The sequence below is a fragment of the Oncorhynchus masou genome, chromosome 10 (genome assembly GCF_036934945.1).
Source record: "Oncorhynchus masou masou isolate Uvic2021 chromosome 10, UVic_Omas_1.1, whole genome shotgun sequence".
Lineage (NCBI taxonomy): Eukaryota > Metazoa > Chordata > Actinopteri > Salmoniformes > Salmonidae > Oncorhynchus > Oncorhynchus masou.
The window spans coordinates 14932458-15071916 of NC_088221.1; the positions used below are offsets into that span (position 1 = coordinate 14932458).

General features: G+C 43.8%; 3 protein-coding genes across 3 annotated transcripts; 2 read left to right on the forward strand and 1 right to left on the reverse strand.

Moving 5' to 3' along the window:
• Positions 1-4252: 4252 nt before the first annotated feature.
• On the reverse strand, positions 4253-71054 carry lrp2a (low density lipoprotein receptor-related protein 2a). The gene is made up of 79 exons (XM_064975977.1): positions 70946-71054; positions 63870-63977; positions 63506-63628; positions 63187-63303; positions 62305-62415; positions 59871-59984; positions 59566-59682; positions 58742-58885; positions 58521-58640; positions 58269-58397; positions 57585-57754; positions 56306-56529; positions 53553-53759; positions 53192-53394; positions 52961-53101; positions 52595-52798; positions 51740-51932; positions 50781-50906; positions 50210-50340; positions 49785-49922; positions 49399-49683; positions 48963-49202; positions 48704-48823; positions 48379-48495; positions 47487-47867; positions 47173-47187; positions 46655-46903; positions 45703-45914; positions 43832-44016; positions 43499-43727; positions 40135-40312; positions 39799-39927; positions 38907-39073; positions 38667-38810; positions 38377-38486; positions 37669-37846; positions 37185-37398; positions 36261-36500; positions 35895-36083; positions 33935-34855; positions 33632-33797; positions 33317-33475; positions 32934-33223; positions 32506-32706; positions 31754-31996; positions 24659-24784; positions 24366-24485; positions 23618-23749; positions 22911-23112; positions 22447-22742; positions 21618-22284; positions 21339-21509; positions 21026-21249; positions 20636-20813; positions 20328-20524; positions 19906-20151; positions 19570-19698; positions 18210-18329; positions 16093-16209; positions 15597-15713; positions 15187-15324; positions 13908-14030; positions 13227-13355; positions 12937-13068; positions 11083-11214; positions 10715-10858; positions 10296-10461; positions 10081-10209; positions 9607-9827; positions 9205-9384; positions 8996-9115; positions 8749-8839; positions 8547-8614; positions 7643-7760; positions 7383-7509; positions 6034-6147; positions 5813-5929; positions 5655-5726; positions 4253-5523 (listed from the first exon to the last, which is right to left on the reverse strand). Exons 1-79 carry the CDS (start codon positions 71052-71054, stop codon positions 5353-5355), a joined length of 14025 nt encoding a protein of 4674 aa, XP_064832049.1. The 3' UTR covers positions 4253-5352.
• A 1597-nt stretch (positions 71055-72651) lies between these two features.
• zgc:172182 (coiled-coil domain-containing protein 89) lies at positions 72652-76308 on the forward strand. The gene is made up of 7 exons (XM_064975482.1): positions 72652-72831; positions 73786-74258; positions 74383-74513; positions 74598-74734; positions 74829-74905; positions 75388-75487; positions 76057-76308. The coding sequence occupies exons 1-7, from the start codon at positions 72772-72774 to the stop codon at positions 76141-76143; spliced, it is 1065 nt and encodes a 354-aa protein (XP_064831554.1). The 5' UTR covers positions 72652-72771; the 3' UTR covers positions 76144-76308.
• A 17850-nt stretch (positions 76309-94158) lies between these two features.
• Positions 94159-128536, forward strand: col28a2a (collagen, type XXVIII, alpha 2a). The gene is made up of 37 exons (XM_064975978.1): positions 94159-94323; positions 94641-94817; positions 95425-95999; positions 99231-99251; positions 99448-99507; positions 101704-101757; positions 102274-102318; positions 102657-102683; positions 102766-102810; positions 102930-102974; positions 103253-103306; positions 115297-115365; positions 115449-115517; positions 116212-116280; position 117477; positions 117715-117782; positions 119343-119411; positions 119501-119569; positions 119704-119772; positions 119883-119954; positions 120119-120187; positions 120277-120348; positions 120957-121025; positions 121209-121277; positions 121372-121440; positions 121543-121611; positions 121727-121795; positions 121974-122042; positions 122179-122247; positions 122360-122440; positions 122555-122590; positions 122687-122723; positions 122816-123373; positions 123523-124109; positions 124291-124534; positions 126138-126329; positions 126418-128536. Exons 2-37 carry the CDS (start codon positions 94646-94648, stop codon positions 126423-126425), a joined length of 4020 nt encoding a protein of 1339 aa, XP_064832050.1. The 5' UTR covers positions 94159-94323; positions 94641-94645; the 3' UTR covers positions 126426-128536.
• The last annotated feature ends 10923 nt before the right edge of the window (positions 128537-139459 follow it).

Genomic DNA, 139459 nt, shown 5'->3' on the forward strand with positions numbered 1-139459 from the left:
ACGATGAAGGGCAGTGACAGGTCAGGACGAGCCAGAACAGGTGCGTTCGTAAAACGTTCCTTGAGCGCACGGAAGTCTTCGTTGGCCTCCTCAGTCCATCTCAGTTGTCTAGGACCTCCCTTCAGGAGGGAGGCGAGAGGGGCCACCACTGTGCTGAACCCCCTAATGAAGTGCCTGAAGTAGTTGGCAAAACCTCGGAAGCGCTGCACTGCCATTATGTTGGATGGAACAGGCCACAACCGTACTGCACTGACCCTTTGCTCTTCCATCTCCACTCCCGCAGTAGATATGCTAGAGCCCAGTAAGGAGACCACCTGCTGGATGAAAAGGCACTTCTCCGCCTTGGCGTACAGGTGATGCCCTATCAACCTCTCCAAAATGGACCTGACATGAGAAACATGTTGCTCGCGTGTAGTGGAATACACCAAGATGTTGTCTATGCACACCACTACACAGCAACCCAACATGTCTCTAAACACCTCGTTAATGAAAGATTGAAACACAGAGGGTGCACCCAGCTCGTCCACCTGTGAGGAGTAGGGCATTACCCTGTATTCGTAGTGCTGGTGCTGAAGGCGGTCTTCCATTCATCCACCTCTCTGATGCGCCCCAGGTTGTAGGCACTGTGTAAATCCAATTTGGTAAAGTACTGAGCACCGTGCATCTGTTCGATCACATGAGAGGCAGGGGATAACTGGATTTAACAGTTGCCTTATTCAGTGTCTGGTAATCAATACTGGGGCGGAGAAATCTGTCCTTCTTCATGAAAAAGAAGCTGGAGGAGGCCGGAGAGGTGGACGGATGGAGGAATTCTTGGGCCAGCGCCTCCTGGACGTAGACCGCCATGGCTTCGGTCTGTGCATGCGAGAGAGGGTAGATTGGCCCCCACAGAAGGGTAAAACCAGGCATAGGTCGAAAGTGCAGGCCCATGGGCGAGGAGTGGGCAGGCACGTGGCACGAGTTTTCGAAGAAGCCACCTGTAGGTCCCAGGATTCCTCCAGGAAAAGGGACGTGGGTGGCCTGGTCCAGACTTTCCATGGAGGTGGCACAGATAGACACTTACCCTGACACTCCTGCGACCAACCCGACAACCTCCTCTTTGTCCACGATATACTGAGGTTATGCAACTGTAACCAGGGGAAAATAAAACTGTGGGGTGTGCAGGAGATTCTAAGATGAGGAAAGTGACGCGTTCATGGTGGTTTTGAGAAACTGTGAGGAAAATGGGAATCGTGGTCTGGCACACCAGCCCGGTTCCTAATGGGGATGGTTGTCTAGGGCATGGACTGGGATAAGGGGTTGTAAATGAACTAGAGGAATGCATATTGATAAGGCCACTGACCGGTCTAGGAAATTGCCTGCAGAAGCTGAGGCCAGTAGTGCAGGACTCAGTGGGGAGCTAGGACAGTCTAGGAAGGTGACAGGAAGGAGGACGAGCTGGGTGGACAGAGAGAAGCAAGGCACGTCCAAGCTTTCCTGGGAAGGTGCACAGAAGAGTTGGGTGAAGCGCTCATAGGACTGCATTTCTGGACCGTCCCTCTCCCAGACGGCGTGCGCCCACTCCAGAACCCTGCCTGTCAACACCGAGCTCACCAAGGCCACCTTGTCCCTCTCGGAGGCCGTCCCGGCATGACGGGCAAGGTGGAGGTCACACTGCAGGAGAAACCCCCTACAATGAGCTGGAGTGCTGTCAAGCCACTCCGGGAGGGGCAGGTGGACATTGCTGATTGGACCAGGTGATGTAGATGGTGGTGGGGTGGCTGGAACGACCGTGGGGAGCTGGGAAAGTGGTGGTGTTAGTATGCAACTGGCGTACGGTCCGGAGCACCTCGTCCATGGCAGTCCAGGCATGAGTCGTGGTATAGGAGCTTCGCTCCTATAACGGAGATGTTGGGATGTCCTGATGCTTCCTGTTTTCTTGGGTCAGTCATTCTGTCACAAGTGTAGAGAGGAGTAGGCAGGAGGTAATCACAGGTTTAGAACTACTGAGTTTATTGAAGCACTATATATTTAAAAGCGAAACGAAACCCAAAGTGCAAAATAATAAAGTACTCAGGAAATAGTAGGAGAGATTCCTCTCAGGAAGACAAGCAACATTTGCAATGACCGACAAAGACAAATGACAGAGGGAGTATACCTACAGTGATAAAGTGGGGATTGGAACCAGGTGTGTGTAATGATCCGGGGTTGACAAGTGAAGGGAGTTTGCCAGCAGCAGGTTCGGCAGAAGCTAGAAGGCCGGCGACGCCGGACAGGAGGGTGAGCCAAAGCGAAGGTTGGTGTGACACATACAATGTGCTTCCAATTTAGTGTCAACAATTTGGGGAAGGTCTTTTCCTGAGTCAGCATGACAATGCCTCCTCGCACAAAGCGAGGTCCATCAGAAATGGTTTGTCGAGATCGGTGTGGAAGAACTTGACTGGCCTGCACAGAGCCCTGACCTCAACCCCATCAAACACCAGGCTTATATCCTCTTGATGCTATGGGGGCGCTATTTCATTTTTGGATAAAAAAAGACGTGCCCGTTTTAAGCGCAATATTTTGTCACAAAAAGATGCTCGACTATGCATATAATTGGTAGCTTTGGAAAGAAAACACTCTGACGTTTCCATAACTGCAAAGATATTCTCTGTGGGTGCCCTAGAACGTGAGCTACAGGCAAAACCAAGATGAAACGGCATCCAGGAAACCAGCAGGATTTTTGAGGCTCCGTTTTCCATTGTCTCCTTATATGGCTGTGAATGCGAGAGGAATGAGCCTGCCCTTTCTGTCGTTTCCCCAAGGTGTCTGCAGCATTGTGACGTATTTGTAGGCATTATCATTGGAAGATTGACCATAAGAGACCACATTTACCAGGTGTCCGCCCAGTGTCCTGCGCCTAAATTGGTGCGCAAACCTCAGCTGCAAGTATTTTTCCATGGAATTCAGAGAAGAAAGCAGGCTTCCACGAACGATATATCAATGAAGAGATATGTGAAAAAACACCTTGAGGATTAATTCCAAACAACGTTTGCCATGTTTCGGTCGATATTATGGAGTTAATTCGGAAAAAGTTTGACGTTGTTGGTGACTGAATTTTCGGTTCTTTTCGGTAGCCGAATGTGATGTACAAAACGGAGCGATTTCTCCTACACAAAGATTCTTTCAGGAAAAACTGAACATTTGCTATGTAACTGAGAGTCTCCTCATTGAAAACATCCGAAGCTCTTCAAAGGTAAATGATTTTATTTATTTGGTTATCTGGTTTTTGTGAAAATGTTGCGTGCTAAATGCTACTCAAAATGCTAAGCTAGCTTTGCATACTCTTACACAAATTAGTGAATTGCTATGGTTCAAAAGCATATTTTGAAAATCTGAGATGACAGTGTTGTTAAGAAAAGGCTAAGCTTGAGAGCAGGCGCATTATTTTCATTTTATTTGCGATTTTCAGAAATCGTTAACGTTGCGTTATGCTAATGAGCCTGAGGCTTTATTCACGATCCCGGATCCGGGATGGGGAGTATCAAGATTAAGAAATGTTACAACATCTAGAGGAAAGCCTTTCTAGAAGAGTGGAGGCTGTTATTGCAGCAAAGGGGACCGACTCCATATTAATGCCCATGATTTTGGAATGAGCTGTTCAACGAGCAGGTGTCCACATACCTTTGGTCATGTAGTGTATGAACTGTAAATCAGTAATATCTTTGAAATTGTTGCATGTTGCATTGTTCAGTAAAATAGATACTCAATGATGTACACTATCAGTCAAATGTTTTAGAACACCTACTCATTCAAGTTTTTTCTTTATTTTGTACTATTTTCTACATTGTAGAATAATAGTGAAGACATCAACACTATGAAATAACACATATGGAATCATGTAGTAACCAAAAAAGTGTTTTACAAAATCAAAATATATTTTAGATTCTTCAAATAGTGAGCCTTTACCTTGATGACAGCTTTGCACAATCTTGGCATTCTCTCAACCAGCTTTATGAGGTAGTCACCTGGAATGCATTTCAATTAGCAGGTGTGCCTTGTTAAATGTTAATTTGTGGAATTTCTTTCCTTCTTAATGCGTTTGAGCCAATCAGTTGTGTTGTGACAAGGTAGGGGGAGAAACCCTTGAATGAGTAAGTGTTTTAAAACTTTTGACCGGTAGTGTATGTAGTGAATAATTCATGAATATTGAAATTAAATGTTCCTGAGGTGCCAAGAAAATATATACTACTGTGTTAATCACAATGTAGTTTAAGGTAAGAAAAACAGACTATTGAGATTGTAAAAAAAAAAAACATTTATTAATTTTACGTCTCAGCAGCATAAATTTCGTCTCCCACTTTGCTAGCTAGAAAACCATTTGAGCATATTTAGAATGATCATTGATACAGTCTTTATTTGTCATTTTCATCACAATATAAAACAATCAATCTAAGAGCACAGGATGTATAACCCATGTTTAGAAAATGACAGTCAGATTCCTAATTTCTTCAAATTCTGTATCTCCAGATGCTCTTGGACTTTACCAGCTCCAGAGTCATTAGAGATGTCCAATTTTTTTTTACATCTTCACACATTAAAATCATTGGCATATTCAAGTATTGTTCCAAATTAATTTTAAAAAGAGGCCATCATTATTCATTTAAAAAGTCTTACCTAAATATGAGTTTTGATTTATATATGCCAAAAAAAGTCAGGGAATTGTTTTACAAGTTTGAACGTTAAGGACCATGTAAATATGCTTAGCATACTATTCTTCGAGATATTCAGAATTTTGATAGTTTTCTTTTTACAGCATCTATAGATTTAGAATAGCTAAGGTAATTGGATCAGTTTGTGTTTGTTTTGCTCCCTGAAATGAGGTATATAAACATGCAAGATAAAATGCATACATCTTCAGTTTGGTTCAGTGGCAAAAATAGTTAGTTATCCTTTCAAAACATTGTCCTAATGCGATATATCTACTGTACATTCACAATGCACTTCACCTGTTTGTTATGTGTTACTTTGTTTATGAAGCACTATCGATAAGTTCATCTACTTCCAACAGCCAGAGAATATTATCGACAAAAATCTTACTCTTCAAATTTACAAATGTACAACATATTTATAACATTTCTATCAGCAGCTTCAGTGCAAAGATATACATATATTACATCACAATAAAAAAAAATCAGGAAACAAGAATTGGCATCAGAAATATCCGAAGGCATAGTCACGACAGACCTCTTTTCTGTATGCTAAAGAAACGTTTGTCTAATTTCTTTTCTCAAAACAATCTTCGTTTTTTTTTTTTTTTACACAGGCTGCATATAAAAATAGATTCTGTGCAAAGGAGAGTGTGTCTTTGATTCCCATCTGTGGGAAACAGGATTACACATCGCTGTCCTCTTTAACAAGGTTCGCTGTGTCTCGGAAAGTGTCCTCAGTTGGTGAGTAGGTGCTGGGACGATCCCTCTTGAAGGGTTTGGCGGTTGGGGCAAAGGGAGAGGGGTCAGTGGAGGAACTGTCCTCATTGCTTCCTACTGCTTTTTCATTCTGCATCTGAAAAACAACAAAGGGATGACTAGCAGAAAACAGGCCAACACAACCCCAAGGCCTCTTAACCTACAAGTTTGCCATTTTCTACTGTAGAACAGGAATAGGAGCTGCTTGGGTGGCAGTATTGACCTTACCTCTGAGTAGGTAGGGTTTTCAAAAGTTGTGCTTGGCTTAAATTTTCTTTTGAAGAAGCTCCACCTGGACTCCTGTCAATGTAGGACACAATTGCAGTAAATTACAATATAATCCCTTACATTTAACTAATGATACAAGTACAGGGCGGGAGAGTCACCTGAACAGGCTTGGCTCTGGCTGTGGAACTGTCCACGGTGCACACAATCTGATCTGTATGGTACGCTGGGTTCGCAAGGTTCTTCTCTATCTGCTCACCGCTAACAGTAACAGTCACCTGTTAGGAGTAAAACAGCGCAGAGCAAATGGTGCTGCTTTAACAATGATGTCAATCCCAACCTGCCCTAGGAATGTTCATGCAACAGTGTTGCCTTTGCGCACCTGTGTGGCGTGGATGACAGCAGGCTCACTAGACGATCCAGCCGCTGCAGTGCCATACAGAGGGTTCTCAAATGTGATTGGCTGCCTCCCCGCTTCCACGGCAAAGTTGTCATCCTGAAAGAGAGACAGTGTTATTCATCATGTCCCTCAAAGATGACACATTGCTATCTATCACCTACATGTACTTCAGGTTTGTAGTATGAACCCTGCAATTTGTGCTTTACTTTATTAACTACTGAACCCTGGCTGGGAATGTGTTGACTGTCTATTAGTGTTGTTAATAACGGACAGTAATAAAAAGCTGGAGCTGGAGCACCCCCAGAGAACATTATTTAGTGTGGAGGTGCTGACTAATGAAGAATAAACTGGAAGCTAGAAAAATAAAGAGAGTCGCTGTCACACCCTGACCATAGTTTGCTTTGTATGTTTCTATGTTTTGTTTGGTAGGGTGTGATCTGAGTGGGCATTCTATGTTGGATGTCTAGTTTGTCTGTTTCTGTGTTTGGGCCTGATATGGTTCTCAATCAGAGGCAGGTGTTAGTCATTGTCTCTGATTGGGAACCATATTTAGGTAGCCTGTTTTGTGTTGGGTTTTGTGGGTGATTGTCTATGTTGATTGCTTGTGGCAGCGCAGTTCTCATTAGCGTCACGGTCATTATTTCGTTTATTGTTTTTGTATAGTGTGTTTCAGTGTTCAGTGTTTTCTTTATTAAATATCAAGATGAACACAAACCACGCCGCATTTTGGTCCTCCGATCCTTCTCGCCTCTCCTCTTCAGATGAAGAGGAGGAAGACTGTGACAGCCGCATGCTCTATGTATACAGTATCTCCCTACTCTTCTACGTACGCACACACTGTACATATATTTCTATTGTGTTATTGACTGTACGTTTGTTTATGTGTAACTCTGTGTTGTTGCTTTTGTCGCACTGCTTTGCTTTATCTTGGCCAGGTCGCAGTTGTAAATGAGAACTTGTTCTCAACTGGCCGACCTGGTTAAATAAAGGTGAAATAAAATAAAAATGTAAATAAACTCCCAGTAATTTCTTGGGTAAAACACCAACGTTTCGGCATCACTGTGCCTTCTTTAGGGTAGTATACACATACATACTGTATATACACACACACATATATACATACATATACACACATATATATATATATAGTGTTTGACTCTCAATTTATTTTCATAGCTTAACATAATGTACAAGGGAAAGATTTACAGAGGTCCAAAAGGCCAAAGTCAATCGGGGTCTCCCAGGCCTAACACAGGATTAAAATGCTGACAGTACAGTCTGAAGGTACAGTGACACCACTAAGTGCTAATCCAACACAATCTAGTGCTTACCAACTGCATGGCCCTGTCAATGAATGAAACCCCGATGGGTGGCGGTCCCAGATCCATGGTGACATTGTCACCTGAACGAAACGTCACCCCGTTCCCAGTGTCACCCGATTTCACCAGACTGCTTAGGCTGGAAAAGAGAGACGGTAGAAAAATAGTTGACAATTTCCAGGGTAACAATTCTCATTTGAAGCTCTGGTTTTAAAACGACACAACAGAGGCACCCACAGATGGGTGAGATCAGGCCAAAGCTGAGATCCTACCTGGGTAGTTTGGGCATGGATGGGATTAAGGAGCCAGTTCGTTTGTAGTTGAGGAAAACCCCAACAGCCAACGCTCCAGTGATGAGGATGATAATCACTGCTAAAAGTACGGCAACTGCTGAAGACAGAGATATCAGCAGCAATGTTTATTCCAGAACATTTCTACTCATCATTTGTAAGTGTCCAGATAAACATGTACATATCAGTAGTCCGAAACTAAAACAATTTCTCACTTATTGCTGGTAAATTACATGCAAAACATTTCATTTCATACTGCATCTGAAAAACAAGGGATGACTAGCAGAAAGCAGGCCAACGCAACCCCAGGGTCTCTTAACCTACACGTAGCAATAAGAAGCAAACCTCAAAAAGTTAGAAGGAATAGAAACATATGTTCTGCATGTTTGACATTTTCTACTGTAGAACAGTAGACTTATTACTTGGCTGACATTCTCCCAATTGAAGTTATTAAAAGGTTATAGAGTCACTTTACAGGAGAGAAAAACACCTTTAGTGTTTAACCAATCTCACTTGACCTTGATCTAACTAGGCAAGTGAGTTAAGAACAAATTCTTATTTTCAATGATGGCCTAGGAACAGTGGGTTAACTGACTTGTTCAGGGGCAGAACAACAGATTTTTACTTTGTCAGCTTGGGGATTTGATCTTGCAACCTTTCGGTTATTAGACCAATGCTCTAACCACTATGCCACCTGCCGCCCCAGTTGTGAGGCAACGGTTTCCAGAAAGATTATGTAATTTGTCTCGGACCAATGTTGTATAACTATTCTATTGTGAACCATTGATCAGTGGAAACTTTTTTTATGAAGACTGGCATATTGGACTGACTTGGTTGGGGAGAAATCATATAGATATTCTACTTCTTATCTCATATTATAATATACCTGTTCCTGCAGGGGCACCTCTGGACTTTCCCATCTCACAGTAACTCCCTGCATAGCCATATGGACACCTGGAATATAAAATACAAAAAAACAATGTTTCTTCCTGCTGGAACGAAACACTCCTATGGCTTGTGGCTGTGGTGTTACATGTTATAATAATATGACAACGAATCTACTTCCTGACACCAGCTGCTGAACTCACTTGCACTTGGGCAGGCCCCCTTCGTCAGTGTAGCAGGTCCCTCCGTTCATGCATCTGCATGCAAGGGGCATTAAGACTGGAGCCTCAATGGCTGCAGGAGTGAAAGCCACGCACAAATTCATCACAACGTCACCACAATGTCACCACAACAATATCAAAGCAGCCATGCCTGCATGGAGTATGATTCCAACGATAAATGATGGTGCAGCCAACATGGCAAGGAGGTGATGTGATTTAATGACCATACCTGCGTCACATTCGTTGGGGTTGAAGCCGACCAGGGAGGAGCCTTGTGGGCAGGTGCAGGAGTAGCCTCCAGGCCGCAGCAGACACAGGTGACTGCACATGTTCTTACAGGGGTTGGGTACTGATAGGGGGTAGAGATCAGTGACTACCTTACACTCACCAGACAGGAGAAAACTACAGTGTGTATGTTTAGACTTGAAAAACTCTAACCTGAACGGTTATGTCTGTGCTCCTGGTAGATGCGGACTTGAGTCAGCCAGGGGTTGATGGTCAGCACCTTCACTTTGTCCCCCTTCCCAAACTTATCAGTCTTCCAGACTTCACCCCGCTCCTTGGTTGTCCAGTACACATGGCCCTCAAAGACATCCAGGCTGTAGGGATTACCAATATCTGAAGCAGAAAATGACCATACTCAATTAGCCATAGTTTCATAAGACCTAGTCTATTGAAGTCCCATTGAGGTAAGAATACCTCTTTTACAAAAGAGAATTGTCCTGGACATGTGGTCTGATTTAATCAGTAACTTTTAAGGGAGTTAATAATATAGATTTTAAAAAGACTATAACATCACGATGTTAGCAACATCTAAGAAAGGTCTCAGTGGGTTCGGACCTCCAGACATGATGATCTTCCTCTCGGTGCCGTCCGGCTTCATGGACTCTATGATGTTCTCTTTGGAGTCACACCAGTAGATCCTGTCTCCATTCAGGTAGTCCAGAGCCAGTCCAGTGGGCCAGCCCAGGTCCTCATCCAACAGAACCTGCCTATGCTGTCCGTCCATCCAAGCAGACTCAATCCTGGGTCTCCTTCCCCAGTCTGTCCAGTACATGAGTCTAGGGAATGCACAGACACATAAAACAGTCCTTGTTAACTAATGTTTTTGACTACATTGAAATCTATATACTGTCGATCACTCGACATTGCTGTTATAGCTGAGAGGATCCAGTGTATTAGCTTATGGTGAACACTGACACACACACACACACACACACACACACACACACACACACACACACACACACACACACACACACACACATTCTTCTTTGGAACAAACAGAAAGCCTGTAGTTAATCACTTCCGTACCCGAGTGCTGGGTTGACAACAATAGCAGCTGGCTGGTCCAGGTCAGTATGGATCAACCACTTCCTGTAGCGACCATCTAACTTTGCCACTTCAATTCGATTGGTCCCTGCGTCTGTCCAGTAAATGTGGCTGAGAAACAGAAGGAAGATGTTAGATTGTATTCAACCCAAAAGGTATTTTCAAAAACGAAAATAGTAATCAATGAGGTCTTGTACCCTCCGATCCAGTCCACAGCGATGCCATCAGGGTTGGCAATGTATCTCAGGTTCAGATCCAACTCCTTCACTGGGTTATTGCCATTGTCATTGAAAGTGGTCATGTAGGCCCGCTTGATAGAGCCAAACTGAGAGCCTCGGCCCAGAACTGTCCAGTACACAATACCTAAAAGCACAACAGGGTCATATTCATAAGTACACATCATAGCAAAATGTTTGCAATGGAAAATGCAAACAGGTGTTTCTCATTGAACAAGTTCAGGTAGTCCCTCCCTGTTTTGACCCATTTGCTTCTGTTTGGTTCCTAATGAAGTGGAGTAAAAAATGAAAACCTCCCCAGTCACTGTATCACTCCCATAGTGCTCTTCACATAAGCCCCAGAGAACTGCCTAGTTAACTAGTTGAGCTGAAGGTCTTACTGAGTCCGATGCCCTCTGGATCCCACTGGTAGTCCAGAGCCTGGATGTGCTCCATGTTGTCCACGTAGTCTGAATACTGCTCTGAGGACAGGTTGAAGCAACGAATCCGCACATTGTCGGGCAGAAGCAGCACTGGTGGGGATCCTGAAATGGAGAATGGAGAATATGGGAACTTCCTCAACAATCAGGACTAACAGATCGGAGACAGAGGTTGCGTCCCAAATGGCACCATCTTCCCTGTATGTAGCAAACTGACTCAAATGAAGATCCTACATCTGTATGGGCCCTGGTCAAAAGGAGTGCACTACATAAGGGAATAGGTTGCATTTAGGATGCAGGCAAAATGACTTGTCCAGCTAAGCTCTTACCCTCAGCAGCACACTCCATGCCATGCTGCTCGCTGACTGAGCGGAAGCCCTGGGCACAGAAGCACTCGTAACTGCCCTTGGAGTTCTGACACTCCTGTGGACATGTCCCGTAGACCTCACACTCGTTCACGTCTGATCACAAACACAAAAAAAAACAGGAGAAACACAGAGAAAAGACCAAAAGATTACTAATAGCGTAAGAAGAGGAAATAATAGATCATCAAAGATTGTGATGTTGTTACAGAGTGGTGGTTTTCTTCTACAGTCGTGGCCAAAAGTTTTGAGAATGGCACAAATATTCATTTTCACAAAGTCTGCTGCCTCAGGTGGTATAATGGCAATTTGCATATACTCTGGAATGTTATGAAGAGTGATCAGATGAATTGCAATTAATTGCAAAGTCCCTATTTGCCATGCAAATGAACTGAATCCCCCAAAAACATTTCTACTGCATTTCAGCCCTGCCACAAAAGGACCAGCTGACATCATGTCAGTGATTCTCTCGTTAACACAAGTGTGAGTGTTGACGAGGACAAGGCTGGAGATCACTCTGTCATGCTGACTGAGTTCGAATAACAGCCTGGAAGCTTCAAAAGGAGGATGGTGCTTGGAATCATTGTTCTTCCTCTGTCAAACATGGTTACCTGCAAGGAAACACATGCCGTCATCATTGCTTGGCACAAAAAGGGCTTCACAGGCAAGGATATTGCTGCCAGTAAGATTGCACCTAAATCAACCATTTATCGGATCATCAAGAACTTCAAGGAGAGCGGTTCAATTGTTGTGAAGAAGGCTTCAGGGCGCCCAAGAAAGTCCAGCAAGTGCCAGGACCGTCTCCTAAAGTTGATTCAGCTGCGGGATCGGGGCACCACCAGTACAGAGCTTGATCAGGAATGGCAGCAGGCAGGTGTGAGTGCATCTGCACGCACAGTGAGGCGAAGACTTTTGGAGGATGGCCTGGTGTCAAGAAGGGCAGCAAAGAAGCCACTTCTGAAAAACATCAGGGACAGACTGATATTCTGCAAAAGGTACCGGGATTGGACTGCTGAGGACTGGGGTAAAGTAATTTTCTCTGATAAATCCCCTTTCCGATTGTTTGGGGCATCCGGAAAAAAGCTTGTCTGGAGAAGACAAGGTGAGCGCTACCATCAGTCCTGTGTCATGCCAACAGTAAAGCATCCTGAGACCATTCATGTGTGGGGTTGCTTCTCAGCCAAGGGAGTGGGCTCACTCACAATTCTAACTAAGAACACAGCCTTGAATAAAGAATGGTACCAACACATCCTCAGAGAGCAACTTCTTCCAACCACCCAGGAATAGTTTGGTGACGAACAATGCCTTGTCCAGCATGATGGAGCACCTTGACATAAGGCAGAAGTGATAACTAAGTGGCTCGGGGAACAAAACATCAATTTTTTGGGTCCATGGCCAGGAAACTCCTCAGACTTTAATCCCATTGAGAACTTGTGGTCAATCCTCAAGAGGCGGGTGGACAAACAAAAACCCACAAATTCTAACAAACTCCAAGCATTGATTATGCAAGAATGGGCTGCCATCAGTCAAGATGTGGCCCAGAAGTTAATTGACAGCATGCCAGGGCGGATTGCAGAGGTCTTGAAAAAGAAGGGTCAGCACTGCAAATATTGACTCTTTGCATCAACTTCATGTAATTGTCAATAAAAGCCTTTGACACTTATGAAATGCTTGTAATTATACATAAGTATTCCAGAGTAACATCTGACAAAAATATCTAAAGACACTGAAGCAGCAAACTTTATGGAAATTAATATTTGTGTCATTCTCAAAACGTTTGGCCACGACTATACACTCAGGTGGTGCTGCTGCTTCCTGTACCTTCACAAGTGTTCCTGTCTGTCTGTCTGGGTTTGTATCCAGGCTTGCAGGAGCAGAGGAATCCTCCGTCTGTCAGATCTGTGCAGTTATGCTCACAGATGTTGTCACTGCAGGAGCGTCCACTGCCAACGTCTGGGCAGAGAACGTATACGTGTCACATTATGAGGGTCGACGTTTACTTTCACTTAAGCATTATACAAACAGCCACATGGCTTAGCATAAAATAAAGGTTTGTGATGATTGAGATGTAGAGTGAAGACTGTGGTAAATGAGTTGGGTGGATTACTCACTGCAGCCCAGCTCGTCAGAATGGTCTCCACAGTCATCATAGTCGTCACAGGTATACTGCAGTGGGATGCACTGGCCATTACTGCATTTGTACTCATCCTCTGAACATGGCCCATGTGTGGGGGTCTGGCCTGTGACAAACACAACATGTCAAGATGTCAATCATCATGTTAAGATGTCAATCATTTTAGAGAGTAATAAGACATTGACACGAATTGGACAATCAATTTTGGTATTATTACATAATGATGTTTTATTTAACTAGGCAAGTCAGCTAAGAACATATTCTTATTTTACTATGATGGCCTACCCCGGCCAAACTCTACCCTAACCTGGACGACGCCAGGCCAATTATGCGCCGCCCAATGGAACTCCCGATCACGGCTGGTTGTGATACAGCCCGGGATTGAACCAGGGTCTGTAGTGATGCTTCTAGCACTGAGATGCAGTGTGGTAGACCGCTGCGCCACTCGGGAGCCCTAAATGATGAGCTACATTTACTCCAAACTCCCACGGAGACGGGACAATATAGGCCGGTTTCCTGGACACAGATTAAGCCTAATTTTTTCAATGGAGATTCTTCATTGAGTATGCTTTTTAGTCCAGGACTAGGCTTAACAATCAGTATCTGGGAAACCTGCCATACATAACACTACTGTAACTTGTGATTGGTGTGTACTTACAGTTCTCCTCTTTCTCGTCAGTGCCGTCCCCACAGTCGTCCACAGAGTTGCAGAGCTCATGGCTGTAGATGCACCGGTTGTTGTCACAGCGGAAACGGAAGGGCGCGTCACACGGGATGTCCACTAGGGAGACAAGACCAGAACTCAATGTCATTTCTCACTGTCAAAGAATAAGGACCATCACATTCAACAATGTAACAATTTAAGGAACAGTGTGACTATTTAACCCTATTCTCAACCGGCTGGTAGAGCATGTTTTGACAATGGATTTGGAAATAAAACAAATCTTTACTTGAACTTGATTGGTCAACTCCCCCAGCCCTCCTGCATTCATCTTAAGATAGCTAGGTGGGACAACCACATACCAAAGTCATAGTAAGTACATTTTTCCTCTATAAAGTAGCTATCAGCAAAGTCAGAGCTAATAAGGGGGGAAAGTCAAGTGAGAGTGTTAGTTAAGACAGGCAGCACTTAAAGTAGATGGCCTTAGCTAGCAAAAAGACAGTACTAGACGACAACAGATTAAGACAACAATTATACTTATCACTCCTGGAGATATCAGGAGTCCTCTAGCTATAGAATTAAGCAGGAATATTAAAATAAATAGTTGAAATGTAAAAAGGCCTGATTAGCAGGAATTTAGTAAACAATTATTTTGCTCAACCAGGCGGTTGATATGTCAGTAAAAAGTATGGTGGACTCAGAATAGGGTATATTTAAAAACAAAAATATATATATATACTTATTATGGTGAAAAATATAATTGAATTGTTGACAACACACTATATATTAGGCAACATAAATTGGTTAAACTACATTTCATGACCCATGGGGTCAATTAATCAATACTCAGACGTAAGGTCGCCTATAAATTAAAACCTATAATAGTAATAAAAACTGCACTTTGTCAAATATTAACTCAAAATGTAGTCCGAACAAGTGGGAAACATGGTGGAAGAATTTTAAGAAAAACATTTTGACGGAAATTGCAATACACACCACCTGAAAAAGCAAGAAGAGACAGTAATAGGGTTAAGGAACAGTGCAACCATTTATGGAACATTTGTAACCATTTAAGGAACAGCGTAACAATTCAAGTAACAGGGTAACCATTTAAAGGAACAGTGTAACCATTTAAATGACTGTGTAACCATTTAAAGGACCAGTGTAACCATTTAAAGGACCAGTGTAACCATTTAAAGGACCAGTGTAACCATTTAAAGGACCAGTGTAACCATTTAAAGGAACAGTGTAATCATTGAAGGTGCATTGGCCTTACAGCAGAGATGGAGCTCCTCATCTGAATTGTCTCCACAGTCGTTGTCTCCGTCACATTTCCAGTAGGGCTGCACACACACATGGTTCCTACACTCAAATAGGAACGGTGGGCAAAAAGTGCCATTGGGATAACGGGTTGCTGCAAATGAAAGATAAATGGACCATTACAAATCAAATTCACGGTTGTAACTTTAATTTAGATAACTGTAGAGGGTGCTGTAGTAACATAATGATTGTTCTGGACACAATGTGTTTTGTTCATCTGAAGAGATAGGAGCCCAGTGAGTAAAACTGGTTGAAAAGACGAGTTTTGCCATTGAAATGATGTGTTTTTTATCCAGTTTTGCTCACTGGGAGCGTTGTATTTGACATCAGCCCATAGACACATCTATGATAATATCTAACACTTACGACATGATATCTCATCAGTGTAGTCCATGCAGTCGGCGTTGCCGTCACATTTGAAGCGGTCGGCGATGCAGTGGCCACTGCCACACTGGAAGGAGCCCATGTGACAGATCCGCAGCTCTGCAGCACAGCCATGCCAGCACAACTCATAATTAATAGGTATTAACCCATTTGAATACAAATTCTATTTCAGTTGGCAATAATATCACTCATTTACAGTCATGCCAAGTACTGATGTATCTCAGATTCTGACCTTGTGTTCATGACTACTATAAATAAACATCTAGAATGGACTTGAATTCACAATCTGACCAGTATAATTGGCAACAGAAGAAGGAATGTCATGTCTTTCATTATGCAAAGTCAATTCATCCTGGTGGTCCTTTCTGTGTATCCCATTCCTCAAAAAGTTGAAGTTTTAGTGCCTCTTTGCTTAGCGCTGTATTCCCTCACACATGAATAAGCCAAGCCAGCGGCAAAACAAAGAGCCTCCACTCACCACAGTCCCTTTCATCCGAGTTGTCCTCACAGTCGTTGTCATGGTCACAGACCCAGCGGTCGGGAATGCAGTGCAGATTATCGCAGCGAAACTCGCTCTCGGAGCACACACGCGGGCCTGGGGGGGGGGAACACAGAGAGGGGAACTAAAGAATTATCACCGCACACGAGAATACTAAATTAGTCGTCATTGCCACAGTCCAAACAAACACGATGTAGACACAGCTGACAGAGGGTGTCCCAGTATTACTACATTATTCTGTGATTGTTTGCTATTTTCCATACAAACCAGACACTACATTGATAAATACTGTAGTTCTATTCCCTCAATTGGGTTATTGCAAAAGCTGGGACTTGTTTTGTACATTATCAAATGATCTCAAAGACCCCGACCAATCATGTCAGTCATTTTTCTGTGGTGAGTTCACGATGGAATTCACTTCTCTCACTACGCATAACCCCTACAGCTACAAGGCGAGTATCAGCAAAAAAAAGCACCAGAGCAAATTTCATCACACAACACAGTGATTTTCCGCGAGACATTAGTTGTTCATTGAAGCATAGATATTATCCTCATTAGCTGGCATGTTCTCAGACTTGTTTAAATTCTCCAGAGCCGAGGTGGCCGACTCCCTCACTCCCTCCGTCTGACATGCTGAGGACAAGCTGTTTCGCTAACAGCCGATAAGCCCGCCCCACATAACACTGCTTCGAAGACAGGAGTGTTGTCTTTTGCAAGAGCACTTTGTTATCTTAACAGGTCCATTCTTTGCCATCAACACCCCTATTTCATCTGGGTGACTCACTGTGTCTGAGCTACAATGGAATACCCCCATTAGAATTGCTCAGAGACTCACCAAAACCAGGATTATAAGTATCCAGTTGTCTGAGTTAGCCCATAACTGCTAAGCAGACACATAGGGCCGGTTGCACCAGTTGGACTTTAAAAGGTTGGGCTTAAAAGGACGAGATAGAGTTACGACCTAGTTATGCTCAACTTGTGCAACCAGCCCATGAAGGCTCAGTGTAGAGGTCCCAATGTGAGCCAGCCAGGCAATCTAAGGTTCAGGTGTTAAGTATACTGAAGAAAAAATATAAACGCAACATGCACATTTCAAAGATTCGACTGAGTTACAGTTCATATGAGGAAATCAGTTAATTGAAATAAATTCATTAGGCCCTAACCTATGGATTCCCATGACCGCCACCATGGGGCACTCTGTTCACAATGTTGACATCAGCAAACTGCTCGCCCATATGACGCCATACACGTGGTGTGCTGTTGAGGTCGGTAGGAAAGTACTGCCAAATTCTCTAAAATGACATTGAAGGTGGCTTATGGTAGAGAAATGAACATTTAATTCTCTGGTGGACATTCCTGCAGTCTGCATGCCAATTGCATGCTCCCTCAAAACTTGAGACATTTGTGGCATTGTCTTGGTGACAAAACTGCACATTTTAGAGTGGCCTTTTATTGTCCCCTGCACAAGGTGTACCTGTATAATGATCATTGTCACGCCCTGACCTTAGAGATCCTTATCATTCTCTATGTTTGGTTAGGTCAGGTTGTGACTCGGGTGGGAACGTCTATGTTTTGTATTTCTTCGTTTTTGGCCATGTGTGGTTCCCAATCAGAGGCAGCTGTCTATCGTTGTCTCTGATTGGGGTCATATATAAGTTGTCATTTTCCTGTTGGGTTTTGTGGGATCTTGTTTTCTGTTTAGTGTCTGTACCTGACAGAACTGTGCATTGTCTTTTTTTTTGTTTTGTTTGTTGAAAATAAAATATCATGAACACTTTCCACGCTGCGTTTTGGTCCACTCCTTTCGACGAGAGCCGTTACAATCATGCTGTTTAACCAGCTACTTGATATGCCACACATGCAGGTGGATGGATTGTCTTGGCAAAGGATAAATGTTCACTAACAGGGATGTAAACAAATTTGTGCACAACAATTTAGAGCAATAAGCTTTCTGTAAGTATGGAACATTTCTGGGATCTTTGTTTTCAGCTCATGAAACATGGGACCAACACTTTACATGTTGCGTTTATATTTTTGGTTCAGTGTAGATACAGTACTAGATAGTTAATGGTGGTTAGATGTACTGTAGAACTCACTGCAGGCACGCTCATCTGAGCTGTCCCCACAGTCGTTGTCCCCGTCACACCTCCAGCGCAGAGGGACACACTGGTGGTTGTCACAGCGGAAGTCCCCCAGAGGGTCACAGGTCACCTCCTCTGAAACACACCCATGGATATGAGATAAGAAACAAAAGACGACACATTTACACTTCAGCTAATCCTTCTTATTGTTCTTAACCATTCTTATCCTTCTTAACATTCTTATTGTTCTTAACCATTCTTATCCTTCTTAACATTCTTATTGTTCTTACCATTCTTATCCTTATTATCCTTCTCATCATTCTTATCGTTCTTATCATTCTTATTGTTCTTACCATTCTTCTCCTTATTATCCCTCTTCTCATTCTTAGCGTTCTCACCATTCTTATTGTTCCTACAATTCTTCTCCTTATTATCTCTCATCATTCTTATCCTTCTTATTGTTCTTATCCTTTAGTTTTATCTTTAATGTTTTTCGGCCAAACATTGTACTGGCGCAAACACATATAGTTGATTTTTTTACTTGCTGAAAAATCAATGGTTCATTACAGCGATGTTACTTCTCCGACCAAATTACAAGACTGTTATGATGTTACAGCTACAACCAACCATTGGTACTGCAAGACACTGTCAGACTAATGAGAAATTCTTCAACACTGTGCCTCCTACTATTTAATATAGCGTCGATGATAACTACTAGACCACAGTGCTGAACTGAGAGGTGCCCTCTGGTTTTTTAATTAAAGCAGAGCTCATCATGCAGAGGGGAGGGCAGCATGTCTGAAGTGGGTGAGCTCTGAGCTATGCCAGGTCTATAGGAGAGGACAGGAGAGGAGGAGAGCAGAGCTGCGCTGTCTCTACCACACAGCGCCGGAGGTTTGAAAGATAGTGGATCCAGGCCCTCCTTGCTCTTCACCTGGCCCGGCCGCTGGCTGCATTCTCTAACAGAGATTAGCACGGATCTCCCCTCTAGCGCGGGGATGGCACTAATGGAGTGAGGGCCTCTGATAAGAGACGGGAGGGCCAGGGCTGCTGCTGTGTGGATCGGGGCGCAGCACAAAGAGCGCAGTGTGAACCTTGCCCCATTACACATGCGCACGCAGACACACGCACACTCTCTCACACACACACAGGCCATAAATCCAGAGCGTTCTCTCACGGGGAGGTGAATAGAGCAGGCGGTGAGTACCTCTCCATCACTACCTCCTGCTGTCACACTATGTAATGTTCCCGCTAACAACCCTTCATTCACTCTCAACACACATTGTTACCCCATACAAAGACTCTTTTATTCAGCACGGTGGGTTTGCACCATTGGTCGATTTATGTCAGGACGCTGGTGTCCCTGTGGACTCACCGCAGCCCTGCTCATCACTGTTGTCCCTGCAGTCGTTGTGACCGTTGCACACAGACCACAGTGGCACACAGCGGTAGTTGGTCCTGCAGTCAAACTGGGTGTGGTTGTCACAGCGATAAGACGGCCCCACTGTGAAGAGACCACGTCAAGGAAGTCAATAACAAAGACGAAGTCTTTCAATCATATCTGGCGGGAGCAAACGGCTATCAATTGTGATTTTCCACAGTTTAGGATGAACAGATCTCAATAGGCTCACTGTAGCAATCCCACCCAATCGCTATAGTTAACCGGGCGTGATTTCACCACGTGATTCTCTGTGTTGGGCGCGTCACTCACTGCACTCTTCCAGAGGCTCGTCGGAGTTGTCGCCACAGTCGTCGTCCACGTCACACATCCAGTTCTGGGGGATGCAGCGTCCGTTACGGCACTTGGACTGTCCGGGTCGGCAGGTCCTGCTGGAGCAGTGAGTGGGCTCCTCATCAGAGCCGTCGCCACAGTCGTCCTCCCCGTCACACTGCCACGCCTCTGGGATGCACCTCTTACTGGTGCACTGCCACTGGTGGGTCTCGCACTGGTGAGTGGCTGAACAGACAAACAGTCAATTCAGTTGAAACACTCTACTGAAGTACATTAATCCATCCCTGGTATTTAACGACAAAGATCACAACTCAACTTTAATAACAATGTTATCAAGGAATTACAAAGACTGTTTCATGTGTTCTCTGGAAACAGAAATTACAGAGCTAAATGCCACCCACCACACAGCACAGGATCTTCATCAGAGCCATCATGGCAGTCCTGGTTGCTGTTGCACAGGAAGTGGGGGCTGGTGCAGTTTCCATCGTTGCACTGGAACTGGCCCAGTTGGCAGTGGCGACTGGGGCAGGTGGAGGGCTCATCAGAGCCGTCTCTGCAGTCCCTCTGGCCGTCACACTTCCACCAGATGGGGATGCAGCTGTGGAGGGTAGGAAGGGCAATACTGTTCAGGGCTCACCAATGACACAATTGTATAAAACAAAGAGAATGTGTATATCGCAGTAGAACTCTGAGGTGAACTCCCACTCACCGCTCATTATCCGCACATCTGTACTGGGTGCTGGTGCACATGGGCAGGCAGCGAGCCACCCCCCCCAGCTGTAAAGTCAGGAAGTGGTCGGGGCATTCACAGGTGTGACCCCGCCCCCCGTCGCGGAGCAGACACAGGTGGGAGCAGCCTCCATTGTTCACTGCACAGGGGTTAGTCACTGGGGGGAGAGAGGGGTTCAGGGAATCAGTCAGGCATTCAATGCAGCTGGGCAAACACAGGCCCGGCATTGTGTCAATGTAAACACTTGAATGGATCTAACAGGCAGGAAACGTCAGGATAATGAAGTGATAGCAATCTGAGTGTGAAGGAATGGATGTTGATCCAGGAGAAGAGGAGACTCAGATTACTGTCTCCTAGACTGAGACTGACCTATGGGCTGCCTATAGGGATGGCACACGTGGATGTCGAAGGGTCTGTGTGTGGTGTTGACCAGAGACTGGCGGCCGGATCCGTCGTATTTGTTGCCTTTCTCCACTGTACGGGTGTTCCAGTCAGTCCAGTACACAGTCTCCTCAAACACAGTCAGGGCAAACGGATGGGGCAGTATCCCGTCATACACGGTGTGTCTGTGATGTCCCTCCAGGTCTGAGAACCTGAGGAGAAGAGGAGTAGGATTACAGGAGGCCTTTAGGCATTCCGGGAACAAAGCAAGACTGCATGGCAATATGAAGCAGGGTCTTACTCAATGTAGTTGAGATGGGCATCCGACCAGTAGAGCTTGTCATTGCTGTAGTCGATAGTGACCCCATTGGGCCACTCGATCTTAGTGGTGATGATTGCTGTCTTGTTGGTGCCGTCCATTCCAACACGGCCTATGAAGGCTTTGTCCCCCCAATCTGTCCAGTAGACATATCTGACAGGGATCAAATGGGTTGAGATTATTGGCTTATCGAATGAATCAAGAATAAATGAACTATTCCTAATTTTGACCTTGTAATGATTAGTGATTAGATTTACTCACCCATATTTGGGATGGAGAACGAGCGCCCTGGGGTTTTCAAAGCAGTAGGTGTTATTGGCGTCCACACAGTGTTCAGCCAGTTTCTTCACAAAGCGTCCATCCAGTTCGGACACTTTGAGACAGTCCAGGAAACTGTCCGCCCAGTAGAGTTTCCTGGCCACCCAGTCGACCGCCAGGCCCTCTCCATGGAGCACACCGTTCACCACCACTTCCCTGTTACTGCCGTTATAGAACATCCGCTCAATCACCCTGCGACTCACATCAATCCAATAGAACCTCTTGTCCACGCGGTCAAAGTCCATGGCCACCACGCTGGTCAGGCCTTGCAGGATGAGGGAGTAGGCCTCTCCGTCCGTGGACAGGTTACGAAGATAATAGCGGTTACTGAAGATGAGGTAGGGCATTATGTTGCTGTTCTGACGACAGCTGTGGCCATCCGGTTCCCGCAGGAACCCGGGGGCACATTTACACATGTAGGAGCCCACCGTGTTCTCACACACCTGACTACACACGCTGGGCGTCTCCGCACACTCGTTGACGTCGTCGCAGGTCTTGTTGTCGGACATGAGGCGATAGCCGGGGCGACAGGTGCAGATGAAGCTGGTGGGTGTGTCAGTGCAGTTGTGGTCACAGTGGTGCATAGAGGGGTTGGTGCATTCATTTATTCCTGCATCCAGGACAAGAGAGAACACGCATTAGAGGAGATTGCCTATAAATCCAACACCACACTGCTGCTCTGCTGTGATACTAAAATGCTATATGGGCGTTGTAGTTTATGTTTTTACATAACTTAATATGTTTTATTGCTTTTAAGATATCATGCACTCACCACAGCCCTTCTCGTCACTGTTGTCTGAGCAGTCGTCGGTACGGTCACACACGTTGAAGATCGGGACACAGTGTCCGTTGTCACACCTGAACTGCCCGGGGGGGCACGTAGGCGGTGGCATGCGGCACAGGTGGTCAAGCTCATCGGACTCGTCCCCGCAGTCGTTGTCCCCGTCACATATGAAGTCGCGGGACACACAGCGTCCGTTTTGACAGGTGAACTGGTGCTGCTGACACGGCTGGTAGGTGCAGCCCTGCTCGTCACTGCTGTCCCCACAGTCATTCCTCCGGTCACACCTGCCATCAAACACATCAGTCACTCAGTGTACTTCGCCGTACACCAGGGGGTGCTGCTGCCCAGTCCACACACTCACACTGTAGTCTCATCATCTACTGAACAGTGAATCATTCAAGACATCTGACAAATGTCATTGTTATGTCTCTGTCAAGTCCGAGTTGCCAAACCTGTAGGAGCTGCGTATGCAGAGGCCGTTGCTGCAGGTGAACTCGCTGACGCCACACGATCTGCGCGTGCAGTTCTGATGCTCGTCCAACGCGTCCGCACAGTCCGCATCGCCGTCACACACCCAATCACGAGGGATGCACTTCCGCTGTGGCGCTTGGTTGTTCACACAGGTAAACTCCAAAGCTGAGCATGTGCGGTTGTCTAACAAAACAGAGGGGGGCAGGATAAATGACGCCAAATTAGAGACGTTTCACGATTATGAAGACTCCCGAGACGGGACCTGAAATTTCTCGCAGTCCAAACATTCCTAAGTGTATTTCAGGACCTCTAGCCGTGACTTCGGTTTCCTATCCATCTAATGTGATTGAGCCCTATTGTTTGAAGTGAGACTCCTGCCGAGGCCCGTGGTGCGCTGAAGCCATGCGCTCCAGGCTCCTTATTGTCAGAGCCCACATTGGTGAGGGATGACATAATAGTTTAGTTCCACCCTGAGCCTGGGAGCTGCGACAGACACAAAGTAATGAGTGAGGCAGGGGAAATCAGGAATGTGAGCTCCTTGGACTCTGGCCGGAGACCTTCAACAAGAGCCAGTATCCACCCCCCACAAACCCAGCATGTATCCTGATCCCTCAGTGTCTGACTCCTGATAGAGAGAGAGAGAGAGAGAGAGAGAGAGAGGAGGTAGAGGAGAGGAATTCACACTCACCACAGTTGTGTCTCTGGTCCTCGTCACTCATGTCTCCACAATCATTGTCCCCGTCGCAGATCCAGGAGGAAGCGATGCACCTGCCGTCGTCACAGGGGAACTGGTCAGTGTTGCAGGTTCTCACCAGGGTGGCTGCAAGGAATCAAAGGTCAAAGCAAACCATGCGAAAACTGATTACAATTAGAATACTATTGTCCTCTAAATACAAATATGTCAGTCACTTAAAACTTCCCTTTACATGTTCTGATTGACTTCAACTAGTAAAGACAACAGGTAATGCATATCGGAACCAAAATTAAGCAAGTGAAGCTATCAAAATAGTCACGGTATCTCCTCCACATTCCAATCTATGGTGTTCCATTGAAACACTAGATAAAGTGAGGCTGTGTAATTACCCTGGGACAAAAGGAAGAGGAAAGGAAGATAGGAAAGGTAGCGAGGAAAGGAAGAGAGGAAATGAAGGGAGGAAAGGGGAGGGGCTGTGTTTGTCAGGGGAGACTAGTGGGCTTCACTATGGAGGAATGTGGCAGACAGTGGGAGGCCGGACTGACTGACTGACCACATCACTAACAAAGGCATACACTACTGACACATCACCAACAGCACGCACGCACACACACACAGAAAATAAACCAATCATTCACAACTCTTCAACTCAGGAGAACAAATGAATAATAACTTCATTCTGAGAACCTAGTTGAATCTCTCTTGCTTAGCATAGTGAGTGAAGGAGAGCTGTGGTACGTACTACAGGAGGAAGGCTCATCGGAGCCGTCAGCACAGTCGGTACCCCCATCACAGTACCAATGGGCTGGGATACAGCGGCCACTGGAACAGCGGAACTCGTTCTGGGCACATGTGGAGGTGGCTGGAAGGGGAGAAACAGACATGGTAAGGTCATTTAGGGGTCACTCTCCTCTCAAAAGCCAGTTATTGTGCTTCCAAAAGGGCACACTATTCCCTATATAGTGCACTATATAAGGGCATAGGGGGCCATTTCGGACGCGCCCTTACTGTACAGAACAGGCCTGGGGAACTCACCACAGTGTGTAGGGCTCTCGTCACTCATGTCCCCGCAGTCATTGTCCCCGTCACACAGGTAGGAGCGGGGGATGCAGATGTTGGTGGATGTACACTTAGTGTGTTCTGGCTGACATGTTCGCTCCGCTGAGATACATGACAAGAAGAGGATTGGTGTTATTGTTGAGTATATATATTTTAGTATACAGTGCCAGTCAAAAGTTTGGACACAGCTACTCATTCAAGGGATTTTCTTCATTTTTACTATTTTCTACATTGTAGAATAATTGTGGAGATATCAATACTATGAAATAACACATATGGAATCATGTAGTAACCAAAAAAGTGTCAAACAAATGTTATATTTGGATTCTTCAAAGTAGCCACCCTTTGCCTTGATTATAGCTTTGTACACTTTTGACATTCTCTCAACCAGCTTCATGAGGTAGTCTCCTGGAATGCATTTCAATGAACAGGTGTGCCTTGTTAAAAGTACATTTTTTGAATTTATTTCCTTCTTAATGCTTTGGCCCAATCAGTTGTGTTGTGACAAGGTAGGGTTGGTATAAAGAAGATATCCATATTATGAGAAGAACAGCTCAAATAAGCAAAGGGAAACGACAGTCCATCATTACTTTAAGACATGAAGGTCAGTGCAATCCGGAAAATTTCAAGAACTTTGAAAGTTTCTTCAAGTGCAGTCACAAAAACCATCAAGCGCTATGATGAAACTGGCTCTCATGAGGACCGCCACAGGAAAGGAAGACCTGGAGTTACCTCTGCTGCAGAGGATAAGTTCATTAGAGTTACCAGCAGCCCAAATAAATTCTTCACAGAGTTCAAGTGACAGACACATCTCAACATCAACTGTTCAGAGGAGACTGTGTGAATCAGGCCTTCATGGTCAAATTACTGCAAAGAAACCACTACTAAAGGACACTAAGAACAATAAGAAGAAAATACTTGCTTGGGCCAAGAAACATGATCAATGGACATTAGACCAGTGGAAATCTTTCATTTGTTCTGATGAGTCCAAATTGTAGATTTTTGGTTCCAACCGGCGTGTCTTTGTGAGATGCAGAGTAAGTGAACAGATGATCTCCACATGTGTCACACCCCGATAGTACGAACTGGCCATGACTGACCCACCAGACTCGGACCAGCTCCGCAACGCCGTTTCTTCCCAAGGAGCCACCATTGGGAGACACAATGAGTTACTTCGAGGTCTTTTGGAAGGGTTGAATACATTGCTGGAACAATTTGGTGGATTGTCTGTTAGGCAGCCAGCCACAACAGTAACAGTAGCATACCTCATAACGCCGATGTCCGGGAGGGCCCTCAACCGGGCTAGGGCAGTGTGGGAACAACAATTCTCCGTTATCCGGAAGAGAGGCTGCCCGGAAGTTACTCCAGCTTCGTCAAGACTCCCGCAATGTGGCAGACTATGCTGTTGATTTCCGCACGTTGGCTGCTGAGAGTGCCTGGAACCCAGGAATCCCTGTTCGACATGCTCCTCCACGGATTATCAGAGGAGGTAAAAGATGAGCTTGCAGCCTGGGAGCTGCCTATGGATCTCGAGTCGCTCATCGCCTTGACCATCTGGATCGATGGGCGGCTCTGGGAACGTAGGAGGGAAAGGAGATCTGATTCCAGTCCCACTCATTTACACAAGGATCCCACCTCGCCTATGAGGAATCCTGGAAGTCCCTGGCATCTACTTTTCAGAGAGAATCCAAGGTTATCTGAGTTCCCCGAGGTCTGCAGAGTCTCCGAGGTCTGCAGACTCGCCTCTTTCGGAGCCGATGCAACTCGGCAGAGCTAGGTTGTCTCCAGCCGAACGTTTACGCTAACTTAACACCAAGAATTGTCTGTATTCATTACGTGTCTACCTGTCCATTAAAAGACCAGGCTCATCAGTAAGTATGAGTAATCTGGTGGGCGATATGGAGAATTTTCCTTCTCCCCTTACCCGTCCTTCTCTCCATGGTGCGACCAGTCAAAATCTTTCTGGATACTCATTGACTCTGGGGCCGATGAGAGTTTCATGGACACTACCCTGGTGTCAGAGCTGGGCATCCCCACTCAGCCCCTCTCCAATCCCATGGACGTTAGAGCGGTGGATGGGCGCTCTATAGGCAGAGTCACCAACAATACCACTCCTATCAACCTGTGAGTGTCAGACTATACAGTTCATGCTCATCAAATCTCCTCGGGTACCCATGGTCATGGCCCCAGCGTCACAATCCTCTCATCGACTGGACTGCTGGTGCTATCATGGGCTGGAGACCGTTCTGCCACACTCATTGCCTGAAGTCGGCGCAGCCTGCCCGGGACATCTTCCTGTGGGCTAGGAAGAAGACTGCGCCCGCGCATCGACTACTTGGGCCTCAATGACATCACTGTTAAGAACCGCTACCCGCTACTCGCCTCAGCTTTCGAGCCGCTCTAGGGGGGCACCATTTTCTCTAATCTGGTGTGGTACGGTGAAGTGACGAGTGGAAGATAGCCTTCAACACAGCTAGCAGACTCTACGAATACCTGGTGATGCCATTCGGTCTGACCAACACTCCTGCTGTGTTCCAGGCCTTGGTTAACGACATTCTCTACGACATGTTGAACCAGTTCATGTTCATCTACCTCGACGACAACCTCGTCTTTTACCGCTCAGCTCAAGAACACGTTCTCTAAGGCCGACAAATCCTCCAGCGTCTCCTGGAAAACCAGGTTTTTGTGAAAACAGAAAAATGCGAATTCCATCGCTCCACCATCTCCTTCCTTGGATACATCATTGCTGCTGGGAATGTGCAGATGGATCCCGGAAAGGTGAGAGCCATGGTGGATTGGCCCCAACCCACATCCAGAGTGTAGCTGCAACGCTTCCTGGCATTTGCCAATTTCTATCGCCGTTTTATCTGGGGTTACAGCACCCTGGCTTCCCCTAATCAGCACTCAACTCTCCCAAAGTCAATTTTACGTGGTCCCCAGTTGCTGACAGGGCGCTCCTGGACCTTAAGCACAGCTTCACCACAGCTCCTATATTAATCCATCCGGACCCGTCCCTTCAGATTGTGGTGGAGGTCTATGCTTCGGACGTCAGGGCTGTTCTGTCCCAGTGTTTTGCTCTGGACCTTAAGCTACAGCCCTGCGCCTTCTTCTCCCATCGTATTAACACCACAGAGAGGAATTACGATGTGGGAAATCGAGAACTACTAACAGTGAAGATGGCGTTGGAGGAGTGGAGGCACTGGTTAGATGGGGCGGAACATCCATTCATTGTGTGGACGGATCACCAGAACCTGGAATATCTCCGCACCGCCAAGAGTCTCAACTTCAGGCAAGCTCGATGGGCCCTGTTTTTCACACGTTTTAATGTTACCATCTCTTACCGCCCGGTGTCCAAGAATGTTAAGGTATATGCGCTTTCACGCCACTATAGCCCCGCTGCTACCCTCTCAGACCCTGAGACAATCCTTCCTACCACGTGTCTGGCTGCTGCGCTCATCTGGGGGGCCGGCTAACCAGATGTTCGTCCCAGACGCTGCCGCTCCCTGGATCCTGGAATGGGCTCATTCCTCCAGGCTTGCCTGTCACCCTGGCTCCCGTCGGACCCTGACCTTTGTTCAACACCGCTTTTGGTGGCCTACCATGGTCCCGGACATCTCCGCGTTCGTCGCCGCCTGCACTGTCTGTGCTCATAATAAGACTCCTCGGCAAGCTCCTGTTGGCATCCTTCAACCACTTCCTGTCCCTGACCGTCCATGGTCACATGTATCTCTGAACTTCATCACTGTCTGATGACAACACCCCTATCCTTGCGGTGGTGGACATGTTTTCCAAAGCCGGCCATTAAATTCCCCTCCCTAAGCTACCCTCAGCCAAGGAGATGGTCCAGCACATGGTGCAGCACGTCCTCCGGATCCATGGACTTCCGCTGGACATGGTCTCTGACCATGGTCCTCAGTTCTTGTCCCGGTTCTGGAAGCCATTCTGCATACTCATTGGGTCGTCAGCCAGCTTGTCTTCGCTGCCTCGTCTGCGCCAACCCCACCACCTGGAGGCAGCAACTCATGTGTATGGAATACGCCTGCAACACCCTCCCTGTCGCCGTATCTGGAAGAGAGCCCGGCCGGTTTTTCTCAAGACCACCTTCAGGTATCGACGACAAGTAGACCGCCACCGGAACCCGGCTATCGTCTCGAGCAGAAGATCCACTTGGGTTCCTGCATACTTTCCCCCTGTTTTACCAGACCTTTCCCCATCTCTAAGATTCTTAGCCCCTCTGCTGTTCGTCTTCTGTTGCCCGCACCCTCCGTATACATCACACTTTTCATGTATCAAGGATTAAACGTCTGTCTCACAGGCCTCTGTCTCCTCTTTCCTCTTTTCGGTACTCCTGTTCTCTTTAGTCCGTGTTTTCTAGTTCTTCCGGTTTTGACCATTCTGCCTGCTCTGAACCTGTGCTTGCCTGCCGTTCTGTACCTTATAGACTCTGCCCTGAATTACCAAACTCTGCCTGCGATTGACCTGTTGTTTGCCTGTCCCCTGTTGTGTAAATAAACTCCTGTGATTGAACGGTCTGCAACTGGATCTTGTCCTGAGTTCTGGTAATAAGTTTGTTGGAGTTAGCAGCCTCAGAAATCGGCAAATAACTGCACCTCTGATTTCAGCTCAAATAAACTTTTCACACAGTTCAAGTAACAGACACATCTCAATATCAACTGTTCAGAGGAGACTGCATGAATGAGGCCTTCATGGTCAATTTGCTGCAAAGAAACTACTACTATTTTATTTATTTTTTATTTCACCTTTATTTAACCAGGTAGGCTAGTTGAGAACAAGTTCTCATTTGCAACTGCAAACTGGCCAAGATAAAGCATAGCAGTGTGAACAGACAACACAGAGTTACACATGGAGTAAACAATTAACAAGTCAATAACACAGTAGAAAAAAGAGGAGTCTATATACATTGTGTGCAAAAGGCATGAGGAGGTAGGCGAATAATTACAATATTGCAGATTAACACTGGAGTGATAAATGATCAGATGGTCATGTACAGGTAGAGATATTGGTGTGCAAAAGAGCAGAAAAGTAAATAAATAAAAACAGTGTGGGGATGAGGTAGGTGAAAATGGGTGGGCTATTTACCAGTAGACTATGTACAGCTGCAGCGATCGGTTAGCTGCTCAGATAGCAGATGTTTGAAGTTGGTGAGGGAGATAAAAGTCTCCAACTTCAGGGATTTTTGCAATTCGTTCCAGTCACAGGCAGCAGAGTACTGGAACGAAAGGCAGCCAAATGAGGTGTTGGCTTTAGGGATGATCAGTGAGATGCACCTGCTGGAGCGCGTGCTACGGATGGGTGTTGCCATCGTGACCAGTGAACTGAGATAAGGCGGAGCTTTACCTAGCATGGACTTGTAGATGACCTGGAGCCAGTGGGTCTGGCGACGAATATGTAGCGAGGGCCAGCCGACTAGAGCATACAAGTCGCAGTGGTGGGTGGTATAAGGTGCTTTAGTGACAAAACGGATGGCACTGTGGTAAACTGCATCCAGTTTGCTGAGTAGAGTGTTGGAAGCAATTTTGTAGATGACATCGCCGAAGTCGAGGATCTGTAGGATAGTCAGTTTTACTAGGGTAAGTTTGGCGGCGTGAGTGAAGGAGGCTTTGTTGCGGAATAGAAAGCCGACTCTAGATTTGATTTCCGATTGGAGATGTTTGATATGAGTCTGGAAGGAGAGTTTACAGTCTAGCCAGACACCTAGGTACTTATAGATGTCCACATATTCAAGGTCGGAACCATCCAGGGTGGTGATGCTCGTCGGGCATGCGGGTGCAGGCAAAAGGACACCAATTAGAAGAAGAGACTTTCTTGGGTCAAGAAATACAAGCAATGGACAGTTGACCGGTGGAAATCTGTCTTTTGGTCTGATGAGTCCAAATTTGAGATTATTGGTTCCAACCGCTGTGTCTTTGTGAGACTCAGAGTAGGTGAACGGATGATCTCTGCATGTGTGGTTCCCACCATATGTCACGACTTCCTTCGAAGTTGGTGCCTCTCCTTGTTCGGGCGGCGTTCGGCGGTCGTCGTCACCGGCTTTGTAGCTGCCACCGATCCACGTATCTTTTTCCATTTGTTATGTCGTGATTGTACACACCTGGTTCCCATTACGTTATTATTATTTCCCTACTTAACACTCTGGTTCTCATTATGTTTTGTGCGTGATTGTTCCTGGTTTTGTGTTAGTCATTTGTGTTAGGGTTTGTTATCCCTGCGTGGATTTATTGGCTGATTATTTTTCAGAGTAAAGTATGTTATTTTACTCAGTTCTGTGTCCTGCGCCTGACTCCGTCCTCAACTCTGCACAACTGACACTTGACACCGTAAAGCAATGGAGGAGGAGGTGTGATGTTGTGGGGGTGCTTTGCAGGTGACACTGTCAGTGATTTATTTAGAACTCAAGGCACACATAACCAGCATGGCTACCACAGCATTCTGAGGTGATACGGCATCTGGTTTGCACTTAGTGGGACTATCCTTTGTTTTTCAACTGGACCCAAAACACACATTCAGGCTGTGTAAGGGCTATTTGACCAGAAGGAGAGTGATGGAGCGCTGCATCAGAAGACCTGGCCTCCACAATCACCTAACCTCAACCCAACTGAGATGGTTCAGGATGAGTTGGACTGCAGAGCGTAGGAAAAGCAGCCAATGAGTGTGGGAACTCCTTCAAGACCGTAGGAATTCCAAGTATTCAAGTATTCCAGGTGACTACCTCATGAAGTTGGTTGAGAGAATGACAAGAGTGTGCAAAGCTGTCGACAAGGTAAAGGGTGGCTACTTTGAAGAATGATTTGTTTTTAGATTTGTAAAACACTTGTTTTAGTAACTACATTATTCCATGTGTTATTTCATAGTTTTGATGTTTTCACTATTATTCTACAATGTAGAAAATAGTCAAAAGAAAAAGAACAACTTGAATGAGTAGGTGTGTCCAAACTTTTGACTGGTACTGTATACTTTTTAGTGACTTTTACAACACAAAAACATATCTAATCTTCATGAACTAATCTTATTACTTTAGATTTGTAACCAAGTTTTGGTTTGAGGACTTACGGCAGTTTTGTTCGTCCGAGGTGCCGTTGTCATAACAGTTGTTGATGCCATTGCAGATGTAGTCCTTGGCGATGCAGCGTCCGTTGTTGCAGGGGAACTCAGTGTTGGGATCGCACGGACTGAACAGGCAGCCTACCTCATCACTGTTATCCCCACAGTCGTTGTAGTGGTCACAGCGGTAGTGGTAGGGCACACAGCGACCATTCCCACAAGTGAACACAGTGGGCTCGCAGGTGTGGAAGGCTGTCAATCGAACCAGATACAACATTATCAGAGCTCTAGCCAATGGACAGGGAGAGCAGGTGAAGATGGACTGGTGTACAATATAGAGGCGGGCTTTACCTGACAAGGCAATAAATGCGGCTGCCATTTGCACTTGGACTGCATGTAAGATGTAAGTACATGTATTCATTAGTTTAGGATGGGGTCAGTAGAACAAAACAAGCAGCACTAAATAGCTACAATAGATTAGTGAACTGCAAGCATACACACCGGAAGTTTGGTAATCATTCTTGGATCCTGTAAATGTTTGTTGTAGTGAGAAACAGAAGGCTGGTTAGAGGCAGCATGTTAAAGACAGTTAAGAGTAGTTCAGAGAGTGAAGGACAGAACAGGTGCAGTGATAAATCAATCATAATTAGCTGTAATCACAACCACATTCAAGACATGCAAAATCATCACATTGCAAGATATTTCTAAATAGACGAGACAAACAAATATGATTTGAGAAAACAGGCCACTGAGCCCCATACCACAGACTCTCTCCAGTTCGTCGCTTCCGTCCCCACAGTCATTGTCATTGTCACACTTCCACTGAGCACGGATACAGCGTCCATTCATACAGGTGAACTGGCCCTCCTGGCAGCGGGTCCCGTTGTCAGGGATACAGTGCTTGTTGTCGGCCAGGTACCAGCGACCCTCTGAGGGACACTGACACTCAGCACCCTGGGGCCCTGCGGAGAGGGAAAAGGGGACAGGCATCAGACGGATGGGGGGGTATGACAGACAGGCGTACCACAGCCCAACTCATATGATCCCAAAACAACATTACAACACCAAAACAATAGGATGCTAGAGAAGATCACATTCTCAATGGAAGTTTGGTCCAACTCCGACATTTAGCTCAGAAACTACAGCCTGCTTCTAGAAAACTTGAGGAACAGGGCCTAACTTCTAGTACCTGGGGTACAGATGTGACTGCAGCCTCCGTTGAACTGCTGACATGGGCTGTTGCACTGTTGCTGCTTGTTGCTGGCCAGCACATGGACGTCCATAGGCCTGGATGGAAGGTTTTGGGTCATCACCCTCTGGTCAGAACCATCATGCTTGTTAGCCCGGTAGATACTGCGTGTGTTCCAGTCAGTCCAGTAGATGTACTGGCCATACATGGTCATGGCGAAAGGGTAAATGGCTGTGCTGACGATGACCTCCCGATTGGCCCCGGTGAGAGAGCAGCGCTCAATCTTCTGTCTGATAACCAAAACCAGCACATATCTTTAGCATCAACATGAAAGGACAACGAATGACTTGTGAGAAGAAGGTAGCTTTATAAGAGGGTCTTACAGGCTGGCGTCTGCCCAGTACAGTCTCTGCTCTTCATAGTCCAGGGTCAGCCCATTGGGCCACACCAGACTACTGTTTACAATCTCTGCCCTGAAGTTCCCTCCCAAAGTAGAACGTTCAATCTTCGCATTCGTCCCCCAGTCTGTCCAGTACATATATCTGTGTGGCATGGAAGAAGACGAGTTTACCCATTGTTTGTCAGTGATTGTGCACATTCAACACATGCTGAATGTGTGATACTGAGTGAGTGCTCTTGTTATCACAACAGAAGGAAGAAACGGTATTAGCATTCTTGGCATTTCTGGCCAGTCTTACCCCCTGCAGGGATCCAGCATTATGGCTCTAGGCCGAGGCACATGAGCGATGATGGATCTCTGTGTCCCGTCCACTGCCATGGAGCTGATAGTCTGGTTGATGTAGTCACTGTAGTAAATCCTTTTGTTGATCCAGTCATAGGCGATACCATCAGGAGCTCCAAGATCTGCATGGACACAAAACACAACACGTAATGTAGAAATGTCAAATAAGCAAATAGCACAAAAAAAGGTGAAACCAGATAATTCATTACAGTATGATTTTGTAACATAACAAAACAAATCTAGCTGTTAAGTGTCTTACCTGAAGCCACCACTACTGGAGGTGAGGTAGGAGAGGAAAGACTGATGAAGCTAATCTTGCTGCTCCCAGCCCCTGAGCTCTGGGTGAAGTAGATCCTATTGTCTGTGCGGTCAAAGTCCAGGGCCACAGAGGTGCCGGGCACATTGACCACAGGGAAGGGCAGTCCGTGGTCGTCCGTGTCCAAATGCAGGCTCTGCACCGTACTCTCTGTTGTATAGATGAGGTAATCATCCCGCGACACCACACAGCCTTTGTTGTCCGTCCCCAGGTTGCCAAAGGCACAGCCACACTTCTTGGTCTGGTTCCCGGGGAGGGCGAAGCAGAAGTGGGCACAGCCTCCATTGGTCTCCAGGCAGGGATTGTTGTTGAGCTGCTGGGCCGAGCTGGGCTGGATACGCTGGTCGTAGATGGTCACGTCTCTCAGCATGTTGATGTTGTCTCTGATGACTGTAGGCTGCTCTGTACTGCCAGGCTCCTTACTGGCCTGGAACACCTTCTTCAGGTTCCTGTCCACCCAGATGATGCTAGTCTCAAACACAGTGATGCCATAGGGAGTCGGGTAACGACTCCCAAACCGGACTACCTCTGTCTCGCCCCCCTGAGGGTTGACCCGGGCTATCATATCCAGAGAGTCATCCACCCAGTAGACATATCCAGTCTGGTAGTCCAGAGCCAGACCTCGCGGGGTTATAATCCCAGACGACACCAACACAGTGCGGTTGGTCCCGTCCAGCAGAGCTCGCTCAATCTTGGGGTTCTGTCCGTAATCTGCCCAGAACAGATATCTGTTTTTGGGGTCGACCACGATGTGGCGTGGCATGTCCACTTGAGTCTTCAACAGCACACGCCGGAAAGTGGTGTTCAAGCGCAGAACCTCCACATAGGTCTCCGTCAGGAAAGCATTCGTGAAATAGAGGTTTCCTGAAAAGCCAAATTGACATATATAAGTGAAAGGGTAATGGGGATTAGATGATGTAGGAAAGGCCTGTGGTCATGTAGTTCTTATTGAGTTGGTTGCGTAAGGACAGGGTAAGCCTGCTAATTTGCATAGTCACCAGGAGCTGGTTTCCCACACCCAGATTAAGCCTATTTCTGGACAGCAAAAGCAGAAATAGGCTTATATATAGTCTGGGTCCGGGAAACCGGCATTTGTTTAGTATAACCATCATTTAAATCATTATTGGCCACAGTACCAAGATAAGTAGCATTCTCCTGTCCATTATACTAATTTCTTTCCAGTCAACTGACTGTTATATAAACCAGCCTGCTCTCTGGAGTCAGGCCCTGTGTTGAAGCCTCTTACGATGTATCCATGGATACCTACTACTGGCTGACCTTTACTTCCTCTACCTGCTGTAGGGCCCATAGAGAAAGACAAAGGCCTCTAGTGGCCAAAAGGCCGTTTTAGCATAGGCAGTGCCATTGTGGGCTTCTACAAATGCTTCCGCCATTTTAAAGTAGTCAAAGTAGTCAACTGGGCAGGGGTTCCAATGGGTTGTGCCTACCTGGCAGGATAATGTCATGATTATTTGTATCAATCCGGTGGCCATTTGTTTTGCAAACTCTGCAATCACACAAGCGCTACAGAAACACAGCTAACCAAACAATGGTCTCTGGCTGGTGCACAGTTTATTTAAAGGGTAACTACACCCCAAATTCTAAACGTCTTAGATATTTCCCAGAACTCAAAGGTGGTCTCCTGATGTTGTTAAAGGATTGTTGAGGACTTAAATCATCAAATGTAGGATGTTTTTCTATTAACAAAGTGTGATTTTGAATAACCCCCCCCCCCAAAACAAAAACAAAAAAAACTGGGAAAAACGGAAACCTGGAAAAATAAAATGGAGAAAAGGGAATTTGGAAAAAACAAAACAGAATCAGGCAAAAAATAAAAACAGATTTTATAGAGCCCTACTACTGGCATACTACTACTACTACTGAGCTCTCTGAACATGCCTACCTGCAGCCCAGTCCACGGCGATACCTCGTATCCCGTTGCGTCCGATTCCAGACGTGACCACACTGTCGAAACCTGCTCCGTCAGACTTGATCCGGCGGATTCCATTCTGAGATGTCACGGTGCTGCTGAAGTCACACCAGTAGAGGAACCCAGAGGGCATGTGGACGTCCACATGCAAAGCATTGCGGCCTGCACGACACAACCAGAGATGTAATACACAAACACTTCAGTGGTTGCTTCAATGTCACACTGTCACATCAGTGTATATTGTCTGAGAACCAAACAAAGTATTGTTTCCTTGGTATCATGTAGCATTCATAAAGCATCCATAAAGCAGCAGGAGTTTTATATCTGAACAACACCTACCTCTCCCAGCCACTGGCACCATGGCCTCAGAGTGGTCAGCCCCCTCCAGACTGAAGCCTTTGAGGGCGGATAGCATGGAGATGACCACGTAGGACTGGTATGAAGCACAGGTTCTGTTGTCGGCGCTCAGCTTGAAGCCCGTAGCACAGGCACAGGTATACAGGCCTCCGGGCCGCGGTAGACACAGGTGCTCACACAGCCCCATGTTGTTGCTGCAGCCGTTGGATGTACCAGCCGAGGCTGCAGAGGCAAAGACCACGTGGCGGATTATACAACAGAGTCTGGCCAAATAGAACTAGAAATGTATTAAGAATTCCCGAAACAACTTCTAGGTCTTGGACGACAAGCGCAATGCCAGGGACGTTTCAAAATGAGACTAAACTATTACAAATGACATTACTGGAACTGAAAGCAACCTGCGCCTCATTTCTTAGTCATCATTGGAAGAATCTGACAACAACACCACTTTGATACATTGTTGTCAAATCAGGCTCAAGGCTGGTTTAACTCCTAGAAAACATGTCACTCACAGTATCTGCTCTGTTTTAGGGGATAAAGAAACACGGCTTGTTCCGTACACAATGCCCAGTGTTCCTAATAAAGGACGAGGAACTGGTCAACTAATAATCCACTCCGTCTCCCTAGTAATTACCCAGCAGCTATCAAAAACACAGAAGCAATACCATAATTCAGCAATGCTATTTCTTTACCACAAAAAGACAGAACAGACAGAATACGTATGTTTGCATACTGATTAAACACTCAAAACAATTTAAAAAAAACTCCAATAAACTGGTAATCCTGATGCTTCCAACAAGTTAATGGTTCTTATTTTATTAACCAACGTTTAGGTCTCCATCCAGATCAATGGAGTGGGGTTCATATTTGCTTGGCTGTGTACCATCAGGTCCCTCAGATACTCACTCTCCCTGTAGTGCACCTTCAGTACTCTCAGTCCAGACACGTTGTCCCGCAGCACCACCTTGTTCGCACCGGTGGCCTTGTCCACGCGCTCTATCACCTCAAAGTCCCGGTCGGTGAAGTACAGGAAGCTCTCATGAACAGCAACACCCCAGGGATGGGACAAGCCTGTCACTATAGTGATGCGATTGGTCCCGTCTGGGTCTCCACGCTCAATCTATAGGGTTTTATTAATATCAAGACTGCCATTAATAACATGTATATGTTACATGTATAACAAATATATGGATAATAGGCATTGAGGTGGACTACATAAGTGGTATATTGTTAAGAGTCAGACAAAGGAATAATAGGGCACCCTATTCCCCATATAGTGCACTTGAATCGACCAGAGCCCTATGGGCCCTTGTCAAAAGTAGTGTACTATATAGGGAATAGGGTGGCATTTGAGACACAGGCAGTGGTTAAGGTAGTGACGGCGGCCCACCATTCCGGCGCCTGTGACAGCCCAGTACAGCTTGTTCTCACTGATGTCCACAGTGATGAACTCCACCTGATCCAGGTTGTTGGTGAACAGGGTGACAGGGTTGGAGCCGTCCAGGTCTGCAGCCGCTACCTTGGCAGGGATGCCGCTCTCTGTGCCCTGGTCTGTCCAGTACAGTTTCCTTACAGAGAGACACACGGCTATGAATACAGCCCCTCGGCATCTCCATCACCTCATATGAGACCTCTACAACAGATTCAATCCATGTGTGAGATGAAGCGAGAAATGTGTCTCTCAATTATGTCATTAAAGAAAAAAAGGCATGTCTGCAACTCTGGTAAACTCCCGTGGTGATTTAAGGAGATCCAACTGTTTTGTGCTTCTGATTACCAGAGTTGCGGACATTCCTTTTTCTTTAATACGTTCTTCTGTCCTGCAGCTGAAAAGTTGGATTTGCATATTTCCCCCCCCCCTTTTTTTAAATTATGTCATTACACATTTGATATGCTAACAATGAATAGGTAATAGGTGTACATTTACATTTACATATTCCCAGGTGGTGGCTTGTTGGAGTGGATTGTGTTGTGTGGTATACAGTAACAGTGGTAAGTCTCTCTCTGGGGGTGGAGCAAATGGCAGGCAGGCAGATAGGGCTCAGAGACTGTGGAGATGAGCAGCCGTGCCAGAGCACGGTGTTAAAAATGGGCTTACCCGCGTGCTGGGTCCACAGCGATGCCAACCGGAGTGCCTGCGCCAGTCGGGGAGCCATTATTGGTGATGAGAGTCTTTCTGTACTGCATCTCCCCTCTCAGCCTCAAAACCTGACAAAACACGCAAATGCACGCACATACTGTATCAGATATACCCCTGACGGAGGGAAACCAACTGAGATAACGACTTTATTTGTCTAAATACAATGATCACGATCAGCACCGTTCATTTTCCAGAATAACTGCATTGCTTTCTACAGGAGCGTAGAGAGTATGGATGTTTCAGCTCACCTCAATCGACTGGCTGGCTGGGTTGGTGTAGTACAGGTTCTCTGTCATCCAGTCCAGGGCCAGGCCCACAGGGGAACCCAGGATGGCTGCCGGGGCAAACTCTGTCCTGTTGGTACCGTCCGACTTCACCCTGTGGATCTCGCCCTACAGAGGAGAAGGGACAGGGGTTGGTCAGAGCCTAGGGACAGGAGAGTAGTCTCACTTCAGGTCTCTGTTGGTGTGGACAGTGTGAACACTTACCGGGTGCTCCACCCAATAGATGGTCTGCTCAGTGTTGTCAAAGTCCACATCGTATCCATTCTGAAGTCCAGCAACAGGCACCATGGCATCGTTGCTCTTGATGTCCGGGTTCAAGGGAATGGCGTATATGACACTATCTCTTACCACCACCAAGAAAGGATCCTCAACTGCAGGAAAACAAAACTATTCATCACCAAACGGCTCCAAACGGACATGTCTATAGCCTACGGGGCGCTGATTGAATTTTTTAAAACAGAAACAAATACTACAATTTGGTATCACCACACTTTCTTCCTAAGACCTCTTAATGTTGAAAGAAGGTTGAAAGAGAAGGGGGTTCAGATGGGCTGGTGAAAGTTTGTTCCACAGCCCTGATTTGCTTTGTCATCAGAGATTAGAATCAATGGATAGCTTGGGGGCATTTTCATTCTTGGGTAATTCACCTCTCAGGGGAGAATGCGTTCTGCATGGCTAGAAAAAGCTGAAGCCCTGCAACCTGATATGGGTTAAGCTGTTGACCTAAAGAGGACTCTCTGGACTTCACATTAAAGGTCCCTTGTCTTATTGAAACCTTAGCCACACTTTTATGATCCTAAATATTTACTTCTGGAAAGGGATTTTACAACAGAATTTAAATGGGATACTGTTGACAAGTCCCTAGCCTCTAAAATATGAGTCTGGCGCTCTAGGAGCTGGATAGACCCCCTTAAAATATATTTGCAAAGAGCAGCTCTGTATGTAGGCTCGAGAAGGATTTACTGCAATTCCTACTCCATTAATAAAAGCTTTATGAGTTATGAATGGAACAATCTATCTGTTCCATCTGACCTGACTTCCTTTTTAATCAAACTGTGAGTGATGAGCGTTTCCCTCAGGTTGGCATGGAGCCTACCTCTGGCACAGGTGATTTGGTCTGCAGCCAGGGTCCAGCCTGAGGGGCAGGCACAGGAGTAGAAGCTGGGCCCCACGGCCGACAGCAGACAGATATGAGAACAGGGGCTGCTAAAGCAGTGGTTTTCACCTGCACACAGGTCCCATAACACACACACACACACACACACAAGAAAAAAAAAGTCAACAGTGTTCAGTCACCTCTGGTTTCATTCTGAAATGTCATTTCAAATACAATGACAAAACTGTACTGTGGCAATACCACCTTATGATATCACCATGCCAAATATGTATTTTCAGTTGGCCTACCATATACTACTGTATGTCCTTGTCCTACCTGCGGGCTGCCTGGCCGGGTGTACTGCCACCAGGCCCATGGGCTGAGGAAGGTTGTAGAGCATCACTGTCTGGTTCCCCCCGTGCCACTTATGGGCTCGGATAACGCGGTTGATGTATCTGTCGGTCCAATACACAAAATCCTCAAAAATGGTAATTGCGTGGGGATGTTGCAGTACCTTTTTATTGAGAGCAGCAAAAGACAAGAAGTGCATTTTATTGATATTAATCCACACAAAGGAGGAAATAAGCACATTTGAATAAAAATTATATGATGCATGTAATGTTCTCCTAGCTTAAAAACGGTATCATTAACAGCTACACTGAACAAAAATATAAATGCAACATGCAACAATTTCAAAGATTTTACTGAGTTACTGTTCATTCATTCATTCACTGCCGTGAAAAAGTATCTGCCCAGACTTTTTTTCCGGCATATTTTTTACACTGAATGTTATCAGCTCACCAACCAATACCTAATGTTATATAAAAGGGACCCAGAGTGAACAAATAACACAAAAAATGTATACATATTTCATTTATTTATTTATTTAAAAAACGTCATGCAAAACCAATGCCCCCGTGTGAAAAAGTAAATCGCATCCTTAAACTCAATTACTGGTTACACCATCTTTAGCTGCAATAACTGGTTACACCATCTTTAGCTGCAATAACTGGTTACACCATCTTTAGCTGCAATAACTGGTTACACCATCTTTAGCTTTAATAACTGGTTACGCCATCTTGAGCTGCAATACCTGGTTACGCCATCTTGAGCTGCAATAACTGGTTACACCATCTTTAGCTGCAATAACTGGTTACACCATCTTTAGCTGCAATAACTGGTTACACCATCTTTAGCTGCAATAACTGGTTACGCCATCTTGAGCTTGGACACCTCAATGGTCTCCAGAACATAGTCAGTCCAGTATAGGTTCCTGCCCACCCAGTCCACTGCCAGGCTCTCTGTCACTGTCACTCCACTCAATTAGTTTCTCATTGTGCCGGGAAGGAATTTTGGCCCACTCCTTCGTGCAGAACAGCTTCAACAGTGACAATTGTGTGTTTTCCAGAATGACCTGCTCGTTTCAGGGCAAAACGTTCAATTTCTTGTTCTTCAACCATTCTGATGTAGACTTGCTTGTGTGTTTTGGATCATTGTCTTGCTGCATGACCCAGCTGCGCTTCAGTTTCAGCTCACAGACGGATGGCCTGACATTCTCTTGTAGAATTCTCTGATACAGAACAGAATGCATGGTTCCTTCAATGATGGCATGGCGTGCAGGTCCTGATGCAGCAAAGCATCCCCAAACCATGACACTACCACCACCATACTTGACCGCTGGTATGAGGTTCTTACTGTGGAATACAGTGTTTGGTTTTCGCAAGGTATAACGGGGCCCATGTCAGCCAAAGAGTTCTACTTTTGACTCATCGGCCCATAGAACATTGTTTCAGAACGCTTGCGGTTCATCCAGGTGCTTTTTGGCAAACTTAAGACGAGCATTCATGTTCGTCTTAGTGAGCAATGGTTTCCGCCTTGCTACTCGGCCATGAATCCCATTTTTGCCCCGTGTCTTTCTGATGGTGGAATCATGAACATTGACCTTAGCCGAGGCGAGAGAGGCCTGGAGATCCCCGGATGTTGTTCTAGGGTTATTTGCAGAGGTGTGGACTCGAGTCACATGACTTGGACTCGAGTCTGACTTGAGTCACAAATTTGATGACTTGAGACTCAACTTGATAGAAAATAATACAACTTCAGACTTGACTTCGACTTGGAGTCTCAAGACTTGGGAATCAACTTATATTTGAGACTGATGACATCTGCCCACATTTTGTTACGTTTTGTCACTCGTTTTGTGGCACAGTCTCCGTGGATCAGGCGCACGCAGCCAGAGACAGTATCGCACTTGCCCCCCAAAAATTTATATTAGCTAGTGAAACGCACACTCGGCCCTCTGATTGGATCAGCAAACTGTCAATCAACACAGGTCGGGTGAGCTACAGTAGCGTAGTGAGAACGTTTTGCGGGATCGAGAGTGTGAAACTGAATGAGAAAAATACATTTACAAAATCTTTGGTGTAAAGTACTTAAGTAAAAATACTTTAAAGTACTACTTCAGAAGTTTTTTGGGGGTATCTGTACTTTACTATACTATTTCTTTCACATTTACTCCACTACATTCCTGAAGAAAAGAATGTACTTTATACTCCATACATGTTTGGGGCGGAAGGTTGCAACCAGAAGGTTGCAAGTTCAAACCCCCGAGCTGACAAGGTACAAATCTGTCGTTCTGCCCCTGAACAGGCAGTTAACCACTGTTCCTAGGCCGTCATTGTAAATAAGAATTTGTTCTTAACTGACTTGCCTAGTAAAATAAAGGTAATTTTTTTTTTTTTGCCCTGACACCCAAAAGTATTCGTTACATTTTGAAGCAGGACAGGAATCTTGTCCAATCCACGCCCGTATCAAGAAGAAATCCCTGGATTTCAAAGACAAACACTGTCTGCCATCTGCCTGGCACAGTTGAAACCGGGATTCATCCGTGAAGAGCACACTTCTCCAGCGTGCCAGGGGGCATCGAAGGTGAGCATTTACCCACTGAAGTCGTGTTACGCCGCCGAACTGCAGTCAGTTCAAGATCATGGTGAGGACGACGAGCACGTTGATGAACATCCCTGAGACGGTTTCTGGTAGTTTGTACAGAAATTCTTCTGTTGTGCAAACCCACAGTTTCGTCAGCTGTCTGGGTGGCTGGTCTCAGACGATCACACAGGTGAAGAAGCCAGATGTGGAGGTCCTAGGCTGGTGTGGTTACACATGGTCTGCGGTTGTGAGGCCGGTTGGACCTACTGCCAAATTCTTTAAAGTGATTTTGTAGGCAGCGTTTGGTAGAGAAATGAACATTACATTCTCTGGCAACAGCTGTGTTGGACTTTCCTGCAGTCACCATGCCAATTGCGCGCTCCATCAAAATTTGAGACATCTGTGGCACCCTGTTGTGTGACAGAACTGTATATTTTAGAGTGGCCTTTTATTGTCCCCAGCACCTGTGTAATGACCATGCTGTTTAATAAGCTTCTTGATATGCCACACCTGTCAGGTGGATGGATTATCTTGGCAAAGGAGAAATGCTCACAAACAGGGTTGTAAAACCAATTTGAAAGAAATAACAGGGTTGTAAACAGACATTTGAGAGAAATACACTTTTCGTGCACATGGAACATTTCTGGGATCTTTTATTTCAGCCCATGAAACATGGGACCAACACTTTACATGTTGCAGTCATATTTTTGTTCATTATGTATCAATGATTTGATATATATGTAAAGAATGTAAATAAAAAAAATAATTTGCTCACCAGATCGCTGGCCAGAACTTGTTTCCTGTTTTTGCCATTGTAATCACAGTAGTCAATAAAATCCAGGTAGGCATCCGCAAAGTAGAGCAGATTGTTGGGATAGTCAATGGTTAGGCCGTTGGGCCAGTACAGTTTGCTGCTTATGATGGTTGTCCTCATCTTCCCGTCCATACTGGCCTTCTCAATGCGAGGGTTCCTCCCCCAGTCTGTCCAGAACATGAGGTGAGCACTGCACAGTAGATTAACTGTTATAGTTACAGTCAATTATGCTGTTTTCATTCATTACATTTTGAATTTCCACTGTATACTCTACTCTCTAAAGATGAGCCTCACCTGTCCCTTGGGTCCAGCACAATGGCTCTGGGATTGGTCACATTCTCACTGACCAAGACAGTCCTGTGGGTGCCGTCCAGTTTGGACACCTCAATGGTCTCCAGAACATAGTCAGTCCAGTATAGGTTCCTGCCCACCCAGTCCACTGCCAGGCTCTCTGTCACTGTCACTCCACTGTCAAAAACCTGTTAAATCAACACACATACAGTGGGGCAAAAAAGTATTTTGTCAGCCACCAACTTTGCAAGTCCTCCCACTTAAAAAGATGAGAGAGGCCTGTAATTTTCATCATAGGTACACTTCAACTATGATAGACAAAATGAGAAAAAAAATCCAGAAAATCACATTGTAGGATTTTTTATGAATTTATTTGCAAATTATGGTGGAAAATAAGTATTTGGTCACCCACAAACATGCAAGATTTCTGGCTCTCACAGACCTGTAACTTCTTCTTTAAGATGCTCCTCTGTCCTCCACTCGTTACCTGATTAATGGCACCTGTTTGAACTTGTTATCAGTATAAAAGACACCTGTCCACAACCTCAAACAGTCACAATCCAAACTCCACTATGGCCAAGACCAAAGAGCTGTCAAAGGACACCAGAAAAAAAAGACCTGCACCAGGCTGGGAAGACTGAATCTGCAATAGTTAAGCAGCTTGGTTTGAAGAAATCAACTGTGGGAGCAATTATTAGGAAATGGAAGACATACAAGACCACTGATAATCTCCCTTGATCTGGGGCTCCACGCAAGATCTCACCCCGTGGGGTCAAAATGATCCCAGAACCACACGGGGGGATCTAGTGATTGACCTGCAGAGAGCTGGGACCAAAGTAACAAAGCCTACCATCAGTAACACACTACGCCGCCAGGGACTCAAATCCTGCAGTGCCAGACGTGTCCCCCTGCTTAAGCCAGTACATGTCCAGGCCCGTCTGAAGTTTGCTAGAGAGCATTTGAATGATCCAGAAGAAGATTGGGAGAATGTCATATGGTCAGATGAAACCAAAATATAACTTTTTGGTAAAAACTCAACTTGTCGTGTTTGGAGGACAAATAATGCAGAGTTGCATCCAAAGAACACCATACCTACTGTGAAGCATGGGGGTGGAAACATCATGCTTTGGGGCTGTTTTTCTGCAAAGGGACCAGGACGACTGATCCGTGTAAAGGAAAGAATGAATGGGGCCATGTATCGTGAGATTTTGAGTGAAAACCTCCTTCCATCAGTAAGTGCATTGAAGATGAAACGTGGGTGGGTCTTTCAGCATGACAATGATCCCAAACACACCGCCCGGGCAACGAAGGAGTGGCTTCGTAAGAAGCATTTCAAGGTCCTGGAGTGGCCTAGCCTGTCTCCAGATCTCAACCCCATAGAAAATCTTTGGAGGGAGTTGAAAGTCTGTGTTGCCCAGCAACAGCCCCAATACATCACTGCTCTAGAGGAGATCTGCATGGAGGAATGGGCCAAAATACCAGCAACAGTGTGTGAAAACCTTGTGAAGACTTACAGAAAACGTTTGACCTCTGTCATTGCCAACAAAGGGTATAAAACAAAGTATTGAGAAAGTTGTTGTTATTGACCAAATACTTATTTTCCACCATAATTTGCAAATAAATTCATTAAAAATCCTACAATGTGATTTTCTGGATATTTTTTCTCATTTTGTCTGTCATAGTTGAAGTGTACCTATGATGAAAATTACAGCCTTCTCATCTTTTTAAGTGGGAGAACTTGCACAATTGGTGGCTGACTAAATACTTTTTTGCCCCACTCTATGTTTAAGTTATTGGAGTTCATTCATTACCCTAGAGAATGTAGAAAACGCAGCATTTCTTTCGTGGGAAATGGAAGGGCATTCGGTACTCACCACAGCCCTGTCGCTGCCATTTTTGTGAGCGCTCCATATTCTGTCCTGGCTGGTGTCAGACCAGTACACACGGTCAGTCACTGAGTCAAAGTCCAGCGCCACAATGTTTCGTCCATCCCGGACCAGCGAGCGGACCACATTGGGTTGAGTGGTTATGTCATCAGACACAATCTGATTTCGGCTGGCGACTAAAAGGAAAGCCTCGCGTGAACCTGGAAACAAAAAAATACTCTCTTTTCACCTGTGCATTATAATTCAAACAAGACTTCACATCAGCTGTATAAAAGTCTTCCTTAACCTACAAAACAAGATAAATTGAGCTCCTAAGATCTACAGCAGGGAATCAATGCAGCCCTGTTGGGAATAATGGCAGATTGAATTACAGGGATTTTCAACTGGTTATCTTTGAGGTAGATGGGCTCATGTCAGGCACACTGCTCATAAACAAGCCCTTTGTTGTTGATTATGTCCTAATTACCCGGAGAGAGAGTCAGTGAGTGACATATATGTTATTTGTCTTATCTGGGGAAATCAGAGTAGAGTGGGGAGAGAATGAAGAAGAGAGAGAGTGCATCCGCCCGGTGGTCTGGTGCCAACACCGGCTCCCTTCAGACTATTCATGTCCTGTCCTGTCCAGCCACTGGGCAGTTTATCACGTCTGTGTGGGCCAATCAGATGCACTGTATATCCATCTCTGCCTGTCATCTAGGAGACTGAATTTAATCCACAGTGGGAGGATGTGTCTTAGTTTGAAATTAGGCCAATTATGTTTAGAGGAAACATAACTGAGTACGTTGTGGACTAAATGGATTGGTCAAATCTATATGATGGATTGGTATGACAATGTACGTAAATCGTTTCTAAGAGCACAAAATGGTAATGCGGCGGATGCCAATTCCCCCCCCCCCCCACCCCACCAGCCACACACACACACACACATCCTCCTCCTTACCTGAGACCTTGCATGCGCGTTGGTCAGCCTCCAGAGTGTATCCGTCGGAGCAGTGACAGCGAAAGGAGCCTCTCTCGTTGAAGCAATGCTGGCTACACAGGCCAGGGGGGCTACACTCGTCTACGTCGTCGCACGTCTTCGAGTCGTTACTCAGCTGGTAGCCCACGGGACACGTGCACTGGGCCCCAAATGGCCCCTGGATGCAGCCGTGGGTGCAACCTGCGTTGTTGTCAGTGCAGCTCTCTTGGTCTAGGATGGTAAAAAGAGGAGAGTCAATAAGAGATAGCTGCTCGATTAATCACAGAGGATATTTTGTGAATTTTGTCAAAACACACCATTAGTACATTCTGAAACACATTTTCTACACGTGTAACTACAGACAAGAATTTCCCTTTATCCTCCAATTGTGTTTTGCACCATTCTATTCCATATTGAGTTGGTTAGTGTGGATGGCAGGTTTTGGGATGAATCAAAGCTACACGCGTGAGGTTTGTACCAATGATTGAGGTTGTTCCTACCTGGCAAGGGCTCGTCTGAAAGCAGTGAGGAAGGCAAGAAGGAAGGAAATCATAGATCACTTTTAAGTTAATACAGAACAAATCAACACATGCATGATTTGAACACAAGATTCCACACATAACAAAAATTCCTCACAAACATTAACGCACTCAATTGGTTGTGACCAGAAATGCCGTGCAAAATATGTCAAGATTTCAAGTGACCAGTGAAACTAGACAATTACAATGGAAAATTTACAGAGAGTGCACTTCATTTTCGTAACATAACACTATTAGCATGCTGGCCTAAAAGGCAGAGAGGGATGGTGACTTACTGCAGAGCGGGGACTCGTCTGCACCATTGGGGCAGTCGGGATTGTTGTCACACACCCTGCTGATGTTGACACACACGCTGTGGCCCGGGCACTGCCACTGCCAGCTAGGGCAGCGGAAAGGTGGCGTGGGGCAGTCTCTCTCGTCACTCATGTCCCTACAGTCGTTGTCGCCGTCACAGAGCCACCGTTGGTACACACAGTTGCCGTTGTCACAGCGGAACAGGGTGGTGGGGCAGGTGCGGGGGGGACAGAAGTGGTGCTCGTCTGAGCCGTCTTCGCAGTCTGGGTGACCGTCACACTCCCAGGTGGAGGGGATACAGCTGCCGTCGGACTGGCACTGGAACTCACTCTCATGGTGGCACATCCCTGGGGGTCTGGTGGCTGGGCAGAGCAGGAGAAGGCAAGGTCAGACAGTGTAGTGAAGTGTGGCTGAAGCTCAGGAGGAAGCCTCAACAGAACCTCGGCGATGATGTCACTTCACTGAGAGTCATGCTCAAACTGCTGTGCTCTGAGACCCGTTGGTTGATCAACTCTCTGCATGTAGAAACTGATCCTTGTGTTTTCTTCTTGTGACTCAAAACATTGAGTTGGTAGACTTGCAACTGCCATCGCATTCTACTCTGTATCAAAACCCACTATTTGGACATTCTAGAACAAACATTTTTTTCATACAACATGCTAACCGTATTCAGAGGGTTAGTGTGGTTGGCAGGTATTGGGATGAATCAAAGCTACACACGTGAGGTTTAACCAATGATTGAGGCTGTTCCTACCTGGTAAAGGCTCACGATCATCTGATAGCAGTGTGGAAGGCAAGAAAGGAGAATATATAAACGGATCATTACATTTTCTTGTAACTTAAAAAAAAAAAAAAAAGAGGTTGAATACTTACGACAGCCAGACTCATCTGAGTGATCGCTACAGTCAAAGACCCCATCACAGCGGTAGTAGGAGTTGATACACTGATGTCCATTAGAACACTTGAACTCATAGAGAGTGCAGTTGTAAACTGAAAAAAAACAACAACAAAGGATGCCGTTTAGAACACGCAAAGTCATTGTGTGTACTGTTTAATACACATGGAATAAGAGGCTAACGTACGCTTGTGTTTACGGTGTATTCAATTGACTTGAAATTGTGTGACACTTGTTGTTGGCGCTGTCCAACTACGCAAGTTCCTAAATACAGTACAGTGCGGAAATAATACAGAGACTCACTGCAGCCCTGTTCGTCAGCCCCATCCATACAGTCTCTGTCACCGTCACACACATAGCTGGGGCCTATACAGCGGTGGTCTGGGCACTGGAACTGTTCCGGGTGGCATGTACCACTGAGGTCTGCCAACACAGAGAGACCAATGGAGCCAACAGTTAAATGCAACACATGACTGACTGACAGTCATTCTCAAAAAGACACTCAATAACAGAGGTATTACTCCTATGGTAAATGAAAGTGGTCCTTGACTCGGAGACTCACTGCAGTTGGCCTCGTCCGAGGCGTCTCCACAGTCGTTGTCCGTGTCACACAGCCAGATGTGTGGGATACAGCGGTTGTTGGCACAGGTGAACTGGTTGGCCGCGCAGGTGCCAGGGGTCTGGGTGGGGCAGTCCTGCTCGTCACTGCTGTCAAAGCAGTCGTTGTGCCCGTCACAGTGCCATCCACTGGGCACACAGTGCTGGTTGGCACAGGTGAATGCCCTGGGTGAGCAGGTGGTGTCTGAGAAAGAAAAGTAAGGATTAATGAAACATCATTTTTTGGCTACTTTTTAACACCGTAACAAGCCATTCTAAGTATACTAAAGTATACAAAATATACATATAAGTATATTAAACGTTATTACTAATGCCCCAATAAAGTGCCTTAAATGACAAACAGTTAGTATACTCCATTGAAACGTAATACAATGCATTACTATGAGCTCCGCCACAGTTGGCCTCATCACTGTTGTCATGGCAATCGTCAACGCCGTCGCATCTGTAGTTCTGAGGGACACATTTCCCGTTGGTGCAGGAGAAGGAATTGGAACCGCACTGTAGCGTAGGGGGCTCGTTGGAAGGGTCCTCTACACACGTCTGCTGGCTGGGCGCCAGCTTCATGCCATACGGACAGCCACACACCCTCTGCGAGTCCGGCGCCGGGAAGCAGAAATGGCTGCAGTCTCCATTAGGATTAGTATTCCTATTGCAGAAGTTGGAACCTGAGAGGGGTAGCAAATGAATCCAGTGATGGCCACAGAGTTATCCTCCATCACATAAACACTGCAGCAGGGGGAGGGGGGGGGGTGAAAGAGTTTCTCACCGGTCTGGGAGTTGGAGTTGAAAGATTTGACGTGCATGATGTGGCTGATTCCCCGCCTGATGATGACCATCTCTCCCCCGTCAGTCTTGCGCACACGCACGATCCCACCCAGGCGCCAGTCAGTGAAATATGCATAACCTGGATGGGCCAAGCGGGAATGCTCATGAAACTGAGACCCGGCGTTGGGAATGCCAGGGCACAACCTATGACATTAGCGATTTTATCTCTTATCATCAATGAACTAATGTTTGAGATGACACGGTAATTGCTCTCTCTAATGATCATCAATCAAGCTGGATGGACGAGTAGTAATGAAATTCTAACGATGAAGGCTTCTATACGGTAACAAGGTCGCTTTAATGCAACTGATGGAACCGTGTTGCATTCCATTCTTTGTGAATTTAAAGAGGAGAAAATTGAATCACCTCCAAAAATGGTGAGACCAAAAGGATGTGAGATCTGAGTGATGCGCTCCAAAGACAGCCTGTTCTGTCCATCAAAGGTGCTGTGTTCGATCTTATCAAAGAAGGCATCCACCCAGTACAGGCGCATGGAGCTGTGGGGGGGAGACAGGACGAGTAGGACAGACATTCTTAAACACTGTTGCACAAACATATTGTCAAGAGGAGGATTAGGGAAGATCAGTCTGATAAGAGGCTTAATGAGATCTTACAGACGTCGGATCTTAATTTGATCACTCTTTTGTCGCTAAGAATTTTGCTGGACAGCAGGAAATGCAGATGAGCTTCGTGATGAACATAAATTCACTAAAAAAACCACACTAACATACGGTTATATTAACAGTATTCCACTTTTCATGCAGCCTCACTTTGACCAGCTAATAGCTTACAATGCACATAGTGTCACAATTTCTAAATGTAGTGACAAAGTCAAACCTATGCATCGGATTTGTTATGAATGCAACTGGAAGATGAAGAATGGCGTATTGTGAGGCCATTCCTTTGGTCCTGCTAGGCTCTGGGACCATTGGCTCACCTCCAGTCGATAGCCAGGCCGTTGGGCCAGCCAAGAGTAGTGTTCACAATCGACAGGGCATGTGACCCATCACACCAGGCCCTCATAATCTTCGCTGGACGGTACCAGTCGGTCCAGAAAATATACCTGCCAAATAAAAACATACACATTAACCAACACTCACACTTATATGGTAAAAGATCATAGTGTCTTTTTCACCTCAACCGAAGTAGACTCTGGCTTTAGGTCCACTTCAAAATCTTTTATGAAGTGAGAAATATAGACCGTTTATTTCGGAGCTCCCCAGGGCTTTTTCCGTTTAAGCCAAGTTCTTAGTGTTCACTACAATACCAGCCTTCATGCAGCACTAATCTAGGCTGTTGGACTCAGAGGCCTTATGACTTTGAAGCTATTGGAAATGTCCCACTAGCACTAAATAAAGAGTCCTTTTATCAGGTTTGGGATTTAAAGTGCGAACAATCTGTGAATGGGTCGGTACCTCTCGCATTATACTAGGTGTGACTAGACACAACTGCTCAGTTTGCTCATGCTTTTTTATGTTCTTAAGAGGCAGGGATCCAGGATGAAAACATGGGCCTCCGAGCCCTGCTGGGTCTGGCTAATGCCCTCACTAAATTGTGCATGCCCAGGACATTGGAGTACTTGACCGATTTCACACACTGTCTTTGTCTCCCTTTGACATCCTATGGTCCTTTAAATGAATCTTAAACAAATGTAATCCGATCAGCATTTATATTAATGAACTGAATAGAATCAAACATTGGGATATTATGCTGTAAAAAGCATGTATTCATCGGTAAAGTCAGCATTCTTCAAGCATCAACAAAGATATATAACCCTATCACATCCGCTCTCCCTGCCTCTCTCTTGTTTTTGTTGCAACATTAAGGCTGGAAGTGGCGCCAAGCCTCTCCCCCTGACCCCCCCCCCCCCTTAAGGTCCAGCCCAGCTGTATTTACCCAATCACAGGGTGTACCACGATGGACCGTGGGTTGTTCAGGTTGCGTATGATGGCTCTCCTGGACTGATCGGCCACCTTCATGACTGAAATACTCCTGAAGCGCGGGTCCGTCCAGTAGAGGTTCTTTGAAATCCAGTCGTAAGCCAAGTCCTCCACACCGTCCACTCTATTGGCAGCTAGCACCTCCCTGCCTGTGCAGATCAAAGCGGTGACACCGCCATTTCATACGGAGATGAAAGAGGAACACATTTAAGTAAATAGACTGTCAGCTTGCATTTGTGCTATGTAGGCCTGACAGAGAAAACTAGGACTGGTCAACCCTATGTTGCAAAAACAACACCACTGATCAGTACAGATTGTAGTTGCATTTTCTACTGTCATTTCTTTACCACATTAGTAACTTTTTTTACATGGAAGTTGGAAGATAAATATTGAATCTTCGACAACTTGTATTAATTATGTTCCCAGTGTTTGTTTTATCACATTCTGGAGCCTGACTCTGAGCTGTTACGTGATAGTTTCACTGCTGTCCATGCTCCTGCCCGTTCCCTCCCTCCCTCTCCCCTCCCTCCCCCACTGCACTACCCGGCTCCATAAGGCACTCCCCTAACTGCCGGTATAAGCTTGGCTGGATCACATGCTTGAGCTCTCTGCTTGAAAGGATATATGTGGGGATGTAACCATGGTTACAAAAAAGTATTTCCTCACATTCTAAACATGAAAAAAAAAACATTCAGTAATAATGAACTACAAATTCAGTTATGAAAATATATTTAACAGAAAATTCGGTGTTTGATTCTAATATACAGTATCGAGTCATCAATCCAATCAAATAAATGTAGGCCGCTCTCACCGGTGCCATCCACTTTCTGCTTGTAGATGATGTCTTTGGCCGTGTCTGAGAAGAAGATGGCATCGTCCTCTGCGCTGAAGTCCACCCCAACGAAGTAGGAGGGTGTTCCAGTGACAGGAAGGATGACATCCTCCTGAGAGGACAGGTTGAAGGGGATGCCTCGGACAGCCAGCTGGCTGGAGAAGAGAAGGAACTGCCTCACCGCTAGTGAGTGAGAAGAAGACATCCACCATGAACCTCCAGATCTTCTACCTCATATGTCACACCACATGGGCACTCACAGCATAAAGGACACAGCACATTGAAGTGCACCAAGTCCAGTGTTAATAGGGAAAAAACGAAACAAGGTTTGTGTGTTGGCCTTACCAACACATCTCTTGCCGTCAGCATGCAGGTCGTAGCCCATGCGACACCTGCAGCGGTAGCCCAGCCCTTGGTTGTCTGACCTGTGGCTTAGAATACAGATCTGCTCACAGCCGTCCCTGTCTACCCCGCAAGGGTTAGCCACTGTGAACACAACACAAACACTCAGCCACTGACAGGACATACAGAAGTGGGGCAGATCAGCGGAGTGGTTGTACCAAGTGACATGCTTACCATACGGTTGTCTCAGTTGGTGTACCACTTGCACTCCGTGTGGGGTCTGAGATGTGGTGTAGATCACCTGAGGGTTTGTGTCACTGAACTTGTTGGCTTTCATCACGGCCATCTTGGTCCAGTCAGTGAAATACACAGTGTGCTCAAACAGACTGATGCCAAAGGGATGGGGGATCACAGCACCTCCATGGACCACTGTTTTCCTGAAAGGTGGAGAGAATAACCTGAGCAGACTGTACATTTACCATTGTGACAGTTGAAACGGCATTGTTTTGACTTCTTACATTTGGTCTCTCCAGACATTTGGCCAAAAAACATCACATTTGAGCCCTTTCATAAGGAACATATCTGGTATGCTTACCTATGAAGCCCATCATATGTGGTGGTTTCAATATAGTCGTAGCGGCTGTCGACCCAGTAGACTCGCTTAGCATCAATATCCAGTGTGATCCCTGCTGGCCAGCCCAATTTAGTCCTGATGATCCCATAGCGATTGGTGCCATCCATGTAAGCCCGCTCCAAACCTGGCTCTCCATTCAGAGAGTCCCAGTCTGAGAAGAACAGGAACCTGTGAAGAAAATGTGTTTTGGCACAGATTAGGTACAGGTTAACAGTACAGTAGGTTGCCCAAAAATTGTCAAAGACTCCAGCCACCTAAGCCACAGACTGTTCTCTCTGCTACCACACGGCAAGTAGTACCAGTGCACTAAGTCGGGAACCAACAGGACCCTGAACAGCTTCTAACCCCAAGCCACAAGACAAGAACGATAAATAGCTAATGAAATGGCTACCCAGACTACCTGCATGGACCCTTTCTTGCACTAACTCTTGCACTGACTCTATGCACACACACACTGGACTCTACCAAAATATACTTAATTACACTTACACCCTAACATACACATACACACAATACAGTTGAAGTCGGAAGATTACATACACTTAGGTTGGAGTCATTAAAACTTGTTTTTCAACCACTCCACAAATTTCTTGTAAGCAAACTATGGTTTTGGCAAGTCGGCTAGGACATCTACTTTGTGCATGACACAAGTCATTTTTCCAACAATTGTTTACAGACAGATTATTTCACTTATAATTCACTCTATCACAATTCCAGTGGGTCAGAAGTTTACATACACTAAGTTGACTGTGCCTTTAAATAGCTTGGAAAATTCCAGAAAATTATGTCATGGCTTTAGAATGTCATGGCTTTTTCTGGCTTTTTCTGATAGGCTAATTGACATCATTTGAGTCAATTGGATGTGTACCTGTGGATGTATTTCAAGGTCTATCTTCAAACTCAGTGCCTCTTCATTTGACATCATGGGAAAATCAAAATAAATCAGCCAAGACCTCAGAATTTTTTTGTAGACCTCCACAAGTCTGGTTCATCCTTGGGAGCAATTTCCAAACGCCTGAAGGTACCACGTTCATCTGTACAAACAATAGTACGCAAGTTTAAACTCCATGGGACCACGCAGCCATCATACCGCTCAGGAAGGAGACACGTTCTGTCTCCTAGAGATGAACGTACTTTGGTGCGAAAAGTGCAAATCAATCCCAGAACACCAGCAAATGACCTTGTGAAGATGCTGGAGGAAACAGGTACAAAAGTATCTATATCCACAGTAAAATAAGTCCTATATCGACATAACCTGAAAGGCAGCTCAGCAAGGAAGAAGCCACTGCTCCAAAACCGCCATAAAAAAAGCCAGACTACGGTTTGCAACTGCACATGGAACAAAGACCTACAGAGAATTTTTACTCTGATTAAATGTCAGAAATTGTGGAAAAACGGTGTTTAAATGTATTTGGCTGAGGTGTATGTAAGCTTCCGACTTCAACTGTACCTACGCCCACACAAACAAAACATGCACACAAATGCATACTGACGCCACAATCTCACACACTCACACACCTCGTACCCCTGCATATCGACTTGTACTGGTACTCCCTGTATATACAGCCATGTTATTTTCCACTCCCTAAATACACTGAGTGTACAAAACATTAGGAACACCTTCCTAATATTGAGTTGCACCCCCTTTTGCCCTTCCTAATATTGAGTTGCACCCCCTTTTGTCGTGGCATGGACAAGGTGTCCACAGGGATGCTGGCCCATGTTGACTCCAATGCTTCTCATAGTTGTGTCAAGCTGGATGTCCTTTGGGTGATGGCCCATTCTTGATACACACGGGAAACTGTTGAGCGTGAAAAACCCCAGCAGCGTTGCAGTTCTTGACACAAACCGGTACACCTGGCACCTACTACCATACCCTGTTCAAAGGCACTTAAATCTTGCAAGGCAATACATGTCTGAATTGTCTCAAAGCTTAAAAGTCCTTCTTTTAACCTGTCTCCTCCCCTCATCTACACTTGTTAACAAGTGACATCAATAAGGGATCATAGCTTTCACCTGGATTCACCTGGTCAGTCTGTCATGGAAATGTTTTGTTCACTCAGTGTATAGCCATGTTATTTTTAGTCTTTATTCTTTCCACTTTGTCCTCATTTCACCATTTACATTTTTTATTTGATTTTTTCAAATCTTATTTTGAACTCTGCATTGTTGAAAAAGTACCCGTAAGCAAGCATTTCACTGTTCGTCTGCACCTACGTGTAGACTACGAAGTTTGTCTACGAAGCATGTGACAAATACAATTTGATTTGATTCATGTACTGGATGCAGTATTGAACATCGGTGAACTGGATTCCATCCATCCTTTTAGCTATAAAACAACCAGGACTGCAACTCAACAAAAGGTGATACATAAGCGGATTTCCTTTTTTAATTGAATTTGAAACAGACACATCCTCCACTGTCTTTGTTCCCGGTCTTACAGGAGGGCCAGCCCTAAATCCCCCCGAGGTAGAACAAGTGTGTACATTTAGCCTCACTTCCCAATTCACCTGTAGCCACCTGGCCCAGGCTCCACTCTGGAACCACACTATTGGATTACAATGAAGCTCATCACTTTTAATACTGCTCACTAATCCGCCAGGAAAATCTGCGAATCGAACACACTCATTACTCCCTACCGGTACAGCATGAGAGAGAGACAGATAGATAGAGGGATGGAGGGATGGAGGATAGAGGAGGTCCCCTCGACTCACCCCACAGTTGGGTCCACGGCCAGCCCTCTGGGGTTTCCCAGATTCTCTGCGATCAGCGTCACCCGGTTATTCCCGTCAAAATCCACCATGTCAATCCGGTTGACGCTGGCCTCCACCACATACAGCTTATTGTTCACCCAGTCCACGGCTAGGTTCTCTGGGTAGTCAACTGATACATTTAAAATCACCTGCATATTGGAACCGTCCATATCCACCGAAAACACCTGGCCACAAAAGAAAGCATTGTTGCTAAGAGATTAGCTCTTTGGTGGTTAAGGCTCCGGAAATTCACGGAGATATAAAATAAAAAGAGACAGTCCGAAAAACAGGGATATGTCACCATAATACCTCAATATGAGAAGAAAATTACTGTCATTAAGGCTGGGCTTTGGTTGCTTGTCTGACTTCCATCTTGTCTGTCTAGTAGCATTTGAGCGGTGCTGTCGGATAGTATTGTGAAACCTCTACCCTACTGATTCCAAGATGGCACCAGTTTCTCAGGCTTGAAGCCTTGGCACCTCAGAAGGGATAGTGCTCTTTACAGCTCTGGCTCGTTTGAAACAAGACCCAGACGTCTAAAAAGCAGGATTTTCAGCTGACCTGTTTAAAGAGAAACTGAATATGTGGAAGTAGCCTGCTAGTTTAACCTTCCTAGTACGTTCACATGGCCTGTTTGTGGTCCCCCCAATTTAAATACGCTGACATTCCGCCATGGAGGTGACTGATCTACACGGATACCCCACTGCTGGTATGTCCCTGCTTTTCAGCCTCATGGCTGGGGTTCAAACCATACAGAAGCCAAGATGCTGAACAAAGCCCTTTGAGCTGGCCAAAGAATGCATATAACAGGGTGGACTCGGTGAAAACAAATACTGCACGATTACTTTGAACACGATCGGGTTACAAAAATTACACTGAGCTATGCGAACATCGTACCAGCATATCAGACAGTTGTCCAGATTAGACATTTTGGATTCCATTTCCAACCTACTTCCCCTTCATTATGACCCAGCCATTTGGGAGCCGGCAGGTCTACCATTTGTACAGTATTAACAGTGGCGGTATCTTAACAGATCTGACAAAGTATTCCCTCTCCTTTGAGGGGGGGGGGGGGGGGGGTACAGGTTCCTGTACAACTCAAGCATTTCCTCAAACAATAGGCCTTTCTATCCTGTGGACTGTAACTACGGTCCACTGTACATGTAATTCTAACGATGCACTGATGCCTTTACAGGGCCACAGGAACCACTCATGTGAAGTATTTTAATGCCAGTATTACCTTGTTCTGAATAGTATCCGTCCAGAAGACTCTATTGAGAAGGTAGTGGAAGTCCACCCCGACAGGGACTCCTCTGTTCTGGGAATGGACCAGGGTGCGAGAGCTGTGTCCATGGATGTCACCAATCAGCAGGTCTTGGCCATTGGAGAACACCAGTGAGGCTACGCTAGCTACAGACAGTAGGCAAGGCAATCCGTAAGACAACATGCTCAAACATTTCATCATCTCTTATAAACACCTGTCATATGCTGTTTAAGCAGTTGTTTTTTGACTGTATATACTGTATAATCATTCATTCATTTAGCAGTGGAAAACAGAAAATAAATAAAAATACATTTTAGTCTGTCAGTTTTAAAGCCATAACTATTGGGTTGATTCAAATCTTAATCTATAGTAATACCTTTAGTAATATTTTTCATTTTTAGAAACCCAAATGGTCAAGACAATTTGATCTGTATTATTAACACAGCAAATCCCTCCTTGCTGCTGGCCTCAAGGTCAGAGGGGTTCCACAGACACAAACGACTGGCAGAAATAACACAGTGTGCAACAATGCACCAGAAAGCAGAGCAGGCGGACAGAGGCTGGCAGACGGGAGGCTGGGTGGAGGGGCTGAGGGCCTCTAGCCAGCAGGAATGACTTTGATATGTTGAAGTATATTGAAGCTCAACACTGGCCACTCACTTGAGGTGTTAGCTCTGCAGTATCGGTGCTGCTCCAGGAAATAGCCCTCTCGACAGCTGCAGCGATGGGTTCCTATTCGGTCTTCACAGAGCTGGTCGCAGACGCCCCACATCTGACAGTCATCAAAGTCTTCACAATAAAATAAGAAAAAAACGGAATAATTCAAAGCACATATCCAATATTCTACCTCTAGTAGCCTGCGATTCCAGTTCTTTCAATGTACTGTAACGGAGTGAATTTACCAGTATTTACCAATACAAGAGCGGCTGTTATTGTTGTTGACAGTGTACCCAGAAGGACATGAGCAGGTTCCTCCCTCAGGAGACGCATGACAGCGATGCTCACAGCTCAGAGAAGCACACCTCCAGATACCTGACCATCACAGACAGACACACATGACTCCTGATGTCACTTCTCAAAATGACGTATGTGCGTGAGTGCATGCACTTTAAACTGGTTGTATTGTTACTGACTGCAATTGCGTCCAGCAGTGGTGTTGGCCTCATCCTCTCCATCTGGACATTGGGCTGTCCCATCACACAGTTGGTCCATTGGGATACACAGGCCTGAGGATGGACAGGGCCATTCTCCAGGATAGCACTCGCGTGATACAGAGTCTGCAGGGAGAACAAAGTCATCTTCATTGGCTTGCTTTGAGAAAACAGCAACCATGTGTGAGGTGTGCATTGAAGACAGCAGCCTTAGTGGATGATTCTGCAGCCCATTCTCCAAAAACACTCTTCGTGTGAGGAGGAAAATAAATAAATATATATATATATATATTTATTTTTTTAACCTTTATTTAACCAGGTAAGACCCATTGAGGTTAAAAACCTCTTTTGCGAGGGCGTAGTGACAAGAAGGCAAAACAGGGAAATTGCAGCGTGTAAAAATAGAAAGTAAAATACAAAATACACACAAAAGCGTCACAAGTTACAGACACGATTCAAGATTAGAAACAACTGCGGCGATCGCAAACAGACATGTCGATCAGAGTCTTAAAAACAGGCAAGGACACTAACTCCCGTAACTTTAATATCTTTTGAAGAATTCTAAAGCTCTTTTGGAGGGGTGAGCGATCAAAGAGGGATTTGACTACCACACTTTAAGGAGCACAGAGCCTAGCCCATACCAACCACGGAGACCAGAGGTGAATCAGGTTTCGACAAAGCAGTGTTTCTCACTCCTTCAAGTGTGCTTCTACTGAACCCGCTTACTGTTTCTTTGTCAGGGTTTTGGGTCCAATATTACAAATGTGTCAAGAAGAAGGGGAGCTGTCACTCTGTAGCATCCATACCACAGCCTTTCTCATCTGCATTGTCTTCACAGTCGTCTTCCCCATCACAAAGCCAGACCTGGTGAACACAGCGACCACTGGGGCACGTGAAGTAGCTCCCTCTGCAAGCCGGATAGGCTACATGGAGGGAGAGAAGAGAGAGAGAGAGCGAGAGAGAGCAAGAGAGAGAGAGAGAAGCACATTGAAAAGGTCAGATTAAGTCCAAGTTAGGGGGAGAAACTATCTGGGTGAGGAGTTAAGATTAGAGGTGCAGACTATGGGTTGACAGATAGCAGTAGTGGTGCGAGGAGGGTAGAGGTACGCACTGCAGCTCTGTTCATCACTCCTGTCTCCACAGTCGTCGTCATGGTCACAGACATAGCGTTGAGGGACACACTCTCCGTTTCCACATTGGAACAGGCCACTGCTGCAGTGCTGTGCTGAATAAAACAGACACAAAACCCCTTCAGTGACTGTCTGTATGTGTCCGTTTTTCATCTTACCCCTGCTGCACTGACCGGATGAGGGCCTAGTTAAATATGTGGTCATGCGTCACAGCGGTCATACAATTTTGTCAGCCGGCGATTGTCAAGCAGATAACTGCTGGTCTCACGGTAAGTGACGGCTAATTAACATAAACACATTTAGCATCTCCTGGCTTTCACACACTGATGCAGACCTTTGGAACATCTACATTTTTTTTTAAAGTCGAATAAATCCACGTAATATAGCCTACACCATAACAATAAATACATTATTTATTTTAGACAGGTCTATGTAGTCTATTTCAGAAGAACAGAATAGCATTGTCTGAGTTGTCCTCATGTTAGGTCCTGATCTGGCTATGCCATATGGCTGTAGGCAACACTAGTTAATTTAGCAGACAAGATTTACTTAGAATTCCATGGCATTATTTTATATTGTTATATCGTATGAAGAACACAAATGAACAAAGCTGAATAAAATAGAAAGGATATTTTCTCCGAATGATTTGAGTGAGCGTGAGCATGCGGCTATTCTGTGTTGAGCGGTTAACAAAGAAACAGGTACTCCTATATGCTTAATTTACAGTTATTTATGTAACTTTAGTTGTTAGACAAATGTTGGGCTGTATGTTTTGTACATTCTAAGGCTGCATGATGCGACTCCAATGATAATTTGAAAGAAGTTGCATGAAAGGCATGAGCTCTGCTTTGTTTCGTGCGCAGGCTGTACAAACTCCAATAGTCTCTCATTAACAATTTGACAAGCACTTGATAATGCCTCGAATTTCCCGGCTGCATCCTCTTTGTGCGGCCATAATGCCCCCGAAAAAAATCCATGTCTTTTGTGGCCAGTGGCCGTTGTGCCCTTGGGCTGAATATAATAATTATAATTCCCTTCTCCCGGCTGTGTGCCGAAGCACCTCGCATTCACATTGCTCTCAGTCACTTGGTTGGGCTTTTTCACAGGCTACAAGTGAAGACAGACACATCGAGGACGCAACTGCTCGAGTCCTTATCTAATTCCCGAGGCGCATATTGAAGATATTGTAAGAACTGTCCACATTTACTTTTCGTTAGCCAAAAGCACTAGCCTATGTCAATCTTCTATCCCTCATAGTACAAAAGTTGACCTATTTTATTCTGTGTGAGAAATACATATTCTAAACATAGTCTGGGACAGTTACAAACCACTAGCATCAAAAAAAAATGTTTTAAGCAATGAGCCTAATGCAACAGATGAGAATGTTTAACTTAAAATGTTGATGAACTATTAGGCTGTTTCTTCACATTATAAGCGCAGCAATGTGCACACGGCAGCAGGCTATAAGAGCAAATGTTCCATTAGCAGGAAAACACCATTCTCAAAAGTGACCACAAATGTGATTATTCATGTAATGCTTTTATTATAAAGGTGCATTTTTATGGTGAAAATGATCTTCCCCAAACTTGAAACTCACACGCTAAGAAGTTATTGGGCCACTTTAGTTGTGATACAAACCTTATCAAAACATATAGGCCCATGGGCTAGGCTACATGAGGTGTGCGACTATGATTTGAAAAGTCACAACAAAAAAAAGATGCACTGTTTGCCTTAAGCTGGGCATCATTCACAAGTGATAAGCTAATATTGTCACCCATCACACTATTCTTGATTTAATCTTGACTTTACATATACAAAATAATATATGTGTGAAATTTGTTTTTAGTTATAATTCACCATTATCATGCACCTGTCTCGAAATAAAGGCAGCGGAACAAAATACATGTAATCTATGCACTTAAATAAAGAATGAAGAACCCTTTTCCTGTGGTTCATTTTCATGCCAGCCAGGTAGGCTATACTCCTGTTTTAAAGAGAAGCAATGTGCTTAACATTAGGAAACCTGAGAATTAAATATAGTGGGCCTAGCCTATAGAAAGCTGATGGGATCCTCCTCTTTTAATAGAGGCCATCACTCTGTTTTCTCACGCAAATACATAGCCTATAGAAATGTTGCGCAACATGAGCTCAAGGGCTCTAATGAAGTGTTTGATTAGATTTTCGAATACATTTGCATTGATGTGATTAGAGGGACAATAGAGTGCGGAGTACCAGGCAGTTAGCAAGCTTGGTAGGCTACTAATGACCATCAGCAGCATCAGTGCTTGGAGAATCATAATTACCGTGACTAAGCGGTCACGTGGACTTTGACTGCCGTCATGACTCGTGACCGGCAATGTGGCGGTAATACGGTCCCCGTAACAGCCCGAGTCACGGCCAGAAGTGAACACTTACTGCAGTTCGCCTCGTCTGACCCATCACGGCAGTCTATGACCTGATCACAGTGCTGGGTCCGGTTATAACAGGCACTGTTGGCACACCTCATCTCTGTACACTCACGGTAGTCTGAGAGGGAAATAAACATAACAAATCATACCAGACTGACATAGAACAAACCCATCTGTGGAATATTCAAAGAACATCAGGAATAATTTCTTCAAAGAGGTGCATAATGCTTTCCCTTTCAAATGTCAAATGTCTCTAATCGTCTTAAACATTTCTCGAACATGACTTTTCTCAAATGTCAGTAGTCTTAACGCATTCCTATATACAGTTCTCAAGTACTCAAGTGCTAACACAAGTGCTAACACAACTATGCAATTAGCCAAATGTAACAGTCTGCTGCTAGCAGATCATTAACTTAGCTGCTGCTCTAACCCCCTTTTAATCTCATTAACAGTAGAAAATATACCCTTAAATGCTCCCCCATGAAGTCACGTTGGCAATTCACCTCTGAAATATAAAGCTTTGTACGTAATTATGGCAAACAGGCTCGGCCTGTAATGGCGCAAAAAAAAAAATGCTAAAAGCTAATGGGAGGATAAAACACTAACAGTAAGTTTTCTATTAGCGCCACAAACAGCCTTGGCTTTTTTTTTTGCCATTGTGAGATGACCAAAGTGTGCAGTGCTGTGGGTCTAACATTTCGGCACAATAATGGAATAGCAGCTGAACTTCAGCTTGACTAATCCCCAAGGAATCTGCAATCAAACTCTGACAACAAGAAGCATATTGTGGCCATTCTGTCAGTCAGCAAGCCTCTTAATCTTACAAATTGATTAAAATGCCACAGGAGCCTGAGGGAAGAAGGTAAGTAAGCCACACTGGGGAACTTACGGCAGTCTCTCTCGTCAGCCCCGTCGGAGCAGTCAGGCAGCCGGTCACACCTGTACTCCCCTGGGATGCAGGCCCCATTGGTGCAGCTGAACTGCCCACTGGAGCACGTCCTACCAGCTGCAGAGAGATTGAGGAGCAACTTAACCACAAGTGTAGCATTTCTCTAACCTCTTAATTGCCTTTGTCATTGATTTTTGGGTTAACATTTGTGGCACCTGTCACACTGGTGAAAATTCTAAATAAAATAGGTTGTACAATGTATGGTCTACACAGTACTTGTGTATTGATTTCCTCTATTGTAGAAAGTGCGAGAACTTACGACAGTGGTGTCTCTCATCTGAGCCGTCCTCACAGTCCTCTTCGTCGTCACAAACCCAGACATCTGGGACACACTCCCCGTCACTCAAGCACTGGAAATGACTCTCATCGCATGTTACAAGGGCTGAGGACACACACAGCGCATCCAATATTAGTCTCCACACTCTCAGCAACAACACTCAATACGTAGGTGAAGGTCTAAGTAAGACATTGCCAGTTGATTCATACACAAGATGCTTATACGAAGCAACGCTTTTGCTGCTCTTTAACAGGGAAACATGAGTAAATGGGACAAATCCTGTTAAAGTGTAAAGGGAGAGGGTCAGTGTGCAGCCCAGTCCACTGTAAGAGGATAAGTTACTCACGGCAGTCAGCTTCATCAGAATCGTCTACACAGTCTAACGTTCCATCACAATGCCAGTGCTGTGGGATGCATCGGCCTGTCCCACACCGGAACTGTCCCGTCTCACAACCTTCATACAGGAGACACAATATTACTAAAGTTAATTTCGAAAGTTATCTTCATTCCATATTTTAGACCAATTCTCAAATCCTATTTTGTAATACCTTCCGTCCCCAGGTGCATAATTCTTCATGATCTTGATCATGTGTATTTCTAAACTAGGTCAGAAATAAGAAATAATTTCCTGTCAAATTGTCCCTCTCTTCTATAGCCCAATAAATAGTAGGAACTCTTTGTGTCTCTTATCAAAACATCTAAACCGTGTTGGTTGCGTTTGGGAATGTCTCTTATTGATGAAGCATGGTGTTAACAGCATCGACAGGGACTGGAGATGAGCGTGCTAGCCATCCTCAAAACAGTTACACAACCCTCAGCACACTCATCCCAAGCTTCCTTTTGATGTTCTCACTGAGTGGCATCTGATGAGATAAGGTACCCCCACTCTACCTTCCCTGACGTTTTCCAGGAGATATCAACTGAAGCAGCATAGTTCAGTGGCAGAGCGCTCCGTCAGACCCGTCCGAATTGGAATGTACAATTCTCATTGTCTCTCTCTGACAACCTGATTTATGGTGCATGCTGTTCCTTGTCGGAAATGTAATTGGGATAAATAGTGGTACCAGGTGGTACCGCAACCCTTAAGCCCAAATTCTTTGCTAGGGGAGATGCAAGGTGGTGGTTGGTGGTGCATGTCTGTGGTTGGTGGTCTACAGTGTCTTATCAACTACCTTGAATCACAGTCCCTGCTTGGTCAAATATGTGCCGAAGTGAAGGGTTTGACATTGCGTCAACACCTCAGTTGCAAAACAAACTGAAGACATTGTTCTAGAAACAAACAACACTGAGAAATACAACCAGTAATACAAATACCCCTCTGTTTTATTTTCAATCTATAAATCAAACACTGCCATCCGACCAATCAAATTACACACAAAACACAAACATATATATTTTTAAACAACATTACATTTCCAAACATTGGCGGTAAGATTTTTGGATACTGATTCATGACCGGTTTTCACATAACATAAACGTGTCAATGGGCGATATCCATCGATCATATGTTATGCATGTATTGTGACTCCTAGAAGCAAATATGCAAGTAATCAGCTATTTCCATTGCATCAGCTAGCTGTGCCATCACCAGTCAGCATGTGCATTGGGTTTCTACTAGCACAACCTTTCACGTGGTGCTTCTCTCCCACTCCAGCTATCAACAGACGACTTCAAATTCCAATGGCATAGGAGCATAAACGTTAGCTTTCTTACATGGCACATATTGCACTTTTACTTTCTTCTCCAACACTTTGTTTTTGCATTATTTAAACCAAATTGAACATGTTTCATTATTTATTTGAGGTTAAATTGATTTTATTGATGTATTATATTAAGTTAAAATAAGTGTTCATTCAGTATTGTTGTAATTGTCATTATTACAAATAAATGTTAAAAATCGGCCGATTAATCGGTATTGGCTTTCTTTGGCCCTCCAATAATCGGTATCGGTATCAGTGCTGAAAAGTCATAATCGGTCGACCTCTAGCATTTACCGCCCACAGGTGAAAAAAGAGCACTTCCAATATGACTGGACCAAACGCCAAAAGCCAAGGGAAATGTTCCTTCCTCGTCAAACAGACATACAACGTAACGAATTGACTTGGAAAACCTCAGCCCATTCAGTTGACAAATGTTGTGCGAGCAGGCACTTTATTAAAGGCGAGTCAGAAGTTGATCATCTCTTTCATGTAATGTGCTCTTCAAAAATGACTCACTTCCACTTCAGTTGTGGGGTCACGCCTGTGCTAAAAGCCTTGTGAGGGGCATCTCATATCATGAGGTCTGGTCTCAGATTAATTAGCCGACACCACCAAACTGCTTTTAAACTACGCCAGCCAAAGGGGCTTCATATTTAACTAATTCAGCAGCCAATTGAGAAGCAAGCTTTTTTCCTGCTCAGTTTACTAATGATAAAATTGCTTCCCCATTAGCTCAAAGAGTGCCTTTGTTGGGAGGAAATGATCCGGGAGGTTTCAGCATCATCTGTAACATGCAGGTAAGACAAACGGTGCATACAGTATCGGAGCGGCACAGTGACACCACTGAAAGACATTTGGGTTTATCTCTGTACCCCTGAACAAACATTCAGTGGTCTAATGCTCAATGCCATTATGATCATTATAAGATCAACTCTGAATATGTCATATTTGACAATGTATGGTAGATATCAGACAAATAAAAACATGTTCACTCGTTGCTTGACCCACAAGTAGGATTGCATATCAATGTCCACCAGCTTATCAACATAACATACCAACATATTTTTCAAAAGAGCAAAATATTAAAAGTGTCTTTAAGCATCAATGGACTTCAAGTTCAGAGGAAGGACACTCCTGAGGCCTCCTAGCAACAATGGACTTCAAGTTCAGAGGAAGGACACTCCTGAGGCCTCCTAGCAACAATGGACTTCAAGTTCAGAGGAAGGACACTCCTGAGGCCTCCTAGCAACAATGGACTTCAAGTTCAGAGGAAGGACACTCCTGAGGCCTCCTAGCAACAATGGACTTCAAGTTCAGAGGAAGGACACTCCTGAGGCCTCCTAGCAACAATGGACTTCAAGTTCAGAGGAAGGACACTCCTGAGGCCTCCTAGCAGCAATGGACTTCAAGTTCAGAGGAAGGACACTCCTGAGGCCTCCTAGCAACAATGGACTTCAAGTTCAGAGGAAGGACACTCCTGAGGCCTCCTAGCATCAATGGCGATGTTCATAATCCCTGTTCATAATCCCTGTCTGCTATGCATTAGGTTAACAGCTTTCAACAACCTTTGCCAAAGGGAAACCAATCTTCTGAGACATTCAAATGAAGCCAGTGTTTCCTGACAGTATCAGTTCTGGGAAAGGTGACTGGCAGACTAAAGTGGACTTTTAAATGAATGTGAGCTGCTCTTACATTCAGCCATAGTTTTTTTTAAAGTCATTTGACTAACTATTCCTTCAGGAATAAATTGGTAAATAGTTGTTGTTTTTAAAGCCAAAATGTAATAACAATGATCAAAATAGGGGCAATATGACTCTGTCAGTCAATTACTATTAAAATAAAGTTAAGAGAAAAGTGGCCAATATGATGCAAATAAGCTCTTAAGAATGTGGTGTCTAAGGATTGGTACTTTTTCGTTAGTGTCTTTGTTTAGACTGTTTTGTTTAGTTTGGTGTTTTCTTTTTGTCCCTCTCTCTGACCATGTCTTTTGTAATTAGCCATCTTAAACCCACAGCAGGCGAGAACCCCACACTATCCACAGAGAAAGATAAGGGCGCCCTACTACTGCCAAACAAAGAGGAGCAGCAGAGGAATTTTCATTAGAATGAAGCCTGCCAATACCTCAGACCCCACTGTGAAATCACAATGGCACAATGGAAGAGCCAGCAGGGCTTCAACCTCATAACTGGAAGTGTCACCACGCCAAATGGACTATGGAGAGGGATAGCAGAATGCAGAATACAGTATAGCTTCCTACAAAAAAACACAAGTTTAACTGAATCACCCCCCCCCCCTTCCCAAAAACATCTCTTTCCAATCATGTGGGGGCCCTGAGAGAGTTGTAGCCTCTTTCATCAAAACCGCCTTGTTTTTGTGCGTCCCCTCGCACTCTCTGAATGTGTGTCTAGAAAACGGCTGGCAGCATGGAGCGCTGGATCCGTCCATGCTGTTAGAGCGAAGTGCTCCTGCTCCATTTCATATGGAAATCAATTCAACAGAATGCAGTCAATTGCTGAACAACTGACTTTGGCTCTTGCTGCCACACACAAAACAGAGAAAAGCCCAAGGGAGTTTGGTATTGGCATGGGTACAAAAGGAGGCAAGAAATAGTGAGTGAGGAATGAAGCTGTACTTCTAATTCTAACTTGAAAAAAACTCATATAACGTTCTAACACATTTGTAAGGCGAGATTTGAAAAAAAGAAGCAACAGAGATGGAGATGTTACACTGCACTTCTGCAGGAGGTCAAATGGTTTTGTTCGCACTGCCTCTGACAAACTGTCACTCAACACAACATGAGCATTGTTAGCCTAAACCTTGCACCCTATGCATCACATAACAGTCTGGGACCTGGGTTGAGACTGCTGTATAATGGGAAAGGATTAGCCCTTCATTTGAGTCAACTGTGCTAACTTCTGTTCCCCTTTCCAGTACAGCGTTAATGTTGCTCATGGATTTAGACCGGAAAAGGCCGCAGCATCTTTAAGATTTAGCACGCACATGCTGGCCAAGGTTTTCTGTGCCTTGTAAAACTTCAACAGCAACCCGCAAATGTTTTTTTGTAGTGCTATAAAACAAAATTAACTAATAATAGGTTAGGCTCAATGAATGTGAGCAACTGAAAACACCTATTTGAGTTAGTAGGGGGAAATGTTAATTAGTCAACCCCATATCCCCCTGTACTAGATCACGTGTGTGACACGTTGAACATCTTGTTCATCCCAGTTAATTGTATGTATTTTTTTCGAAATAAATCGCCCTTGTTTTTCACAAGATCCTAAATGACCATGGTTGTTTGGCAAATGATTGAGGTTTGAAAGGCATTTAGCCCCAATATTCAAGCAATTAACCTGCAAAAACATGTTTTGAACGGCCACAATCAAATCAAATTGTATCAGTCACATACAATATTTAGCAGATGTTATTGCGGGTGTAGTGAAATGCTTGCCACCAAGTCCAGTTCATTTTGTTACCTATTATTGTAACATTAAATCCCCCTACAAGTGTGTCACACTAACCATTATTTCAACACGTTTTACAACACTTTTAAAGCCTCTTGATAATAAGCCACAAAAGACTGTCTGTCACACATTAAATGATCATCAAGTTGAGCCACATTAGTTTTTTTTAAATTACATTTAACCTTTATTTAACTAGGCAAGTCAGTTAAGAACAAATTCTTATTTACAATGACGGCCTACTGGGGAACAGTGGGTTAACTGCCTTGTTCAGGGGCAGAATGACAGATTTTTTACCTTGTCGGCTTGGGGATTCAATCCAACAACCTTGCGGATTTCTGTCCCAACGCGCTAACCACTAGGCTACCTGCTGCCCCAGCTTTGGAGAAACTTTGACAGGGCAAAAATGAGTGTGAACACTATCCCTGGAGGACCCAGTGGAAATTAGGCTCAATGGATTAGAGAAAGTAACCTGTCCTCCAAGGCCCTTTCTGTCATTTCCTCTCAAACGCATGCTGGATAAATCTGGATTAAATCAACCATTCCTACCTCAAATTTCTGAGGAGATCAACAAGTGCCATGATGCAAAACTGCAAAAGATGCAGGATGTGCATGAGGCCTGTTGCTAGTCGATGTAGTTAAAACGTGGTATATACTGAAACAGACGACTTTGATTACCTGTTGACTTCGATGTCTTTTTAAACTACGATGACACAAAATATTTTGGTACATCATTGTTCATTTCTAAGGGACAAGCCTCCAAAGTACTAACATGAAACGCTGGCAAAGCCCTGATTTGATTCAATATTATAATTAATTCTGGCGAAGACCATGCTCATAGCCTCAGCTTGTAGAGATCACTTCTATATTATGGACTAAAAAATGCCACTGGATAATTTCAATTTTTACATTTAATTGAAATATGTGTTTTTTAATTTTTTGTACATTTTGTCATACTGTCTTATTTTGTATTGCCTTGGAATGTACAGTAGCCTTTATAGTGCAATGCAGCTATAAAAAAAATAAAGAAGAAACATACAGCCTATTTAGCCTGGGATGGTTCCATGTGAGGTTGTAAGAACTTTCCCCTTGAAGTTTACATACACTCTTTTGCCTGTTGTTGCTTAGGTAGAAATAGTCACTTTCAGCAGCAGCAGCAGCTGCAGCGTAATTAGTTGCTTGATTCACACTAAGGAGATTACATACTAAGGGTTGAGCAAAAAGAAAGCAGATTACAATTTGAGCAGTAGGGTATAGGCTACTCTAGTATGCAAGAGACAAAGATAACAGTATTTCAGATCTATCAAACAAAGTATATGACTGGTTTCTACAACATTTTAAGGAAAATGGGTCCTTGAATTAAGGCTACATAATTAGTTATCATCTATAGAGGTTTGCACTAGGAAAGCCGTTGAGTTCCTCTGAATAAGATTTGTACCAGTAGCTTGCAGTCCACACAGATTGTCTGCAAGTCACATGCTCACTTCTGTTACCTAGCAACGACAAAGCTCAGGCAAAAGTTCTCCAAGAGAGATCTTCAAATCGGTCTGAGGCAGGCTTTGTGCTCAATACAAGCTTTAAGAATGTTTAGAGTGGAATAGTTTTGTTAAATAAGTCAAATATTGTAAATTAAATTAAATGAATTATTTATTTATTGGTTGCAAAAAAATATATGTAGTGCTGGGGAAATAACTGGCCGAGGAGTTGGTAAGATTTGACTAAATAAATTCAGAATTTTTTATATAGAAAGTGCACATCACTTGATAAAAATATAAATGTATGTTTTGTCACATACACTGAACAGCTGCAGTGAAATGTGATGTTTTACAGGTCAGCCGTAGTACGGTGGCCCTGGAGCAAAATAGGGTTAAATGTCTTGCTTAAGGGCACATCAACAGATTTGTCACCTTTGTTGGCTTAGGTATTCGAACCAGAGACCTTTCTGTTACTTACTGGCCCAATGCTCTAACCGCTAGTGCCTATCACTTAAAATTGGCCAAGCATTGTACAAACATGGCTAAATAGCTTGTTTTTGACTTATAGATAGCCAAATTAGATGATTGTTTGTCTATCAACATCTTAGCTGAGTAAAATATGTCTTCAAAAAACAACCTCAATAACTACAAATCAGGCCACTCTACCAGATAGGGTTTATTGGTGTCTATGTACAAGTGGTTGACATTTTCTCATCAAGGGCAGATATAGGCTACACAAACAACTATCAGCAGGTTCACAATGAAGTGATGAGTTTAGGATACTCTTACCTTGTGAATGACAGCGGAAAGTACAGAAAATCAATATAACAACAAGTTTTGCAAGTACTGCTCTCCACATTCTGATGCTGGGTCCCGGCTGGTCCGTCCAGCTCCTCATGAAGCCGGGCAGATGGAGGTGCTCTAGGGACTGAGATGCTGTTGCTTGCCTCTCTCTTTTTTGTCCCGCTAGTTGATGAAAAGGGGCGTACACAAAGCCAGAGACCGTCGCTCCCCCAACCCCGGCCCTGCTGATAAAACCCTTAAACCGCGCGCCCTGGAATCTGCATAATTCCATTGCCCGAGGTGTCTCATCTACACGTGATTTGACATTGCGTTGTCCATCAGACAGCTAGGTAGGCCCTAATGGTGGCAACATTAGTGAAATAATAACGCAGCATTTTGTTGTCTAAACATCTATAATAATTACTCTCGATGTAAATCAAAACAACATGGGTTAGCCTAAAATAGCCCATTCGCAAATAATTCCCTGGAACCTTTATTTTGTACAATGCTGAATTGAAAGATTTATGTCCTAGGTCTTAAACATGTATTTATTTGCTGTTTATCTATTTACTATTTATTTAGTAGCCTATTTGATTAACTCAGCAGCAGGCAAATAAGAAACACAACTGTTGCTCTTCTTCTACCATGCTCACATGATCTTTCACATCCAGTGAATGATGTCTAAAATGAATACGACAATTATTTGTCATAAGAGTAAAATAAACGAATCAATTATAGGTTATGTTGTTGCCAGAGCATTGTTGAATGTTATTTTTGTTCTGACTGAAAGGACTCAACGTTATTCAGCTTCAGGGTGACCTTGGTGTGTTGGTACGGGAATACACCGGGGTCAAGGCTCGCCTCAATTACATGGGGGGCACTGGGGCAGGATCATCATTTCAAGGCCCAGATCATGATAAATGGCCCAAAAAAAAGCTGTAAAAATGAGATGAAATCGACTAATCAATAAATATAGGCCTGCAAATTGGATCACTATTTAATCCTGTAAATAACTGCCTAATAAGCACATACTTTAGGTCTACAAGCAAGGTTTCACCCAATAAGTCCATTGAATGTCCCAAAATGGTTTGATTTGAAATATAAACTGTGCCTCAATCCTTGCACTTTCGCTCCTTTTCGTAAAAAATCAGGTTTTGATGTGCTGGGTATCATGCATAGCCTAATACATTTTATTGTTTTTGTACTACTCGATATCTATATATTTGTATACATCGCTTTTAAATATTGGTGTTACGGAAATAACGAAGGATTGGGTCTGGGACCATGTTTGCGAGCCACTTTAGATGGGCCTCACGTTTCGATGTGTAGCATGCAAACACACTTATGAGAGGCGCAGCAGCCCCATCATGTGGTGCAGAGGAGGAAATTCCACCTGCGGCGCACCGTTTAATGTTTCATCTGCAACACTTCCGAACAACGCAACATAGGTTTCCCTTTTCCATTTCCCTTGTGCATTTGTGTCGAGCTGTATAATTCCATGGCTCATGTCTTTTGGCACAAGCCAATTAGCCAAATAAATACATACAAAATCAACTAAGTTATTATAAATGTAACAATTCTGGTCAAACATGATTAATGTTGGTGTGTGCCACCGCTCACTAAGAAATGGTGCGAGGAAATGTAAAGATGGGAGGGGAGAAAATGGTTTCGGGTAGGCAACTGAAATGACAGTTGCCAGTAGCAACAGCTGAAACTTTGCGGCTCTCCGACAATACCCGTTGTAAAACACTCGTTGAAGTAGTAGCGTTAAGTGAACGATACTGATTTACGCATCTCGAAGCTCGTATACCTTTTTCTAAAGGCAAGTCGACATGGCATCACCCCACAGAAGTCCAAAAGACTTAAGGAAGATGATAAGAGAGACCAAACAGGTAAGATACGTTACCAGGTTATTATCATTTCAAGAAACGTCGACGTCCGGCTCTGCCAGATACAAGCTACTGTAGCTAGCTAGCTAACGTTAACCATCTAACTTACTCGTCAACATTAGCAGTAAAGCACGCTTTGTTTTGCATTATTTAGCCACCTGTGTGAGTGGATATCTGAAGTCCGCATGGCCAATCTTATGGGAATATACGTTTAATTTCCTTCGAATTAAAACAAGATTGCATTGCAATGAATAATGTATAGCTAGCTAATTGACTGAGACTGATTATCTGCTGTTCACTTGCTCCAGGTTGCTTGCACTTGCAGACGGTATATGTTTGCTGCAATGTTACAAATGATTGGAAGCAAATTGTTTTCTCGTGGAACTTGAGTCTCAGTGGAAGTAAAATGTTGCAATGTTGGTGACAGCAGGGTTGGAAGGAAACTTTGGTTTGGGGGGGGTCAACATAACATAACATTTTGGTTCGTGTAAAATGCATGTGGTGCAACTCATACTCTACTCATGCAACATGGTAGTTGGGGTTCTTGGATGATCGGCTGGCTGTGCCACAGAGAGTAGAGTAGACATGGTCGTCACTAGTTACCACGCCTATTAAAAAAATATTCTTCTTAAAATGGGATTTTAAAGGTAGCCTTAACGCGAACCACACGGGTAACATCATGCCTAACCTTAAATGAAGACCAAAACGCAGATTGTTACGATATAGACCATTTGATTTTATTTTCCACCATAATTTGCAAATAAAATCATTAAAAATCCTACAATGTGATTTTCTGGATTTTTTTTCTCATTTTGTCTGTCATAGTTGAAGTGTGCCTATGATGAAAATTACAGGCCTCTCTCATCTTTTTAAGTGGGAGAACTTGCACAAATGGTGGCTGACTAAATAATTTTTTTGCCCACTGTACATTTCACATGACTTATTTTTCTCCTCCAGGACATGGACGATGTCCACAAGTCTTTGGAGAAACTGCGTGGCCTTTCCCTGGAAGAGAGGACGGAGTCAGGGATGCTGCGGTCAAGGATAGACGAGCAATCGAGTTTGATTTGCATTTTGAAACAAAGAGCAGACGACATGCTTCTTCGTTGTCAGGCTCTGGAGAGGATCAACTCTGAGTTAGAAGACCTGAGAGCAGACGTACAGACCGAACTTGACAAGGAAAAGAAGAGATCCATGCAGTTAGAGCAAAGGTTTATGGATCTGGCAGCCAACCATCAGGAACTGATACATTTCAAGGACGAGTACAAAAGACAGAATGCCAAACTAAAACAGGAGAACGAACGACTTCAGGAAGAGAACGAGAAACTTTTCTCTAAAGACTTACAAGACAAAGAAGCAGTTGTTTTGAAACTAACACAAGAACTGAGAGACCTTGCTGAGCAACATAGAAGTCTTGATAATGAATATCAGTAAGAATGTACCATTTGTTTTTCTATTTAAATTTATGGCTGCATTTAGTGAATGTAGACGGACTTCATCCGATTGTTCAATGTAGGAGTGTTATAACAATAGGTATATATATTTTCCCAACAGGGGAAAAACAACTGGGTTCAAGACCAAACTTAAAGGGCTCATGGATCTCCATCATACTAAGGAGGTGTCCTTACAAGGTGAATTGCATGATGCTCAAAGACAGCTGAGCAATGCAGTGGAGATGTGCACAGGTGAGTTTGGCTGTATAATTCTGTTTCCCAAAACATCTGTCCTAAATGACAAATATGACCACTTTTCTGATGTCTCTTGACCAGAACTTGATCAACAGCTTAAAAAAGCAAGAGAAAGTGATTCATTGAAAGGGACAGAGATGCAGAAAAAAATGGAGGACTTGGCCAAGGAAAAAGACAAATTCTTGGATCTCTCGATGCAAAGGGGGAAACTAATACAGGTAATGCATAACATAATTTTTTTAAACAGAATGGCAGTTTTAACTATACATGGAAGCAGTTAATCTAATTCATAATATTTCTGCCTTTTGAAAGGATAAACAGGTGGAAATCCAGCAGTTGGAGACAAAAAGGCAAGAGGTGGAAAAAAACAGGGCTGCTGCAGAAGAAAGGTATATAATGGTTTAAAGGCCCAGTGCAGTCAAAAATGTGATTGCCTGTGTTTTTATATATATATATATATATATATTTCCACACTATGAAGTTATAATACTGTGAAAATTATGATGATGCCCGTTTAGTGTAAGAGCTGTTTTGGTGGGATGGAGTTTTGGCCTGCTTGGTGACATCACCAGGTGGTAAATTAGTTCAAAAGAATAGAATAATAAGAGTGTTCCAAATCTCTCCCCTCTCATGCCACTCCCAGACAGTCCTAGTAAAATTCTTGCTTGCGAAATTGCTCTTGCTAAGAAGCTATTTGTGGTTATTTTTGATGATTTTGATTGAAAACAATCACAGGAAGGTACTTAATTTTTACCCAGAAATGATTTGATATTGAGATTTTTTTTAAACGGCTGCACTGGGCCTTTAAAATGCAGTCCAATAGTGGCACATATAATGTACAGTCTGTATATTAAATATGTCTCTGCTTTAGGTTTGAAAGAGAGGCAGCTGTGGTGAACACTAATTTGAAAGTCAAAGAACTCCAGCATGCTCTTGATCAGTCTGTGAACACTTGCAACAAGCTGAAGAAGGTTAGTTGAAATGTGGGAAAAAAACAATGATGTATATAAAACCTGGATTGCTAATGCTATGTATTGGCGATTGAGAGGCTTTGAAGACACTGGTCGGCCATATTGCACTCCCCAGTCCTCCATAGCAAGGAATCAATGGATTTCTACAGTATTTCAATTAAATGTATGAAGGACAAAATTACATATTTATGTATTTTTTGTTGTAGTGGGGACAGTACAATTAGTTATCTCTTAAATGTATACTTTAAATAAAATGTTTTTCAATTTGTTTCGATTTTATGTTTATCTCATAAAATATAATTTAAAAGTATCCATTAAGGTGTCTGTAATAGAATACATGTGACAAAAACGAATGTAGACATTAATAAATGCATTTCCATAGCTTCCAAAATATTTTTTTTACAATGTTGGGGGAGTGCCAAGATGGAGGCACGGTGTCTTCAACACACCACCGTCTAAATAGTCATCTAGTGTATATATAAATCATTGGGATAAACTGATATTGCAATATTGCAAAAGAGCTGCTATAGAAGGTCTATCGTGCTCAATTGTATACAATTATTTCATAGGATTTTGAAGCCTATAAAAACCACAGCACCGACCTACTTGAAAAGGAAAAGGAGTTAAATGCCAAGCTGCGCCATATGATTGGCTAAGACTACCTTCCATTCCATCCACCCATTCACTGATGTAATAAGATAAGAGTATGAATTTGCTTCTTTCCCAGGCCCACCCATGGCTGTGCCCATGCACAGTCATGTGAAATCCATAGATTATGGCCGAATGAATTACTTTCAATTGACAGATTTCCTTATATGAACTGTAACCCAGTAAAATCATTGAAATTGTTGCATGTTGAGTTTATGTTTTTGTTCGGTGTATTTACATTGTGTGCACATGCTTCATGTGATAGAAATCTGAACATACTACCTGCGCTTTGAAAATTTGGATTAATTATAATTTCCTGTGGATATATTGTTTTGAATTCATTCCTACATAATGACTAACCATGCAGACAACTGGTAGAGAAAGTTCAAATGTAATTTTATCTAACATCCATGCTTGTAGAGGTCCTGAGAGGACCATTTCAAACACAAACACTGAAATGTCCCAGATGGTGGATTTAGAAATTCTTCTTCCGTTTGGTCCCCAGGCAAGTGTGGAGAGAGCGCCTGGGGCTCTGCTGAATGCTTTTAGGGTATTAAACCCTGGCTTAAGAGCTTGCAGAGCCCCGGTGCAGCAGCGTCAGAACCCAACATGGTGAATATGACTGAAAGTTTAAAAGAGATGGTGCACTGTAACTTTTATAAGGAGGAGCCATGTGATAAATCTGGCTTAGTTTACATCTCTATCACAAGAGGGCAGTACAGGCTTTGTTTGTGTGTGTGTGTGTGTGTGTGTGTGTGTGTGTGTGTGTGTGTGTGTGTGTGTGTGTGTGTGTGTGTGTGTGTGTGTGTGTGTGTGTGTGTGTGTGTGTGTGCTTTTGACCATTGGAACATTGTTATTTATCAGGCTTGAACTTGAACCTGTTGATGTTACTTGGCTAATTATTCTCATGATAAATGATTGACAACTATATGCAGTTGAAGTCTGAAGTTTACAAACACCTTAGCCAAATGTATTTAAACTCAGTTTCCCACAATTCCTGACATTTAATCCTAGTAAAAAATTCCCTTTCTTAGGTCAGTTAGGATCACCACTTAATTTTAAGAATGTGAAATGTCAGAATAATAGTAGAGAGAGATTTTATTTCAGCTTTTATTTCTTTCATCACATTCCCAGTGGGTCAGAAGTTTATATACAGTCATGGCCAAAAGTTTTGAGAATGACACAAATGTTAATTTCCACAAAGTTTGCTGCTTCAGTGTCTTTAGATATTTTTGTCAGGTGGTGTTATGGAATACTGAAATATAATTACAAGCATTTCATAAGTGTCAAAGGCTTTTATTGACAATTACATGAAGTTGATGCAAAGAGTCAATATTTGCAGTGTTGACCCTTCTTTTTCAAGACCTCTGCAATCCGCCCTGGCATGCTGTCAATTAACTTCTGGGCCACATCCTGACTGATAGCAGCCCATTCTTGAATAATCAAATGCTTGGAGTTTGTTAGAATTTGTGGGTTTTTGTTTGTCCACTCGCCTCTTGAGGGTTAACCACACGTTCTCAATGGGATTAAGGTCTGGGGAATTTCCTGGCCATGGACCCAAAATATCAATGTTTTGTTGCCCGAGCCACTAAGTTATCACTTTTGCCTTATGGCAAGGTGCTCCATAATGCTGAAAAGGGCATTGTTCGTCACCAAACTGTTCCTGGATAGTTGGGAGAAGTTGCTCTCTGAGGATGTGTTGGTAACATTTTTTATTCATGGCTGTTCTTAGGCAAAATTGTGAGTGAGCCCACTCCCTTGGCTGAGAAGCAACCCCACACATGAATGGTCTCAGGATGCTTTACTGTTGGCATGACATAGGACTGATGGTAGCGCTCACCTTGTCTTCTCCGGACAAGCTTTTTTCCAGATGCCCCAAACAATCGGAAAGGGGATTCATCAGAGAAAATGACTTTACACCAGTCCTCAGCAGTCCAATCGCTGTGCCTTTTGCAGAATATCAGTCTGTCCCTGATGTTTTTCCTGGAGAGAAGTGGCTTCTTTGCTGCCCTTCTTGACATCAGGCCATCCTCCAAAAGTCGTCGCCTCACTGCGCGTGCAGATGCACTCTCACCTGCCTGCTGCGATTCCTGAGCAAGCTCTGTACTGGTGGTGCCCTGATCCCGTCGTTAAATCAACTTTAGGAGACGTCCTGGGACTTGCTGGACTTTCTTGGGTGCCCTGAAGCCTTCTTCACAACAATTGAACCACTCTCCTTGAAGTTCTTGATGATCCGATAAATGGTTGATTTAGGTGCAATCTTACTGGCAGCAATATCCTTGCCTGTGAAGCCCTTTTTGTGCCAAGCAATGATCTGATCACCCTTCATAACATTCTGGAGTATATGCAAATTGCCTTTGTACAAACTGAGGCAGCTGGCTTTGTGAAAATGTATATTTGTGTCATTCTCAAAAACTTTTGGCCACGACTGTACACTCAATTAGTATTTGGTAGCATTGCCTTTACATTGTTTAGCTTGGGTCAAACGTTTCGGGTAGCCTTCCACAAGCTTCCTACAATAAGTTGGGTGAATTTTGGCCCATTCCTCCTGACAGAGCTGGTGTAACGGAGTCAGGTTCGTAGGCCTCCTTGCTTGCACATGCTTTTTCAGTTCTGCCCACAAATTTTCTATGGGATTGAGGTCAGGGCTTTGTGATGGCCACTCCAGTACCTTGACTTTGTTGTCCTTAAGCCATTTTGCCACAACTTTGTAAGCATGCTTGGGGTCATTATCCATTTGGAAGACTCATTTGCGACCAAGCTTTAACTTCCTGACTGATGTCTTGAGATGATGTGGACATATTGAAGCAACATTTTCTTTCCTTATGATCCCATCTATTTTGTGAAGTGCACCAGTCCCTCCTGGAGCAAAGCACCCCCACAACATGATGCTGCCACCCCTGTGCTTCACAGTTGGGATGGCGTTCTTCGGCTTGCAAGCCTCCCCCTTTTTCCTCCAAACATAACGATGGTCATTATGGCCAAACAGTTATATTTTTGTTTCCTCAGACCAGAGGACATTTCTCCAAAAAGTACCATCTTTTTCCCCATGTGCAGTTGCAAACCGTAGTCTGGCTTTTTTATGGCAGTTTTGGAACAGTGGCTTCTTCCTTGCTGAGTGGCCTTTCAGGTTATGTCGATATAGGACTCGTTTTACTGTGGATATAGATACTTTTGTACCTGTTTCCTCCAGCATCTTCACAAGGTCCTTTGCTGTTGTTCTGGGATTGATTTGCACTTTTCGCACCAAAGTATGTTCATCTCTAGGAGACAGAACGCGCCTCCTTCCTGAGCGGTATGACGGCTGCGTGGTCCCATGGTGTTTATACTTGCCTACTATTGTTTGTACAGATGAACGTGGTACCTTCAGGCGTTTGAAAATTGCTCCCAAGGATGAACCAGACATGTGGAGGTCTATAATTTTTTTCTGTGGTCTTGGCTGATTTCTTTTGATTTTCCCATGATGTCAAGCGCAGTGGCACTGAGTTTGAAGGTAGGCCTTTAAAATACATCCACAGGTACACCTCCAATTGACTCAAATGATGTCAGTCAGCCTAAAGCCATGACATCATTTTCTGGAATTTTCCAAGCTGTTTAAAGGCACAGTCGGCTTCATGTACAGTATGTAAACATCTGAACCACAGGAATTGTGATACATTGAATTGTAAGTGAAACAATTTGTCTGTTAACAATTGTTGGAAAAATGACTTGTGTCATGCACAAAGTAGATGTCCTAACCGACTTGCCAAAACTATAGTTTGTTAACAAGACATTTTTGGAGTGGTTGAAAAACTAGTTTTAAGGACTCCAACCCAAGTGTATATAAACTTCTGACTTCAACTGTAGTAACTGCTTATTATAGGAGTTATTTTGTCATCACATTTCTTAGAAAAACACACACAGAACGAGAGAGAGAGCTTTTGACCATTGGAACGTTGTTATATCAGGCTTGATTATGTTGTTACCTGTACCTAATTCTTTGCATGATAAATTGACAGCTATTAACCTAAAAAAGGTTGGGATGACAAAACACATCCTACAATAAGCAGTAAGAACTGAATGTCAAATGTCATGTTGCGCCAGAATAATATCCTCTGGCCGTCTCCCACTTTTCAGTATATGCTAAACTGATTTGCAGTTCTAAGTATATTTTCTATAGGGCGGCAGGTAGCCTAGTGGTTAGAGCGTTGTCTTGCAACCTTTTGGTTACTAGTCCAAGGTAAAAAGACAAGACAAGGTAAAAATCTGTCTTTCTCCCCCTGAACAAGGCAGTTAACCCATTGTTCCTAGGCCGTCATTGAAAATAAGAATTTGTTCTTAACTGACATGCCTAGTTAAATAAACAAATGTTTAAAAAAGCCTGGTAGTATATGACATACATTACACTGTGTTCCTGACACTTATGATTTACAAATCACACCTCAGTGCTCATTACTTTTGATAAATTAGGCCTGTACTGCAAGTAATAGTTACTGCAGCTGTGTCTGTAAACTTTCTTTGTTCCTTTGGCGAAACAGTGCCACTATGCCTTACTCTCCCTGAACTCCATTTGTGAGTGTTTGGGTCAGGGAACTTTGCAGACATCCCTGCAGGTTATGCTGTTTTATGGGCAGGATTCGTTAAAGGTGGAAATAGGTGCAGACAAATGATCAAATAATTATATTTGGGCCTATAAGAAAAGTGACGAAAAAGAACACACCATTATCTTATGTTGTGTTACCTACAACAAGTGTTAAATCTGTTTACACCACTTGTGATCTAATTGGCTTGTTCTGCTGTATCTGTTTCACACATTGAAGATGAAGCCATTACAAGCTTCAACAATCAATGATAGTGGCCCCTTTCTTGACATTTTAACAAGTGAAATGCAAGATGACAGCTATCTAACTTACTCATACCAGGGTCATCCTAAGCGGGATATAAACTCAGCCAGAAAATAAACGTCCTCTCACTGTCAACTGTGTTTATTTTCAGCAAACTTAACAAGTGTAAATATTTGTATGAACATTAACAAGATTCAACAACTGAGACATAAACTGAACAAATTCCACAGACATGTGACTAACAGAAATGGAATAATGTGTCCCTGAACAAAGGGGGGGGGGGGTCAAAATCAAAAGTAACAGTCAGTTTCTGGTGTGGCCACCAGCTGCATTAAGTACTGCAGTGCATCTCCTCCTCATGGACTGCACCAGATTTGTCAGTTCTTGCTGTGAGATGTTACCCCACTCTTCCACCAAGGAAGAGTGGGGTAACCACCTGTCTTGCAGTAAATCACGCACAGAACGAGCGGTATGGCTGGTGGCATTGTCATGCTGGCGGATCATGTCAGGATGAGCCTGCAGGAAGGGTACCACATGAGGGAGGAGGATGTCTTCCCTGTAACGCACAGCGTTGAGATTGCTTGCAATGACAACAAGCTCAGTCCGATGATGCTGTGACACGCCCCAGACCATGACAGACCTTACAACAGGCCAACAAGCCCTCCGCCCAGCCTCTCTCAGCCTATTGAGGACAGTCTGAGCACTGATGGAGGGATTGTGCGTTCCTGGTGTAACTCGGGCAGTTGCTGTTGCCATCCTGTACCTGTCCTGTAGGTGTGATGTTCGGATGTACCGATCCTGTGCAGGTATTGTTACACGTGATCTGCCACTGCGAGGATAATCAGCTGTCCATCCTGTTTCCCTGTAGCGCTGTCTTGGGTGTCTCACAGTACGGACATTGCAATTTATTGCTCTGGCCACATCTGCAGTCCTCATGCCGCCTCCCAGCATGCCTAAGACATGTTCACGCAGATGAGCAGGGACCTTGGGCATCTTTCTTTTGGTGTTTTTCGGAGTCAGTAGAAAGGCCTCTACTGTCCTAAGTTTTCATAACTGTGACCTTAATTGCCTACCATCTGTAAGCTGCTAGTGTCTTAATGACCATTCCACAGGTGTATGTTCATTAATTGTTTATGGTTCATTGAACAAGCATGGGGAAACGGTGTTTAACCCCTTTACAATGAAGATCTGAGCTGTTCTTGCCATAATATGGACTTTTACCAAATAGAGCTGTCTTCTGTATACCACCCCTACCTTGTCACAATACAACTTGCCTGAAACGCATTAAAAAGGAAAGAAATTCAACAAATTCACTTTTAACAAGGCATACCTGTTTGAAATGCATTCCATGTGACTACCTCATGAATCTGGTTGAGAGAATGCCAAGAGTGTGCAAAGCTGTCATAATGGCAAAGGGTGGCTACTTTGAAGAATCTCAAATATAAAATATATTTAGATTTAACACTTTTTTGGTTTCTACATTATTCCGTATGTGTTATTTCATAGTTCTGATGTTTTCACTATTATGCTACAATGTAGAAAATAGTCAAAATAAAGGAAAACCCTTGAATAAGTAGGTGTGTCCAAACTTTGGACTGATACTGTAAATCAAGCAAGTATTTTTATATTCCACAAGTATTATCAGATCAACTGTTTTGTATATATATTGATCAGATACAAGTTACAAATGCTGGTAAACACTCATACATTTTTTTTTAATCACACAGGTAGTGTACTGGGCCTTTACAAGTACTAGTATTTTTAGGCAAGTCAGTTAAGAACATTCTTATTTACAGTGACGGCCTACCCCGGCCAAACCTTTACCTGGACGACGCTGAGCCAATTGTGCGCCGCCCTATAGGACTCCCAATCATGGCTGGTTGTGATACAGCCTGGAATCGAACCAGGGTCTGTAGAGGCCCCTCTAGTATTGAGATACAGTTCCTTAGACCACTGTACCAATCGGGAGCCCCCATATAGATGTCATCAGTGCAGGCACAAAAAAAATCACAGCGTCCTAAAATACTTCCCACAGCTATGCAAACACAATTTAAAGCTGCAATTATGTAACTTTTCGGGCGATCAGACCAAATTCACAGAAATGTGAGTTATTGACCTGTCATTCTCATTGAAAACATGTCTTAGAAGTGGTAGAGCTGTTTATATGTGCACTATTTCTATGCTTCCAGTTTTGAAGTTTCATTCTGTCTTTTACTTTCGGTTTTGAACACCAGCTTCAAATAGCTGAAAATACAATATTTTTGGTTATGGAAAATATATTTCAGAGCAGTTTAGATGATACAATGTTAATCTACACCAGGGGTGTCAAACTCATTCCTTGGAGAGCCTGGTGTCTGCGGGTTTTGGGTTTTTCCTTTCAATTAAGACCTAGACAACCAGGTGAGGGGAGTTCATCACTAATTAGTGACCTTAATTCATCAATCAAGTACAAGGTCGTAGCGAAAACCCGCAGATACTTGGCCCTCCGTGGAATGAGTTTGACACGTGCTCTACACTATACTTGCTTGTTTTGCCATGAGGTTTTACTTACTGTCTCTAGACAGCACCACTGAATAATTGTGAAACTGCCCTCGAGAGTATAATACGTACAATACGTTTTGCCCTGCCGACAAAACATGCTATTTGGATGAAGCTTAAACAGATGAACTGTAAAGGGAAATAAAGGGCTACGGTTTACACTTTTTTTGTTTGTTATTTCATGAAATGTTGCACCCAACACACTCATCCAACATATTACTACTTTACTCAAACATTTTTCTCTCTTAGCGAGAGGATTATAGATCTAACGTAATTGGAATATAGTTACAACATTTTCTACATTTCAAAAAATGTGATCAACTTACCACAAAATTGTTTTGTTGAAATATCTCAAAGTTGTGATGACACAGAGGACATTTTTTCGTTGAGCAAGAGCAGTGGCAGCCAGGGAAAGTGTTGGGGAAATAATTTGGTGAGATCTTGTGGTCTATATGTGAATTATGGGGGGGCAGTTCCCCCCTAGTACCCTACAGCTCATTCTTTACATCATATCGAACTCAAGTTTTTTTAAGTTGTTTTGATTTATTTGACCATTTTAAAACATAGTACAACCACACTGGAAACAGTACAATGCCATTCAAATCATTGAGGATGACACAAAAAAGTTTTAAAACGTATTTCCATTGTGGTCCTCATGAAAGTGCATGAAAACAAAATATACACAAAATTATAGCATGAAAACAAAACATCTCAAATACATCTCATCAATAGGAGGAAACCGTAAAAGGAATGAAATATATTACCATGTAATGCTCATTGAAAACAATGATACTTTCTTTAAGTCTGTGCAGTTTTAAAGTATTTTGCCCATAAACCATTTCTTAAGGTTTATCTTAAAATACCCTATCATAGGAATGGATTTTAAATGGTTTGTTACACTGTTCCATTCCTTTCGCAAGGCACTGTATGTCTATCTCCCAAATAACCCTACTCTGGTGCTCTCCACTGGCTTCCAGTTGAAGCTCGCATCCGCTACAAGACCATGGTGCTTGCCTACGGAGCTGTGAGGGGAACGGCACCGCAGTACCTCCAGGCTCTGATCAGGCCCTACACCCAAACAAGGGCACTGCGTTCATCCACCTCTGGCCTGCTCGCCTCCCTACCACTGAGGAAGTACAGTTCCCGCTCAGCCCAGTCAAAACTGTTCGCTGCTCTGGCCCCCCAATGGTGGAACAAACTCCCTCACGACGCCAGGACAGCGGAGTCAATCACCACCTTCCGGAGACACCTGAAACCCCACCTCTTTAAGGAATACCTAGGATAGGATAAAGTAATCCTTCTCACCCCCCCCTTAAATGATTTAGATGCACTATTGTAAAGTGGCTGTTCCACTGGATGTCATAAGGTGAATTCACCAATTTGTAAGTCGCTCTGGATAAGAGCGTCTGCCAAATGACTTAAATGTAATGTAAATGCTTAATAAGCACCAAAAACATATATGGAGCATAATTCCAACAGTTGATTAACAAAATTAAAGCTTACTAAACTCCAAACAATAACATAGGAGTAAAATATCTAATTCAAAAACATTGAAGCCATTACACCAGAGACAGTGTTGCCAATATCAGACCGCTGCGCTATAGAAGCATGGCTGGAAAAAGCTATTTCCTTAACACTGGTGCAGAGGAATGGAACGGTGTAACAAACCATTTAAAATCCATTCCTATGATAGGGTATTTTAAGATAAACCTTAAGAAATGGATACTTTTCTGCTGGACTCCACAAAAATGGAAGCCCTAATTAGCTTCCTCGTGCCTTTATCCAGTCTTCCCCTTTCGGCCGCAGGTTCTGAGAGGTGTTCCCAAATCATGTCCTTTTTTTTTACTCAGTTCCCCATCTGCTCTATTTCAACTGATAAGCATGTGCATAACCTTAATCAACATTATTTCTTCTTGAAGTAATTCAACACTGAATGGGCTTTCACATCAAGCCTTCAACATGTGGTTTAGAGTACAACTACCCTAACATACATTATCAAATAAAACAAATAACCCCAAATTCAACCCAGTATGTCTACAGTAGAATCTAGTCTTTCTCTCTCTCTCTCTCTCTCTCTCTCTTGTTTTGTTTCACGTCCTCTGTCATGGTGTTTTCAAGCTCACCCACTATTCAGCTGGACCTTACTTCTTGTGAAACTTATGCACCCATCAAAGAGAGACATGACGATCTTTACCACTGCAGGTGCTGTGAGAGGTATATCCCCAGCCTGGTGTATGTTGATGTACACTCAGTCTCCAGAATTCAGCCCATGCCCTTCCATCTGACGTCTTATGTGCTGTCTTTTCCTGGGGGCATACACACTAACACATGGGTTATTTCCTGACAACAGACTTTCTTCTTATAGCAGGATCACTAAATCTTAATTTTTAAATAACAGCCCTATGTAAACATTCTGTTATGTAAACATTCTGTCTCAAATACCTGGCCTCTTGCCACAAAAATATTCATAATGATAGCCAAATTATGGTCCCTACAACACCTGCTGTAAGAATAATCAGTCAAGTGTCTTCCAGTTGAAAGAACATCCAATCCTAACAAAACTAAGTCCTAAGCTTCTCAAACTTTTGCTCTAGTGTTCAAAATTCCATTCTTTTATTTTTACCTAAAAACAACATACAGTTTAAACTTAACGTCGCACAATCAGGCAGGCGTTCTTCGTATTCTAAATATCTGTCCGTTTCAGACCTCTTTCATAGAGCGGTAGCCACGGATATTTCCCTATCTACTTATCAATAAAGTAGCCTACCCATACAGACCTGGAGCCAGACCTCTGGCATCGAATTTGTAGCGAGGGCCAGCCGACTAGTGCATACAGGTCGCAATGGTGGGTGGTATAAGGTGCTTTAGTGACAAAACGGATGGCACTGTGATAAACTGCATCCAGTTTGCTGAGTAGAGTGTTGGAAGCTATTTTGTAGATGACATCGCCAAAGTTGAGGATCGGTAGGATAGTCAGTTTTACTAGGGTAAGTTTGGCAGTGTGAGTGAAGGAGGCTTTGTTGCGGAATAGAAAGCCGACTCTAGATTTGATTTCCGATTGGAGATGTTTGATATGAGTCTGGAAGGAGAGTTTACAGTCTAGACAGACACCTGTACAGCTAGTAACCGGAAGGTTGCAAGTTCAAACCCCTGAGTTGACAAGGTCTGTCGTTCTGCCCCTGAACAGGCAGTTAACCCACTGTTCCTAGGCCGTCATTGAAAATAAGAATTTGTTCTTAAATGACTTGCCTAGTTAAATAAAGGTAAAATAAAAAAATATTACCAGAAGTAATAGTGACTTTTCATGGAGGCTGCTAGCTACATATGCTAATAAGAGCAAACAAAAATTTAAAAAATTGCCAAAACAGGCAACCCAGCTCTTAAAGCTACCGAATGTCATTTTTGATCAGTTTGGACATTTATAATGTGGAGTCTAGAGTCACTAGGGCATAGGGCAACAGGTCTGCCTGCTCTGCTTGGAGAAGTTGGGGAGAAGCAGACAACCAAGCATGGAGAGGAGAAAGAACACAAAGAAATCAAAAGATAGCAGTGGCAGCTGTACAGACAACTCACCCAAAGGGCTTTGACTTCTCAAACACGGCATAACACTAACACAATGTTATTTCACCTTATTATTTCAGCCACTTAGATAACTAGCCAGTTAAATTTAGGGGTCGCAGAATTCTTTGTTTTTCTTTGTTTTTCACACAGGAAAAGAGATACAATGCATAAGAAATATCTTGCTGCATTTTGTAAACGTAGATCTAAAATGCTTCTAATTGTAATTTCTGCTCGACAGCAGACACATTTTGTGCTTCAGTTGCATTTCTCCAATCAGATTGGAATTCACAGAGGGGCATTCTATCAGCAGACAGCGCTCTGTGATGTGCAGCTACTTTTCTCCAGTACTTTTCTTGGTGTAGCCAGCCTACTTTTTTTTCCAGTAAAATGCAAGATTAACTTAGTAAATGTAGCTGGCTCCATTCCTTCTATCATAAACATTAGTAATATTGGCCACGCATCACTTTCTGCAAAAAATACCTTCATTATTCATTGTAAGCTCATTGTAAGCACTATACAGGACTAAAATCGAATTGTACTAATCAAATCAAATCAAAGTTATTTATATAGCCCTTCGTACATCAGCTGATATCTCAACGTGCTGTACAGAAACCCAGCCTAAAACCCCAAACAGCAAGCAATTCAGGTGTAGAAGCACGGTGGCTAGGAAAAACTCCCTAGAAAGGCCAAAACCTAGGAAGAAACCTAGAGAGGAACCAGGCTATGTGGGGTGACCAGTCCTCTTCTGGCTGTGCCGTGTGAAGATTATAACAGAACATGGCCAAGATGTTCAAATGTTCATAAATGACCAGCATGGTCAAATAATAATGATCACAGGCAGAACAGTTGAAACTGGAGCAGCAGCACGGCCAGGTGGACTGGGGACAGCAAGGAGTCATCATGCCAGGTAGTCCTGGGGCATGGATGATTTTTTTCTGCATCATTTTTGGACAGAAAGTTTCTGATTTTTGCAATGTTACGTAGATGGAAAAAAGCTGGCCTTGAAACAGTCTTGGTATATTCTTCAAAAGAGAGATCAGGGTCCAGAGTAACGCCGATGTCCTTCACAGTTTTATTTGAGACGACTGTACAACCATTAAGATTAATTGTCAGATTCAACAGAAGATCTCTTTGTTTCTTGGGACCTAGAACAAGCATCTCTGTTTTGTCCCAGTTTAAAAGTAGAAAGTTTGCAGCCATCCACTTCCTTATGTCTGAAACACATGCTTCTAGCGAGGGCAAACAGACTACGAAGGGAAGCACAGCCGCGAGCTGCCCAGTGACACGAACCTACAGTACCAAACAAGCTAAAAATACTTCCATGCTCGCTTCAAGGCAAGTAACACTAAAAAATGCATTAGAGCATCAGCTGTTCCAGACGACTGTGTGATCACGCTCTCCGTAGCCGACGTGAGTAAGACCTTTAAACAGGTCAACATTCACAAGCCGGCCTCCACTGCGCTAGCAGTGGTCTAGGCACGGTGTTTCCTCCCAACACATTGGTGCGGCTGGCTTCAGTGGTTGGATGTGTGCTGTGTTAAGAAGTAGTGGGGCTTGGTTACATACACTTAGGTTGGAGTCATTAAAACAAATTTTTCAACCACTCCACAAATTTCTTGTTACCAAACTATAGTTTTGGCAAGTCGGTTAGGACATCTACTTTGTGCATGACACAAGTAATTTTTCCAACAATTGTTTACAGACATATTATTTCACTTGTAATTCACGGAATCACAATTCCAGTGGGTCAGAAGTTTACATGCACTAAGTTGACTTTAAACAGCACGGAAAATTCAAGAAAATGACGTCATGGCTTTTGAAGTTTCTGATAGGCTAATTGACATCATTTGAGTCAATTGGAGGTGTACCTGTGGATGTATTTCAAGGCTGTCATACCGCTCAGGAAGGAGACGCGTTCTGTCTCCTAGAGATGAATGTACTTTGGTGCGAAAAGTGCAAATCAATATCCCAGAACAACAGCAAAGGACCTTGTGAAGATGCTGGAGGAAACAGGTACAAAAGTATCTATATCCACAGTAAAAACGAGTCCTATATCGACATAACCTGAAAGGCCGCTCAGCAAGGAAGAAGCCACTGCTCCAAAACAACCATAAAAAATGCCTGACTACGGTTTGCAACTGCACATGGGGACAATTTTGTACTTTTTGGAGAAATGTCCTCTGGTCTGATGAAACAAAAATAGAACTGTTTGGCCATAATGACCATCGTTATGTTTGGAGGAAAAAGGGGGAGACTTGCAAGCCGAAGAACACCATCCCAACCGTGAAGCACGGGGGTGGCAGCATCATGTTGTGGGAGTGCTTTGCTGCAGGAGGGACTGGTGCACTTCACAAAATAGATGGCATCATGAGGTAGGAAAATTATGTGGATACATTGAAGCAAAATCTCAAGACATCAGTCAGGAAGTTAAAGCTTGGTTGCAAATGGGTCTTCCAAATGGACAATGACCCCAAGCATACTTCTAAAGTTGTGGCAAACTGGCTTAAGGACAACAAAGTCAAGGTATTGCAGTGGCCATCACCAAGCCCTGGCCTCAATCCTATAGAACAGTTGTGGGCAGAATCTGACCAGCTCTGTCAGGAGGAATGGGCCAATATTCATCCAACTTATTGTGGGAAGCGTGTGGAAGGCTACCTGAAACATTTGACCCAAGTTAAACAATTTAAAGGCAATGCTACAACATACTCATTGAGTGTATGTAAACTTCTGACCAACTCACCAACATGCTGTACAATGTTAACAAACTCTGCATAGAATGACCGCGATAATGCAATTACAAATATTCTTATATCTCAAGCTTGAACATAACTGCAAGGCAACGTGTGCATGACGCATAGAAAATAGTTAGCCGGGCTAACTAACTAGTTGCTAGCAATCACGACTCATAAGCAGTTACAACATACAACTTTATAATATCCCGGATTACTTTATCCCCACGACAGCATACAGTATGATAAACATTACATATTATTTATCACACAAATACAATTATACATGCTGCAACTTGTCTTCTTATTACTTCTGTGGATAATCACAAATTGTCCGTTCTCCGTCTTCACTGTAACTCATTAACTTGAGGCAGGACTCCGAGCAGGCTAAAGAGAATGTCTCTGATTGGACAGAAAATGATGGGTGATTGACTGAAATCTAAATATGAAGGCCTTTTCTACAAGCATAGTAAGAACTTGAATTCGAAATGAAGTGAAACAGCAATACTTCCTCATTTAAACCGTCAAGGCAGGGGACCTATATATTAACAACTCATTATGTTGTAAGTAACAACTCAGCTGCTTTAACAGCTTGCCATATTTGCCACAGATTTGTTCCTTAGACATCTGAAATCAAAGAGCAAATTTAAGGTATCCTATTGGTCACGATAAACATATTTCATTGGATAGATTCAGCAAAGGTACACAAAACGTGTATTATTTGCTTTTACATATAAATGTATAGTTGACATATTTCACCATGTGAAATCATCCTCAAAGGCCTCAATTCAGTGTCATGCCAACCTCTCTCTCTCTCTCTCTTTCTCTCTCACGTACACACAAACACACACACACACACACACACACACACACACACACACACACACACACACACACACACACACACACACACACACACACACCAGAGCCATACTTCCTCAATACAGAAATGAATTCATGCATGTATGCTCGGTCTTTCTCTCCTGTGCAAAGTAGGGAAGCCTTGGAAGTGCAGTTTTGCCAAGCCTTTATTCAGTGGAACATTCTTGAGTGTCAGTTCTCCTCTGATTACTCTCTGCATGCAGGTTCAGAATAAATAGACTTGTCTCCCAGAGCACCGCTGGTGTAGAGCTGTATGATTCTCCAATCAGTCTGCACAGGACCAGCTACCACTCTCGCCACATGCTAGGACAATTATGGTCAAAGACTCCAGCCAACCTAGTCAGAGACTGTTCTCTCTGCTACTGCAAGGCGAGCAGTACCGGAGGACCAAGTCTAGGTCCAAGAGGCTTCTAAACAGCCTCTACCCCTAAGCCATAAGACTCCTGAACATCTAATCAAATGGCTACCCAGACTATTTGCATTGCACCCCCCCCCCCCCTCCTTTTTTACACTGCTGCTACTCTGTTATTATCTATGCATAGTAACTTTAATAACTCTACCTACGTGAATCATAACTAGGACTGAAGGCACAGCGTGCTAGGAAAAGGCTTAGTAGAGTCAAAACTTATAGTGTATTCTAGGTTTTTAAAAAATCTAAAGTTTGGCATTTCCACAATCTAAAGTTTGGCATTTCCACAATCTAAAGTTTGGCATGTATTATCCCATACATTTTCCCCTCCATTAATTATAATTTCCATAACAATTTCCATTTTCTGTTGTTGCAGAATTATATTCATCCTGTGTGAAACTGGCTCAAATTAATATATGTCATCTGTAAGAGATGTAACATACACTGAGTATACCAAACATTAGGAACACATTCCTAATATTGAGTTGCATCCCGCCCCTCCCCCCTTTTGCCCTCAAAACAGCCTCAATTCATCTGGGCATGGACTCTGCAGGGTGTCAAAAGCATTCCAAAGTGATGCTGGCCCATGTTGACTCCAATGCTTCCCACAGTTGTGTCAAGTTGGCTGGATGTCCTTTGGCTGGTGGAACATTGTTGATACACATGTGAAACTGTTAAGCGTGAAAAACCCAGGATTGTTGAAGTTCTTGGCAAAAAAATGGTGCGCCTGGCACCTACTACCATACCCCATTCAAAGGCATTTAAATATTTTATCTTGCCCATTCGTCCTCTGAAAGGCACACAAACACAGTCCATGTCTCAATTTTCTTAAGGCTTAAAAATCATTTTTTAAACTGTATACTCCCCTTCATCTACACTGATTGAATGCTGTTCATTGACTACAGCTCAGCGTTCAAAGCTCATCACTAAGCTAAGGACCCTGGGACACCTACCTCTGCAACAAGCCGCCCCCCAGTTGGTAAGGGTAGGCAATAACACATCTGCCACGCTGATCCTCAACACGGGGGCCCCTCAGGGGTGTGTACTTAGTCCCCTCCTGTACTGCCTGTTCACCCACAACTGCATGACCAAGCACACCTCCAACATCATCATTAAGTTTGCTGATGACACAACAGTGGTAGATTACCGACAACGATGAGACAGCCTATAGGGAGGAGGTCTGAGACCTGGCAGTGTGGTGCCAGGACAACAACCTCTCCTTCAATCTGAGTAAGACGGGCGGCAGGGTAGCCTAGTGGTTAGAGCGTTGGGCTAGTAACCGGAAGGTTGCGAGTTCAAACCCCTCGTTCTGCCCCTGAACAGGCAGTTAACCCACTGTTCCCAGGCCGTCATTGAAAATAAGAATTTGTTCTTAACTGACTTGCCTGGTTAAATAAAGGTAAAATTAAAAAATTAAAGACAAAGGAGCTGATCGTGGACTACAGGAAAAGGCGGGCCGAACAGGCCCCCATTAATATCGACCGGCAGTAGTGGAGAGGGTCGACAGTTTCAAGTTCCTTGGTGTTCACATCACCAACAAACTATCATGGTCCAAACACACCAAGACAGTCATTAAGAGGGCACAACAACACCTTTCCCCCTCCTTTCAGGAGATTGAAAAGATTTGGCATGGCTCCCCAGTGGAGAGGGTCGACAGTTTCAAGTTCCTTGGTGTTCACATCACCAACAAACTATCATGGTCCAAACACACCAAGACAGTCATTAAGAGGGCACAACAACACCTTTCCCCCTCAGGAGATTGAAAAGATTTGGCATGGCTCCCCAGATCCTCAAAAAACATTATACAGCTGCACCATTGAGAGCATCCTGACCGGTTGCATCGCCGCCTGGTATGGCAACTGCTTGGGCATCTGACCGTAAGGTGCCACAGAGGGTAGTGTGTACGGCCCAGTTCATCACTGGGCCAAACTTCCTGCCGTCCAGGACCGGCCGGGCACAGTGCACGCTAACCAAGGTTACCAGGTGCACGGTGTTTCCTCCGACACATTGGTGCGGCTGGCTTCCGGGTTGGATGCGCTCTGTGTTAAGAAGCAGTGCGGCTTGGTTGGGTTGTGTATCGGAGGGCGCATGACTTTCAGCCTTCGTCTCTCCCGAGCCCGTATGGGATGAGACAAGATAGTAGCTACTAACAATTGGATACCATGAAATTGGGGAGAAAAAGGGGTAAAAAAAAATTATTATTTTTTTTGCAAAAATCAGGGTACACAGCAGATAGGAACCTTGTTCACTCATGTGTATATATCCATGCCTCCTAACATGCAAGTTACGTTTGTGGATTTATCACTATACCCCACCCCCAGTTCACTACAGTCTGACTGTGCTATTGTTCACATATCCCTAGTTCCCTACGGCTCATTACACAAAGCTTAGCTGCACTGAAATGAAAAAAAAGAAGACATCTCAGTCTGGAGGCTTGAGGATTTTGACCAAACAGAACAAATCAGCAAAAGCTGACACAAATCCCAAAGTTTTTTGAAAAAAATAAAGTCAAACTGGTATTTCTGGCACTCCTCGCAGACTCAGCGGACTACAATAAGCTCTGCCATCTATGAAAACAACTTGCAAACCTCTTGCTGACAAATTTAAGACTGTTATAGGCAGGTTCATTAACCCATTGATTACCATAGGACAAAGGCATTATCCACACACAATGAGGAAGACCAGATGAGCTAAATTCTGATCGCATGACAACCACTGTAGGATCCGTTGGTGTGTAAGAGGGAAAGTTTATTGGTCCTTAAGATGTCAACACTTCCTCCCTTTTCCTTTAGCCTTGTATTTAGTCAAATACAGATGGCAGGGATGGAGTTACATTACAGGGGTTAAAATTGAAATACATTTTTCAGTTTTGTTGTGGAAAACTATAGAACAAAGGTTTATACAGATTAGTTACCCATACATTATACACCACTCATTAAAATCATGACTTCATGCAACCAGATCAAAAGATATGAGATGCTTGGAGGCATCTTTATAATGTCAACAGTGCTGAAACCCAACCCCATTCGGCTCTCCTCTCTTATAAAGGAGGAGGGAGAGGCTGGGGGGGCTCACAGACACACTGGGTCTCAGGATGTCTATCACTGCTGCTACACACTCAGGAAGCAAACTGGAACCTTGCATCACTGCTGTTCTTCTCTAACTACCTGCACAAGACCAGCATTTTGGACATTGCACAAGCCTACCTCACCCGGATCTGCAGCAGGCAAAAAAAGGCTTTGGATTGTGAGTCTACAGTGGAGTTTTGCTCAGTAAAAAGACAATCTGCCTGTATGCATTCTTAGAAATGAAATTGTGGGAAAGTGTCTGATACAAAATCTTAACATTTCAGATTAAAAACTAGTGCTACTTTATTTTAGATGGATCTGATGACTCGTTGTGCACTAATCTTGTGCACAAATATCCATTTTCAAATACTCCATGTTGAGCAATCGTGTTGTCCTCACTGAACATGAAGTAATTTGGTAGATAAATCATGTAGATGGTTGTTCAAATGTAAAAATGCTCCAAAATTGATCCTTGGTTGTCTCTCTCTGCTGGAGGGACAATGTTGTTCCCTGCTGTGACCTGGTTCCTGTTGGTAGCAGGGCTGTTGGGTGTCTGGGCTCAGGACTACTATGAAGAGAGAACAGTGAACAAGAGACCCAGGGGCAGGGGCAAGGGGGTCCAACTGCAAGCTCCAGCCATTGCAACTAATGTGCAAAAACATAATGGACAAGGTATGAGGGGGAAAAAACATTATCATTTTTATAGTATAGTTGCTCATTGCAAACAGTTGCCATTTCAAGATCACAGATATCTTATTATGTCTTATTTCTGTGACCATAATTCATCAATCCAATAGAAATCCAAATTCCAGCTAAACAAGAGCTTGAGCATGCATCATAAAAACACATGTTAAAGTTTGGCTAACACAGGTGAAGGTGAACACAGTACATTTGGCTAACACAGGTGAAGACAGCAGGGGATGTCCTGGGATATACTACTGTACCTGCTATGTTCCCAAGGAGTTGATATCCTACAGCATTTTCACTCTATGTCATATTAACATGATTTAGCTTGGTCTTTCTGTCCATGTGAGAGATGTAATATCAAGACAAAGAGTTCATTTTAGATAGTGTTTTTGGCATTTTGACGTGATTGGCATAACTTTGAACGATTGGACTCATCTAAAAATGAGTGAAAATAGAAAACACGGGAACTCTTTATTTGAAGAGCACCTACATAAGAACTTCATAACACATTCATAACTCACAATGACAATTTTTAATAGAATAGCCTCTTGGTGCAATTGTGTGTCTCTGACTCGTCTTCACATGAACACAGCCATTTTAGATGAGGACTGCGGTCTGGAACTTGCCTTTCTGCTGGACAGCTCTGAGAGTGCCAAGGAGAACCATGAGCAGGAGAAGCGCTTTGCCATGGATGTGGTGGACAGGCTCCAGGCCGCCCGTCTACAGACGGGCCGCAATCTGAGCTGGAAGGCGGCCCTGCTGCAGTACAGCAGTCACGTCATCATCGAGCAGACCTTCAAGCAGTGGAGGGGCACCGACAACTTCAAGTCCCACATCACCCCCATTGTCTACATCGGCCACGGCACCTACACCACCTACGCCATCACCAACATGACCAAGATGTACCTGGAGGAGTCCAGCCCAGGCAACATCAAGGTGGCCATGCTGCTCACTGACGGTATCTCCCACCCCAGGAACCCAGACATCTTCTCAGCTGCCGCTGATGCCAAGAACCAGGGGGTGAAGTTCTTCACGGTGGGCATCACCCGTGCAGCCAGCGAGTCAGCCAACGTGGCCCAGCTGAGTTTGTTGGCCAGTACTCCTGCCTCCCGATACCTCCACAACCTGCAGGATATTGACATTGTGGAGAAAGTCCTCAAAGAAATTGTGAGTATGATCTGCCTTGCATTGCTTCTCAAGAAACACAATGTTAGGTAGTGATGATGACACAATGATACAGTTGTGATTTACATGTAATCAGTGTTGAATTACACAAGATGTTGCAACCAAAATCATCTCTGGAGGCGTTTTTAACCCTCATTACTACCAACTACCATGTTTTACATACAACCTAGATAATTTTGATCCAAAGAAGAAGCTATTGGAAAAAGCAACAATCATAGCAGAAAATCAACTTAATTCTTATGAATTTTTTTTATTTTTTTTAAACCAAAACAGACTGTTATTTTTGCAAAATTACAGTTAATTAGCTTATTCTGTAAAACAAAAATATAAATGTTTCCCTTAAATAATGTGCAGCTTTTAGTGCATTCCCCACAAGTCCCCCAAAAAACAGATTTACCATCAACTGATTGTAGTATCATTTAGTTTTTAGAATTATGAAGTAAATACACATTTTGTCATAATCAAAAAGCAGGCCCAAATCCTCAGTCACTTAAAACAAAATGTTATTGCAACCCAAATACCATAACAAGTTGCACATATAGAATACTGGTTGATATTATAGGAATTCTGGTATTTATATTACGTTTCCCGTAAAACATTTGTTTTAGAAGAATACACACCAATACAGCACTGTGTACATTCAGAGGGTAGTTGGTTCTGTATCACAGTTCTGCCAAGTATGCATACCGCTGACCGACTTTTATGAGCTGTTTTGACTGCAACTAGGGTACAGTATATGTAAGGTAATTTGGATTTTGTACATGGTCAAACCTAGTTATAGCCAGTTATTACCATAGCAGAGTACATAAGGTGGTTCATTTCTGCAGATGATCAGTCTATCTGTTCAAAATCCCTGATACAGGTCCCCCTCCATCATCTGAGGATATTTAATATTATATCTCCAGAGAATCCGGAGATTCAAATGAATACTTTTTTAGATTTTTACAAAGAATAACTACTTTTCGGAGAATACACACCAATGCAGCTCTTTGTGTAGATTCAGAGTGTATCAGAGTTCTGTATTGCAGTTCGATCAAGTATTTATACCATTGGCAGAAGTTTATATGCCAAAAATGAAGGTAACTTTGGTTTTGTACAAAGTCATAGAATACGTGGTATAGAAAAGTACAATCTCAGGCGAGTACATGGGGAGTTATATCTCTGCAGATGATCTGTCTACCTGGTCAAAGTCACTGATACAGGTCCCCCACCACCCTCTATAACTTGGATAACTTGTTATTATGTCTCCAGAGAAATCTAGATTCAAATAAAGGTCCTTTCTAGCAAATTACTATAGACGGAATTAGGTGTGTTTGGCTGTCGTGAAAATTACCCCAAAGGACTTGAATTTTTAAGTCTATATGGATGCAGAAACACTAAACAATTATTTCGATTTAGATTACTAAGAACAAGTTGATTGACAAAGTCATGAACATTTTGAAGAATTCGTTAAAAAATGATTCCTCTGGTCAAAATGACAGCAGACGGTAGGTAGTATGAGGGTTAAGTAGGATCCAGACTGGAGCCAGAATGACTGACATTCCACAATTCGTAGGGATACAAATTCAAGAGACTGTAGCAAGATAATGAATGGCTATGGATGAGAGTCATGGATTTGGTATTTTTGTTCAATGAGCAGACAGCTGTCTTACATTTCCCAATAGACATGCTGCTTACCATCTCGATATTGTGAGTGCATATCCCATGGGCTTTACTTTGACTGTGTTATGCTTCATGGGTTTTCTCAATGAGAGTAAACACAACCTCTTGCGGTCGCACCTTACATTCCTCTGAGGGTAAACAGTCAGGGTGCTTTCAGTGATACTCTTTTATCATACCATTTGGTTTGTATTTGTCTCATTGGTATTACAAGGGACTTTCTACACATTCATTTATTTCAAGTGGCAACATAGCCAAACAGAGCTTGGCACGGAACCATAATTCAAGGAACCCCAAAAGTCACTTGGACTCAGACACCAGGCTTTTCAAAATCTAGTTTATACACCGAACAAAAATATAAACGTAACATGCAACATTTTAAAAGATTTTACTGAGTTACAGCTCATATAAGCAAATCAGTCAATTGAAATACATGTTTTATGCCTTAATATATGGATTTCACATGACTTTGAATACAGATATGCATCTGTTGGTCACAGATACTTTTTTTTTTAAATTAAGGGCGTGGATCAGAATACCAGTCAGTATCTCCTTCGCGTAGAGTTGACCAGGCTATTGATTGTGGCCTGTGGAATGTTGTCCCACTCCTCTTCAATGACTGTGTGAAGTTGCTGGATATTGGCGGGAAAAGGAACGCGCTGTCATACACGTTGATACAGAGCATCCCAAACATGTTCAATGGTGACATGTCTGGAGAGTATGCAGGCCATGGAAGAACTGGGCCATTTTCAGCTTCCGGGAATTGTGTACAGATCCTTGCGACAGATCCTTGCGACAGATCCTTGCGAGTTGGGGTGGGCATTCTATGTGTTGTTCTAGTTTTGGTTTTCTATGTGTTTGGCCTGGAATGGTTCTCAATCAGAGACAGCTGTCAATCGTTGTCTCTGATTGAGAATCATACTTAGGTAGCCTGTTTTTCCCACTTGATTTGTGGGTAGTTGTTTTCAGTCTTTGTGTGTCTACACCAGACAGAACTGTTCCGGTTGTTTGTTTGTTGTTTTGTTATTCAGTGTTCAGTTTTCATTAAATAAGATGAAGACTTACCACGCTGCGCATTGGTCCTCACCTTATTCCACCGACGACGACCGTTACATGTGGCACAAATTCTAGAGTGGCTTTTTATTGTCCCCCGCACAAGGTGCACCTGTGTAATGGATATGCTGTTTAATCAGCTTCTTGATATGCCACACCTGTCTGGTGGAGGGATTATCTTGGCCAATGACTAACGGGGATGTAAACAAATTTGTGCACAACATTTTAGAGAAATATGCTTTTTATGCGTATGTAAAATTTCTGGGATCTTTCATTTCAGCTCATGGGACCAACAATTTACAAGTTGTGTTCATATTTTTGTTCAGTATAGTGAAACATGGGACCGGTGTGTGAAGAGGGGAGGCAAAAGTATGACACATTATGCTAGAGTTTACTAGTCCTGTAATCTAGTTGTAAATGTACCTGGTTTTGGTATGTTTTGGATGATACAGTATATGATTTCCTCTAATGGTTGTCACTGTTTATTCTCTCTCTACACAGACTGACCTGGCTGATGAAGGGGTAGGTACTATTACATTTTGATGCGTTGATACGCTGTCCTCATTCAAATACATAATCAAGTTCAGGGACCCTGCATTAAATAAGAATTTGTTCTTAAGGGACTTGCCTAGTTTTAAAAAAAAGGTTAAATAAAAACAAATACAAAAAAAGTGTCTTATACATGTTGATTCTGAAACCATGTCTTGCCTTTTTGAAGTGTCCCCCGGCCCAACAATGTGCCTGTGAGAAGGGCGAAAGAGGACTCAGTGGCTTAGCCGTAAGTACTTTTTCTTTCCTTTCCAAACGCAGAATACTTTTCCTTTGAAATTTAAGAAGGTGATATATTCCTAAAGGGCTGAATTCAATTAAACGTCCTAAAGAGGAATCTTACAAGATTCTGATATTGTGGGTAATTGCTTGGTTTTAGATACTTACAATAATTGCTTGCTTTTTTTCTAAGTTACACCCAGTGGTCATAGAAAGCTGTCTTTCTTGCATCTCCATTACCAGCATTCTGAAAATAGTCCAAATGCTACAGGACAAAATAGATTTTTGGTTGTTTTTCTTCATGAATTTCCTTTAAGCCTCAACTGCTAATTTGTGTTGCCTGTCCTGTCAAGTTGTTGCACATTTCCCTTCCCACATAAGATGTCCCCCATGGAAGCCATGGGCATCCTATGAAGACCTTTACTCGCAATAAATCAGGACCTTTGTCATCGGAAATAACACTTACTACCTCCATTGTCAGCGAGTCAGAGTTGGAGAATGTTGGAGGGGTGTCATGTCCTGACCTTAGTTCCTTTATTATGTCTCTTTTTTAGTTTGGTCAGGGCGTGTTTTTTTGTTCTAGTGTTCAGTTTCATTATTAAATCTACCATGAACACGTACCACCCTGCACCTTGGTCCTCTTCACCTTCTTCCACCTATGACAACCGTTACAAGGGGGCTTAAAGTGTAAGATTAGGTTATTCTACACAGTAGTTACTTAAGTAAAAAATACTTTAATGTACTACTTAAGTTGTTTTGGGGGGAATCTGTACTTTACTTTATTTATATTTTTGACAACTTTTACTTCACTACATTCCTAAAGAAAATATTGTACTTTTACTCCATACATTTTCCCTGACAACCAAAAGTACTCATTACATTTTGAATGCTTAACAGGACAGGAAAATAGTCAAATTCACACACTTATCAAGAGAACACATGGTGATCTTTTGTAAATAATGTCTGAGTGTTGGATTGTGCCCCTGGCTGTCTGAACATTTAAAAAACAAGTCAATTGTGCTGTCTGCTTTGCTAAATAATAGGAACTTTAAATGATTTATACTTTTGCTTTTGATACTTAAGTATATTTAAAATCAATTACTTTTAGACATTTACTCAAGTATTTTACTGGCTGGCTTTCACTTGTGTAACTTTCTGTTAAGGTATCTATGACAATTAGATACTTTTCCCACCAATGCTTCGAATCATCAGAACAGACTAGAGGCCCCCTTCTGGATGGATGACAGCCATATTAATGTTCGGGTCCTCAGCATCTGACAATTATTCTTATGCTGACAGACAGCTGCATGATCAATAACCAGTGGGGAAAAAAGTACTAAAGTGTTATACTTGAGTAAAAGTAAAGATAGCTTAATAGAAAATGACTCAAGTAAAAGTAAAAGTCACCAAGTAAAATACTACTTGAGTAAAAGTTTAAAAGTATTTGGTTTTAAAAATACTTAAGTATCAAAAGTAAATGGAATTGATAAAAGTATAAATCATTTCAAATTCCTTATATTAAGCAAACCAGACCGCACAATTATTTTTTATTGTCGGATAGCCAGGGTCACAGTCCAACACAATTGACAAACAAAGCATTTGTGTTTCGTGAGTCTGCCAGATCAGATGCAGTAGGGATGACCAGGGATGTTGTCACGATCGTTGAATTAATGGACCAAGGCGCAGCGTGCATAGAGTTCTACATGTTTATTAGATGAAACTCACAGAAAACAATAAAGCACGAAACGTGAAACTAATGTCGTGCTTGCAGGCAACTAGACATAGACAAGATCTCCTCAAAAACCCAGTGGGAAAAGGCTGCCTAAATATGATTCCCAATCAGAGACAACGATAGACAGCTGCCTCTGATTTGGAACAATACCAGGCCAACATAGAAATGAAAAAACGAGACTACCCTCTCGAGTCACAACCTGACCTAACCAAAATAGAGAATATAAAGGATCTCTAAGGTCAGGGCATGACAGATGTTCTCTTGATAATTGTGTGAATTGGACAATTTTCCTGTCAAAATGTAACAAATACTTTTGGGTATCAGGGAAAATGTATGAAGTAAAAAGTACATTCATTTTGGGGCCTCCTGGGTGGCACGACCAGGCTGTCACAGACTCACTGCAGATAATTTGCGAAGATATGTTTTGTTTGAAAGTGAGTTAAATGAATCTTGTGTTGTTACTTCATTCCACAGGGGAAGAAGGGTCGCCCTGGAGATGATGGAGCCCCTGGTCTCAAAGGATTGAAGGTCTTTGATTTGTTATGATTCTTTTTAATTATTTAATTGATCCTGATGTCTCTCTAAAATCAAAGATACAGCCAATTTCCATGTACTATTCTTGTATAGACATACTGCATATTCCTTATAGGAGTAATTATATCAAATCAAATATATAGCCAATTTCCATGTACTTTTCTTGTATAGACATACCGCATATTCATTATAGAAGTAATAATATAAGGCTCGGGCACCCAGGTGGCGCAGCGGTCTAAGGCACTGCATCTCAATGCAAGAGGCGTCACTACAGACCCTAGTTCGATTCTAGGCTGTATCACAACTGGCCATGATTGGTAGTCCCATAGGGCGGCGCACAATTGGCCCAGCATCGGCCGGGGTAGGCCGTAATTGTAAATAAGAATTTGTTCTTAACTGACTTGCCTAGTTAAATATAAATTAAATAAAAAAATAATCTAAATGGAATAGCTCCAGTGTGTACTGTGTAAATAATATACGGTAGATTGCCATGTTTTCCTTTCCTTTTAGGGAGAGGGAGGACTAAGTGGACTTCCAGGTCGGGATGGCGGAGAAGTGAGTGATATCTATAGATCCAGATCTGGGGTCTTAATCTAATCACCCTGTTGCAGGGTAACTTTCCTGCAATACCGGAAATGTAAAACGTGTTGTGTATTTGAGGTTTAAAAATGCTTCTGAAGTTTTCCACTTTGACATTTCAGACTTGATTTACAAAAAAATGCATCAAACCCTATAAAAAAAATTAATCCATTAATAATAATCCACATAATAATCCACATTTCCTGTTGATGCAGCAAACTGGCTTAAATTAAGATCCTACATCTGTATGATGATTAAGCATTTATCAATGCACGTACAGCTGTTGCTCACTATTCTACTGTGTTTGTTTGCAGGGAAAATCTGGTTACAAAGGAGAGAGGGTATGTCATTCAAGATGTCATTACTATTTGTTATTTTGAAGCTACAGTTCATTCATATGACATATTGCTTTCCATTACACAGGGTGAGAGAGGCGAGTGTGGCACTCCAGGAATTAAAGGGGACAGGGTAGGTATGAGTAGTCCACTTTATCTGCCTTCTGAGTCATGCTTTTGTTCTGTTGGTCATACTACAGGTTGATTTATACAGGACCTTTCTTTACTGTCTCATTGAATGTCCCCTCCCAGGGTCCTGAGGGCCCAATGGGCACCAGGGGAGTCAGAGGTCTCCAGGTGGGTAAACAACGGCGACGTGTACCTGGGAAATGCCCATGTTCAGATCAAAGTGTTGTACTTTTGTGAAACACCTGTATGAACGCATGTATACTCGCTCCATGCTCCACTCCCCTCCCACGCACACACACACACACACACACACAATGTAGTTGATAATGTCTGTAATCTCTGTAGATCTTCCCAGCAATTTAGCATCCTTATCTGGGTAGCCTTCACTTTATATCCCGATGTGAATTGTGCACCTTTGTAACGGAGTGTTCTTTGTTCCTCCCCAGGGTTTACCCGGTCCGCAGGGTGATGTTGGACCTGAGGGCCCTCAGGGTAAGAAGGTTAGTAAAGGAGACACCTCATCACACACATCTGCTGTCGCCTGTACACTTCCTTTTAAGGGAACTTTCAAAGAGAGGTTCCTGCCACGCGTTGTACAACCTGAGAGTCGAGGGGCATGTGTCTCTCTCCCTTAATAGGCACCTGTGGAAAATACTGGCCCGGTGCCAGTGCCTTCCCCTTCACTAATTCAGCAGTGTTGGGATTAATGCTAGTTTTCACATTCATACTCAGGTTCAGTTAATGGCAGGAGTCCTGTGTCTAAATATACGGTACACTAGGAACTGCACTGTCTACCTCCTTACCAGTCCTCTATCGGGATTGTCAAGGCACTACAGCTATGAAAAGTCAAATGTTCTCTCTCCATGTTAGAACATGCAGGTTTCCGGTGGAAAGAGGTAAACAGAATGTTAAAAACAGATGTTGCTGCCATAATATGAGTATGTTAACTGTACGTGTTGAGATTTTAGCAGCCTAGTGATTTATCTCTTACTAATTGAATCAGCTCCACCATCGAAGACAATCTTTCAAAACTGGATGGATAATTGTGGAAAGAGCAATGTTTATAGTCTACCCTGTTAGGAATATGTTTTAAGAGAGGAATGTAAGGTGTTGAGCATTTAACGGAGGTCAAATGTGTTTGTTATGGAGGTGTGGACTGAAACGTGTGAGAGATCTGCCTTGCTTTGGGAAAACGTTTTAAGTGGTTCTCAGCTTTCTGCTTGACAGGCTCCACTTCTTTGTTGTTTCTTGTTTAGGATGAAATAACTCCTAAATCGTGAGTAAATCTCATGATGACTGCAAACTCTCCAGCAAACCATTGCCTCCAGTAAAATAGCTCTTAATTGTTTTGAGACTGGATGTTTTTGACTACTTTCAGTCGACACCTCAACTGAGACAATGTCTGGCTTTAGGATGTGCCCTGACTTGTTTTAATTTGGAGGGGTAAAATAGTTTTCCCACTTTTCCATATACAGTACAGTTCCGACAATAGCTCCCCACTGGGTATTCACTGGTTGAATCAACGTTGTTTCAACATAATTTGTTTGTGACATGGAATCAACGTGGAAAATACATTGGATTAAAAAAAAGTAATCAACCAGTACTGTTTTCATCTCATTTCAACCAGCATTGTAAACATTGAAATTAGGGTAAAACTTAAACTTAAATACATTGACTTAACAGAATCTTACAGTGCCTTCAGAAAGTATTCACACCCCTTGGCTATTTCAAAATGTTGTTGTGTTATAGCCTGAATTTAAAATGGATAAAATGTGAGTTTTTTTGTCACTGGCCTACATACAATTCCCATAATGTCAAAGTGAAATTATGTTTTCAAAATTTAAAAAAATACTAATAAATATGAAATGCTGACATGTCTTGAATCAATAAGTATTCAACACCTTTGTAATGGCATGCCTAAATAAGTTACATAATAAGTTGCAAGGACTCACTGTGTGCGCAATAATAGTGTTGTACATGATTTCTGAATGACTACCTCATCTCTGTACCCCACACAAACAAATTATCTGTAAGGTCTCTCAGTCGAGCAGTGAATTTCAAACACTGATTCAACCACAAAGACCAGGGAGGTTTTCCAATGCCTTGCAAAGAAGGGCACCTAATGGTAGATGGGTAAAATAAGTTAGAGCAAGGGTTGCCTTCCAGAGAGACAGATTGTAACATTCTCTGTTTCACGGAAACATGGCTCTCTCGGAAATATGTTGTCGGAATCAGATCAGCCACCGAAATACCTTATTTAAGTAAGTATTCAGACCCTTTGCTATGAGACTCAAAATTGAGCTCAGGTCCATCCTGTTTCCGTTGATCATCCTTGAGATGTTTCTACAACTTGATTGGAGTCCACCTGTGGTAAACGCAATTGATTGGACATGATTTGGAAAGGCACACACCTGTCTATATATGGTCCAACAGTTGACAGTGCGTGTCAGAGAAAAACCAAGCCATGAGGTCGAGGAAATTGTCTGTAGAGCTCCGAGACAGGATTGTTTCGAGGCACAGATCTGGGGAAGGGTACCAAAAAATGGATCCCAAGAAGACAGTGGCCTTCATCATTCTTAAATGGAAGAAGTTTGGAACCACCAAGACTCTTCCTAGAGCTGGCCGCCCGGCCAAACTGAGCAATCAGGGGAGAAGGGCCTTGGTTAGGTAGGTGACCAAGAACCCGATGGTCACGCTGACAGAGCTCCAGAGTTCCTCTGTGGAGATGGGAGAACCTACCAGAGGAACAACCATATCTGCAGCACTCCACCAATCAGGCATTTATGGTAGAATGGCCAGACGGAAGCCATTCCTCAGTATAAGGCCAGGGCTGTTGCGGTGACCGTATTACCGCCACACCGGCGTTCACGAGTCATGAAGGCAGTCAAATTCCACATGACTGTTTAGTCACAGTAATTAGGCTTCTCAAATCAAATCAAAGTTTAGTCAAAGTTTCCCCTTACAGTGAAATGCTTACTTACAGGCTCTAACCAATGGTGCAGGGGAAAAAGGTACAGTGAGGGAAGAAAGTATTTGATCCCCTGCTGATTTTGTACGTTTGCCCACGGCGTAGTGTGTTACCAATTGTTTTCTTGGTGACTATGGTCCCAGCTGCTTTGAAATCATTGACAAGATCCTCCCGTGTAGTTCTGGGCTGATTCCTCACCGTTCTCTTAATCATTTGAACTCCACGAGGTGAGATCTTGCATGGAGCCCCAGGTCGAGGGAGATTGACAGTTCTTTTGTGTTTCTTCCATTTGCGAGTAATCTCACCAACTGTTGTCACCTTCTCATCAAGCTGCTTAGCGATGGTCTAATAGCCCATTCCAGCCTTGTGTCCCTGACAATCTTGTCCCTGACATCATTGGAGAGCTCTTTGGTCTTGGCCATGGTGGAGAGTTTGGAATCTGATTGATGGATTGCTTCTGTGGACAGGTGTCTTTTATACAGGTAACAAACTGAAATTAGGAGCACTCCCTTTAAGAGTGTGCTCCTAATCTCAGCCCGTTACCTGTATAAAAGACATCTGGGAGATAGAAGTCTTTCAGATTGAGAGGGGGTCAAATACTTATTTCCCTCATTAAAATGCAAATCAATTTATAACATTTTTGACATGCGTTTCTTTTCTGGATTTTTTTGTTGTTATCTGTCTCTCACTGTTCCAGTAAACCTGCCATTAAAATGAAATTATAGACTGATCATATCTTTGTCAGTGGGCAAACGTACAAAATCAGCAGGGGATCAAATACTTTTTTCCCCTCTGTGTGTGTGTGTGTGTAAAGAAATAAAACAACAGTAAAAATACATTTGAAAAAAGAGTAGCAAGGCTATATACAGACACCTGTTAGTCAGGCTTATTGAGGTAGTATGTACATGTAGGTATCGTTAAAGTGACTATGCATATATGATGAACAGAGAGTAGCAGCAGCGTAAAAGATGTGTTGGGGGGGCACACAATGCAAATAGTCCAAGTAACCATTTGGTTACCTGTTCAGGAGTCTTATGGCTTGGGCTGGGGGTAAAAACAGTTGAGAAGCCTTTTTGTCCTCTCCAAGCTCTGATGCTGCTGCTGGTCATTAGTAGCCTATCAAACTTGCTAACTGCTTGGTACTCAGCACTCCATTGTCCCTCTAATCACTCTGACATCAATGCAAATTTCTATAGACTATGCAATTAAGGCAGAAAACAGAGTGATGGCTGCTAATAAAAAGAGGAGGCTCCCATCAGCTTTCAATAGGCTAGGCCTAATATATTTATTTCTCAACCTTCCTAATATTAAGCGCTTTGCTAATATTTACAACATGAGTATAACCAACCTGGCTGGCATGAAAATAAACCATGGCGAAAAACGTCCTCCATTCGCTATTTAAGTGCATAGATGACATGTATTTTTTCCCGCTGCACCTGTTTCGATACAGGTGCATGATAATGGTCCATTCTAAATCAAAACAAATGTCACACATATATATTATTAGTATGTAAAGACAAGATCAACATCAAAATGGTGCCAAAAAGAGGGCAGCCTCGCTTCTCGTCCTTAATTTTAAGTGTTATTACATACACCCGGGAAGAACTATTAGATATCAGAGCGGCATCAACTTACTAGCACTACGACCAGGAATGCGACTTTCCCAAAGCGCATCATTTGTTCGAACTACCCTGTGCATTTGAGCTGATTCCAGAGACACACCCAAAACAACACCGCCAGAGAAGAGGTAGACGGTGCGGTCTTCTGGTCAGAATTTGAAGGCGCACACACCGCCCACCGCTTCCAAGTATATTACTCGCTAATGTCCAGTCTCTAGATAACAAGGTAGACGAAATTAGGACAATGCTTGCTTTCCAGAGAGACATCAGGGACTATAACAAACTCTGTTTCACGGAAACATGGCTCTCTCGCGATATGCTGTTGGAGTCGATACAGCCACCTGGATTCTTTGTACGTCACAACGACAGGAATAAACGTCTCTCCGGGAAGAAGAAGAGTGGGGTGTATGTTTCATGATTATCGACTCATGGTGTAATTGTAACAACATACAGGAACTCAAGTCCTTTTGTTCACCTGACCTAGAATTCCTCACAATTAAATGCAGACCGTATTATCTCCCAAGAAAATTGTCTTTGGTTATTGTCACAGCCATGTATATCCCCCCTCAAGCCGATACCACGACGGCCCTCAAGGATCTTCACTGGACTTTATGCAAACTGGAAACCATATATCCTGAGGCTGCATGTTTTGTGTTGGCAGAACTCTGGATCACTGCTACTCTAGCTTCCACAATGCAGGCCCTCCCTCGCCCTCCTTTTGGCAAATCCAACCACGACTCCACTTTGCTCCTCCCTTCCTATAGGCAGAAACTCAAACAGGATGTACCTGTGTTAAGAACTATTCAATGTTGATCTGACCAATTGGAATCCACACTCAAGATTGTTTTGATCATACGGACTGGGACATGTTCCAGGTAGCCTCAGAGAATAATATTGACGTATATGCTGATTTGGTGAGTAAATTTCTAAGAAAGTGCACAGGAGATGTTGTACCCACTGTGACTATTTAAACCTACCCTAACCAGAAACCGTGGATAGATGGTGGCATTTGTGCAAACTGAAAGCGTGAACCACCGCATTTAACCATGGAAAGGTGACTGGGATTATGGCTGAATACAAACAGTGTAGTTATTCCCTCTGCAAGACAATCAAAGAAGCGAAATGCCAGTATAGAGACAAAGTGGAGTCACAATTCAACAGCTCAGACACAAGACGTATGTGGCAGGGTCTACAGACAATCACGGACTACAAAGAGAAAACGTCACGGACACTGACGTCTTGCTTCCAGACAAACTAAACACCTTCTTTGCACGCTTTGAGGATAATACAGTGCCACCGACACGGCCCGCTTACACGGACTGGCCGACGTGAGTAAGACATTAAACGTGTTAACTCTTGTAAGGGTGCCGGCCCAGACAGCATCCCTAGCCGCGTCCTCAGAGCATGCGCAGACCAGCTGGCTGGGGTGTTTATGGACATAGTCAATCTCTCCCTCTCCCAGTCTGCTGTCCCCACATGCTTCAAAATGGCTCCCGTTGTTCCTGTACCCAATAAGGCAAAGGTAACTGAACTAAATGACTATCGCCCCATAGCACTCACTTCTGTCATGAAGTGCTTTGAGAGGCTAGTCAAGGATCATATCACCTACTCCTTACCTGTCACCCTAAACCCACTTCAATTTGCTTACCGCCCCAATAGGTCCATAGACGATGCAATCACCATCACACTGCACACTGCCCTATCCCATCTGAGGAATACCTATGTAAGAATGCTGTTCATTGACTATAGCTCAGCATCCAACACCATAGTACCTTCCAAGCTCATCATTCAGCTAGAGGCCCTGGGTCTCAACCCTTTCCTGTGCAATTGGGTCCTGGACTTCCTGATGGGCCGCCCCTCAGATTGTGAAGGTAGGAAACAACATCTCCACCTCGCTGATCCTCAACACTGGGGCCCCACAAGGGTGCGCACATAGCCCCCTCCTGTACTCCCTGTTCCCCCATGACTGCGTGTCCATACACGCCTCCAACTCAATCATCAAGTTTGCGGACGACACTACAGTGGTAGGCTTGATTACCAACACCGACAAGACAGCCTACAGGGAGGAGGTGAGGGCACTCAGAGTGTGGTGTCAGCAGAACAACCTCTCACTCAACGATCAACAAAACAAAGGAGATTATCGTAGACTCCAGGAAACAGCAGCTTCAGGAAACAGCAGCTTCAGGAAACAGCAGAGGGAGAACCCCCCTATCCACATGATGGGACAGCAGTGGAGAAGGGGGAAGGTTTTAAGTTCCTCGGCGTACACATCACAGACAAACTGAAATGGTCCACCCACACAGACAGTGTGGTGAAGAAGGCGCAACAGATCCTCTTCAACCTCAGGGGGCTGAAGAAATTTGGCTTGTCACATAAAACCCTCACAAACCTTTACAGATGCACAATTGAGAGCATCCTGTCGGGCTGCACTCACAATAACATCTGCTAACCATGTGTATGTGAGCAATAAAATGTTATTTGATTTGATTTGAAATCAAGAATAGTCTGATGCGTAACAAAATTATCCTATCGCTTGTGAATTATATATTATCACTTGTGAATGATGCACAGCATAAGAAACAATGTATTTTTTGCAACTTTTAGTCACACACCTCATGTAGCCTACCCATAGGCCTATATGCTGCCACAAACACTCAAACTGGACAGTTCTATCTCAATCTCTTCATTCAAAGGCTCAATCATGGACACTCTTACTGACAGTTGTGGCTGCTGAGCGTGATGTATAGTTGTCTTTACCTTCCTGCCTTTTGTGCCCCTGACTGTGCCCAATAATGTTTGTACACTGTTTTGTGCTGCTACAATGTTATGCTGCTGCCATGTTGTGTTGCTACCATGTTGTTGTCATGTTGTGATGCTACCGTGTTGTGTTGTTATGTGTTTCTGCCATGTGTTGTGTCTTTGGCTATGCCGGATTAAGTGATATGACATGCTATTCTATAAAATAATTTATAATATTAATATTAATATTACCTGATTGAGCTAATCATGTACAGTAAATATAATTAACTTGAGAGTCAGGGCACCACTAAATAATATTTATAGAGCTGTTATCTTCCGAATAAACTCTTAAAGACCTAGTAATATTTTACATCAACAGCAGTCAATATTAATCGTCACCTTAATTCAGTCTCATCTGAAAGTTGTACATTCCTTGTTATCTTCACGAACCCTGGCTAACACGTTGAATCAGCAATACAAAATTGGGTTTAATTTATTTACAGTGGGGCAAAAAGTATTTAGTCAGCCACCAATTGTGCAAGTTCTCCCACTTAAAAAGATGAGAGGCCTGTAATTTTCATCATAGGTACACTTCAACTATGACAGACAAAATGAGAAAAAAAATCCAGATAATCACATTGTAGGATTTTTTATGAATTTATTTACAAATTATGGTGGAAAATAAGTATTTGGTCACCTGCAAACAAGCAAGATTTCTGGCTCTCACAGACCTGTAACTTCTTCTTTTTAAGAGGCTCCTCTGTCCTCCACTTGTTACCTGTATCAATGGCACCTGTTTGAACTTGTTATCAGTATAAAAGACACCTGTCCACAACCTCAAACAGTCACACTCCAAACTCCACTATGGCCAAGACCAAAGAGCTGTCAAAGGACACCAGAAACAAAATTGTAGACCTGCACCAGGCTGGGAAGACTGCATCTGCAATAGGTAAGCAGCTTGGTTTGAAGAAATCAACTGTGGGAGCAATTATTAGGAAATGGAAGACATACAAGACCACTGATAATCTCCCTCGATCTGGGGCTCCACGCAAGATCCCACCCCGTGGGGTCAAAATGATCACAAGAATGGTGAGCAAAAATCCCAGAACCACACGGGGGGACCTAGTGAATGACCTGCTGAGAGCTGGGACCAAAGTAACAAAGCCTACCATCAGCAAGGGCATTGAAGATGAAACGTGGCTGGGTCTTTCAGCATGACAATGATCCCAAACACACCGCCCGGGCAACGAAGGAATGGTTTCGTAAGAAGCATTTCAAGGTCCTGGAGTGGCCTAGCCAGTCTCCAGATCTCACCCCATAGAAAATCTTTGGAGGGAGTTGAAAGTCCGTGTTGCCCAGCAACAGCCCCAAAACATCACTGCCAAAATACCAGCAACAGTGTGTGAAAACCTTGTGAAGACTTACAGAAAACGTTTGACCTCTGTCATTGCCAACAAAGGGTATATACCAAAGTATTGAGATAAACTTTTGTTATTGACCAAATACTTATTTTCCACCATCATTTGCAAATAATTTCAATAAAAATCCTACAATGTGATTTTCTGGATTTTCTTTTCTCATTTTGTCTGTCATAGTTGAAGTGTACCCATGATGAAAATTACAGGCCTCTCTCATCTTTTTAAGTGGGAGAACTTGCACAATTGGTGGCTGACTAAATACTTTTCCCCCCCACTGTACTAAATACCTAACTAATCACACAGAAGTACACATACACATAATTAATCGTAACTTGATTACAAATTATATCATAAAGAAAAACGTCCCTAGCAGGTGGAACAGATATGACAACTTGTTACACAAAAGAAAAGGGGCTGGGTTTGAGTGAAAAAGTGGGAAGACTGAGTAACAAAGGAAGAAGCTGTGCTATCGTAAATAAGGTATCTTATGCATTCTAAATTACAGCCCATTTGGAAAAGGAAAACGCAATAAATATTTACTCTGAGCTGTGCTTCAGTAGGTTGATGGTAGATGGAAGGCCGTGTTGCCAAACCGTGTCCTTTGTCCTTTGAAGAATGTCTCTGGTGGTCAATTGGATACGTTGTAGTAATGTCGTTGTGTGATAGACGGGATACTCTGTCTGTTCCTTCCGAACCCTAGTTTGCAGCTGCTGTTGCTAACTCAACGGCTAGGAGGTATCACTTCTGTAGTGAATAAGAGTTCAAAGTTCATACCATTCGCAACCAAAGCTCACGCTGATGGCTTCGTTCTGTAGTTATTATCAGAACCATTCTGTCATCAGACTGTCGTCCTCACATCCTCGGAACAGGAGGTTATATTGTCGTCAAGGCTTTATATAGGAAGGGAGAGGAGGGCATGTTTGAAAAGTTTTATAACCCATGTCCCTTCACAGGGGCGGGCCATTGATTGAGCAGAGCCCTATCCTTATGAAAACTCAAATCTCACATTTTAGAAGCTAAAATCACATTTCATCCCATCACAAATAATTTCATATTCAAACATTTAAATTGAACAACAATTCCATGTGAATCCGATAACTCTGATGTGTAGACTTTCTACTGTAGAGTTTGTCATCTTATCATTGATGAGAATGTCTCAGATGACAACCTAACTGACATCATATTCATTAAGTATCACTGCATATGTTCAATTGGTCGGATTACCAGAATATAGTTCATTTCCCCCCACATACTGATGTTCCTAGAATCTCTATGTTAATCAAGGGGTTTGCAAATCTAACATCAGTAGGGTAGAGTAAGGAAAAGGGGGGAAAGAGGTATTTATGACTGTCATAAACCTAACCCCAGGCTAACGTCATGACACATGCTATGTGTTTGTCTTAGGTCTCTCTTTATGTAGTGTTGTGGTGTCTCTCTTGTCGTGATGTGTGTTTTGTCTTATATTTTATATATTTGTATATACAGTTGAAGTTGGAAGTTTACTTACACCTTAGCCAAATACATTTAAACTCAGTTTTTCACAATTCCTGACTTTTAATCCTAGTTACAATTCCCCTGTTTTAGGTCAGTTAGGATCATCACTTTATTTTAAGAATGGGAAATGTCAGAATAATAATAGAGAGAATTATTTATTTCAGTTTTTATTTCTTTCAACACAGTTCCAGTAGGTCAGAAGTTTGCATACACTCAATTAGTATTTGGTAGCATTGCCTTTAAATTGTTTAATTTGAGTCAAATGTTTCCGGCCTTCTACAAGCTTCCCACAACAAGTTGGGTGAATTTTTTGCACATTCCTCCTGACAGAGTTGGTGTAACTGAGTCAGGTTTGTAGGCCTCCTTGCTCGCACACACTTTTTCAGTTCTGCCCACAAACTATCTATAGAATTTAGGTCAGGGCTTTATGATGGCCACTCCAATACCTTGACTTTGTTGTCCTTAAGCCATTTTGCCACAACTTTGGAAGTATGCTTGGGGTCATTGTTCATTTGGATGTCCCATTTGCGACCAAGCTTTAACTTTCTGATTGATGTCTTGAGATGTTGCTTCAATATATCCACATATTTTTACTTCCTCATGATGCCACCTATTTTGTGAAGTGCACCAGTCCCTCCTGCAGCAAAGCACCCCCACAACATGACAGTGCCACCCCCGTGCTTCACGGTTGGGATGGTATTCTTCGGCTTGCAAGTCTCCCCCTTTTCCCTCCAAACATAACAATGGTCATTATGGCCAAACAGTTCTATTTTTGTTTCATCACACCAAAGGACATTTCTCCAAAAAGTATGATCTTTGTCCCCATGTGCAGTTGCAAACTGTAGTCTGGATTTTTCATTGCGGTTTTGGAGCAGAAGCTTCTTCCTTCCTTCTTCCTTTCTTTCTTCCTTTCAGGTTATGTCGATATAGGACTCGTTTTACTGTAGATATAGATACTTTTGTACCTGTTTCCTCCAGTATCTTCACAAGGTCCTTTGCTGTTGTTCTGGGATTGATTTGCACTTTTCGCACCAAAATATGTTAATCTCTAGGAGACCGAACGCATCTCCTTCCTGAGCTGTATGATGGCTGCGTAGTCCCATGGTGTTTATACTTGCGTACTATTGTTTGTACAGATGAATGTGGTACCTTCAGGCGTTTGGAAATTGCTCCCAAGGATGAACCAGACTTGTGAAGGTCTACAAATGTTTTTCTGAGGTCTTGGCTGATTTCTTTTGATTTACCCATGATGTCAACGAAAAGAGGAACTGAGTTTGAAGGTAGGCCTTGAAATACATCCACAGGTACACCTCCAATTGACTCGAATGATGTCAATTAGCCTAATGCCATGACATCATTTTCTGGAATTTTCCAAGATGTTTGAAGGCACAGTCAACTTAATGTAACGATCCTCTTCCTGTGAATGACTGGACCAAAGCGCAGCGTGAGACGTGTTCATGATATTTTATTAAAACCAGAACACTAGAACAAAAAATTACAAAGAGGAAAACGAACAGTTCTGTAAGGAAACTAACTATACAGAAAACAACTACCCACAAAACCCATGTGGGCAAGAGCTGCCTAAGTATGGTTCCCAATCAGAGACAACGATAGACAGCTGTCCCTGATTGAGAACCATACCCAGCCAGAAACAAAGAAATACAAAAACATAGAAAAAATAACATAGAATGGCCACCCTAGTCACACCCTGGCCTAACCAAAATAAAGAATAAAACCTCTCTATGGCCAGGGCGTGACACTTAGTGTATGTAAACTTCTGACCCACTGGAATTGTGATACAGTGAATTATAAGTGAAATAATCTGTCTGTAAACAATAGTTGGAAAAATGATCTGTGTCATGCACAAAGTAGATGCCCTAAACTACTTGCCAAAACTATAGTTTGTTAACAAGAAATTTGTGGAGTGGTTGAAAAACGAGTTTTAATGACTCCAACCTAAGTGTATGTAAACTTCCAACTTCAACTGTAATTGATATCATGTTCTAAGTAAGATCAATTAAAAGACAATGGTTCTATGTGATGTCAGTTAACACTAATCTGAATCTGAATCTGAATGTAAATGTAAAACAACGGAATGTAAAAGTTTCTCTGATCTGCCTAGACTGAATTAGAGCTTTGTACCGTCCTTTAGCTGAAACCCACTCCCTTGTTCTTGACATTGGATCTGTATTATGCTGCTGTCTTTGTTTGCTGCTACCTTTAATCTGTGTCTCTTGTGTTTGTCATCACAGGGTGATCGGGGTCAAGCTGGCCCGGCCGGAATTCAGGGAGAAAATGGTACTGGACTTCCTGGACCAAAGGTACATTTAGTCTGTTGTTGCTTTTGTCTAACTAATGAATTGTTTTATGTTACCTGTTCCATCTCACCGTGTCTTTTTTGCAGGGTGATCTGGGATTCCAGGGAAAACCCGGCCCCCCTGGTCCGACAGGGTTGAGTGAATATGGCCAGCCAGTGAGTGGAATGAAACACCCGACTAGCATTTTACTGTAGATTACTACATTATGTAGTTTGGTTTCATTGACAACCTAATAAACTTTGTGAGTGATACTATGCACTCAGTGTACAAAACATTAAGAACAACTTCCTAACATTGAGTTAGGGCATAGACTCTGGAAGGTGAGTCCACAGTGATGCTGGCCCATGTTGACTCCAATGCTTCCCACAGTTGTGTCAAGTTGGCTGGATGTCCTTTGGGTGGTGGATCATTCTTGATACACCTGGAAACTGTTAAGCGTGAAAACCCAGCAGCGTTGCAGTTCTTTATATAAACCGGTGCGCCTGGCACCTACTACCATACACTGTTCAAAGGCACCTAAATATTTTGTCTTGCCCTTTCCACCCCTGAATGGCATACATACACAATTCATGTCTCAATTGACTCAAGGCTAAAAAACTATTCTTTAACCTGTCTCCCCCCCTTCATCTACACTGATTGAAGTGAATTTAACAACTGACATCAATAAGGGATCATAGCATTCACCTCGATTCACATGACCAGCCTATGTCATGAAAAGAGGAGGTGTCCTTAATAGTTTGTATACTCAGTGTATAATATCACAGTAGGAAATGTGAGCTGATGACAACTACATAGACAGTGTCATCTGATCCAATGTTGGTAAAAGGATAATGCTGGTTTATTTTACAGGGGCCTCAAGGGCCACAAGGTTTTCAAGGGGAGAAAGGACCCCACGGAGAGGGGCTCCCTGGGCCAAAGGTATGATTACGATTTTGTCATGAATAAAAAGGAAAATACAATAGAGAAGTTATCTGGGTACAGCTAGAATGCACTCCTCTTCATTTTTATCCTCCATTCTTTCTATTGTGTTAGCCCACCGAATTGTGTGAGCCCACAGCATCATTTATGGGATTACCATTAGCTACAATGCTGGAAGCAGAATGTCCACTCAAAAGACCTTCTTTGTGTTACACCAATAGCAGAAACAGACCTAAACCTTCCATAAATCAGACGGCTTCTCAACCTCTTGATTCTACCAGCGCCTGGGCTGTTGAAGATGGCCATCTGTTGGGCTACAATTAGCCTCAGAAACTGGAAAAGAGTTACATAAGCATGAAAGCACAACTCTCATTCACTGAATTTCAGAGGGAAGAACTGTGTAATAAACACATTTACTGCATCTGCCAAAGCCAGGCCCTGCTCTTCTCCAAAGTAGTCTACCCACAGCTAGTTCTCAGTCAAGTGTTACCATTCATGTTGATGCGCGCATGCAAACCCTTTAAAAACAATGTCATTTCTCCATGTTGCAACTTGTGGAGTGACATATCATATCTTATATGTGGACTGTTCAAACATCACATACACTTGGAGAGGGGCTGGATTTCCATGGGATTTAAGTGGCAATCAACCACAAAATGGAACACATTATGTAAACATAGCTATCCTTTTTTTGTATGACAGCACTTGGAGTTCATCTTGGGTTTTATTGGAGTTATATTATCATCGTAACATGTAGAGACGTGAACATGAACACAGTGCTTATATCGGATGAGTAAATGTATAAAACATCCCCGTGAACAAATTCTTTAGCAGTGGAATACTTCCTTCAGTCTGTTTTTCCTAATTCAAGTCAGAACCTGAGAGCAAATAAAATAACAGCAGTGTTGATGATGCACGTACATTTGGCAGTAGTAGGCAGATCGTGGAAAATGAGCGTAACACAGAAAATGTCCTGAGGTAACCAAACATGGGCTCTTATGGGAAAGCCCCCATTCCAAAAAGGGGTCAGAGCAGTTAAAGGACAGGTCAACCCCCCCCCCCCCCACCCACCCACCCACCGCCCACCAGTTAATATGTTCCTCTCTGTGTGTCTGCATTTAATTATTTTTCAACTGTTGCTGATGCAATAAACATGCCTAAATTCATCACCCTCTCCCTCTGCCATGTTTGACAAGGGTAAGCAACAGAAGGATAAAGTAAACAGATTCCAACATGAACGCCATATTTTAGAATAACATAACTTCAGTCATACAGGACCATGTCATGTTACTCACAAGACAGACAGGTGCTAACTTAACCCTCCCGGTCCCTACTACACTATCGACTGAGAATGAGAACAATGAGGATAGTGCCGTGATTGTGTGAACCAGTGGGAGCTGGATGTGTGTGACGGGAGAGTTTTTTGTTCGGCAGGGAGACCGGGGCTGGCCGGACCGAGGGGGCCAAGAGGACAGACGGGTGCAGGAATCAAAGGAGAAAAGGTGGGCTGTAAATACATCATTAATCAATGCCATTCACACAAACATGCCATGTCTACCCAACAAAAGACCTAATGAAGTTCATAAAGAAGCCTTGGATCCTCCCTCTGGGCCTCCTTGGAGCACTCCATTGAGAAAGAAAGGGCGGGGGGGAGGGTTATAGCTGTAGTTACTGTGGGAAAGTTGAAGGTAGGATTCTTTTTGCATGATGTAGGATTTAATAAACAACCATGCTACAGTACATTGTTACATACAACTACTGGCATATCCCCGTGTCGAGCACTCAAATTAAGCCACATTTATGGTTAGATGGTTAGGGATTTTAGCCCTCTGTAGTCAAGAACAAGATACTCTATATGCTCACATCACATGTAGGAAAGGCACTCATGCAGATATTCAGCCTGGTGATTCTATTAGTACAGATTATCTTGATTTTAAAACATAAAGGCCAATCAACTCATAAAGGTTTAAATGCCAACCTAGACTCTCAACCAGGGCCGGATTAATGCAGGGGTTTAACGGGGCTGAAGCCCCTGGGGGAAGAGAAAGCAAAGAGGAAGCAAAAAACAAAAATATATAATAATAATATTTTTACAATAATATTAAAGGAGGTATATACTGTATATATTATATACTGTATGTAGTATATATTTAGGATTTTTTTTACTGCAACTGCCAACCCTCAGGAGCCTGCTCTGCTAGTCATGCCTTTTTTATCCAACCACAGGAGTCCATGCCAAATGTTCAAAATACACCAGAGAGCATAATTTAGCCATAGAGGATCAATAGTTCATAATGGATTAAGTTTTATCACAAGCACATACAGGTATCTGCCAAAATAAAAGAAACACCAACATAATGCGTTTTAATAGGGTGTTGGGCCACCACGAGCTGCCAGAATAGCTTCAATGCACCTTGGCATAGATTCTACAAGTGGACCTAAACCATACCAGCCCCCACATCATAACATATACTTTTTATACCTTGTTTACCCAAGTGTTTCCTTTATTTTGGCAGTTACCCGTTTGCTTTCAGTTTGGAAGGCCCCAGTTTGGGCAGCATGCGTGTCAAATATACAGTTTGTTGCATTGTGGCCATAGACATATAATCCATAGAAGGGTTTTGGAACCTCTTACCCTGGCAATTTGACAGTTAAACTCATGGGTACACTAGCAATGGATGCCAGTCCTGACTTGAATGAGAACTGCCATCTATGGATTATATTTCTATGGTTAGTTGCGGCTGTCGGTTTGCCTTTTACAGAATTCACAATACAATTTCGGGAAAAACATGCTGTTTGGAAAGCAAATGCCCACTGCTGAAAAGAGAAGACTAATCTGTGTTTAGAACCAATAAAAAATATATATTCTCAACAACTCCCAATTTTAGCTAACAGCAGCACTGTTTTTCAAATGATCTCATCTTGAGATAGGCTATTGCCACGACGAGCGCATAGGCCATCACCGTGAGCTGGGGGCAGGGGAGCCTGTGAAAGACAAAGCCCCGGGGCCTATGATTTCTTAATCGGGCCCTGCCCTTAACCCTTTCTATGTTTGACCTCAGGGTGAGTTCGGGCCTCCAGGTCATCCAGGACTTGTTGGACTTACAGGAGCGGGCATCCAGGGGGAGAAGGTAAGCTGAGTGGCGGAAATTAACGAAACACTACACTTGCATTCCCATCAAACACACACACACATGTAATTGTGATTGTTATTCCTCAGGGAGTGGAGGGTCCCAGAGGTCCACCTGGAGGCAGAGGAACTCAAGGAGAGGGCTTACCTGGACCTAAGGTTGGTAGAGACAATGTAAAGCCATGAATTAAAGGCCAAGATAATGGAATTCTCTAATTGCTGTTGTTTGTAGCTAGCCTGTTCTTTTTGCCTGGTGGATTTCTTCACCCTACTTTCCATTCTCTTATTTCTAGGGTGATCAAGGTTTCCCCGGAGAGCTCGGAGCTACAGGGGAGAGAGGTGTTGGTGAGCCAGGGCCAAAGGTAAGACAAATACCGTATCCACCCTCTTCCAAATAATAAAAAAACCACCTTCTCAAATAAGCCTGTTGAACTTGTGATATATTTTTAAAAGCAATTTGTTTCTTTTCCAGGGTGAGCTTGGTACATCTGGCCTGGCTGGCTTACCTGGTCTTCCAGGCGAGGACGGGGCTCCAGGACAGAAGGTGTGTTATTTCACCTTTACACCACTTCTATAGATCCAGTATAGTTCTATAGATCCAGTATAGTTCTATAGATCCAGTATAGTTCTATAGATCCAGTATACCACAAAGGAAAGGAATGTGCCAATGTGAAATGGTCTGTCCCATCTACACTTCGCCACTGCCAGGGTGAGGCGGGTGTAGCTGGTATAAGAGGTTCTGATGGAGCAGCAGGGATCGGCACCCAGGGCGAGAAGGTAGGTTTCACATCCTTACCCTTCTGTCATACTAACCTGTAAGCACCAAGAGGGGGTCATGTAAATGATGTGTGCGCCACCCCTACCAGGGAGACCAGGGTCAGAGGGGCATCCGTGGATTACATGGACCTCCTGGCATGACCGGACCCTCAGGGGCAAAGGTAATAATGATAATACTAATTGTTTGCATTTATATAGCGCCTTTTCACCTACAGTAGATGCTCAAAGCACTTTGTATAGGGGGGGGGGGGGGGGGGCAGAATGCTCACCACACATAAGATAACATAGTGGAGGGGTGAGGAGTGATATATGCCAAATGGGAATCAGGTGGATGATTTGGTGGACATGATTGAAAGGGGCCAGGTTGGGAATTTGACCAGAACACCTCTACTCTTACGATAGGTGCCATGGTGAGAATAACACAATAACACACAATAACACAATCTGATCACAGCACGGCAGATTTAGCGAACCTGATAGTATTGTTTGCTTTGGCCTACCATTATTCATTAAATTTACATTTACATTTAAGTCATTTGGCAGACGCTCTTTAGGTTATTTACAAGCAACACTCAACACACACTGTGTTGGCTGCATATTTGTTGAGATTGTTGTAATAGCAGGCCAACAGTTTGAGTTCAACCAAAATACACTAGAAGATTACAAAATTGGCGAACACTGCAGAAAATCTCTGCAGGCTGTTGGTAGTGTCGGGCTTGTTTGGATAAAGTGTCTGTAGAGTTCAAAGTTATTTGATTGTTTTTTTCAGGGGGAGCCTGGCACACCAGGCCGACTGGGCATGCCAGGACTACCGGGGCGGGCCATTGCAGGTCCCAAGGTAAGAAATACACATCTATTAACACCCTGTTTCTGTATGCAAGTCTTGGCAGGTACTGTACACATTTGACAGGCCTGTTTGCCTGCAGTAAGAAACACTGTTACATGCAGTCTGTTGCAATGCATCATCGCATCCTGGCTGATAAACAGCATTGTGATGAGCTTATCTCATTCTCTGTCTCAGGGTGATCTAGGCCCACCTGGTCCCTCTGGGCCGACTGGAGAGGCAGGCTATGGGCTACCTGGGCCAAAGGTAAGTGTTGCAATTCACAACAAGGATAATATGAAATTACTATTACTATGAGGCATATGCTCATCGTTTTGAATAATGTTTTTTTTTTTACCAGGGTGACCGTGGTAATCCTGGACCATCAGGACCTTTTGGATCCAAAGGTGAAGGTTTCCCTGGCCCAGTGGTGAGTATCTACAACCAGCATGGTCAACTGCATACTTAACTGCAGATTACTGGTGTTAAGCCAAACTTATTCCATTTGGATTGTTCCCTGTTTCTTTTTTAGGGTCCTCCAGGACTTCCAGGTCTACAGGGAGAGCAGGGCCCTGAGGGCATTGGCATCCCAGGACCTAAGGTACTTGTCATGTATCTGTCCCTAAATCCTCTATGTCAATCTGCTACAACGTTACTACAGGTCAACGTGAATGTGTATTATGTATCGTACGTGACTCTACATCTGTCTGTCCCAGGGAGACATTGGCTTCAGAGGATTGCCAGGTTTGCCAGGCCCAAAAGGAAAGGGTGTGCAAGGACCACCGGTATGAAGCTAATATTAACAGAACTTCCATTATTCAGCCATAGGTCACATTCTGAGTGTAATACCTTAACACATACCGGTAGTCCAGCTGTGATGGCAATGTCAAAACTTAATCAACTTTAGTTATAGTCTGTAGCCTGTCCGTCCCCTCCCATTAAAATAGCATCATTGGTTTCCAGGGTAACGTTGGAAGGAAAGGACCCCCTGGTCCAAATGGGCCCTCAGGGGAAGGTCTGCAGGGCCCCAAGGTATGTTTAATAACACCGTCCACTCCTGACCTGTGATCTTTAGTGTGTTTTAGCTCTTTTTCAACTACCTGGCCTTTGGCTAAATGACCAACCTATGGGTCTTGTTTTGATTAATGATTCGTCTTTTGTATTTTAGGGTGAGCAGGGGTCTCAGGGTGTGACAGGGCCAAGGGGACCCATAGGGGAAGGATTCCCAGGAGGTAAGGTAAGAGGATGACATGCATGCTTCAACTCATAGCCCTCTTCCTCTGATGGATGCAGTGACCTTGTCTCTAACAGCAGTGCTCCTGTTGCTTCCTCCTGTCTCATCACCGCAGGGTGACCGTGGCTTGCAGGGTGAGAGAGGAAACAAGGGTGTAAAGGGGGGCGTGGGAGATTCTGGGGTTCCTGGAGAGTCTGTGAGTTTTCTAAATATTCATTGTTTTACCAAAATTGCTGTTTTATGGTGTTCTTTCATATCATTTAGAAGTAGTGATGTATGAATCATTTCAAATGTTTCTCTCATAACTCAGGGGAGGCCAGGAGTAAAGGGTGAAGCGGGGCTTACAGTAAGTTCACAAACTTTACATACTGCTTGAATGGCTCTGTAATATATACAAAAATATGAAATATTAATATACATCTCACACTTCTATCACTTCCAGAGAGAAGACATCATTAAATTGATCAAGGAAATATGTGGTAAGACTAACACCATGATAATAATAAATCCAAGCTAAAACATGAAGCATTAATTAAATAATGTTAATTCAGCATCTCTCTCATGCTTTTAGGATGTGGAATCAAGTGCAAGGAGAGGCCAATGGAGCTTGTATTCGTCATTGACAGCTCAGAGAGCGTTGGTCCGGAAAACTTTGAAATCATCAAGGACTTCGTCACAGCGCTGGTGGACCGTACCACTGTTGGACGTAACGCCACCAGAATTGGATTAGTCCTGTACAGTCTGGATGTCCACCTGGAGTTCAATCTGGCGCGCTACATGACCAAACAAGATGTCAAGCAGGCCATCAGGAAGATGTCCTACGTGGGTGAGGGAACCTATACTAGCACCGCCATCCGGAAGGCTACCCAGGAGGCCTTCTACAGTGCCCGTACCGGGGTTAGGAAAGTGGCCATTGTTATCACAGATGGACAGACAGACAAACGAGAGCCTGTGAAGCTGGACATTGCTGTGAGGGAGGCCCATGCTGCCAACATTGAGATGTATGCACTGGGGATTGTCAACACCTCAGATACAACCCAGGCCGAGTTCCTGCGTGAACTAAATCTGATCGCCTCTGACCCTGACAGTGAACATATGTACCTCATTGACGATTTCAACACTCTACCAGGTGATTAACATGGTCATATGTGTATGGTATCACACATTACTTAATCTAATGCTGTTGTACAGTAATAACAACTTTACCCTTTATTGTCATACAGATATCATATTTTATACTTTATCTGAGGTTGTTATTTCTCTCCTTTTGTCTTTCAGCTCTGGAGTCAAAGCTTGTTAGCCAGTTCTGTGAGGATGAGAATGGAGCCCTTGTGTTGAATCGCAACACTAATGGCTTTGGAAGAAATGGGAACAACGGCTATGGGAACAACGGACATGGGAACAACGGACATGGGAAGAGCGGACATGGGAATAGCGGACATGGGAATAGCGGACATGGGAATAACGGACAGGGGAATAACGGACAGGGGAATAGCGGACATGGGAATAACGGACAGGGGAATAACGGACATGAGAATAATGGACAGGGGAATAACGGACATGGGAATAACGGACATGGGAATAGCGGACATGGGAATAGCGGACATGGGAATAACGGACATGGGAATAACGGACATGAGAATAACGGACAGGGGAATAACGGACAGGGGAATAGCGGACATGGGAATAACGGACATGGGAATAGCGGACATGAGAATAACGGACATCCGAATAATGAACATAAAAACACCTATAATGAGGATCCTATCCTAAATCCAAGTGGACGCACCAGTTCCCAGAGTCACATCAGAGGCCGTGGAGATAACTTTGATCTGCCCCTCAATGCTGGACCACTCCCAGCGCAGGTCCAAGTAGACCTTTACAGGACACATTTATATCATCCAAAGTATCTCTCCTTAGGTGTTATAGAGGAGCAATTGAATGATTGCTTTGTAATAGTCATTGCTCTGTTAGTCAATTAATTCAATTTTAGCAGTAGAGGGTTGAGTTACTGACTAACTAATCTATGTGTGTGTCATCATCTAGGTGGATGATGAAGAGGGTGAAGATTTAGACATAAGGACCCACGTGCGAGGAGGTAGTACTGTGGCTGTAGCTAACAAAACAGTATCCATCTTCCCTGCAAAGGAAAGCTCCCACTCCAACACAGCTGTCTCGTCATCAGGATCATCATCATCATCCTCAGGATCAACAGGTTCAGCTTCATCATCCAGCGAGGGCCAATTTCAGCCTGTATCAATTCCTATCCCTAATTCTATTTCCCCCCAAGGTTAGGACCTAACACTGCAACATGTTGTGTTGGATAAAGAAACACAGTCATTTCTGTCATGGAAGTTGGCGTTCAATATCTTTACACGTTTTCAAATTCCTTGAATTCGGAAAGTATTCAGACCCTTTTACTTTTTCCACATTTAATTACATTACAGCCTTATTCTAAAATGGATTAAATCAATATTTTACCTCCTCAATCTACACACAATACCCCATAATGACAAAGCTAAAACAGGTTTTTAGAAATGTTTGCAAGTATTCAGACCCTTTGCTATGAGACTCGAAATTGAGATCAGGTACATCCTTTTTCCATTGATCATCCTTGAGATGTTTCTACAACTTGATTGGAGTTCACCTGTGGTAAATTCAATTGATTGGACATGATTTGGAAAGGCACACACCTGTCTATATAAAGTCCCACAGTTGACAGTGCATGTCAGAGCAATAACCAAGCCATGAGGTCGAAGGAATTGTCCATAGAGCTCCAAGACAGGATTGTTTCGAGGCACAGATCTGAGGAAGGGTACCAAAAAATGGATCCCAAGAAGACAGTGGCCTACATCATTCTCAAATGGAAGACGTTTGGAACCACCAAGACTCTTCCTAGAGCTGGCCGCTCAGCCAAATTGAGTAATCGGGCGAGAAGGGCCTTGGTCAGGGAGGTAACCAAGAACCCGATGGTCACTCTGAAGGAGCTCCAGAATTCCCCTGTAGGGATGGGAGAATCTTCAAGAAGGACAACAATCTCTGCAATCTCTGCAGCAATCAGGCCTTTATGGTAGCATGGCCAGAAGAAAGCCACTCCTCAGTAAAAGGTACATGACAGCCCTCTTGGATTTTGCCAAAAGGCACCTAAAGACTCTCAAACTATGAGAAGGGTCACGTCTGGAGAAAACCTTGCCCCATCCCTATGGTGAAGCATGGTGGTGGTAGCATCATGCTGTGGGATGTTTTTCAGTGGCAGGGACTGGGTGACTAGTCAGGATGGAGGAAAGATGAACAGAGCAAAGTCCAGAGAGATCCTTGATGAAAACCTGCTCCAGAGCAGTTCACCTTCCAATAAGACAATGACCCGAAGCACACAGCCAAGACAATGTGGGAGTGGCCTCAGGACAAATCTCCTTGAGTGGCCTAGCCAGAGCCCAGACTTGAACCTGATCGAACATCTCTGGAAAGACCTGAAAATAGCTGTGCAGCGACACTCCCCATCCAACCTGACAGAGCTTGAGAGGATCTGCAGTGAAGAATGGGCGAAACTCACCAAATACAGGTGTGCCAAGCTTGTAGCGTCATACCCAAGAAGACTTGAGGCTGAAATTGCTTCCAAAGGTGCTTCAACAAAGTAACTGAGTAAATGGTCTGAATACATATGTAAATGTGATATTTTAGCTTTTTATTTTTAATAACTTTGCTAACATTTCTAAAAACCTGTTTTTTCTTTGTCATTATGGGGTATTGTGTGTAGATTGATGAGTGAAAAAGACAATTTTATCAATTTTACAATGAGGATATAATGTAAAAAATGTGGGAAAAGTCAAGGGGTCTGAATACTTTCCGAATGCACTTTATGTCATACCTCTCCTTCGATGTTGTTTTGTCAGAGTCCGTCTCGCTCAATCCCCGCTGTAACCTGAGTTTGGACCAAGGCACCTGTCGAGAGTACAACATCCAGTGGTATTACGACAAACAGGCCAATTCCTGTGCACAGTTCTGGTATGGAAGCTGTGAAGGAAATGCCAACCGCTTTGAGACAGAGGATGTGTGTAAGAAGACCTGTGTTCTATCTAGAACAGGTATGTGCCACAGCTCGTAGTGCTCTTAAGCTTCGGTGCTCTGTTTTCTGGTATTCTTTTTGATATGCTCTCTCTGTATTTTCCACAGCTGGTTAAAACAGGCAGATGATCAATCAACTCATCAGAACAATCTGCCATGGAACCAACTAAGCAAAGTGCAGAGGATGTTTAATAATAGTGTACTACTGATATTTAAAAATTGTATATTTACAACAGGCATTTATCATTGGAAATAGCGTTATTTTTGCAGCTCTCTGTGTCTCTCTCTCTTGGTGTGTAGAGAATAAGGGAAGGACATGCCACTTCTAGATTTCATGAAGTTACCTTTCTTTTCAGATGTATGATTATCTGTGGACTTTATTTACGGAAGTCTGAATTTGTGAAGAAAATATAACGTTGCTATGGTAACTGTTTTATTACATTTGAAAAGTGATCCTATACCTTACTCTTTATTATATTGATGTTGGATTAACTAATCCATTCAATACCTCAATGTTACTCAACCGTAAGCTGTACTGAACAAAGGGGATAGGTTCAAGCCCAGCGTTTGTCATTTCAGGTTTACCTGAGAAAAACATCACATAATACAATTCTCATACCTCTTAGCCATAAGCACATTGTGCTGCCATTATGCTGTCCCACAATATCGTTTTATAATATAGGGATAGTCTTCAAGAATACATTATTTTTTTGTAGTATACGTCTGAATTCAGTAATTGTATTTTAAAGCAAACTAAATTAAATAGGTGCTGTAATTATTTTTCTTGTTTGTTTAATGATATGTATTAGTCCGTTTTAGGGTCACATACGCCAGGCCTATAAGTGACAGTATGCAACTTGACCTATGTATTTTTCTTCCAAAGTGTTTTGGGAAATCGCACGTTGCTGTTGATGAAAAAGCTAACTTTGAAATGAATCAAATTTTTTACATGTGTACTGGTTTTGATGATTTTGTTTTGTATTTGTTTTTATTGATTGAAAAAGGATAGATAGATAGATAGAACACTTTCTACACCCTTTAGCGTCCATGCCCTGACGAATTGAGGCTGTTCTGGGGACAAAAGAGGGTGCAACTCAATATTAGGAAGGTGTTCCTAATGTTTTGTACACTCAGTGTATTTGGCCTTGTGTTTTAGGTTGTTTTCCCGTTGAAAGGTGAATTTGACTCCCTGTGTCTGTTGGAAAGCAGACTAAACCAGGTTTTCCTCTAGGACTTTGCCTGTGCTTAGCTCTATTCATTTTCTTTTTATCCTAAAAAACTCCCTGGTCCTTGCTGATGACAAGCATACACATAACATGATGTAGAACCACCATGCTTGAAAATATGAAAAGTGATACTCAGTGATGGGCTGTATTAGATTTGCCCCAAACATAATGCTTTGTATTGAGGTCAAAACGTACATTTCTTTGCCACATGTTTTGCAGTATTACTTTAATGACTTATTGCAAACAGGATGCCTATATTGGAATAGTTTTATTCTGTTCAGGCTTCCTTCTTTTCATTCTGTAATTTAGGTTATTATTGTGGAGTAACTACATTGTTGTTGATCCATCACCATCTCCATTTAAAATCACCATTGCTATTATGGTGAAATCCCTGAGCAGTTTCCTTCCTCTCCGTCAACTGAGTTAGGAAGGACGCTTGTATCTTTGTAGTGACTGGGTGTATTGATGCACCATCAAAAGTGTAATTAATAACTTCACCATGATCAAAGGGATATTCAATGTCTGTTTTTTTACCCATCTAACAATAGGTGCCATTCTTTTGCGAGTCATTGGAAAACGTCTTTCGTCTTTGTCGTTGAATCTGTGCTTGAAATTCACTGCTCAACTGAAGGACCTTACAGTTATTGTATGTATGGGGTACAGAGATGGGGTAGTCATTCAAAAATCATGTTAAACACCATTATTGCACACAGAATTAGTCCATGCAACTTATCTGTTATGTACTTGAGTGAAGACCCAAAAGCGGTTTTAACAGAAAACAGAGTTCTTTAATGAAAAACAGGAATGGCATAAATCCTCTTCCAACGTAGTCAATGGAACAAAAAGAACGTAGTATTATGCAGGATGCACCTGCCAGGCAGACTCCGACAGGATAGGACAAGGTGGAAGCAAACGAGACGACAGCTTGCTTCTGGCATCAAAAACACAAACAAGAATCAGACACTGAAAGTAGCAGGAACAGAGAGAGAAATAGAGACCTAATCAGAGGGGGAAGAGAGAACAGGTGGGGAAGAGTGAATGAGCTAGTTAGGGGAGATGTAGAACAGCTGAAGAATGAGAGACAGAGAAGGTAACCTAAAAAGACCAGCAGAGAGAGACAGAGTGAAGAGAAAGGACAGGAACAGACATAACAAGACATGACAGTACCCCCCCCACTCACCGAGCGCCTCCTGGCGCACTCGAGGAGGAAACCTGGCGGCAACGGAGGAAATCATCGATCAGCGAACGGTCCAGCACGTCCCGAGAGGGAACCCAACTCCTCTCCTCAGGACCGTACCCCTCCCAATCCACTAGGTACTGATGACCACGGCCCCGAGGGCGCATGTCCAAAATCTTACGAACCCTGTAGATGGGTGCGCCCTCGACAAGGATGGGGGGGGGGAGGGACGAGCGGGGGCGCGAAGAACGGGCTTAACACAGGAGACATGGAAGACCGGGTGAACGCGACGAAGATAGCGGGAGAAGAAGTCGCACTGCGACAGGATTAATGACCTGAGAAATACGGAACGGACCAATGAACCGCGGGGCCAACTTGCGAGAAGCTGTCTTAAGGGGAGGTTCTGAGTGGAGAGCCATACTCTCTGACCGCAACAATATCTAGGACTCTTGGTCCTACGCTTATTAGCGACCCTCACAGTCTGCGCCCTATTACGGCAAAGTGCCGACCTGACCCCCTTCCAGGTGCGCTCGCAACGCTGGACAAAAGCCTGAGCGGAGGGGACGCAGGACTCGGCGAGCTGAGATGAGAACAGCGGAGGCTGGTACCCGAGGCTACTCTGAAAAGGGGATAGACCAGTAGCAGACGAGGGAAGCGAGTTGTGGGCGTACTCTGCCCAGGGGAGCTGTTCTGACCAAGACGCAGGGTTACGAAAAGAAAGACTGCGTAAAATGCGACCAACAGTCTGATTGGCCCGTTCGGCTTGACCGTTAGACTGGGGATGAAAGCCGGACGAGAGACTGACGGAAGCCCCAATCAAACGGCAAAACTCCCTCCAAAATTGAGACGTGAACTGCGGGCCTCTGTCGGAAACGACGTCAGACGGAAGGCCATGAATTCGGAAAACATTCTCGATAATGATCTGAGCCGTCTCCTTAGCAGAAGGGAGCTTATCGAGAGGAATGAAATGAGCCGCCTTAGAGAATCTATCGACAACCGTAAGAATAACTGTCTTCCCCGCTGATGAAGGCAGTCCGGTGATAAAATCTAAAGCGATGTGAGACCACGGTCGAGAGGGAATGGGAAGCGGTCTGAGACGGCCGGCAGGAGGAGAGTTCCCAGATTTAGTCTGCGCGCAGACCGAACAAGCGGCGACAAATCGACGCGTCACGTTCCCGAGTGGGCCACCAGAAACGCTGGCGAATGGAAGCGAGCGTACCCCGAACGCCGGGGTGGCCGGCTAACTTGGCAGAGTGGGCCCACTGAAGAACGGCCGGACGAGTAGGAACGGGAACGAACAGAAGGTTCCTAGGACAAGCTCGCGGCGACGGAGTGTGAGCGAGTGCTTGCTTTACCTGCCTCTCAATTCCCCAGACAGTCAACCCGACAACACGCCCCTCAGGGAGAATCCCCTCGGGGTCGGTGGAGACCTCAGAAGAACTGAAGAGACGAGATAAAGCATCAGGCTTGGTGTTTTTTGAGCCCGGACGATAAGAAATAACAAACTCGAAACGAGCGAAAAACAGAGCCCAACGAGCCTGACGCGCATTAAGTCGTTTGGCTGAACGGATGTACTCAAGGTTCCTATGGTCAGTCCAAACGACAAAAGGAACGGTCGCCCCTCCAACCACTGTCGCCATTCGCCTAGGGCTAAGCGGATGGCGAGCAGTTCGCGATTACCAACATCATAGTTACGTTCTGACGGCGATAAGCGATGAGAGAAAAACGCGCAAGGATGGACCTTGCCGTCAGAGAGAGAGCGCTGAGAAAGAATGGCTCCCACGCCCACCTCTGACGCGTCAACCTCAACAACAAACTGACTAGAGATGTCAGGTGTAACAAGAATAGGTGCGGATGTAAAACGATTCTTAAGAAGACCAAAAGCTCCCTGGGCGGAAACGGACCACTTAAAGCACGTCTTAACAGAAGTAAGGGCTGTGAGGGGAGCTGCCACCTGACCGAAATTACGGATGAAACGACGATAGAAATTAGCGAAGCCCAGAAAGCGCTGCAGCTCGACGCGTGACTTAGGAACGGGCCAATCAATGACAGCCTGGACCTTAGCGGGATCCATCTTAATGCCCTCAGCGGAAATAACGGAACCGAGAAAAGGGACAGAGGCGGCATGAAAAGTGCACTTCTCAGCCTTCACATAAAGACAGTTCTCCAAAAGGCGCTGGAGGACGCGTCGCACGTGCTGAACATGAATCGAGAGAGACGGTGAAAAAATCAGGATATCGTCCATGTAAACGAAAACAAAAATGTTCAGCATGTCTCTCAGGACGTCGTTAACTAGTGCCTGAAAGACAGCTGGAGCGTTAACGAGGCCGAAAGGAAGAACCCGGTATTCAAAGTGCCCTAACGGAGTGTTAAACGCCGTCTTCCACTCGTCCCCCTCCCTGATGCGCACGAGATGGTAGGCGTTACGAAGGTCCAATTTGGTGAAAAACCTGGCTCCCTGCAGGATCTCGAAGGCTGAAGACATAAGAGGAAGCGGATAACGATTCTTAACTGTTATGTCATTCATCCCTCGATAATCCACGCATGGGCGCAGGGACCCGTCCTTCTTCTGAACAAAAAAAAACCCCGCTCCGGCGGGAGAGGAGGAGGAGACTATGGTACCGGCGTCGAGCGAAACCGACAAATAATCCTCGAGAGCCTTACGTTCGGGAGCCGACAGAGAGTATAATCTACCCCGGGGGGGAGTAGTTCCCGGAAGGAGATCAATACTACAGTCATACGACCGGTGTGGAGGGAGAGAAGTGGCCTTGGAACGACTGAACACCGTGCGCAGATCGTGATACTCCTCCGGCACCCCTGTCAAATCGCCAGGCTCCTCCTGTGAAGAAGAGACAGAGGAAACAGGAGGGATAGCAGACATTAAACAGGTCACATGACAAGAAACATTCCAGGATAGGATAGTATTACTAGACCAATTAATAGAAGGGTTATGGCGCACTAGCCAGGGATGACCCAAAACAACAGGTGTAAAAGGTGAACGAAAAATTAAAAAAGAAATGGTTTCGCTATGATTACCAGAGACAGTGAGGGTTAAAGGCAGCGTCTCACGCTGAATCTTGGGGAGAGAACTACCATCTAAAGCGAACAAGGCCGTGGGCTCCCCTAACTGTCTGAGAGGAATGTCATGTTCCCGAGCCCAGGTCTCGTCCATAAAACAGCCCTCCGCCCCAGAGTCTATCAAGGCACTGCAGGAAGCAGATGAACCGGGCCAGCGGAGATGGACCGGAAAGGTAGTGCGTGATCCAGAAGGAGAGGCCTGAGTAGTTGCGCTCACCAGTAGCCCTCCTCTTACTGATGAGCTCTGGCTTTTACTGGACATGAGGTGACAAAATGACCAGCGGAGCCGCAGTAGAGACAGAGGCGATTGGTGATTCTCCGTTCCTTCTCCTTGGCCGAGATGCGGATACCCCCCAGCTGCATAGGCTCAGCATCCGAGCCGGCGGAGGAGGGTGGCAGTGATGCGGCAGGTGGCAGTGATGTGGAGAGGGGAGCAACAGAGAACGCGAGCTCCTTTCCACGAGCTCGGCGACGAAGATCAAACCGTCGCTCTATGCGAATAGCGAGAGCTATTAAGGAGTCCAGACTGGAAGGAACCTCCCGGGAGAGGATCTCATCCTTAACCTCGACGAGGAGACCCTCCAGAAAACGAGCGAGCAAAGCCGGCTCGTTCCAGTCACTAGAGGCAGCGAGAGTGCGAAACTCAATAGAATAATCCGTTATGGATCGATTCCCCTGACATAGGGAAGACAGGGCCCTGGAAGCCTCCTCCCCAAAAACAGAACGGTCAAAAACCCGTATCATCTCCTCCTTAAAGTCCTGATACTGGTTAATACACTCAGCCCTCGCCTCCCAGATTGCCGTGCCCCACTCACGCGCCCGTCCGGTAAGGAGAGAAATGACGTAGGCGATGCGGGCTGCGCTCCTGGAGTAAGTGTTGGGCTGGAGAGAGAACACCACATCACACTGAGTGAGGAATGAGCGGCACTCAGTGGGCTCCCCAGAGTAACACGGCGGGTTGTTGATCCTGGGCTCCGGAGACTCGGAAACCCTGGAAGTGGGCGGTGGATCGAGGTGGAGTTGGTGAACCTGTCTTGTGAGGTCGGAGACTTGGACGGCCAGGGTCTCAACGGCATGTCGAGCAGCAGACAATTCCTCCTCGTGTCTGCCTAGCATCGCTCCCTGGATCTCGACGGCGGAGTGAAAAGGGTCCGGAGCCGCTGGGTCCATTCTTGGTCTGATTCTTCTGTTATGTACTTGAGTGAAGACCCAAAAGCGGTTTTAACAGAAAACAGAGTTCTTTAATGAAAAACAGGAATGGCATAAATCCTCTTCCAACGTAGTCAATGGAACAAAAAGAACGTAGTATTATGCAGGATGCACCTGCCAGGCAGACTCCGACAGGATAGGACAAGGTGGAAGCAAACGAGACGACAGCTTGCTTCTGGCATCAAAAACACAAACAAGAATCAGACACTGAAAGTAGCAGGAACAGAGAGAGAAATAGAGACCTAATCAGAGGGGGAAGAGAGAACAGGTGGGGAAGAGTGAATGAGCTAGTTAGGGGAGATGTAGAACAGCTGAAGAATGAGAGACAGAGAAGGTAACCTAAAAAGACCAGCAGAGAGAGACAGAGTGAAGAGAAAGGACAGGAACAGACATAACAAGACATGACATTATCTGACTTGTTAAAGGTTAAAGACATTTTTACTCATGAATTTACTTAGGCTTGCCATAACAAAGGGGTTGAATACTTATTGACTCCAGACATTTCAGATTTTAGTTTTTTATTAATTTGTACAAAATTCTAAAAACATAATTCCACATTGACATTGTGGGGCATTGTGTGTAGATCAGTGACACACATCTACATTTGATCCATTTTAAATTCCAAGTTGTAATACAACAAAATGTGGAAAAAATTAAAGGGGTGTGAATACTTTCTGAAGGCACTGATTCTTGAAGAAGAAATGCCTCATGAGCTTAGTTCAACTGCCCCCATCAGAACCCAAAATATTAGCTTGTTTTACAAGCACTGCATAGCCTCAACACATGGTTCAAACTATGATTTAGAAAATATCACCGATGGTCAGTCCTTGCATTCATAGCTCTGTCTATGAATTTGAGAGCAGTTTACCGAAACAGCGGTTATTGTTTGAACAGCAGATTGCCCCTTTAACCAAGCTCCAACCCTCCCCATGTGCCTTTTTGTGTTCGTTCTTCAACTGTGAATAAATATAATTTTGGGATTCTTATCTCCGTCTCCTCATTGCATTCTGACTGATGCGTCATAGTGGCCGCAATAAACCTGATCTAGCCTATCATACAGTCCAACCTAGTCCTTCCTTTGTTTAAGTAAGCCCTCCACCTTTTTGATCTTTAAAAGAGGGATTACAGCTTCTTGTCGAGAGAATTGGGTACTTTTACTGAAAGGAAAAGTTTGCTTCTCAGGCTCCAGTCAAAGCTAGCACCACATGGCTAGCCTTCATCAAACTAGCCTACTTAGCTACCTGCTTCGTGATGCTTTTTCCCCGCCACGGTGGAAGAGAGGAAGGAGACTTTTGAGATTTGGTTAGCCATTGTGGCAAGGCAAGGCTAACCTATCTAGCTCAGCGAAGAATTATGCCGTGCACTTTTTCTTCTGCTAGCCTTTTGAATGCCAAGATTAGCTAGCTACACAGCTAAGATTCAGCCAGCAGATGCATAGCCCGTACGTCCCACTTGCTGGAGCTATGGCTACTAGTACCCCTTCACAGGGTGAACCCAGCTTGCCCCCTGCTCCCCTACACCGTGCCTATGTGGGTTCTTTATCAGGGAAGACACTCATTCTATCTGTTTCATCTGCTTGGGACTGGAGCATACCCAGACAGCTCTCGCTATCCCAGAGTCCTACATGCATTGCACAAAGTTGTCCCCCCCCCCCATGAGGCTATTCTTCCTCCCAGCCTTCGGGCAAAGAGGCCACCCAACAACGCCAAACCGAGACCAGCTAGGCCGAGGTTATAGACGGTCTCCCCCCAGATTTCCACCAGATGTTCGACGAACTAGCAGCAAGGAAGGAAGACATGGTTATCGTAGAGGAGGAGGACAGTATTCTGCACATCTTCTGCGACAAGGATGATGAAGAAGCTCAGACCTCGAGGCCTTCTAGCACACTTGCCCCTCTCTCCCAGTTTGGAGTGTGGGCAACTCCATGTGTACAAACGGGCTGCAGCCAAGCTCAACCCCCCCAGGCGGTGGAACCTTCTCTAGCTTACTACCTCTACCCCGAATTTCCTGTGTCCTCCCTCACTGGCCCATCTCTCCCTGGCATGATGGAACGTTTCTCTTCTTCCATCCTCCAGAAGGTGTATGTGTCCGCAACAAGCTCATTTAGGGCACTGAACAACACCACTCTACTGATGGCATATCAGGGAGAGCTGCTGGATGAGATGGTCAACCTTAATGGATTCGGGCATGTCCAACACAGCTGTCTGGGCACCCAGCTGCCTGCCTAGGGGCGCTATCCATAACTGTGAATGTGCCAGGAGCCTTACGGTGATAGGAGAGAGGGCCTAGTGGCTGAATCTGTCCAGCCTGACAAACAAGGAGAAGGCTGACTTCTTGAATGCCTCTATCGAGCCGAACAAGCTGTTGAAACAGAAGGCGAGGCTTTAGGCTTTAAACTTCTGTCCCAGTCCGACATCCCCTGCAACGAGCCAGTGTAGCTGCATGACAGGAAGAGGGCAGTATACTGGGACCAGTGGCTCCAGGCCCCCACTTGTGATTCCCCTGGGGTAAAAAGGGGGCGACCGACCTAGGGGTCTGTCCCCAGCGGATGAGGGGAGCAGGGCATGGCTCACACGGTGTCGGACTCTTTCCCCACTCTCCTCTCGGGCGGAAGGCAGATTCCCTGCTCAACAAAAAGAGTCTGCCATCGTTTTGAGTCTGTGCACAGGGAAGATGGAGGGAGCCCACTCTCCTCTCCAGGGCTGTTATGGTGACTGAGTGGCCTACCTGGCTGGCATGAAAAAAAAACATGGGAAAAGCGTCCTCCATTCACTATTCGAGTGCATTCAGATTACGTTAATTTTTTTCCCTGCCCCTGTTCTGACGGTTGCATGCCTGGCTGATAATGGCCCATTCTAAATCAAAACAAATTTCACAGATATGATTTAGTTTGAAAAAAACAAGATTAGAATAGTCTGATGGGTGAGACTATTATCACTTGTGAATGAAAGACTAATGAACAGCGTGTGCAGTCTACTGAGGCAAGACAGAGCGCATGCATTTTCAAATCATCAATAGAGTTGCATCATGCAGCCCACATATGTTTTGATTTCTAAGACATTCTAAGGTTTGTGTCATTGATTATGTTGCCAAATAACTCGAAACTAAGCGTTTAGGACCCTGGGAACAGGGTTGACTGGCCACTATTAAAAAGAGGAGGATCCCATCTTTCTAGTGCTACTTTTCAACTCCTAAAATTAAGCACATTAATCCACTTTACAACAGGAGTAGCCTAGGCTACCTGGCATATTAAAAACGTAATCACACAAAGCACTTCCTTCTTTTGCTATTCGAGTGTATATATAAAAAAAGAAACGTCCTCTCACTGTCAACTGCGACTATTTTCAGCAAACTTCAATATTTGTATGAACATAACAAGATTCAACAACTGAGACATAAACTGAACAAGTTCCACAGACATGTGACTAACAGAAATGGAATAATGTGTCCCTGACAAAAGGGGTGTCAGAATCAAAAGTAACAGTCAGTATCTGGTGTGGCCACCAGCTGCATTAAGTACCGCAGTGCATCTCCTCCTTATGGATTGCACCAGATTTGCCCGTTCTTGCTGTGAGATCTTACCCCACTCCTCCACCAAGGGCTGCAGGAAGGGCACCGCAGGAAGGGTACTACATTCCCTGTAACGCACAGCGTTGAGATTGCTTGCAATGACAACAAGCTCAGTCCGATGATGCTGTGACACACCGCCCCAGACGTTGACGGACCCTCCACCTCCAAATCGATCCCGCTCCAGAGTACAAGCATCGGTGTAATGCTCATTCCTTCGACGATAAACGTGAATCTGACCATCACCCTGGTGAGACAAAACCACGACTCGTCAGTGAAGAGCACTTTTTGCCAGTCCTGTCTGGTCCAGCGATGGGGGGTTTGTGCCCATAGGCGACGTAGTTGCCGGTGATGTCTGGTGAGGACCTGCCTTACAACAGGCCTACAAGCCCTGTCCAGCCTCTCTCAGCCTATTGCGGACAGTCTGAGCACTGATGGAGGGATTGTGCGGTCCTGGTGTAACTAAGGCAGTTGTTGGTGCCATCTTGTACCTGTCCCACAAGTAAGATGTTTGGATGTACCAATCCTGTGCAGGTGTTGTTACACGTGGTCTGCCACTGCAAGGACGATCAACTGTCCATCCTGTCTCCCTGTAGAGCTGTTTTAGGCATCTCAAAGTATGGACATGGCAATTTATTGCCCTGGCCACATCTGCAGTTCTCATGCCTCCTTGCAGCATGCCTAAGGCCCATTCACACAGATGAACAGGGACCCTGGGCATCTTTCTTTTGGTGTTTTTCAGAGTCAGTAGAACGGCGTTTTTAGTGTCCTATGTCTTAACGACCATTCCGCAGGTGCATGTTCATGAATTATTTATGGTTCATTGAACAAGCATGGGAAACAGTGTTTGAACCCTTTACAATGAAGATCTGTGAAGTTATTTGGGTTTTGACAAATTATCTTTGAAAGACAGGGTCCTGAAAAAGGGATGTTTCTTTTTTTGCTGAGTTTAGGCTACAAATTACATGTCTTTTGTTGGGGCCCATTCTAAATCTAAACAAATTTCACTCATATATTAGTAGGCTATATGTAAAGACAAGATTCAGTTGCGAATAGTCTGGACGAGTGGGACTGGGAATATTATCAAGTGTCACACCCTGATCTGTTTCACCTGTTCCTGTGATTGTCTCCACCCGTTCCAGGTGTCACTTATTTTCCCCAGTGAATTTATCCCTGTGTTTTCTGTCTCTCTGTGCCGGTTCGTCTTGGATGTTTCCAAGTCAACCAGTGGTTTTCCCATTCTCGTGCTTTTTGCATCCTCCTTTTCTAGTCCTCCCGGTTTTGGCCCTTGCCTATGTCTGGACTTTGTACCCGCCTGCCTGACCATTCTGCCTGCCTTGACCACGAGCCTGTCTGCCACTCTGTACCTCCTGGACTCTGATCTGGTTTTGACCTTTTTGCCTGTCCACGACCATTCTCTTGCCTACCCCTTTGGATTAATAAACATTGTAAGACTCCAACGATCTGCCTCCTGTGTCTGCATTTGGGTCTCGCCTTGTGCCTTGATATCAACTGCTTGTCCAATTGGGAATGAGAGAAACAGAGCGAATGCCTTTTTTGTTACTTTTCAAATCATCAATATAGTCGCATCATGCAGCCACCATAGGTTATATGTTTTGATTTCTAAGACATTAAAGTTTGTTTAACAACTAAAGTTGCCAAATAACTGTATATTAAGTATATAGGACCTATTTCTTATTTATCACTTTTTATAACCGCTCAACGCAGAATAGCCGCTCCATGTGCGCCACTCGCTCTGCAATCGCTTGGGAAAAATATCCTTTCTATTTTATTCAGCTATGTTCAACTGTATTCTTCGTTCTATAAAATAATTGTACATAATGGCACGGGAATTACAAGCAAATATTGTTAAATGAACTAGCCTACAGCCTAGGCTATGAGTAACCTGAGTAAGATAAGGCCGACTCAGAATATGCTAAAATCATCGAGGATAACACAATAAAGTCTGGGACTTATTTCCACGGTGGTCCTCTTAAACAAGATGGCTAGGCTAGGCAAGATTGAACACGGTTGAACACTGTATGACAGCGAGCTAATAAAAACAAAGAAGAAGAACATCTATCTCATTTCAGCTACATCGTAGGGTACATTCATATGGGGCACAGCAGACATCAAACTGTTTTTTGCTTTATTTTTTAAAGCTGCCCAGAGAGGACGTTGTTTTTTTATGGGCAGAGGCAACTCATTCCATTCTGAGGATCCAGTAGACAAGAAAGTACCTTTCCCAGCATTACTCCTGAACCTGTATAAGCACACATTAGCAACACCTAACATGGGGAAAGTAATCAGTTAAATATCTGGGCGCAGAACAATAAAAACTCCTGTAAACCAAACCCAGTCTAACCTGGAACACCCGAGCCCACCTTAGCCTGCATGTTTTTTTAAATGGTCAAATGAATCAACTTAACTAAACTAAACATTCTGTTCTTCTGAAATACATTTTCTTCATATCATAGTGTTTCTTAAGACCTACCTGAAATAAATAATGGATTTATTGTGATGGTTTATATTCAATTATTTTATTATACTTTTTGAAAATGTAGATGTTCCAAAGGAGCGCATTAGAGGATTGTATGCGTGGAGGCCTGGCGTGGAGGCCCAGAGATGCTAAATGTGTTTATGTTAATCAATTACCATGAGCCCATTGTAATTTGCGTGACAGTTACTACTCTTTTTTGTGGGTTGCTGGTGAAAAAGTTTGAAGCACACTGAGCTAGCAAACAGATCGCTGATTTTCTGTACAGCTATAGGATCAGGTGCAGCGCAAACATCAAATTGTAGGGAGAGAGAATTGCCCTAAATAAATATGCAGCTCCAAAAATGGTTTGGCGATCAAGAATATGAATTGTTTACTTTGCAAGCTCACCGGCAA

Bases quoted from the DNA above. Each gene is read 5' to 3' on its own strand.
- lrp2a (XM_064975977.1), bottom strand. From the start codon at position 71,054: ATGAGGAGCTGGACGGACCAGCCGGGACCCAGCATCAGAATGTGGAGA. The intron at 51,933-52,594 runs GTGAGAGCGGCC...TGATCTGCACAG, and splicing joins GCAGAAAGTGGATGGCACCG to GCAGGGAGGTGCTAGCTGCC. The intron at 36,084-36,260 runs GTAGGTGTTGTT...TGTGTCGTGCAG, and splicing joins GGTGCCAGTGGCTGGGAGAG to GCCGCAATGCTTTGCATGTG.
- zgc:172182 (XM_064975482.1), top strand. From the start codon at position 72,772: ATGGCATCACCCCACAGAAGTCCAAAAGACTTAAGGAAGATGATAAGA. The intron at 74,259-74,382 runs GTAAGAATGTAC...TTTTCCCAACAG, and splicing joins AGTCTTGATAATGAATATCA to GGGAAAAACAACTGGGTTCA. The intron at 74,514-74,597 runs GTGAGTTTGGCT...TCTCTTGACCAG, and splicing joins TGCAGTGGAGATGTGCACAG to AACTTGATCAACAGCTTAAA.
- col28a2a (XM_064975978.1), top strand. From the start codon at position 94,646: ATGTTGTTCCCTGCTGTGACCTGGTTCCTGTTGGTAGCAGGGCTGTTG. The intron at 119,773-119,882 runs GTAAGACAAATA...TTTCTTTTCCAG, and splicing joins TTGGTGAGCCAGGGCCAAAG to GGTGAGCTTGGTACATCTGG. The intron at 122,248-122,359 runs GTAAGAGGATGA...TCATCACCGCAG, and splicing joins AAGGATTCCCAGGAGGTAAG to GGTGACCGTGGCTTGCAGGG.